Source organism: Lithobates pipiens, unplaced genomic scaffold, assembly GCF_037356315.1.
Source record: "Lithobates pipiens isolate NorthernLeopardFrog02 unplaced genomic scaffold, aLitPip1_a1.2 Scaffold_8, whole genome shotgun sequence".
NCBI lineage: Eukaryota > Metazoa > Chordata > Amphibia > Anura > Ranidae > Lithobates > Lithobates pipiens.
The window spans coordinates 675493014-675637192 of NW_027507903.1; the positions used below are offsets into that span (position 1 = coordinate 675493014).

Here is a 144179-nt window from a genome sequence, read left to right on the forward strand (position 1 = left end):
AATTTATATATATATATCTGTATCTCTATATCTCTATCTCTCTATCTCTCATTCCTTGTAATAGAAAGAAGATCTCTCATTTACCTTTAAAACCCCCAAAATTTTGACATTTTGACTTAAAAAATACCCCAAAAAATAATTTATGCCCGAGAACGGGAAGCGCCAGAGGTCGCTCCAATCCTCCAAAGGTAAAGAGCAGAGTGAGGGCCATCTTGCCCTCACTCGACTTCCTGCCTAGCCATCGGCTGCATTGGATCGCTTCCGGGTGAACCGACAGCTTCGGTAAGCTCGGAAACAACCGGGAAGCAGCAGGCGGAGAAGGGGGCACCTCCCCCACCACCTCTTAAGGTGATCACCTAGCAAATGCGCCCATGGGACCACTTTTATCAGACGCTGAATCGCCCACAGTAGAAATTGATACTGGGTTTATAACAGCTTATGCTCGGGAACCAGAAGTGACATCAGAGGTCACTCTGGTCTTGCAAGGGCATAGAGCTGAGTGGGGGACCATCTTGCCTTCACTCGATTTCCTGCCTAGCTATCGGCCACATGGAATCGCTTCCAGGTTAACCAACGGTTTCGGTAAGCTCAGAAACAACAGGGAAGTGGCGGGAGGTGGGGGGTACCTCTCCCATTGCCTCTAAAAGTGATCCCACAGTGAATGCGCCCACGGGACCACTTTTATCAGATGCTGAATTGCCCACAGTAAAAAAAAATTATACTGGGGGTTGTAGCAGCTTGTGCCTGAGAACTGGAAGTGACATCAGAAGTCACTCCGGTCTTGCAAGGGCATAGATCTGGGTGGGGCCATGTTGGGCCCAATTAGCCATTTTTCCTCCCCAGTGTCATGTAACTCGTTAGTGTTACAAGGTCTCAGGTGTGAATGGGGAGCAGGTATGTTAAATTTGCTGTTATCGTTCTCACTCTCTCATACTGGTCACTGGAAGTTCAACATGACACCTCATGGTAAAGAACTCTCTGAGGATCTGAAAAAAAAGAATTGTTGCTCTATATAAAGATGGTCTAGGGCTAGGCTATAAGAAGATTGCCAAGACCGTGAAACTGAGCTGCAGCATGGTGGCCAAGACCATACAGTGGTTTAACAGGACAGGTTCCACTCAGAACAGGCCTCACCACGGTTGACCAAAGAAGTTGAGTGCATGTGCTCAGCGTCATATCCAGAGGTTGTCTTTGGGAAATAGACATATGAGTGCTGCCAGAATTGCTCAGACCATACGCCGCACACTGCATCAAATTGGTGTGCATGGCCATTGTCCCAGAAGGAAGCCTCTTCTAAAGATGATGCACAAGACAGCCCACAAATAGTTTGCTGAAGACAAGCAGACTAAGGACATGGATTACTGGATGAGACCAAGAAAAATGTATTTGGTTCAGATGGTGTCAAGCGTGTGTGGCGACAACCAGTCGAGGAGTACAAAGACAAGTGTGTCTTGCCTACAGTCAAGCATGGTGGTGGGAGTGTCATGGTCTGAGGCTGCATGAGTGCTGCCGGCACTGGAGAGCTACAGTTCATTGAGGGAACCATGAATGCCAACATGTACTGTGACATACTGAAGCAGAGCATGATCCCATCCCTTCGGAGACTGGGCCGGCAGGGCAGTATTCCAACATGATAACCACCCCAAACACACCTCCAAGACGACCACTGCCTTGCTGAAGAAGCTGAGGGTAAAGGTGATGGACTGGCCAAGCATGTCTCCAGACCTAAACCCTATTGAGCATCTTCAAATGGAAAGTGGAGGAGCGCAAGGTCTCTAATATCCACCAGTTCTGTGAAATCATCATGGAGGAGGGGAAGAAGACTCCAATGGCAACCTGTGAAGCTCTGGTGACCTCCATGGCCAAGAGGGTTAAGGCAGTGCTGGAAAATAATGGTGGCCACACAAAATATCGACACTTTGGGCCCAATTTGGACATTTTCACTTAGGGGTGTACTCACTTTTGTTGCCAGCGGTTTAGACATTAATGGCTGTGTGTTGAGTTATTTTGAGGGGACGGCAAATTTACACTGTTATACAAGCTGTACACTCACTACTTTTATTTATTTACCAAAACAAAATGGTATTACATTGTGCTTGTGTGCTCTAAAAGTGCTTTTTTCCCCCCAAAAAATTGCATTTAAAAATGCACTGCGCAAATACCGTGTGATATTAAAATAAATGCAAAATTCATAATTTTATTCTCCAGGGCCTCTGTGTATATATATATATATATATATATATATATATATATATATATATATATATATATATATATATATATATATATAATATATATATATATCAGAGGAGGTTATTTATAAAATAGGATTCATAAAGTGTGGCTGTGTGGGTGCGTGTTATCGTCACTGAGGACGTCTTATGATGAAACGCGTATGACGCAATTACGCACGCCACTTCCGCATTGTCACGTGTGTTAGGTGGAACGCAGGACGGAACGCACGCTAGGTACGGTTGCCTACGTGCTTGCTCCCGTGCTAAAGCTGGGCATTGTGAGCCTTCATACGGGTGGTAGCGTTACACCCCCGTGTGAGGACCGACGGCGGAGCTATCTCCATCCCCCCAGTTGTTAGCCTGTTTGAACGGAGTGGACTGTCGACTTGGGGACTGGTCGGATGCATTGAATCCCCCTGTCCATCCAACCCTGCTGCCTAGTATTATATTTAACATCCTCTAATATCAGCGCCTTAAAAAGCTTCTCACCAGGGCTTGCTATAGGGCTTATGGTTTTGGAGAGGTGCATATACGTTTAGCCACCTACACTCTGTGCACAGTTTTTGTGATTTTTATTTTCAGCTTTATTTTTCATATTTTTCAAATTTATTATATAGATTTTTGTTTTTTTTTAATCATATATATTTTTTATTCCTTGGTACCGATACTTACCCTTTGTGTCATACTGGGGTGGTACATTATATACCCCCCAAAGGGTTTTCTGTGTGGTATTTTCTGTGAATGCCATAAAAAAATTTTTTTGTAGTTTAGCTCATTTTATATATTGACCTTCTGTTATTACATTTTTTGTTATTATATTTTTATTTTTGCAAAACACATCTCTGTCTGAATACCGATGTGTGAATAAAAGTTTATGGTTTTTTAAAACTACACACCTCTGTTGGAATTACTACACTATGGAATCCTCCCCCCTTCTTTTTTCCTTGAGGAAACTCTGAATACCAATATCAGTCTCACCTGCTCATCAGGACTTGAGTGGACTACAATCTCTGCAAATAATCTCTCATCAGTGCATCTACGTCAGCAGTGTGATATCTACGGGCCTGACTGCCCTGTGTGGGCTCATAGTTTCGGTGAGTGGGGAGCTAAAGGGGGTGAGCACGAAAGTCACCTGAAAATCTGTTCCTGGGCACCAGTCACTTTTCCACCTACTGTACTCTTTTTGCTGTGAAGATTTTGTGGACTTATTAATTACTAATTTTTTAATTTTTTCTAGTAATATATTTTTTTCACTTTTTGGACTGCATTTATAGCTCTTAATAGATTATCTGGGGCTAACTTTGAGATTTATATGCATTTTCTTGGGTAATAATTATCACATTGATTTATTTAATATTTATTTATTTATGTAATATCTCCTATTTTATGGATTTACATTCCTGGTATTATCACATATTTATTTGAGGGTATATTACACTGTATGGTCACCGTATTTTCACTTTATTTATTTTTATTCATGCAATTAACTTCACTGTGTTAATTTTTCAACACACTTATCAATTTAGTGGCATATTAATATTTTATTATTTACCACGTATTTATCACTGCTGCACGCTATGCATATGTTATTTACCATATTACTAATTCCCGCTGCTTACGTAGTTGTCTAGTTTTGTGTCTACGTAGTCAAGCTTGGTCTCATTTATAGCCATCTTTTGTGGTACCTGATTGGCTGTGTTCAGGAATTGTTGTATAATATTGTTGACAGTGTGTCTCTATTTTCTATATTCTGCATATTAGTAGTAGTTAGCTTTAGGGGGGTTATATATGTACTTCCCTTCCCTCTCTCCTGTGTAATTCATATATATACTCCTCTGGATAGGATCTGATATCTATATGACACCTCCTGTGGCTCTGTGATAGGCTAATGGTGGAGACGTACTTCTATTTTATGTACACACCCCATTTGAGCAGATTTACAGTGGCGCCGAACCCCTTTTATAAATAACCTCCTCTGATTCTGGTTACATCCCCTTAGGGGGTAGTAACTATTAGGGTTGGCGACATTGTTTGTGAGTCCTTCTATTTACGCCTACATCTCATTTGAGCCTCCGTAGCGCGGCCTGGGATCTGTAAGGTCTGAGCACACATTCTTTTGATATATATATATGTATATATATGTATGTATATATACATATATATATATATATATATATATATATATATATATATATATATATATATATATATATATATGTATATATATATATATATATATATATATAATGTTTTGGGATTCTAAATCATTTTCTATCTATACAATGATTATTTTTACATGAAGGAAAAAAATGTCAGAATACGCTTGGGTGGCAAGTGGTTTCTCTTTGGGGTTTATTTTCTAAAGGCAAATCCACTTGGAAGTGCAGTCACTGTAGATCTGAGGGGGACATGCAAGGAAAATAAAAAACAGGAATTTAGCTTGCACATGATTGGATGATAGAAATCAGCAGAACCTCCCCTCATTTCAGATCCTCCCCTCAGATCTACAGCGACTGCACCTCCAAGTACCCTTGTAGTGCACAGTGGATTTGCCTTTAGTAAATCCACCCCAGTGTATATAAGTTTGCAATGCTAATAATGATACCTCGTATGCCCTCAAGAATGGGGCCAATACAGTGGGAAGACCATCTTTATTTGAGGCATCCCAAGTCTATGGTCTCAGTCATCTGGTATCCACCAGGCATTGCTGTCCTCCTCAGACTGGGGTCTACATAGGCACTACATGCAAAAGAACAAAAGCGGGCGCTCCAACCTTGTACATTGACCAAGACACAATTTACTTCCAAAGTAACAATAGGTAATATACTCACAAATGGTTATTCAGAAAAAGCTGGTCACAAATCTCAACAAGAAATCCCCAGAACCCCCCTGTACACTTCTCCAGATGGACTGGGAAATTTTCACCAAGTCTTACAAATCTGATGCATTTTGAGGGTGCGCCTTCTTCTTCAGAGCTGAATGTCTGCTGCACCCCATTTGTTCTTATATATGGTCTAAGTATAAGAGATTTAACCTCTAGCTCCACCTCTAATTAGAGAGGGGGCTGGGTTAATAGTACTGGTGGGGTATTTCAGACATGGGATCAAATGGCTAGACTATCAACCACCAATAAAAAGAAGACAGGGGGTGTCCACCACATTATAATATACTCTCTATCAAATCTTCATAAGACAACATATGAATCAAACACTGAAAACACATCAAGGGGGGATATGATCTCCATGTATAAATATATAAGAGGGGATATGATTTCCATGTATAAATACATAAGAGGGGATATGATCTCCATGTGTAAATCAATGGGGGGAGGGGTATGATCCCCATGTATACATATATAAAGGGGGATATGATCTCCATGTATAAATACATAAGGGGGGATATGATCTCCATGTATAAATACATAGGGGGGGGGGGTATGATCTCCATGTATAAATATATAAAGGGGATTTGATCTCCATGTATAAATACATAAGGGGGGATATGATCACCATGTATAAAGACATAAGGGGGATATGATCTCCATGTATACATATATAAAGGGGATATGATCTTCATGTATAAATAGATAACGGGGATATGATCTCCATGTATACATATATAAGGGGGGATATGATCACCATGTATAGATACATAAGGGGGATATGATCTCCATGTATAGATACATAAGGGGGGATATGATCTCCATGCATAAATACATAAGAGAGAATATGATCTCCATGTGTAAATACATAGGGGGGGGGGGGGTATGATCACCATGTATAGATACATAAAGGGGGATATGATCACCCATGTATAAATATATAAAGGGGGATATGATCTCCATGTATAAATAGATAAGTAGTGGATATGATCACCATGTATAAATACATAAGGGGGGATATGATCTCCATGTATGAATACAGAAGTGGTCCATATAGTGAATTTGGTCTTCAGATATTCACTTTAAGGTCATTATGAAGGACAAGGTGGACTTTTTATGTCTGGAGGAGAAGAGGTGTGAAGAATGTGGAAGAGACTCCCTCTGGACAGTTCAGTAGATTGTTTTTAGAAACCATTGTTGAATTCATTCCTAAATGCATAGAATATAACTCGCTATTAACATACATGGAATTACACCAGAGAACGTTGGTCCAGGGAATATATGACCACGTTATGGGAATTAGATTGAACCATTCTTTATAGGTTTTTTTTTGTCTTCTTTTAGGTGGATTGTGGGTTTTGGATTCTATAGATAGAAATTTACTATTTATTTATTCATCTTTTTTTTTCTGTTGATTAAACTCAATGAACTTTTTTTTATATAACTAACCAACTATGTATCTGATAGGATCAATAGACACATTTAACAAAATGTTTTCATGGGAATATTTAACTGACCAAAAGTGAAGGGAAGCTCATTGAATACACACCCTATAAGGATATTAAATGTTATTTTTGCAATATTTCCGCCCCCCCCCCCTTCAACATTAGTCATTGATCATATCTACCACCTACCTGGCTCCATTTTCAGCTCCCTTCATCGCAGGCTGCGGACAAACTCGATTCTGTTCCCTGCGCAACCTGCATCTTCATCACACCTTGTTGTTATCTTTATAATCTTCTTTAGAAAGTGTTGCCTCTTGTTTTTCCTGTTGCAGGAACCTTAAAAAAATGCCACAAATTAGCAAAGGGGTAGTTTCTGCAATATTCCGTATAATATTATTGCAGAAAAACGTGTTCCCAGTCACTCATGAGTAGAATATTTCATCTCAGGGAGTTCTGGACTCTGAATGGTTTATAATAAATCGATGTGCATTACTCCTCATCAAAAATAACATTTAGGAGATGCAATCGGTGCTTGACGAAGAATCCCTTCGGATAAGAGATAAAAATAGAGCACAACGGTATAAATTTGGAAATAAATCTGGAAAAATCTTAGCTAGAACATTAAAAAAAAACAGCTGCCTCTGAGTCATATAGAAAAAATATTAAAAACAAATGGGGAAATGACATATGACACAGGAGAGATATCTGAAACGTTTGATGCTGATTATTCCAAACTACACAATATAAAAGAGCAGCAGGAATATAAGGAAAAAGGGGATAAGGGAGAAGATATACGAAAATATGTAAAGGAAACAGCCATACCTAAATTACCAAAAGAAAGTATAGAAGATCTGGAAGAGGAAATCTCAACGGAAGAGATACAACAAGTAATTAGCCCCATGTACACACGGTCGGAGATTCCGACTGAATGTGTCCTATCGGACTGTTTTGTCGGATATTCCGACTGTGTGTGGTCTCCATCGGACTGTTTCCGTCGGAATATCCGACCGACCAACTTTTCCAACTTGCCGGTAAAATTTTCCGACAAAATGCTCCGATCGGACATACTCCGATCATGTGTAGCCTACTCCGACGGACACGCATGCTCAGATCAAATTCCTAGACCAAAGCTATTGGCTACTAGCGTGAACGTAGTCCCGTCATAACGAAATAACGTCATCACGTTATATACAATCGGATTTTCTGACAACTTTGTCCGACCGTGTGTATGCAACAGTTTCGGACAAAATCCGTCGCACAAAATCCAACGGATTTGGTTGTCAGAATGTCCGACCGTGTGTACAAGGGCTTACAGAGTTAGCTCTAGGGAAAAGTCCAAGCCCAGATGGGTATACCGCTAGATTTTATATATCATTTAAGAACTTAATTATGCCTATACTTAAAAAAAAAACGTATAATTCTATATCGGAAATGCAGCCATTTGTGGTACAAAGTACGGAAGGTCATATTGTATTAATACCAAAACCCGAAAAAAAAAAACTCATTATGTAAGAACTATAGACCCATATCTCTGACAAATATAGATATGAGAATATACTCAAAAATCTTATCTAAAAGAATAACAGCGATTATATCAGAACATATAAACCTGGAACAGACAGGATTTATGAAAGGGAGAGAAACAAGGGATAATATCATTAAAACATGCACGCTGATGGAATACGCTTGGAGAACTGCCATCCCAGCATGCCTCTTGGCTATAGATGCCAAGAAGGCATTTGATAGGGCAGTTCTTAGAGGAAGTATTAAAGCAAATAGGAATGGGGCCAAAAATGTTAGGAAGGATTATAGCATTATATAAAAACTCAAGAGCTAAAGTAAGAACAAATGGAATACTATCAGAGTATATAAAAATCTCAAATGGGACCCGACAAGGCTGCCCCTTATCCCCTTTGCTGTATGTATTAGTAATGGAGCATCTTATGGAAGCTATAAGAGAAAATAAGGATATTAAAAGGCATAAAGTTTAAGGGTAAGGAATATAAAATGTCTGCATATGCAGACGATCTTTTACTATATGTAACTAACCCTATAATAACTATACCAAACTTAAGAAAAGAACTGGATAGATTTGGGGAATTGAGCAACTTTAAAGTAAATTATGATAAATCTGAATTGATGAGTATTACATTAGAAGAAAATATACAAAAAACTCTACAAAAGGATTTCCCATTTAAATGGAAACACGATGCAATTAAATACTTGGGAATTTATATTCCAAAAGATTTAAAGCGCTTACAAGATATGAATCACAATGTGGCAGTATATAAGATAAAAAAAATCGCAGAAAAATATGATAAAATAACATATTCATGGTTAGGGAAAATAAGCATTGTAAAGATGGAGATATTACCAATTATGTTGTATATTTTTCAAACAGTACCTATTATACCATCAAATAAGCTAATGAGGGAATTGAGAAGAATAGTGGAAAGTTTTTATATGGGCCTATAAGGTTCCTAGAGTAGGGAAATATTAATTAGAACAAAAAAAAAAAGGAGGATTAGCATTACCTGATTTCTTTAAATACCTACAAGCAGCCTCATTAATGAGAATAATTGACTGGCAGCATAATGCGAAAAATAAACAATGGGTTAAGTTAGAGGAAGATATGATAGGGGTGAAATTAAAATACCTACCATGGATAAAACCTAACTTAAGACCAGGAGAGAAGGAGTTACCTATCTTTGTAAAAAATGCATAAAAAAATCTGGGATGGTATAATAAAAAAAGGAAACCTATCTTCTATGATAGGTCCTATGACTCCACTATTTGCTAATCCCGATTTTGAGCCAGCTCTGAAAGTCACAAATTATTTAAAATGGAATAGGAATGAGCATGAACGGATAATACAAATATTAGTTGATGGGAAAATGCCAATCTTCCGGGAATTGGGACGTGAGTATAAAAATAAATGGTTACAATATTGTCAGTTGAGAACATTTATCGATCCAATTGTAATGATAATAATTAGGCAAATAACCAAATTTGAACAAATGGTACTATATAAAGATAAAGCGAATAAAAAAAATATCTAAGATCTATCATTTATTACTCCCTTCTGGAAATATTAAGGAAATAATAGGAGTAAAAAATGGGAGGAAGAAACAGGGAAAAAACTTCTGGAGAAAGAATGGGAAGAAATATTCGGAAGAATACATAAATTATCGATAGCAACCAAACATCAAGGAAAGAATTATAAGATTGCAATAAGATGGTATAGGAGCCCAGTGGTAATGAATATAATAAATAAAGGGAACTCCGAAAACTGCTGGAGATGTAAGGTAGAAAGGGGAACATTAGAACATATATGGTTTGGCTGTAGTAAGATAAAAGGATTTTGGGATAAGATAATGGAAATATACCAGGAGGTGACAAGAATAGAGTTAAAACCAAATATAAATATGGTGTTATTCTCCCTTACTCCAAAAACATTAAAACAGAAGGAGATAGAATTCTTGCATCATATGACCACAGTAGCAAAGGTAGTAATAGCATGTAAATGGAAAAAAAAAATGGTCCAACAGTAATGGAATGGGTATGTGAAATGAGTGAAGTATATTATAGGGAGAAAAAAAAATAAGAGAAGAGGGCTACGTAGAAAATCAGATTTCAAAATTTTGGAAAAGATGGGAGGAGCTATGTACCTCAGGGAATTTGAAAGAATATATGTAAGAGGAGGGGGGAGGGAGGGGAATAACACACCAAAATGAATTCTTTTGGTGTGTTGGATGTATGTTGATATGCTATGAGACTTATCAATGGATAAATGTTAATAAATGTTAATGTATGTTTTTCTTAAAATATAAATAAAAAGAAATTTGAAACAAAAATAACATTTAAGAAAAATATAATGTTGCTACGTCTCTTTAAATCATAAATATTTCTACAACACTCAAATAATGTAAATAATGCAAGTCAAGTGAAAAAAAGAATCATCCATTATGTGATTTAGGTGCTCAAACACAGTGTGATGTAAATACAGTCCAATAAAAAGTAAATATTTTACTTGAGGGGTCCCCTTAGTCTGCCTGTAAAGTGGCACATCTGTACCATGTATAAAACCTGCTGCAGCAAAACTGACAGATATAAAGCAAAAAAAAAAAAAAAATACATTTAAATTGCTGCCAATAAAATACCTTTGCCTGCCATACAAAAAAACATGAAAAAAACAGCTTGGGGTCCCCCTCATGCATATTTTAAGTTCATGCTGGGTCGGTGACCTTACCAGGTGGCCTGCCCCTTACCTATTTGTAGCACTGACATTCTTGTTTATTAATGTGTGTATAGCGGATGGCATTTGGGATCAAATGTCATCCGCATTGTAAATTTAGTTTTTGGTCTCAGGACAATAAAGGTTCTGAGGGTTAATTATGTAGGTTGGCCTTAACACCAGTCTGGTCAGGCTGTGTTTGAAAGTTCTGCCTGGTCAAGTGAATGGTGAGATGCACATGACAGGCCAGAACCAGGTCTGGTTGGATGTGCCGGGGCCCGCTGAGGAGTCTGGGAAGGGGTACTTAAGCGGGTGTGGTCACGTGTTCGGGTTTCCAAAGTGGTTTGTGAGACCCGTGTGGTCTGTTCTGGTTCCAGGACTGGGGTAGCCCCATGTGGGGTCCCGATCAAGGAGTGTTTGACACCCCACAACATGTTCCTGTCAGTGGCCCCTGTTAGACCTGACTGGTCTGGGGTAGGGATCCGTCTGTTCCCGAGTCTCGGAACCTGTTGGTCCGAGGCACAGTAACTGAGGGAGGATTCACAGTGTCCAGGTGTGCTCTCGGCTTGGAGGGACACCACAGCTCATGGAAGTGACCAGGGGAGGACTCTTCGGAGGAGGGCCGGCAAGTGGCAGCCTAAGAAGTGCCTTGTTACTGAGTTAGGAAGGACGGGATACGTACCAGGTACAGAGAAAAAAGGTTCCTGTTCACCTTTAGTTGATTGTTCTAGCTTCGAGTCAACGTGCCGACTGCCATGATCTCTGGCTAGTAATCTGTTCAGCCTTGAAGTACCCAGCTGCGAGTGGCTACTCTCTGGGTGGAAATAGAGACTTTGCTAGACCTGCAGTTCAAGGTGCCTGAGTTCTTCATCCATGCCCTCTGTTCCCTAAGAGACTGTTTGTGAAAGTTCTAATGCAAAATAAACCTTTTTAAAAGGACTTCATCTGTGTCAGTGTACAAGTCATTGGGTATCAACCCTGGGAACCCCTAGACTCGGAGGAGCAGGCCAAGAGAAGGTAACTGGTAAGCCCAATAAGTTAAGGCCGCCCTGCAAAGGTTTATGACCTCTACATGTGGGGGCTTTTAGTCCGGGATTTACTGTTACCTCGAAGGGCCTTGGAACAGAGGGTGAAGAATGTGTTTTTCGAACTGCGCCACAGAGATCAGTACCATTTTGGAGAGACTTACACTGAGGTGCGTAAGCATGGGAGGAGCCTGTATCAGAAGCCCGCGAAAATATACAGGAGCCAGCGCCCAGTGGGAGGAGTATGAGCTGATCTTTTTCCTGCACGAGACACCGCGTGAGTGTGTGTTGCGGAAAGAAGCGGTGAGGTTGTTTCTCGGTGTTGGGAGAAAAAAACCTGAAAATGTTTCGGCCTTTACATGCGCAGTCAGCGCCTGGACCCAGGATGTCTACAGAGAAGGGTCTGGCGAGTGTGCAGATGCCAGGGATGGAGGTCACAGATACTGGCATCCGGTTGTTGCCGCAGGGGAGGTTCACCCTGTGCAATATAGGGGAAGTCGAGGCCCTCAGGATGTTATGTAGAAGGTCTGATGGGCTGTTCACAAACCCTGACCGTTCTCGAGATGCCCCAAGTGCGGGAATTACGTGTTCCCGGTGGAGCAGCCTGTTGTTCCACCCCGTGCCTTTCGCTACAATTGGGTCATGGGTGTCACCACGGAAGAGACGGTTGATATTACACCGTCATCGTCTTTTGAGGGTCAGGCTACTACAAGTGACCCTGTCCCTTCCGAAGCCCCAGAAACCTTTTCTGAGGTTGCGGAGGAGGCTCCGTGGAAGAAGGCCGCCATTGCAGCGTGGGCCGTACAGGCAGAGGAGAGGGGCAATAAACCCCATCATTGCAGAGGCAGGCCTGCCTCCTGCACTCCGAGGCCAGAGATCTGGGGAAAGGTGTTTAAGTGCAAGCCTCGGGGTACCACTAGAATCAATATGGAGAACTATCTGCCTGCTGGAGATTCTTCACCTGGCTCACTAGCGGAGACCGGCTCCGACGAGGGAGATGACTGGTATTTTGAGCCAAAGCTGCCGTGAGTAACAGTTTTAGACTTTTAAATTCTTTTAACATTAAACGGACTGTTGCCGGTGCATGGACACTGCCCAGAATGACGGGGCCGCTAAGCCCCTGAGACTTTTATTAAGCGGGCGGCAACAGAGTATGGACTTGATTTCTCTTGTGTTGGGTGAAGTCATGCACATTACGAAGGTGACATAAGGAAAATGTTGAGACCGTCTGAAGGTCTCAGAGTCACCGTAAGAGATGTTTTTCATATGAGAAGTGCTGAATGGATTACGGGACTGTTGTTACACTGGAGCTATGGTGGGCACATCTACAGTGACAAAATCATAATTTGCCAACCGGATAAAGAGAGCGCCATTTACTTCATCACTACAGTGGGTGCTCAAGGTAAAGATTTGACTCTACCTGACCCAAGGTTCTATTGGTGAGCTGTTTCTGGAGTCAAGTTTTGAGAAGTTTGCAGAAAGAAAAGGAGAAGAGTTCCTTGTGTCTTTGATTTTTTTCAGTGTTTCTGCAATCCACAAAGACTCTGGGGTAGTTAGACAGGTGGTTCTACAGCAGAATGCATGTCAAGTTCTTCAGGCTTTGGGCCCAACGTGTTCACTTGTTAAAGGACTTGCAGTTACAGTGGCTCTGACCACTAGATGGCGTGAGTCAGCAAAAAATAGTGGTAGTGTGCAGAGATTTTTTTTTCTTTTCACCTGTAATTAGAATGTGTTAGAGACGATATTTCATATGCTATTGAAGGAGGAAATTCCATTGTGAAAACGCTGGAGTTTTGCTCTTCAAAATTCTGGAGTGTGTAGTGTACAGTATTGTCTTTTGCATTATGTTTCTTTTTCAGGATGCATCGAGATCGGCTATCAAGGTCATCGGAGGAGTCCAGGTGGGCTTAGATAGTTAGTTGGGTGGTGTGCATACAACATTGATGTGACATTGTGATAAGTATTAAATGATTGAACATGTTTCCCTTTCTTTCCCTTCCCCAACACCAAAAACAAGAACTCAGACGCTGTTTAGTTTTTTTTATTGTGTAGGATTTTTTACCCTGGTTGTTACCTGCACGATGGGGACATCGTCTAAATGGCTGGGGGGATGTGTGGTGGATGACATTAGGGATCAAATGTCATACACATTGTAAATTTAGTTTTTGGTCTCAGGACAATAAAGGTTCTGAGGGTTAATTATGTAGGTAGGCCTTAACACCAGTCTGGCCAGGCTATGTTTGAAAGTTCTGCCTGGTCATGTGAACGGTGAGGTGCACATGACAGACCAGAACCAGGTCTGGTTGGATGTTTGGGTATCAGCTTTCTCGAAACCAATCAGCGGGAGTGCCGGGGCCCACTGAGGAGTCTGGGAGGGGGTACTTAAGCGGGTGTATGGGTCACGTGTTCGGGGTTCCGAAGTTGTTCGTGAGACTCGTGTGGTCTGTTCCGGTTCCAGGACCATGGTAGCCCCATGAGGGGTCCCGGTCACGGGGTATTTGACACCCCGCAACATGTTCCTGTCAGTGTCCCCTGATAGACCTGCCTGGTCTGGGGTAGGGATCTGTCTGCTCCCGTGTCTCGGAACCTGCTGGTCCAAGGCGCATTAACTGAGGGAGGATTCACAGTGTCCGGGTGTGCTCTCGGCTTGGAGGGACACCACAGCTTGTGGAAGTGACCAGGGGAGGACTCTTCGGAGGAGGGCCGGAAAGTGGCATCCTGAGAAGTGCCTGGTTACTGAGTTGAGAAGGACATTGACGAATTCACACTTTTCCAGTACCATTAAGGAGACGGGATACATTCCAGGTTCCAGGTAACTGATTGTTCAAGTTTTGAGTCAACGTGCTGACTGCCATGATCTCTGGCTAAAGATCTGTTCAGCCTTGAAGTACCCAGCTGCGAGTGGCTACTCTCTGGGTGGAAATAGAGACTTTGCTAGACCTGCAGTTCAAGGTGCCTGAGTTCTTCACCGGTGCCCTCTGTTCCCTAAGAGACTGTGTTTGTGAAAGTTCTAATGCAAAATAAACCTTTTTAAAAGGATTTCATCTGTGTCAGTGTACAAGTATCAACCCTGGGAACCCCTAGACTCGAAGGAGCAAGCCAAGAGAAGGTAACTGGTAAGCCCATTAAGTCAAGGCTGCCCTGCAACGGGTTATGGCCGCTACATTTGTGTACATATTATAATCAAAAGTCAATGGACATTTTTATGGCTTAGTATTTGGCGCCACCTAGCGGCCAAATACTGATAGTAAACTTAAATGATTATTGTTTTTAAAACACAAAGACTAAATACAGGAAGTTACTGTTATTTACATCAGAAGGTTGACCTTTTTACCCAGGATGCTTGGTGACCTACCCAAGGGCACCCTCTCTGGCAGTGCATGCTGGGTAGGACATAAAGGGAACCCGGGCGGCCATTTTAGGTCTCTTGGGATCGCCTGGCCTGCCAGTGAGGACCTGTAAGGATGCCTCCCGGAGGAAGCGGCCTACAGCCATTGCGGAGCGCAACCCTGCTCGTTTGTTGAGTAACCTGACGGTGCCAGAGGTACAGTGACCGGATTAGAAAGATCCAGAGACACTCATTTGAGCATCGGAGGACCGGGACCACCCAGTGGAATGGAGTGACAGAGCCAGCTGACAGAGAAGCAAGCTACAGTCACCGGATCTAAGTCACCATACAGAACTCCGATCCAGTTGGTGAGCGGGCTGTGGCCCACAGTTTGTTAACTTTTTCACCTATTCAGACTTATACACAGGCCTCACTGGTATCTATAGTCCTACGGAGGGGGAGTATAACAATTTACTTTAGGCAGGCATAAGGCCTATCTGCTTTGCATCTCAAGCCTTGTATTATAGTTACTGAAGTTACACTAGGAGCATCTTTAACTCAACTTGATTTACTTTAACTCTTGGATTACAAACCATAAATAATTACACTAGCTAGCGAAGATCAGAAGACTAAAGGCTAAGTACTCTAAGTGAGATCTCATGCATAGCAATAAAAGTAGGGGGAGCTCCTGTGTATTTATATTGTTTGAAATTGTTATATTAACATCATTGTCCTGTCATTCTACGTTGGGATGACAGCACAATTACTGTAATCACTTGTTTGAATATATTCATAGTAAAATATATTTTTTGGTTAAGTACCCAGTTGTGTGGAGTCTTGTTTTTTCCCAGCAGGAGGAGCCAGTGGATCCTGAGAATCCAATACAGGTATATTGTGTTATATTATATTGTACTGTATTGTGTTACACCACAGCTGTGTCAAGGGGACTGAGCCAAGTTACCGTATATACTCGAGTATAGGCCGACCCGAGTATAAGCCGAGGCCCCCAATTTACCCCCAAAAAACTGGGAAACCTATTGACTCGTGTATAAGCCGAGGGTGAGATATGCCTGTCCATCCCTGTGTGTGTGTGTCCATCCATCCATCCCTGTGTGTGTGTGTGTCCATCCATCCCTGTGTGTGTGTGTGTCCATCCATCCATCCATCCCTGTGTGTGTGTGTGTGTGTCCATCCATCCATCCATCCCTGTGTGTGTGTGTGTCCATCCATCCATCCATCCCTGTGTGTGTGTCCATCCATCCATCCCTGTGTGTGTGTGTGTCCATCCATGTGTGTGTGTGTGTGTGTGTGTGTGTGTGTGTGTGTGTGTGTGTGTGTGTGTGTGTGTGGCCTTGTGTGTCCAGCCTACCTGTGTCCCGAGCCTCCGTCCGGTCCCGAGCCTCCGTCCGGTCCCGTCCCGTCCCGAGACTCCGTCCGGTCCCGTCCCGTCCCGAGACTCCGTCCGGTCCCGTCCCGTCCCGAGACTCCGTCCGGTCCCGTCCCGTCCAGAGCCGAGCCTCCGTCCGGTCCCGTCCCAGGATCACCGCTCTTCGTCGGCGCCCATTCCCCTGTTCAAATGCCGCGCCTCCCTGTCTGTGATAGGCGGAACACAATTTCCCAGCAGTCTGTGTTCCGCCTATCACGGACATCCTCTTATCCTCGTCCGTAGTATGAGGATGAGCGGATGTCCGTGATAGGCGGAACACAGACTGCTGGGAAATTGTGTTCCGCCTATCACAGACAGGGAGGCGCGGCTTTTGAAAGTTAGAATGGCCGCTGTCTGTCTGCTCGACACGCTGTTCGGGCAGACAGACGGCGATGACTCGAGTATAAGCCGAGGGGGGCACTTTCAGCCTCAAAAAAGAGGCTGAAAATCTCGGCTTATACTCGAGTATATACGGTAGTGGGGTTTATCAGCAGAGTGCAGGCCCAAATTAAACCAGCAGCTTCTTCTGGGGTCAGTGCTACACGTGGGGGCTAGTCCGGGATTCTGTCACTCTGCAAGCAACCTCTCCCCCTGGGTGCCACTATGGACCCCCTCAAAGTGGTCCAATGGTGCGAAGCAGAAGGCACCCGCTCAGAAGCGAGCGTGTCCATTGAACTCCCAGGAGAAGACTGGGGAGAAAAACAAGTTGAAGAAATTGTGCAAACATTGTCCCCAGATAGAAAGGCTTATGTGATTGCAGTGAGACCAGAATCTGGGGCCAATTGTACTTACGCACTACTAGAGTGGAGGCAGGGTGTCCCCAAAAACTTTCAAGGTGCCAGTGTAAAATTGTCCGAAAATACAAAGTTCCACCTGACACATCCCAACAAGTCAAAAGAGGACTGTCCCAGTGGGAAGCAGATAGAACCCCTTGACAAGAAAGTAGGGACTGCTGCTAAAAGACAGTCAAAGCAACAGCTGGCTGACCTGAAACGGCGTATCTCACACCTACAGATATGCAGAAAACACTGCAAAATATTTTTTTTTGCCCTAAATGGGTGTTTTTGGAATAGCAGAATATACCAACAGTATCTAAAGGATGTATGTCAAACATACATATATGCAGAAAATGCTATTCCAAAAAAAAATTTTTTTTCCCTACATTTTTTTTTTTTAGAATAGCAGAAATGACCAACAGTATCTAAAGGGTGTATCTCACAGTAACATATGCAGTGCTGGTGCACTGAGCTTGCATAAAATGCCAGTCGACGCCGACCTAACAGACGGATAAAAGTTATCTTTTCTCTGGCACTGGGCTCAGGGCAGTGTAAAAAGATTGTGCACTGCACCCACACAAGAAAATCAAAATAGATCGCTGAGTAATTCGATTTATGAAGCAGGACTCCTATCTAATTCTCTCCCTCAAAATGGCAGCAATGGTCACATGCTGCACTGGCCAATCACAGCCATGCAATTAGTAGGCATGGCTGTGATGGCTTCTGAGGGCACACCAGTTAAACAAATCTTGTTTTAAAATGCGCCATTACATTGCCGAACACCGAACCCGAACATACAGTAAATTGTTCGGGCTCGGGTCCGGGTACCAAAAACCCAAAAGTCCGGTACGAACCCAAACATTACAGTTCGGGTTCGCTCAACCCTACTCCTGGGGCATCAGAAACAGACGTTGATGTCTCCCCAAAGACAGGAGAAGATGGTAATGGGACTCTTAGGGCAGAGGCCCCAGAATTCATACCGATGATCCATCACACAGAAGAGCCAAATATGACTGCTTACTCCCCATTGTCAGCATCTGAGATGAGGAATGAGGATATTAGTCCAAGAGTAGTGGATCCCCCAAGAAGGCAAAGGACAAAGAGGGACATTTGCCCACCAAAGAGACTGACTTACGACACATTGGGCGAGTGTTCTGAAGCGTCTCAAATTGTCAGCAAAAGAAACTCTGAAGTGCCTGGTCCCTCTACTTCTGATTCAGTAAGGGACAACCCCAACTCACCCCTTGACACATCTGTACCAGACACTGTAGTGTCAGCTGTGGGTGTACAGGACAGCTCCCCATCACATGAGAATTGGTGGGAAGCTCTCCTGTCTGTATTGTATAACCGTAAAGAAGCAAAAATACAGGATAGAGTTAACATTTTTAAACTCTTTGGGGACCAAAGAGACAAAATAGGGGGAGTGTGTAGCGCTGACATTCTTGTTTATTAATGTGTGTGTACATGTTATAATCAAAAGTCAATGGACATTTTTATGGCTTAGTATTTGGTGCCATCTAGCGGCCAAATACTGATAGTAAACTTAAATGATTATTGCTTTTAAAACACAAAGACTACATACAGGAAGTGACTGTTATTTACATCAGAAGGTTGACCTTTTTTCCCAGGATGTTTGGTGACCTATCCAAGGACACCCTCTCTGGCAGTGCATGCTGGGTAGGACATAAAAGGAACCTGGGTGGTCATTTTAGGTCTCTTGGGATTGCCTTGGTTGCCTATGAGGACCTGTGAGGAGGCATCCCGGAGGAAGCGGAGCAGAGCGCAACCCTGCTCATTTTTTGGGTGACCTGACGGTGCCAGAGGTACAGTGACCAGATTGGAAAGATCCAGAGACACTTGTTTGAGCATCGGTGGACCGGGATCACCCAGCGGAATGGAGTCAGCTGACGAAGAAGCAAGCTACAGTCACCGGATCAAAGTCACCATACAGAACTCCAATCCAGTTGGTGAGCGGATTGTGGCCCACAGTTTGTTAACTTTTGCACCTAGTCAGACTCATACACAGACCTCACTGGGATCTATAGTCCTATGGAGGGGGAGTATAACAACTGACTTTAGGCAGGCATAAGGCCTATGTGCTTTGCATCTCAAGCCTTGTATTATAGTCACTGAAGTTACGCCAGGAGCATCTTTAACTCAACTTTATTTACTTTAACCCTTGGATTACAAATCATAAAGAACTACCCTAGCTAGCGAAGATCAGAAGACCAAAGACTAAGTACTCTAAGTGAGATCTAACGCATAGCTATAAAAGTAGGGGTAGCTCCCGTGTATTTATATTGTTTGAAATTGTTATATTAACATCATTGTCCTGTCATTCTACGTTGGGATTACAGTACAATTACTGTAATCACTTGTTTGAATATATTCATAGTAAAATATCATTTTTGGTTACAGTCCCAGTTGTGTGGAGTCTTGTTTTCTCCCAGCAGGTGGAGCCAGTGGATTCTGAGAATCCAATACAGGTATATTGTGTTATATTATATTGTACTGTATTGTGTTACACCACAGCTGTGTCAAGGGCACTGAGCCAAGTTAGTGGTGTTTATCAGCAGAGTGCAGGCCCAAATCCAACCAGCACCTCCTTCGGGGGTCAGTGCTACATATTTAAGAACTGTCACCAGCAGAGCAGGCATTCGGTGGACGCAGAGTTTATTTTTTTTCCCTGGTTCAGTGGTGTGGCGGGCATCGTGATTGATGATGGATCTAAATTGAGGGATATTTATTTTAAAAAAAAGGAATTGTCAATTGGCTCATGTCTTTATTTATTGTTGACACTTTTTTTTATGAGTAGGGGTACAATGTACACATGGGGGGGGCGGGATCTGGGCCCCCCTTATTAAAGGAGGCTTCCAGATTCTGATAAGCCCCCCTGCCTGCAGACCCCCACAACCACCTCCCAGGGTTGTCGGGAAGAGTCCCTTGTTCCCATCAACATGGGGACAAGGTGCTTTGGGATGGGGAAGGCAGAGGTGTTTCAGCAAACACCCAAACGGGCGATATTTGGGCCAAACTTACACTCAGCCCGAACCATTCGCCCACGCTTACACACAAAGCCGAAACCTTGTGAATTCTCTCGATGGGGTTGATTTACTAAATCTGGAGAGTGCAAAATCTGCTACAGCTGTACATGGAAACCAATCAGTTTCCAGGTTTTTTTTTTTTTTGTCAAAGCGTAATTGAACAAGCTGAAGTTAGAAGCTGATTGGCTACCATGCACAGCTGCACCAAATTTTTCACTCTCCAGTGTTAGTAGATCCACCCCAATGTGCTTTATCTCAATAGTGTAGAACACAGGCAGCCAGGATATCATCCACCCGCATATTAACCAATGCAAGCCAGACTAACATGCATCATAGGGAAAAGAAAGTGAACACTTCATGTACAAAAACTGCATCGTGGTGAAAAGAGGTACTTGCACGTAACAAATGCATGTAACACGAAAACTCAGGTTTGCAGTGGTCAGCAAGTGTAATTATGTCACCACTATATCTCCAATCAACATGTTTTGTCACAACTGTTGTCATCCGGGGGCACAGGAATAGAGATGGACCCATTCCCAGACTCTATAAAGGATACCTGAGGATAGCACTGGAAATCCATAATAGTGCAGGTGATGGTATGAATGGCAATCAAGCTCATTCAATACTTATGTTTCCAAAACGCGTATCTAACTTAAATATAACTGTAAACAATGAAAATATAATACATCAAAAAAAATTATATATATATATATATATATATATATATATATATATATATATATATATATATATATAAAATATTCTCATTTATTTAATATGCATATATAATAAAGCAATGAGAATTATACAGTATTTCACAAAAGTGAGTACACCCCTCACATTTTTGTACATATTTTATTCTACCTTTTCATGTGACAACACTGAAGAAATTACAGTTTGCTACAATGTAAAGTAGTGAGTGTACAGCTTGTTTACCTTGCACTTTAACAGCCATTAATGTCTAAACCGCTGGCAACAAAAGTGAGTACACCCCTAAGTGAAAATGTACAAATTGGGCCTTGTTAGTGACTTGTTAGTGTTTCAAGGTCTCAGGTGTGAATGGGGAGCAGGTGTGTTAAATTTGGTGTCATCGCTCTCACTCTCTCATACTGGTCAATGAAAGTTCAACATTTCCCTTTTGTGATTGGAACCCCGTTAGTGAGGTACAAAACTATCAATTCCTATCAACTTGAGACTAGTTTGACCCTGCTTATGTGTAGCCTACTACCTACCTAGATAAGCTATGCCCATGGAAACCCTTCTTAATATTAGCAATATGTTCACTAATTCTAAACTGTAATGTGCCCTATACATTGCAACTTACAAGGACACTCCAAGAGATATACAGCTCCATGAATAGAGCATGTAATAATAGGACCTCTTGGTTACTGTAGAAGAAAATATTTGGTCCTAAATATTTTGGAACCCCCCCCCCCCGCAGTTGCAAACCGGGAACCTCTTAGCCCTTGTACACACAGTCGGAGATTCCGATGGAATGTGTCCTATCGGACCGCTTTGTGGGATAATCCGACTGTGTGTGGTCTCCTTCGGACTGTTTCCATCTGAGTATCCGACGGACCAAGTTTTCCAACTTGTCCGTAAAATTTTGCGACAAAATGCTCCGATCGGACATACTCCGATCATGTGTAGCCTACTCCGACAGACAAAGTGCCACGCATGCTCAGATCAAATTCCTAGACCAAAGCTATTGGCTACTAGCCTGAACGTAGTCCCGTCGTAACAAAATAATGTCATCACATTGTCCGACCGTGTGTATGCAACAGTTTCGGACAAAATCTGTTGGACAAAATCCAACGGATTTGGTTGTCAGAATGTTCGACCGTGTGTACAAGGGCTTACAGGGATTAAACCCTATAAGTCCCCCAAAGAGAGAAATCCATTAAAGCTGACCAATAATATTGGTAAATATCATACTTTGAAGATTTCATGCTCCCTTAAAGATGACAGTGGGGTTTTTCCGGTAATGCCGATCTCGATCCCAGAACCTTTTTCATTCTTTAAAGTGTGCCAGTGTTTCCTCAATAGACCATTCACTGACCGCTGTTGATTTTAAAAGGTGATATTGAATGACCACAGTGTCTTGAGTTATCCACTTTGTTTGTAACAAATTAAAATTTATTCCTGTCCAATTGGGAGATTTCTTAAATCATACAATCAAGGTCATGAGTATTATAACCCTAGTCCACAAATCTCTGTCTAAGTATATTGGCCTGCATCTTGAAGTCTTAATTTTCAAAGCAATTACATCCAATCCTAAGGAATTGTCATTTGGGTATTGCCCTTAACCAAGCCTGATGGCAATGACTTTGTAGAGGGATATACCGATTCCTGTCTGATTTTTTTTAATATATTGATATTTAGGTGGGTTTCTTTTTATGAGACCTAAGAAACAGACCTCAGAAACAGACCTAAGAAACAGACCTCAGCCTAAAGAGATAGGATCGGACATCCACAGCTTGAGCATACCTTTTATTTTCGATAGGGCAGGGATATAGTTATAATGAAATTAATCAGCAAGTGTAGGGGTGAGGATTATACCTAAATAGAAGATAGAAGTATCAGAACAGACAAAAGGAAAATTAGGTTTCAAGATGCCTACACGTGGCCAAGGGTAAATTAACAAGTAATGCAGTGAGTTTAGATTATTTGTTATACCTGAAACAGAGGAGAATTTTTGTAGGAGCTGGACAAGATTGAGGCAGGAGAGCTTGGATAGAAAAAACAGAATGTCATCCGCATACAAACTTCGAGCTATAACCAGGAAGTCTAACCCCGGTGCTAGGGGCATCATAAAGGGCTGTAAAGCCATAAAAAAAATTGTCCAGAGAACCCAAACCTTTGCAGGAGCATATGAAGATAAGGCCATGTCACACTATCAGAGACCATATGACATGGCCTGGCGGGCCATCTGTTTGACATATGTGCTCAACATCTTTATAAACATGTTGAAAGATTGAAAGCTAGAGAATTATGCAAAAAGATGTCTACCACCCTAGGTTTAGTAGAAAATAAGGCATAATGGGCTTGGGAGAAAGATTTATTAAAAAACTGGTGGATGGCTATCCTGTGCAAAGTGAGTTTCCTACGAAAAACCTTTATGGCATTTTTGTGGGGGTTAACCACTTCCCCCGGAGTTACGTTCCTTTGGTGCATTTGATGGGTGCAGCTACAGGCATCATCCAGATACCTTTTCTTTCAGTCAACAATTCCCTACATTGTAAAAGCCACCATAGCGGCTGTTTAGCCGCTTGATTGCTTTTACAGGCTGCTTCTCCGGTTTTTCCCGTGCGATCAGGGAGACTGAGAATGCAGAAGGGATAGCGTACATAGGTAATACCTGCATATCTAGACGACGTTCAAACCACACATGTGAGGTTTCTCTGCATTTGTTAGAGCAAGAAAAATATTTCTAGTGCTAGACCTCCTCTGTAACTCCAAACTAGTAACCTGGATGAAACTCAAAAGACAATTGAAAAATTACCGAACTCCAAATCCCCAGGCCCTGATGGGTTTACCAGAGAATACTTCAACATATTTGAATCAATATTAACCCCACATCTGTGTGATCTGTACAATCACGCTGCCTCTTCCTCCTCTTTTCCAAATGAAATGTTATCTGCACTTGTGGTAACCCTGCCGAAACCAGGAAAGGAGCCAACACCCCCCAAAATCTCCGCCCCATATCCCTATTGAACCTTGACCTCAAGATATACACCAAAATATTAGCTAACAGACTGATAGATATTTTTCCCTCTTTGATCCACAAGGACCAAACTGACTTCACTAAAGGCCGTCAGACTTCAGACACCACAAGGAGATTAATTGATATCCTCCATCATGGAAACACGACTGGGACGCCTTCTCTGCTTTTGCCTTTAGACGCAGAGAAGACAATTGTAACTACCTCTCTCTGGTCCTAAAGAAATTTGTATTCGAAGGTCAAATTTCCAAAGCCATACTAGCCCTTTACACCAATCCCTCAACAAACGTATACACTCCCAACCTTCTCTCTACGCCATTCCAAATCACAAATGGCACAAGGCAAGGATGCCCATTATACCTCTTAATTTTTTATTTGGTGATGGAACCTTTAGCTGAACATATTGGATCCAACAACAAAATAATAGGTATCAACATCGAAACACACAAACACAAAATCTGTTTATTTGCTTATGATGTGATATTAACCGGTTCCCGACCAGCGCACGCCGATGTACGTCGGCAGAATGGCACGGGCAGGCATATTGGCATACAGGTATGTCCAATCTTTAATGCCGCCCTGCCACCGCGAGCGCGCCACCGGTGGCGCGCTTGCGTGCTGGTCGGGACCCCCATGAGTCCGGTCGCAGGTCCTGCGGACGTTATCGCCGCGGGCATACCCGGGATCGTCTCACGGGACCGCTGAACGAGGAAATGCCTTTGTAAACAGCATTTCCCCGTTCTGCCTAGCAACTAGTGACGCTGATCTCTGCTCCATGTGATTGGAGCAGAGATCAGTGTTCACTAAATTAAAGCCCAGCCCCCAACAGTTAGTAAAACGCTCCTAGGCACACTTAACCCCTACACTGCCACCCACTGGTTAACCCCTTCACTGCCAGTGTCATTTTTCACAGGAATCACTGCATTTATATAGCAGTGATTGCTGTATAAATGACAATGGTCCCAAAAATGTGGCAAAAATGTCCCAGGTGTCCGCTATAATGTCGGAGTCACAATAAAAATCGCTGATCGCCGCCATTACTAGTAAAAAAAAAATATTAATAAAATTGCCATAAAACTATCCCCTATTTTGTAAACGCTATAACTTTTGCGCAAACCAATCAATAATCGCTTATTGCGATTTTTTTACCAAAAATATGTAGAAGAATACGTATCGGCCTAAACTGGGGGAAATTTTTTTTTAATATATTTTTGAGGGATATTTATTATAACAAAAAGTAAAAAATAATGCGTTTTTTTCAAAATTGTCGCTCTATTTTTGTTTATAGCGCAATAAACCCTGATGAGTTTACTTCCTCTTTGATTCCCTGCAAAGGTAAAGAATAATGGACTACTATGCATCGCATAGTAGTCCATTATGTGTCACTTACCTGACACAGGAGCCAGCGAAGTCACCGCTGTCCCCTGTAGTTCGGAGCCTCCATCTTCTTGGTGGGTCTCGCTGCTCCGGCGCTGCCATTCATCGGAGCCGCGATAACGTCACTCCCGCGCATGCGCATGGGAGCCGCCACTCGCGGCATATTGCCGTTAACTGTGGCGCGCTCAGTGCGCCTGCGCGCCGCTGTCTACGACGCATGCGCCGTAGACAGCGCTGCCTGTCTTTCGCCAAATATCTCCTAAACCGTGTAGGTTATGAGATATTTCTTGGACCTACAGGTAAGCCTTAATCTAGGCTTACCTTTAGGTCAAAGTGGTTTGTAAGGGTTTACAACCACTTTAATGCAATCTAATCCCTCATCGTCCCGTATAGAAGTCCAAAAAATCCTCTCTGGGTTTAGTTATATCTCATATTACAAAGCAAACAAAACCAAATTACACATCCTCAATCTGGAAATTGACACGGTCACAAGAAACCTCCTGAAACAACAATTTCCATACACATGGGCAGATACAAGTATATCCTATCTAGACATACAGCTAACAAGATCCATAAAATCACTCTTTTAACATAATTATCTTCCCCTCCGCACTGAATTAAAACATGATCTCCACAATATGGCCAAATGCGAATTTTTATGAATGGGTAGACTGGCTGCATTCAAAATGATGAAACTGCCTCAAGTCCTCTATGTTTTTCGAACACTTCCATTCCCATTTTTTACATTTTTTTACACTTTCTTTGTGAAATGGTAGGGGTACAATGTACAATGTATCAATGCAAAAAAATGTTTTAAAAACGGAAGTTTTTTCGGGAGCAGTGATTTTAATAATGCTTAAAGTGAAACAATAAAAGTGAAATATTCCTTTACATTTCGTACCTGGGGGGTGTGTATAGTATGCCTGTAAAGTAGCGCTTGTTTCCCGTGCTTAGAACTGTCCCTGCACAAAGTGTCATTTCTTAAGCAAAAAAGTCATTTAAAAGCACTCGCGCCTATAATGTATTGTCATGGGGGGGCCGCAGACCCCCACAACCACCAGGCAAGGGTTGTGGGGATGAGGCCCTTGTCCCCATCAACATGGGGACATGGTGCTTTGAGGTCAGGGCACACAGACAACAACCACTACAGAAGAGCAAGATCAAAAATCGGCCGATAACGATCGGTGTGTACTGTGTTGAAGGTACACAGAACACCCACTAAAAACAAAACATCCTCCCCATATTGAGGGCATGTGGCCTGGTACGGTTCAGGAGGGGGGGCACTCTCTCGTCCCCCCTCTTTTTCTGCAGCCTGCCAGGTTGCGTGCTCAGATAAAGCATCTGGTATGGATTCTTGGGGGAACTCCACACCATTTGTTTTTACATTTGCCGTGGAGTTCGCCTTATAATCCATACCAGACCTGAAGGGTCTGGTATGTATATTTGGGGGAACCCCACGTCCTTTTTTTTTATTTGATGCAGGGTTCCCCTTAATATCCATGAAGGGCCTGGTAATTGAATTTGGGGGGACCCCCAGGCATTTTTTTATCAATGACTTTCAATGAGTGTTCTCTGTGTTACGGGGAGCCGACAATTCATTATAGCCGCGAGTGATTTTAAATGACTTTTTTTCCTGCAGAAATTACACTTTGTGCAGGGACAGTTCTAAGCATGGGAAACAAGTGCTACTTTACAGGCATACTATACACACCCCCTAGGTATGAAATTTAAAGGAATATTACACTTTTATTGTTTCACTTTAAGCATTATTAAAATCACTGCTCCCGAAAAAATGGCCATTTTTAAAACTTTTTTTTTGTATTGATACATGTCCCCTGGGGCAGGACCCCGGTCCCCAAACACTTTTTATGACAATAACTTGCATGTAACTTGCATTTTTCATGTTCGATTCCCATAGACTTTAACGGTGTTGGGATGTTTGAACAAATTTATTGCCAGTTCGCATGTTCTGATGTGAACCGAACTGGGGGGTGTTCGGCTCATTGTGGAGACTAGGGATGAGCTTCGTGTTCGAGTCGAACATACGTTCGGCTCGAACATCGGCTATTCGCCCGTTCGGCGAATTCCGAACGTTATGGGCCGTTCGCGCCAAGTTCGTGTGGCGGTCATGGCCCACAATGCACTGCGTCATCGCAGTGCATTGCTGGCTCATGATTGGCCAAGCATGCACTGTGACCCCGCATGCTTGTCCAATTACAGCGCCAGCAGCGAGGAGAGCCATGATGGGCCACAGGCAGGATGCCTGTGGCCAATCATAGCTCAGGCTGTGTAGTACACGCCCCACACTATATAAGGCCGCCAGCGCGGCGGCCTAGTGTAGTGTGTTAGCGTTTGAAGCAGTTAGTGGGTGTTCTGTGTACCTTCAACACAGTACACACCGATCGTTATAGTCCGATTTTTGATCTTGCTCTTCTGTAGTGGTAGTTGTCTGTGTGCCCTGACCGCAGTATACACCGCTATATTCACCTCACCTATATAGCTAGTGATCTATCTTTTATAATAGAGCTTGCAGTCAGTAGTATTAGGAGCTTGTGCGTGCTGTCTGCATGCTCTGTGCCCAGTACACACTGCTATATCCACCTACATAGCTCTTCTCTATTTGAGCCCACTTGCCATCTGCAGGAGTTATTGGAAGTTATGTGTGCCTCCAGCACAGCACAGTATACATCTGTATATACCCCTTTATCTCTGGTGTTCTATAATAAAGGCATCTGCAGGAGTTAGAGGGTTTTTTGTGCCTACAGCACAATATACACCTGTATCTACCCTTTATTGCTGTTCTCTAATAGAGCCATCTGCAGGGCTTAGTGGGTGTTGTGTGACTCCATTACAGTATACCCCTTTATCTCTGGTGTTCTATAATAAAGGCATCTGCAGGAGTTAGTGGGTGTTGTGTGCCTCCAGCACAATATACACTACCCAACTGCTGTTTTACCCAACTCCCTTCAGGCCATTACCATGTCTGGAAGGCCAGCAAGCAGAGGCAGACAGGCGCGAGCCGATAAAAGAGGGCAAGCAGGCTCTGTGTCTAGAGACAACAGTGCTGGTCGTGGACGCGGTGCATTGTCATCAGCACGTGGCCATGGGACACGCTTGTCCTTCTTTTCGGCAGCTGGACATGTTGAACCGCAACATGCCAACGACTTGGTAGAGTGGATGACAAAGCCCTCTTCATCCTCCTCATCCTCCTCATCCTCTCTCACCCAGTCTCAGGGTACTAGCAAAGCAGCCGCCAACGCATCGTCTTCCCTCCTCTCAATGTCATCATCAGTGACTCCTTCCCTAGACCCACCACGTCCTCCTGAGGAGTCTCCTGAACTCTTTGAGCACAGTGTTGGGTACATGCTCCAGGAGGATGCCCAGTGTTTTGTAGGCTCTGATGATGACACTCAGCTAGAGGAAGGCAGTAGCGTGAATGCAGAGAGAGGGGATGCTCAAGAAGGACAGCAATCTGGCAGTCATGTTCCACAAGCTGCAGCATATTGCCAGGTTTGCTACAGCGATGAAGAGGGAGGGGATGATGAGGGCACTGACTCCACGGGGGTGCCTGGTAGGAGAGAGGAGGAGGAGGAGGCGGCACATGTCCAACGAGGCAGGATGCCCTCCGGGGGCCAGCTTAGGGGCAGCACGCCGACTGAATCACACCGCAGAGCTTCGCCTGTGCAGGGTGCTGCCTCTGCGCGTTATTCTAAAAGTTCTTTGGTGTGGGCCTTTTTTGAGACGAGTGCATCAGATCGCACCACTGCTATTTGCAACATATGTCTCAAGCGTATATCGCGTGGCCAAAACATCAGCCGCTTGGGCACAACATGCTTGACCAGACATATGTTGACCTGCCATGCAGCTCGTTGGCAAGCGTACCTCAAAGACCCACACCAAAGAACAAAGCGGACCTCTCCTTGCTCCTCATCAGCTGGCATCTCCAACCCCACTAGACCTTCAGTCCTCTCTGAAACCTGCTCTGAGAGGAATGAAGGTGTAGAATTAGGTGTGTCACAGCCAAGTGCATCCGGGCACTCTGCTAGCAGTACACCCACGTTTGATTATAGCAGGCAAATGTCCCTCCCCCAGCTGCTGGAGCGGCGAAAGAAGTTCACTCCCAGCCATCCACATGCCCAGCGGTTGAATGCTAGCTTGGCTAAATTGCTAGTACTTCAACTGCTGCCTTTTCAGTTGGTAGACTCGGCCCCCTTCCGTGAGTTTGTACAATGTGCGGTTCCTCAGTGGCAGGTCCCCAAACGCCACTCATTCTCATGGAAGGCGATTCCGGCTCTCTACTGGCATGTGGAAGGCAATGTCCTTGCCTCACTGGACAGGGCGGTCAGCGGTAAGGTGCATATTACCGCTGATTCATGGTCCAGCAGGCATGGACAGGGACGTTACCTGTCTTTCACGTCCCATTGGGTCACTCTTCTGGCAGCTGGGAAGGATGCAGGACAAGGTGCAGTAGTGTTGGAGGTTGTTCCGCCACCACGCCTCCAAAATGCTACTATTGGTTGTGACACACCTCTCTCCTCCACCTCCTCCTCTTCTTCTTCCTCCATGGCCTCTTCCAGTGCTCTGTCCTCAGAACCAGCGGTGCTCCATAGGCGTTCCAGGGGCTACGCAAGTACGCAGGCAAAATGATGCCATGCCGTGCTTGCGCTGGTTTGTTTGGGGGACAGGAGCCACACTGGGGCGGATGTTTTGTCAGCTCTGCAGGGGCAGGCCGAGAGGTGGTTGACGCCACGCCAGCTTAAGCCACGAATGGTGGTTTGTGACAATGGCACCAACCTCCTCTCCGCCCTCCGACAGGGACAACTGACCCATGTGCCCTGTGTAGCTCACGTCCTTAACCTGGTGGTGCAGCGGTTCTTGGGCAGGTACCCCGGCTTACAGGATGTCCTGAAGCAGGCCAGGAAAGTCTGTGTGCATTTCCGCCGATCATTTAATGCCTGTGCTCGGCTGGCTGAGCTCCAAAAGGAGTTGAACCTGCCCAAGAACCGCCGTATATGTGACATGCCCACCAGGTGGAACTCAACGTTGGCCATGCTGCAGAGGCTTCACACGCAGCAGAGGGCCATCAATAAGTACCTGTGCGACTACGGCACCAGGACAGGTTCAGGGGAGCTCGGTTTTTTCTCACCACACCAGTGGGGCATGATCAGGGATGCATGCACTGTCCTGTCACCGTTTGAGGAGGCCACAAGGATGGTGAGCAGTGACAGTGCATGCATCAGTGACACTGTACCTCTTGTCCACCTGTTGGAGCATAGGCTGCGTGGAATAATGGACAGGGCACTTGAGGCAGAACAGAGGCAGGAAGAGGAGGACTTCCTTGCCTCTCAAGGCCCCCTTTATCCAGACAGTGTTCCTGCTGTGCCACCCATCACACAGGAAGAGGATGAGGAGGAGGAGGAGGATTGTGTCAGCATGGAGGTGGAGGCTGGCACTCAGCATCAGCATCAGCAGCAGCAGCAGCAGCAGCAGTCTTGTAGGGATGATTTACAATCCCAAGAAACCCATGGACTTGTACGTGGCTGGGAGGAGGTAGCTGTGGATCATGTTGTCCTTAGTGACCCAGAGGACTCCGGACTGAATGCCTCAGCTAACCTACGCTGCATGGCCTCCCTGATCCTGCAAAGCCTGCGGAAGGATCCTCGTATTCTTTGGATCAAGGAGAGGGACCATTACTGGCTGGCCACTCTCCTTGATCCACGGTACAAGGGTAAGGTTGCCGACCTTATCTTGCCATCGCAGAGGGAGCAGAGGATGAGACATCTCCGGGAGGCCTTGCAGAAATGTCTGTGCAATGCGTTCCCAGAGACTGGGAGGTTACAAACTCCTGGTCCTGGACAAGGTGTTGCTGAGGCATCGGTCAGAAGGAGCGGTGGAGAAGGTGGCCGTCTGACCGATGCTTTCAGACAATTTTTTAGTCCGCAGCCCAAAGGTATGATCGGTTCCAGCAACCATCGCCAGCGTCTGATTTACATGGTGCAGGAATACCTAGGGGCAAGGACAGACTTGGACACCTTTCCCACCTAAAATCCTCTGGCTTACTGGGTCTTGAGGATGGATCACTGGCCAGAGCTTGCACAGTATGCAGTTGAGCTACTGGCCTGTCCTACATCCAGCGTTCTTTCGGAACGCACCTTCAGTGCTGCTGGTGGCTTTGTTACTGATCACAGGGTGCGCCTGTCCACCGAATCAGTTGATCGACTGACCTTCATCAAGATGAATCAGTCTTAGATCACCCACAGCTACCAAGCACCTGAAGCTGATGTAACCAAATAATTTTTTTTTAAATATCACATCCCTTCAAGACTGCCTATGCTGATGCTGAATGACTGTCCTGTTATGTTGATTGTCTATCCTCTTCCTCCTCCGCTGATATGTTGGAAGAACATTTCTGGTTCTGGGTGATGCCATCAGCCCTTTTTCTCTGCCCCTGTTTAACAGGGGCGTTTAATTACAATTTTTGATGCAATGCTTTGCAGCAGGGCTAATTCCTGCACTAAAACTAGAGTATATGGGAGAGGTTACAGTGTCATGGCACCAGCATCAGTGCCTAAGGCCCAATTTTTCTGCCCCTGTTTAACAGGGGCGTTTAATTACAATTTTTGATGCAATGCTTTGCAGCAGGGCTAATTCCTGCACTAAAACTAGAGTATATGGGAGAGGTTGCAGTGTCGTGGCACCAGCACCAGTGCCTAAGGCCCATTTTTTCTGCCCCTGTTTAACAGGGGCTTTTAATTACAATTTTTGATGCAATGCTTTGCAGCAGGGCTAATTCCTGCACTAAAACTAGAGTAAATGGGAGAGGTTGCAGTGTCGTGGCACCAGCACCAGTGCCTAAGGCCCAATTTTTCTGCCCCTGTTTAACAGGGACATGTAATTACAATTCTTGATATAATATTTCACAGGAGGGCCCGTTCCTGTGCCCACCCAGAGTAACTGTGAGGACTTATAGTGTTGTGGCACCAGCACCACAACCACCAAAGGTCAATTTTTCTACCACTTTTCAACAATGGCATGTAATTACAATTCTTGATATAATCGTTCACAGCAGGGCGCTCCAGTGCCCACCAAGAGTCACTTTCAGGGCTTACAATGTTGTGGCAAAACCAACACCTTGTTCCGCCATTTCTGCAGAGCATATAGGGCAGGCTCCTACTTTCAAACATCCAACTTACAAACATCTCCTACTTGCAAACGGAAGGAGACAACAGCAAGTGAGATGAAAAAAGACGGACGGCAAAACAAATTATACAGGGGTGATAACCCTTCCCTATGTTTTCCAAAAAGCTTAAAAATAGTTTTTTTGACTGGAGCTACACTTTAAAAATGTACCAGTTGAAAATTACAAACAGATTCAACTTAACACAACAAACCTACACAGTCCATGTCTTGTTTGCACTGCCTGTATACTGCTGTTCTGAGTATATAGGGCCTGGGGGCCACACGTATTTCCTTTTTTTAATATGGGTACGGGGTTCCACTTAATATGCGTACTGGTAATGGACAGGGGAGGGCTACCCATGCCATTTTCTCAATGATTTTCAACCATATTGCAGGAACCAGATATAACATTAAAACCGCAAGCAGTTTTAAATGACGTTATTTCCGTTAAATGTCGTTTTGTGCAGGGACTGTTCTAAACACGGGAAACACGTGGCACTTCACAGGCATACTACAGACACCCAACAGGCATGATATTTAAAGGAATATTTCACTTTTTTTTTCACTTTAATCGTCATTAAATTCAGTGCTCCTGCCAAAATGGCTGTTTTTAAAAGTTTTTTTTGCATTGACCCATGTCCCCTGGGGCAGGAGCCAGGTCCCCAAACCCTTTTTAGGACAGTATCTTGCATATTAGCCCTTAAAATTAGCACTTTTAATTTTGAACGTTCGAGTCCCATAGACTTCAATGGGGTTCTAACATTCGTACGAATTTGGGGTCCGTTCGAAAGTTCTGGTGCGAACCGAACCGGGGGGTGTTCGGCTCATCCCTAGTCTTCGGTATAAATATCAGTTTTGCTTTCTCCTGATAGTCTGAAATCTTTGTACAGTTGTTTTAAATCCACAGAAATTGACCTGTTGGGATTCCATATTTCAGATGCACTGGGTGGAAACTGTCTGCTTTTAATAGTGTATTAGCCGCTGTTTCTTTGCGGTAAGTTTTTCTGACTAAAAGTGTTATTCTCCACTGCTATCCTCAAATCCAAAAAAGGGATCTCCTCGTCGCTAAAATTGTATGTGAGTCTGATATTGCTGGAGATCAGGTTCAGATAATCGATGAATGTCTTCAGTTCTTCACTGTTTCCCTTCCAAACAATGAAAACATCATCAATGTACCTCAGACATAGCTTAACATGGCCAAGGAACATTTCTGACACATAAATCTCCTGTTGTCCCAGTAGCCCAAGTGCAGTCAGGCATATGCTGGTGCCCATGGTGCCCCCTTTCAGGTGCACACCTTAGAGTAGCCACAGGGTAACATGCCCTTCCATCTTTTGATTTTGGGATAGCCAATCATCAGCTGGTGATCTTACAAACCCTGAACAAATTAGGTGGTCTCCTAGATTTCATGCTCGATGCACCACCATTTTAGGTACAAGACCCACGATTTCAGGTAGAGATGGGCAGCTGGTCAAGACCTTCCACTGTTTTTGGAGTATTTCTCTGACCTTCCGCCATTGTGCTCCATATTGTGTGATCAACCTGACTGGTTAATTTGTGATGGGGCTGGTTCACTTTCTTTCAGGAGACTTAACCTATCCCACATGGCTGCCTTCTTCCTAGCGGATCTAATCTGCATATGTGAGTATCCACATTCCCAGAGTCTTCGGTATATCAGTTTTGCTTCCTCCTGATAGTCTGAAATCTTTGTACAGTTGTTTCAAATCCACAGAATTTGACCTGTTAGGATTCCATATTTCAGATGCACTGGGTGGAAACGGTCTGCTTTTAATAGTGTATTAGCCGCTGTTTCTTTGTGGTAAGTTTTTCTGACCAAAAGTGTTATTCTCCACTGCTATCCTCAAATCCAAAAGAGGGATCTCCTCGTCACTAAAATTGTAAGTGAGTCTGATATTGATGGAGATCAGGTTCAGATAATCGATGAATGTCTTCAGTTCTTCACTGTTTCCCTTCCAAACAATCAAAGCATCATCAATGTACCTCAACCATAGCTTAACATGGCCAAAGAACATTTCTGACACATAGATCTCCTGTTTGTCCCAGTAGCCAAAGTGCAGTAAAGGCATATGCTGGTGCCCATGGTGCCCCCTTTGAGGTGCCTTTTATCTGTTCATAGTTTTTTCCCAAGAACTGGAAGTAGTTGTTCACCAAGGGCGAATTTGAGTAATTCCAAGATAAATTAATTTTGTGCTACCATCTGTGGAAAATATTTCTCGAAGTAGAACCGGGCTGCTCTTAATCCACAATGGCGAGGGATGGATGAATATAGTACCTCAACGTCTATCCTGATCAAAAGGCAGTCTTCCTCAAACTGCACACCCATAGTTTTAAACAGTACATTGCATGTGTCTTGGATGAATGATTGCAGTGAGATCATCATCTCCTTTAGCAGGGAGTCGATGTATAATTCTACCTTCTCTAATGGGCCTTTTATGTGATCAGGGAAACTGGCATCTGATCCACTTGGTGCCATCGGGTTACCATAGAGCTGGCCATGGGCTAGATAGTTCCCAGCCATCTCTATGGTCCTCAGAGGCCAGAGTCGATGTCATGGCAGATCTGGCTCTGACAGATGTAAACACTGACATTTTTGTTCTGGAAAGAAGAGATCAATGTTTTTTTAACCACATCCCACGCGGCCTATAGCAGAATGACAGCACAGCGGGGGATCAGTTATCCTGACTGGGTGATCGGGGTGCAATCGGTGGTGTGGTCTGTCCCTCTGACACACCGCAATATTCATCTCGGAAAAGAGCCTATGACGTAGGATCTTTACCACATAATCAGCTGTGACCAATCACAGCTGATCATTGCGGTAACCAGGAAGTGCCGGTAATGGGCTTTCCTAAGCTCTCGCTGACAAAGCTCAAGCAGAGGAGCCAATCAGCAGCTCTCCTGACAGGGGAGTCTGCGCTGATAATCAGCACAGCCCCATCAGAGATGCCCACCACATATGCCAATCAGTGCCCATTACAAATGCCAATCAGGGCCCATCAGTAATACCTGTCAGTGCCCATCACAGATGCAAATCAGTGCCCATCAGTAATGCCTGCCAGTGCCTTTCCATCAGTGCTGCCTATCAGTGCCCATCATTGCCGCCCATCAATGCTGCCTATTAATGACCATAAATCCCACCTATCAATACCCATCAGTGCCCACCAGTGCCGCATATCAGTGTTTTTGAGTGCCGCCGATCATTGCTCATGAGTGTTGTATATTAGTGCCTCCTCATCAGTGCAGCCTCATCAGTAATGGTAAGTGAAGGAGAAAACATAATTACGGTATCTCACAAAAGTGAGTACACCCTTCACATTTTTAAAATATTTTAATCTATCTTTTCATGTGACAACACTGAAGAAATGACACTTGTCTACAATGTAAAGTAGTGAGTGTACAGCTTGTATAACAGTGTAAATTTGCCGTCCCCTCAAAATAACTCAACACACAGCCATTACTGTATAAACCTCTGGCAACAAAAGCGAGTACACCCCTAAGTGAAAATGTCCAAATTGGGCCAAAACTGTCAATATTTTGTGTGGCCACCATTATTTTCCAGCACTGCCTTAACCCTCTTGGGCATGGAGGTCACCAGAGCTTCACAGGTTGCCACTGGAGTCCTCTTCCCCTCCTCCATGATGACATCACAGAGCTGGTGGATGTTAGAAACCTTGCGCTCCTCCACCTTCTGTATGAGGATGTCCCACAGATGGTCAATAGGGTCCAGGTCTGTAGACATGCTTGACCAATCCATCACCTTTACCCTAGGCTTCTTTAGCAAGACAGTGGTGGTCTTGGAGGTGTGATTGGGTTTGTTTTTTTTTTGTTTTTTTTTCACAATAAGTTTTATTGATGAAAATATGTAAATACAGAGAAAACAGGGTAATAATAATAAGAACATAAGGTGAGCTAAATATAAGCTTTCGACATTAGGCAATATTCCATAATAATACAATATTATTGAGAGCAACATACTATTGTTATTAAAGTATTCTTAATCAAAATATACGAGCAATAATCTGATAGAGCAATAAAAGGAAGGGGGTGAGGACCACTTTAAGTCTAGTATCATTGGCTACCAGATACCTGATATGAAAAGTCAGTATATGAGCGGGATCTAGATTTGGGAGAGCATAGGAAAGTTAATCTAGAGCAGTGAATAGTGTTAGGTCTTGTGTGAACATTTGGTTAAAAGAGTGTATGTGTTTGAAGATGAGAAAGTACGCCATGGTTTCCACGTTTGGTGGAAACGTTCAGTGTTCTCTATTTTCGTGGCCACAATCTCTTCCATGTTGTGTATATAATTTATTCTAACAATCCAATCTTTGATGGAGGGGATATTTTGAGAGTTCCAATGTAATGGTATCAAGCTCTTTGCTGCATTCAGCAGATGTATGATGAGTGATTTCTTATAAGCCTTGTAAGAAAGGTGTGTTAAATGGAGGAGGCACCAGGCAGCATTAAGATAATTTTTGTAGCCTGTGATGTGTTTTGTCCAGTGTATAACCTGGGTCCAGAAAGGCCGAATTTTTGGGCAGTTCCACCATATATGAATGAAAGAGCCCACGTCTTCTCCACATCTCCAGCAGGTGTCTGACTCCCCAGAGGACCAATGTTTCTTTTTTGTCGGTGTAATGTACCACTGAGAGCGTATTTTATAGGATGTTTCTTGCATGCGGGCGCTCAGAGAGCATTTGTGGGTGAAAATATTTGCTTTCTCCCATTGGGATTCAGAGATTTGTATTTGTAGATCATTTTCCCACAGTAGTTTATGTCTGTCTGGGGCGTCCGACACCGGCTGGGATAACCATTTGTACAGCAGAGAAGTGCTTTTTTGTATCGGCTCTTTCTTATCACAAATGCGTTCAAAATTGGTTAATTGTCTGAAAAAGGAATCCTTATTTTTATTATTTAGGATAAAATCGTGTATTTGTGTATAGGTCCACAAGTTCAAGGGATAAGGTCCTATTCCGCGGCTGAGGTCTGCAAAGGGTTTCAAATGACTGTTTTGAAGACAACTAGAAACTGTCAATGGATCATTGGGAAAGTTTCCAAAAAGTCTTTTGTTGTTTAAACCTGGGGGGAAATCGGGATTGTTAACCAGGGAAGTGAGAAGACCAGGGGTCGATGAGATCATGTGTTTTGATGCAATCTTTTGGAAAATCTTTAATGTGGTGTTAATGACTGGGTTTCCTTTGATGTTGAGTGGGATAGAAGAGTACCTTGTCCAGGGCAAGAATGAGACGTTCAGATCTGAGCTCGCTTTTTCAAGTCTCACCCAATCTTTACAATTGTCGTGGCAGTGCCAGTCAATGATTCTGGCAAGTTGTGATGCGTAATAGTACTTTTTAAAATCAGGTAGACCTATACCCCCTTTTGATTTAGGTCTTTGTAAAAGTTGAGACTTATGCGAGGTTTCCTTTTTGCCCAGAGAAAGGCACTCTGCATTCTGTTTAGTTTCCTGAAAAAGTACTCTGGAACGTCAATAGGGAGGGTACGAAATAAGTAAAGTAGTCTTGGCAGAACTGCCATCTTTAGAATGGCTGCCCTGCCAAACCAGGAAAACTTCCCTCCACTCCATCTTCCAAGGTCAGTCCCGATTTTCCTGAGTAGGGGTTGGAAGTTAAAAGCAAATAGGGAGTCTAGTTTTGGAGATACATGGATTCCCAGATATTGTAGTGAAGTGGATTCCCATTTAAAAGGGCAGTTGGATCTGGTCAGTTGTTCTGTCTCTTTAGAGAGATTGAGTCCTAAGGCTTCACATTTTTTGTGGTTAATCTTAAAATTTGATAAAAGGTGGAATTCTTGAAAGGTCTTAATGAGATTTGGAACTGATATGTGGGGTTGAGTTACGGTATATAAAAGAGTAAATCATCAGCATAGGCTGCTATTTTATATTCCCTTACGGATAACGTAAAGCCTCTAATATCTGGTTGAAGGTTAATGGTTCTGATAAGTGGTTCAATGGAAAGTATAAATAGGAGGGGTGAAAGAGGACATCCCTGTCTCGTTCCATTATGGATTTTCACCATATTAGAGAGGGTTCCATTTACTTTGATTTTGGCATTGGGGTCAGCATAGATAGCTTTAATCCACGTCATTAGGTTGGTACCGAAACCCACATGCTCACAGACTCGGAAAATATAGTCCCATGCGACTCGGTCGAAGGCCTTCTCCGCGTCAGTTGGGTTTGTTATCATGTTGGAATACTGCCCTGTGGCCCAGTCTCTGAAGGGAGGGGATCATGCTCGGCTTCAGTATGTCACAGTACATGTTGGCATTCATGGTTCCCTCAATGAACTGTAGCTCACCAGTGTCAGTAGCACTCATGCAGCCCCAGACCATGACACTCCCACCACCATGCTTGACTGTAGACAAGACACACTTGTCCTTGTCCTCCTCACCTGGTTGCCGCCACACACGCTTGACACCATCTGAACCAAATAAGTTTATCTTGGTCTCATCAGACCACAGGACATGGTTCCAGTAATCCATATCCTTAGTCTGCTTGTCTTCACCAAACTGTTTGTGGGCTTTCTTGTGCATCATCTGTAAAAGAGACTTCCTTCTGGGGTGACAACCATGCAGACCAATTTGATGCAGTGTGCGGCGTATGGTCTGAGCACTGACAGACTGACCCCCCCCCCCCCACCCCTTCAACCTCTGCAGCAATGCTGGCAGCACTCATACGTCTATTTCCCAAAGACAACCTCTGGATATGACGCTAAACACGTGCACTCAACTTCTTTGGTCGACTATGGCGAGGTCTGTTCTGAGTGGAACCTGTCCTGGTAAACCGCGGTATGGTCTTGGCCGCCATGCTGCAGCTCAGTTTCAAGGTCTTGACAATCTTCTTATAACCTAGGCCATCTTTATGTAGAGCAACTATTCTTTTTTTGCCGATCCTCAGAGAGTTCTTTGCCATGAGGTGCCATGTTGATCTTCCAGCGACCAGGAAGAGAGCGTGAGAGCGATACCACCTGAGATCTTGTAACACTAACACATGACACCGGAGAGGGAAAATGGTTAATTGTGCCCAATTTGGACATTTTCACTTAGGGGTGTACTCACTTTTGTTGCCAGCGGTTTAGACATTAATGGCTTGTGTTGAGTTATTTTGAGGGGACAGCAAATTTACACTGTTATACAAGCTGTACACTCACTACTTTACATTGTAGACAAGTGTCATTTCTTCAGTGTTGTTACATAAAAAAAAAGAAGAAAATATTTACAAAAAATGATCAGGGGTGTACTCACTTTTGCGAGATACATTTTATAACAAAAATTAACAAAATCGTTTTTTGTCTTTTTTTTTTCTCTTGTTTAATTTATTTTTAATCAAAAAAATAACAAAAACCCAGAGGTTATCAAATACTAACAAATGAAAGCTCTATTCGTGGGAAAAAAATTATAAAAATGTCATATGGGCACAGTGTAGCATGACCGTGCAATTTTCATTCAAAGTGCGACAGCGCTGAAAGCTGAAAAATGGTTTAGGCAGTGTTAAAAAACAAAAAAAAAACAAATTAAAGCACCCCTGTCCCCCATAGTTGCACTCAGAAGCAAACGCATGCACAGGTCATGTCAGCATATGTAAACCGTGTTCTCACCAAACGTTTGAGGTACCACCACAAACGCTGTAGTGGAAGCAATAATTCTAGCATCAGACCCACTAAATCCATGGCAATACGCTCAAAAGGCACCTCTATAATAGGGAGCGAAACCAAAGGACTGCGAAAATGTGACACTGGGGCACTAACCTGACATGTGGGGCACGACTCGCAGTATTTTTTAATGTCATCATATATCGCCGGCCAAAAAAACCTCTGGAGAACCCTCTCTCGCGTTTTGTCAGTCCCCAAGTGTCCCCCAAGAACATGGTTATGTGCCATGTCAAGCACCTGACGCCGGTACGGCTTAGGTACCAGAAGCTGTTCCACAATCTCATCCTTAACCTTATTGACTCTATAGAAAAGATCATTAGTCACCGAAAAATGTGGAAATCTTTTTTCAGCATCTGGTTCCTGAGGTACCCCGTTCATAACAGCAACCTGCTCTCTCGCATTTTTGAGAGTGGGGTCCTGTAATTGTGCAGCGCCAAAATTATCCCTAGACACCTCTAAGTCTAGTATATTTTGCTCAGTGGGAGGAGCCTCCTCCTCCCCAGCCAGGACCTGCAAAGGAGAACAATCATTTTCATCCTGCACACTTCTATCATTCACAGGGGACAAAGCAACCCCCTTAGAGGTATCCCCACTCCTTTTGGGGATTTTTTCTTTTTTCCCAGAGAGCCCAGAATAATGGAAAATCGCCCCCCAATATCACACTATGCATGAGGTTTTTTACCACACCCACTTCATATTGTACGATGCCTTGTTCAGTCCCGACTTTAGCCAGCACTATAGGGTACATTTTTGTATCACCATGTATGCACACAACACTCATATGCTTTTTAGACTCTAAGTCCCCAGCCACCAGGCTAGCATGCACCAAGGTTACGAGGCTTCCCGAGTCCATTAACGCCTCAACGGGAAGGTCATTGATGGTAATATTGCAGATTTGCGGTTCAGTCTCTAGTCCAGGAACTGCAGCACAAGATGGTTCCGCAAACAGCGACTGACGCCGGCTAGCGTCACACTCCATGGGTTCAGTGGTAAGAGGGCAATGGGCCGACACGTGTCCCGCCTCATGGCATCTCCAACACTGGATAGGGCCTGGTCTCTTTGGCAAGGAGTCCTTTTCAGAGCCCCTTAGCCACCCGGGACCATCACCAGTCTTTTGTCCCTGAGACACCACTTGAGCCCTTTTCCCCCCATCAGCACCCCTCCACACTCCCCCAATAGATGGAAGTCTCTTACCAGCTGACGGCACAGATCTGGCGCTCCGGGGAGGTGAAGATGCTGCAGGAACATCACGGAGGTAGTCCTCAGTCGCCTGGAACCTCTCCACAAGGTTGACAAGTTCGTTTGCATTCTTAGGATCACCTTGTCCCACCCAGCGTTGCAGGTCAGTAGGAAGCGCTCGGAGGTAGCGATCCATCACGACCTTCTCTAGGATTTGTGCAGGAGTAGAAGTGTCTGGCTCCAACCACTTTCTTGCCAAATGGATTAGGTCGTACATCTGGGACCTCGCTGATTTGTCCAGACTGTAGCTCCAGTTGCGTACCCTCCGGGCACGGACTGCAGTAGTAACTCCTAGTCGGGCAAGTATCTCCTCTTTTAGCCGAGTATAGTCCTTAACCTCTTGCTCACTGAGGTCATAGTAGGCCTTTTGGGGTTCACCTGTTAAATAGGGCGCAATTACCTCTGCCCACTCAGCGGCTGGTAACTTCTCTCGCTCAGCCACGCGCTCAAATACTGTTAGATAGGCTTCAACATCGTCCTCAGCAGTCATCTTTTGCAGCGCTTTCTGCACAGTCCTTCTCCCAAAAAAAATCTCTGGAGCGGCTCCCATCACTGTGGGTGGATTAGCAACCACAGGCGCCTCTCGATTTGCTATCAGGTGCTCGAGAAGTTGTTGTTGTGCAGCCATGGACTGTTCATGTCGTCTATTGGCCTCTGTCTGAGCCTGCTGTGGTTGCAAACTCACTTGCATAAACTGCTTCAGCATCTCCTCCATGTTGCTGGACTGTTCTTGGAGTGTAGTTGCAGCTTTCACCCAGGACATCAGCAGCTGTAGCCAAGTCTGTCCACACCGTTGCCCCTAGCAACCGTGTTGCCCGCTACCTCCACCAATTGTAAGGGATCTTCCCGGGGTAGGGTGTGTTTGGACACAGTTCACAGCAGACTTGGACTTTATAAAGCAGACCTTGGCATTTATTCGTGGTACAAACAGTCCAACAAACAAAATATACAGCAACACCGTGCTTCTTGTGTATAACAAGAACAAAATAATAACAAAAACAAACAACCTAGCCCGGCTGGGCGCTTACTAACAGGTTCTTCTCACCTATCTGACACTTATAAACACAGCGTCTTTCGCCTGGATATCGCAGGGTGGATTTTAGCTCCAGCAGTGGCTGTGCTTGCAGCTTCCTCAAACACACAGACTGTTCGTTTCCCTGGCTGAGAGCAAACACCTGCAGGCCCGCAGAGCCTTTACCTTCCCAGGCTAATTAGGATCAAAGCTCACCTGATCCAAAACCCAGAACTGGAACGAGGGATGGGGGGTGTGGAATGACAGGTCCCTCTACCAAACCTACCTGCCATTCCATATAAACCCAGGCCCGGCAAGATTAAATAACAACTCAGCAGCATATTGCTGCTGAGAAACTGATCCATCCTGGACTTACCATCTCACACTGTGTAGCAACCTAGGTGAGATGTACACCCCCTCAACCACTTCTCCAGTGACATGTCTACAATATATATATATATATATATATATATATATATACCGTATATACTCGAGTATAGGCCGACCCGAATATAAGCCGAGGCCCCCAATTTACCCCCAAAAAACTGGAAAACTTATTGACTCGTGTATAAGCCGAGGGTGAGACATGGCTGTCCATCCCTGTGTGTCCGTCCATCCCTGTGTGTGTGTCCGTCCATCCATCCCTGTGTGTGTGTCCATCCATCCATCCATCCCTGTGTGTGTGTCCGTCCATCCATCCCTGTGTGTGTATCCATCCATCCATCCATCCATCCCTGTGTGTGTGTGTGTGTGTGTGTGTGTGTGTGTATCCATCCATCCATCCATCCATCCCTGTGTGTGTGTGTGTGTGTGTATCCATCCATCCATCCCTGTGTGTGTGTGTGTGTGTGTGTGTGTGTGTGTGTGTGTGTGTGTCCATCCATCCATCCCTGTGTGTGTGTCCGTGCAGCCTTGTGTGTGTGTCCAGCCTACCTGTGTCCCGAGCCTCCTCCGTCCCGAGCCTCCTCCGTCCCGTGCCTCCTCCGTCCCGTGCCTCCTCCGTCCCGTGCCTCCTCCGTCCCGTGCCTCCTCCGTCCCGTGTCGTGCCGATGGATCGCCGCTCCAGGATCGCCGCTCTTCTCGGCGGCCATTCTACAATTCAAAAGCCGCGCCTCCGCCTCCGCCTGTGATAGGCGGAACACTCAATTTCCCAGCAGCCTGTGTTCCGCCTATCACGGACATCGTCTCATCCTCGTCCGTAGTACGAGGATGAGAGGATGTCCGTGATAGGCGGAACACTGACTGCTGGGAAATTCAGTGTTCCGCCTATCACAGGCGGAGGCGGAGAAGGAGGCGCGGCTTTTGAATTTTAATGTCCGCCGTCTGTCTGCTCGATACGCTGATCGAGCAGTCAGACAGCGGTGACTCGAGTATAAGCCGAGGGGGCACTTTCAGCCTCAAAAAAGAGGCTGAAAATCTCGGCTTATACTCGAGTATATACGGTATATATATATATATATAGAGAGAGAGAGAGAGAGAGAGAGAGAGAGAGAGAGAGAGAGAGAGAGAGAGAGAGAGAGAGAGAGAGAGAGAGAGAGAGAGAGAGAGAGAGAGAGAGAGAGATAGATAGATAGATAGATAGATAGATAGATAGATAGATAGATAGATAGATAGATAGATAGATAGATAGATAGAGCGGGTAAAATAAGTATTGAACAAGTCACCATTTTTGTAGCTACATATATTAGTAAAGATGCCATTGACATGAAATGATCACTGCACGTCGGTAACAAGCCATGCAATCCAAACATACAAAGACACCAAAAACAAATAAGTTCAGAAATTAAATCATGTGTAATAAAATGGAAAAAGTATTGAACACATGAAGAAATTGAGGTGCAAAAAGGCATTGAAAGCCAAGACACCAGCTGAAATCTATCAGCAATTAGAAAGCAATCCTGCCCCTTGTCAGTGTAAATTAATATCTGGTGGTTCAGTCTCAACTGATGACCTAAAAAAAGGTATCTCATTACCAAGGTGTCACACAAGAAACATCTCATGATGGATAAAAGATTCTATCAAGACATTCGCAAATTTATTGTTGCAAAACATACTGATGCCATTGGTTACAGAAGGACTTCTGAATGTTCCAGTGAGCACTGTTGGGTCCATAATTCGCAAGTGGAAAAACATCATTTTCACCATAAACCGGCCACGACCAGGTGCTCCTCGCAAGAGGAGTGAACAGAATTATCAGAAGAGTTGCCCAAGAGCTTGTGGAGAGCTTCAGGAAGACCTGGAATTAGCAGGTACAATCGTTTTGAAGAAAACAATAAGTAATTCACTCAACCATCGTTGGCCAGTATGCATGTTCACCACGCAAGACTCCATTGCTGAGTCTATAGTATGCCTGTGAAGGGGCTCATGTTTCTGGTGCTTAGAACTGTCCCTGCACAAAGTGTCTTTTATGCAGGAAAAAAAGTCCTTTAAAATCACTCGCAGCTATTATGAATTGTCGGCTCCGTAATACAGAGAACAATTATTGAAAGTCATTGGTAAAAATATAAAAAATAAATAAAAATAATAATAAAAAAAAATCAATAAAAAAGCGTGGGGGTCCCCCAAATTCAATTACCAGGCCCTTCAGGTCTGGTATGGATATTAAGGGGAACCCTGCGTCAATTTAAAAAAAAAAACATTGACGTGGGGTTCCCCCTAAATATCCATACCAGACCCTTTATCCGAGCACACAACCTGGCAGGCCGCAGGAAAAGAGGGGGGGACGAGAGAGCGCCCCCCCCTCCCTCCTGAACCGTACCAGGCCACATGCCCTCAACATTGGGAGGATGTTTTGGGGGTCTGTGACCCCTCAAAGCACCTTGTCCCCATGTTGATGTGGAGAAGGGCCTCATCCCCACAACCCTGGCTGGTGGTTGTGAGAGTCTGCGGGCGGGGGGCTTATCAGAATCTGGAAGCCCCCTTTAACAAGGGGACCCCCAGATCCTGCCCCTCCTGTTTGAAATGGTAAGGGGGTACAAAAGTACCCCTACCATTTCACAAAGAAAGTGTAAAAAATAGTTAAATAAGACAAACACACTTTTGAAAAATTGCTTTATTAAAAATAAAATAAAATAAAAAAAAGATTCCAGCATGTGGCCTGGTACGGTTCAGGAGGGTCATTTATTTATGTCGGATCTTTCGTTTTTCGGAGTCTGTGCTTTCGTTATCGTTTGTCAAAACGAAAACAAAAATACCTGAAATTCGGACGAAAATGAATGCACATGTCTACCTATTACTATTATGGCAAGCCACAGACAGGAAGGGACAGACAATGAACAGGTGAGATATGCTTTTATTTGGATCTTTTTCACAGGTATGGCATAGTGGGCTGTGTATCTCAGCAGATCCATGCTTTTTCACATATGTAGCCAATCTTGTCCTCACAGTTGCGGTCATTCATTGATTGTAATCCTCCCAGGATCTCTGCACAATGTTCTCTGCCTTTGTCATTATTGGGTTCTCCCGTATTCCAGGGACTGTGAAAACAGGAACAATACCCTTCAAGAATATATTTTTTAATTGCTACTAAAATCAACAAATCTGCCTCCAAATTACTCATTGACTTGACTTAAAAAATATTTTAGACCTAAGCGAACACAGCAAGATCAACCAAAATCTCTTCAGTAGCTTTGTAATGGCCTCATTATGGTTGTTATGGGATCTCAAGAGTCTTCTGGGATGATTCAGAACCAATGTTTTATTCAAAATCAAAAAAAGTCTTGGTAGACTTCCACTTTAACCACTTAATGCCCGCCCGCATTGTACTGCGGACTAGGGGGGGCCACTGTAGCCAAAGCAACGACCTGGTACATCACTGCCAACATCCCGAGTTTAGGGAGCGCACACCCTCCACCCATCATCCACTGCGATTGTACACAAAGGAAGTCTGTCAGCAAGTCCGAGCCGGTGTTTTGGCATATTCAGTCCGGCCATCATTTAGTGTCCGCCCCGTACTGCGCATGCGCAGTACAGAGCAGAAGATGCTTCGGAAAATCTATGAAGATGAACGGCGCCTGCGCCGTGAGTGGAGGTGGTAGCCCCACCATCCAAGCGGACATAGGACTGGGAAAATGAGAGGGCCCCTCGCGGGCTTGCTTCGCTCGCCACGCTTCGGGTTAGGCTTCACTGCGCTCGGCTCTTTTATATTCCAACTCTATGTCCACTTGGATGGTGGGGCTAGAACCTGGACTCACAGCGCAGGCGCCGTTCATCTTCGGCTATTTTCGGAATATGTGTGTGCTGTGTACTGCGCTACACTATCCGATGGGGGACTGTATATGATAGGACACCGGGACCTGCTTATTGCCTGTGTCCAATCACAGTCCAGAGCTCTGTGCTGACAATCCACACAGAGCTCTGTACGGAGGGAACAATCTCTCTGTTTCTCATCCCTGCAAAGAAAGAAGTGTGCGTAAGAAGGAGAAGCAGCCTGCCGACAGAGGAAGCGTTGACTGGTGATGGGGCCTCTGGTAGTGAGGGGACAGTTTAGTACTTCGTCTTCCCCACTTAGTGGTAGGGTCTCCATGTTGGAACTTACTGTGTTACAGAGCACCCCTACGGATCAAGCCTGAAAGTCACAATGTGCAAGGTCTTGCAATGTAAAGTATGGGAGATGTTCTCTGTGTCTTTGGGCAGAATACAACCTGGTTCAGTGAGTGGAGGCAAGTACAAGGTGGTGGAACAAGTGTGCGCGATGCACAACTTGATCAAAATGACTTCATAGTCATATGTTGGGGCAAGTAGGAACAGGCCACAGCATCGGCTGGGAAGGAGATGCTACTTTCTGTAAGTGTGTGGGGCCCAGGAATACAGTATGCCCCAAGGCCCGCAGGCAGCATCAGCCCCCACTGGTCATTGGTGAATGTCTTGGCTGGTAACTCTCTCGAGGTGCTCCTAGAAGGTGACTTCCCAACATGTTTATTGCCTAATATGTGCTTACTAATGGATGCCTGGGGCTGGATCTCAAGCTGTCCTTTCTGGAAGTAGATGGAAGCTGCTCAGGAATGAGAGGCGGGGATGGAGACTCTGATGGGGGAAGGAGCTGGATTCCAGGAGGGGCCTGGTGACTCTCTTGGAACAAAGCATGGAGAAGTCTATAATCCAGCGGAAGGCGTTATTTACGATGTTAATGTTTCATAGTTAGTAACGTTGAATAAAGACACCAGTCCATCCAGTTCAACCTGAGTGAGTGTCTACAATTGTCCTTATCCCTGTACATTGCTCACTCACATCAGTCCCTACCCTCAAGGAGCCCACAATCTAAGGTCCCCATTCATATACTAGGGCCAATTTTGGACAGAAGCCAATTAACCTACCTGCATGTCTTTGGATTTGGATAATGGTGTCCTATGTAGTGTTTCTATCACACCTGGAAGACCTCACCTGAATGAAAGGCTGCTCCCATCTGCCCACAGCCAATTATTGATATTTTCTCTGTCCCTCTTCAGTCCTAACCAGTATCTCCCACTTCCTATGGTTGGCAGCAGAGAATCCTGGATCAATAAAGAAACGGTCATCAGAAATATATAGCACACACTATATAACACTAGAATAGTTACATAGTTAGTCAGGTTGAAAAAAGACACAAGTCCATCCAGTTCAACCACAAAAAAAATAAAAATAAAAATAAAAAATAAATAATAAAAATAAAATAAAATGAAGTAGAGGAATCATATATCACTATAACGAATAGTACTAAAGAGTAATTTTAACCACTTCTGGACTGCCCACCGTCGTTATACGTCGGCTGTTTGAAGAGGATTATCATTGTTATGAACCCCCTGGTATCCTCTTCTTCAGTGAGCGGTCCGGTTTAAGATAAAAGTGGTCTCTGCGGCGGTTTCGCCACGAGATTACTTTTATCGGCAGCGGGAGAGGGCCCCGCGCCTCGCCGCGGTGCCCTCTGCCGCCCTCCGCTGCTTGCCGGAGGCCGTCGGCAGCGGCGGAGGCGATCGGGTTGCTTCTTGTGGTCTGAAATGGAGACGAATGAGGGGAAGATGGCCCTCACCCATCTCCATATCATTGCAGGGTGGAAGCTAAGTCAAAACATCACTTTCGCCCATAGCTCTTAAAGGGACATTTTCTTTTTTCATTTTTTTAAATGATAAAAATTTTTTAGTGCATTTTACTGTAAATATGAGATGTGAGGTCTTTTTGACCCCAGATCTCATATTTAAGAGGTCCTGTCATGCATGTTTACATCCCTTGTAATAGGAATAAAAGTGACACCATTTTATTTTTATTTTTTTCAAAAACAGTGTAAAAATAAGAAATAAAAGGTAAAATGAATAAGGAAATAAAAATGTTTTTAAACAGGCCCGTCCTGACGAGGTCATGTGCAGAAGCAATGTGAGTAGCGCCGGCATATGAAAACAGTGTTTAAACCACACATGTGAGGTATCTCCGCGATCGGTAGAGCGAGAGTAATAATTCTAGCCCTAGACCTCCTCTGTAACTTAAAAGATGCAACCTGTACAATTTTTTAAACGGCACCTATGGAGATTTTTAAGGGTAAAAGTTTGTCAACATTGCACAAGCAGGCGCAATTTGGAAGCGTGACATGTTGGGTATCAATTTACTCGGCGTAACATTATCTTTCACATTATAAAAAAAATTGGGCTAACTTTACTGTTTTATTATGTTTTAATTCAAAAAAATTTATTTTTTCAAAAAAAAGTGCGCTTGTAAGACCGCTGTGCAAATACGGTGTGACAGAAAGTATTGCAACGACCGCCATTTTATTCTCTAGGGTGTTCAAAAAAATGTATAATGTTTGGGGGTTCTAAGTAATTTTCTAGCAAAAAACAACTTGTAAACAACAAATCTCAGAAAGAGGCTTGGTCCTTAAGTGGTTAAGCAGAACAATCACATTTCAGATTTTTTATTTATTTAAATGTTTCAGTACGTAACTGCAATGACTCTTTCCATACAAGAAGAAAACCCATGGGACCTACCCATTAATATGTGTCACCCAACAGGGCTTACTCATGATTGAGCTTTAAATCGAATCCCCTGCTTCACTAAAGAATATAAATAAAAATAAAAAAAATAAAAAAATAAAAATAAAAACCATAAAAGGCCACATGCCCTCAACAGTGGGAGGGTGCTTTGGGGTAGCCCCCAAAACACCTTGTCCCCATGTTGATGGGGAGAAGGGCCTCATCCCCACAACCCATGGCCGGTGGTTGTGGGGGTCTGCGGGTGAGGGGCTTATCAGAATATGGAAGCCTCCTTTAACAAGGGGAGCCCCAGATCCCGCCCCCCCCCCCCCGTGTGAATTGGTAATGGTGAACAAATGTACCCCTAGCATTTAAAAAAAAGTGTTAAAAAAGACAATAGACGGTTTTTGACAATTCCTTTATTTGTCTTCTTCTTTCCCCGCTTCTTCCATCTTCTTTCTTCTGGTTTTCCTTCAGTGTTCTTCTTCTTCCTCCACCTTGTCTTCCCCCGCTTCTTCCTCTATCTTCCTCTGGTCTTCTCGTCCGGCTTCTTCTTCTCTGCTTTGTGCACGATCCGCCTCAATGGGAGTCTTCCGCTGTGTGATGCTTCTGTTCAGGTAACAGTTCTTATATAGCAGAGGACTTCCCTATTTGCGTAAATGGGTTACCCTGCCCCTCTCTGACAACACGGGGAAAGCCATAGGGAAGTCCTCGTGCGTCATAGGGGGCAGGGTCACCGGGTGGCCCCGCCTTCCGTTATACAGACAGTTTCCAGTCAGCCAAAATCCTGGCAGACAGTTAAATATATATATAAAAAAAAAAAACACAATACAAACTGTACATGGAAGTTGTTTTACCTGCCTAAAGGATTTGTATTTCTGTCCATCCATTCCTGAGATTTATACATCTATGCCACATTGCAAAGCCAACCCTGACCTGACTTTTCTGCAAAATGACAGCGGGTAACTGAGGTAGGTGTGACACTTACCAGCTCAGCTTTGTCCTTCAGGATCAGCATGATGCCATTACGCTTTTCACATTCCTCCCGACTCTTCTCCCAGGTTTCTCCATTGGGCTGGAAATAGTAGCAGTTGGATTTAATTAGTCGCCATCCACTGGGGCAGCTGGTGCAGGAATCCTGGATGTTCGCTAGGAAGAGAGGAGAAGACAATGAAGTCAGTTCTGAGATCTCAAACCCAAAACAATGCTGGGAAAAAAAGTGAAGCTGAGTAACGGTTATACCAAACGCAATCAGAATGTAACTTTCTGAATATCATACTTAAGACATTCTACATTCTATTATTTTTATATACATAGACTCCAATCTGTTATCTTACAGTGTGAGGATGTGCAATCATGAGTTACTGCATACTACATTGATTGAGACTTGATTAAACTTTGAATGGGCATAGTCAATGTGTAAGGTGGCCTCTATAAATGATGTCATGGAGTAAAAGGTCCAAGATGTACATTAGGAGAGGGAGGAATTTTACAGTTTAATAATATCTTCGGATTCCAGTGGCAGAACCACCGGGGGGCACAAAAGTCCACTTGTGACCAAGCCCTGGCATTCCACCACCATGAAGGGCCACAGGACCAAATAGTGTTTGTGGGCCAAGATGGGCATGCAGTGACACCTGTAGGAAGGAGGGTGATAGGCCAGCACACGGCCATACTCTGCACACAACACCTGACAAGACAAAAATCTTCCAAAATGTCCACAGAGCCACACTCCAGACACCAGCCTAGACAGGACATCTCCCCCTCAGATCTCTGTCACCGGGAGCTCGACCCCCCACCAAGCCAATTTCTCTATTACCGGCGCCATTTTGTTGAAGTCTGCCCATATACACAGATCTGAGTTAGTCTTCGACAATATGGTGCCCAAAGCCGCAAATACAGTATGGAATAAATGTTACTTGTTTTTCAGCATCTCACCAAACAAGGCGCTAGAGATGATAAACTACACTGAAGGGGCGGGTGATATAAAGAGGGGGGGGTGGGAAAGTCAAGAGGAGAAGAGAAAGGGTGATGGAGCAAAGCCAAGGTCCATCTGACTGAGCCTGCCCTGCATCTGAGAGGTGAGGTCAGTTTGACAGCACCAACCAGGCCACACAGAGTCTATGGGGGGGTCACTGTGGTCATCAGAGTCCCACCTTCACATCATCCCCTTTACATCGAACTCTACGGGATTCCCCTCTACAGTGCAAGGGGGAACTCTGCGGATCCTGATGTAAAGGGGAACTCTGATGTAAAAAGGAATGTTACATACATAAGGGGAAACTCTTATGTGTTTGATATAACTGTGAACAATTAATTAACTTGATTTTCTCAGTCTGAGGACCTCCCTTCCATTAGAGCAGTGAAGACATTAAATGTTTCAGTTAAATTTAACATTGAATAACAGGTAACAATAAGTATTATCAGGTGAAGGTACTTACCTGTTCTATTGTAATGGGCACCTTGAAGCACAGTTTGGGCAACTGAGATCAGTTTTGCCATCCCTAAAGCTTCATCAGTGCCACCTAAACCAACATAGAGGAGTGCAATGCATGGAGAGGAAAAAATACAACTTCAGTATTTGTTTACTGAATGCTCTGGACTTTACTCAGGATGAACAAAGGTCCATGGTGGGACTCCATGAATAAAGGTTCATAATGGGACCCTGTAAATAAAGGGTTATAGTTGGACCCCATAAATAAAGATTGATGGTGGGACCCTAAATAACAGTCAATGGTGGAACCCCCATAAATAAAGGTCCATAGAGGGATATCTAAAATAAAGGTTGATGGTGGGACCCTAAATAATGGTCCAGGTCGGGATACCATAAATAAAGGTCTATGAATGGACCCCATAAATAAAGGTTCTTGGTGGGACCCTAAATAACAGTCAATGGTGGAACCCCCATAAATAAAGGTCCATAGAGGGATATCTAAAATAAAGGTTGATGGTGGGACCCTAAATAATGGTCCAGGTCGGGATACCATAAATAAAGGTCTATGGATGGACCCCATAAATAAAGGTTCTTGGTGGGACTCCATAAAAAAGGTCCATGGTGGGACCACATAAATAAAGATTCATGGAGGAAGACCATAAATAAAAGTCCTTGGTTGGACCTCCTAAATAAAGGTTCATGGTGGGACCCCATAAATAAAAGTCCATGGATGGACCCCATAAATAAAAATCCTTGGTTGGACCTCAAAAATAAAGGTTCATGGTGGGACTCCATAAATAAAGGCCCATTGGGGAACCCTTTGCTACCTGATTTTACAGCACACATAGCATTATCTCTGCATTAGGTCAGGGAGTGAGAAGGAGGGTGGAACTAGCTACTACTCTGGGCTTCTGTTTCATAATTTATTTCAGGTACTATAGAGCTGTCAATTTACACTGTGCTTTACATTTATACATATATTATACCTTCACATCAGTCCCTGTCCTCAAGGAACTTACAATCTATGGTCCCTAACTCACATTCATACACATACTAGGGCCAATTTAGACAAAACCCTATTAAGCTATCAGCATTCTTTTGGAGTGTGTAAGAAGTACCCAGAGGAAACCCAAGCAGGTAGTGCCGTGGTTGGGATTCAAACCATTGACCCTAGTTCTACTAGGTGGGAGTGCCAACCACTTAGCCACTCTGCTGCCCAATAAGGAACGCCAAATGTTTACCTTTATTTATAATCAGTTTTATCTTGTTCAGATCATCCATTATGTTGGCGACTGGAAAGAGAAAACACAAAGCTGAAGAGACTGAACATTGCAACAACATTTCTCATCACTTCCTGTCTAAGTAACAATGGTCACAAGGACAGATATACAGCGTGGAACTCCTCAATTAGGGACACAGACCGCAAATAAATAAACTCACAGAGATTCTAACCCTGTTGACCCTAGTTCTACTAGGTGGGAGTGCTAACCACTTAGCCACTCTACTGCCCAATAAGGAAAGCCAAATGTTTACCTTTAGTTAAAATCACTTGTATCTTGTTCAGATCATCCGTTATGTTGGTGACTGGAAAGAGAAAACACAAAGATGAAGAGACTGAACATTGTAACAACATTTCTCATCACTTCCTGTCTAAGTAACAATGGTCACATGGACAGATATACAGGGTGGAACTCCTCAATTAGGGACACAGACCACAAATAAATAAACTCACAGAGATTCTAATCCTTCTGCTTTCTATCCAAAAAAAAAATGCTTTTAGCATTTCATACACTTTAATAGATTTCCTATAATTACCTGATTTCTGAAGATCAGATACATCCTGTGTCAATCCAGAATCTAAAAAAATATATATAGTAAAAAAAATATATATATATATATATAAATCAGAAACGTTGGACAACAAGACTCTCCACAGACAGGAAGGGTGATCAGACTACGCAGAAAACATGTGACTGCTCAGAACAACAGTCGTTCAGAACACGACCCACGTTAAAGCTTAAAATGTATTCAGAAAGGGACATTAGAAGGGTGAGTCACTTCCCATAATGATTTCAGTTGTGTATGTACAGTGTATTCAAGCTTGAGCTATTGAGCTCTGTACAGAATACATTTTGTTTCCAAGAAAATAGATGAAGAGTGCTTAGAAAAATATGAAAAAGGAGCAGAGAGAGAAATACCCGTAATACTGGCTACAAGGCCTGTATCTGTACTTGGCACTAATATAGCATAGGTATTAGCACTGCATGTGTTGTTTTTATTCTTTTTTTTATTCATAGAGATGGAGGGTGCAGGGTATTGGGACCTGCACTGATGTTGGAGGAGGTTCATTAGCCTTTAACCACTTCCCAACAGTGAGGGGTGTCTCTACAGGAGAGCCCCTCACCAAGTACCCAGTTGACTGGCTTTGGCCTAAACAGAATTTGGGGACCTTGCACTCCCTGGGGAGTTAAGAGTTAGAGGGCCCTCTTTTTTGCAGGCTTGGACATTTCTTCAACATATGCAGGGTCTCCTTCCACTACGTCCTCCTCCACAGAATTATGTATGGAGGATCTCCTTCCACTACCCTCCTCCTCCACAGAATTAGGTATGGGGGATCTCCTTCCACTACCTCCTCCTCCACAGAATTATGTATGGAGGATCTCCTTCCTCTACCTCCTCCTCCACAGAATTATGTATGCAGGATCTCCTTCCACTACCTCCTCCTCCACAGAATTATGTATGCAGGATCTCCTTCCACTACCTCCTCCTTCACAGAATTATGTATGCAGGATCTCCTTCCTCTACCTACTCCTCCACAGAATTAGGTATGGGGGATCTCCTTCCACTACCTCCTCCTCCACAGAATTATGTATGCAGGATCTCCTTCCACTACCTCCTCCTCCACAGAATTATGTATGGAGGATCTCCTTCCACTACCCTCTCCTCCACAGAATTATGTATGGAGGATCTCCTTCCTCTACCTACTCCTCCACAGAATTAAGTATGGAGGATCTCCTTCCACTACCTCCTCCTCCACAGAATTATGTATGGGGGATCTCCTTCCACTACCTCCTCCTCCAAAGAATAATGTATGGGGGATCGACTTCCACTACCTCCTCCTCCACAGAATTATGTATGGAGGATCTCCTTCCACTACCTCCTCCTCCACAGAATTATGTATGCAGGATCTCCTTCCACTACCTCCTCCTCTACAGAATTATGTATGGTGGATCTCCTTCCACTACCTCCTCCTCCACAGAATTATGTATGCAGGATCTCCTTCCTCTACCTCCTCCTCCACAGAATTATGTATGCAGGATCTCCTTCCACTACCTCCTCCTCCACAGAATTATGTATGCAGGATCTCCTTCCACTACCTCCTCCTCCACAGAATTATGTATGGAGGATCTCCTTCCACTACCTTCTCCTCCACAGAATTATGTATGGAGGATCTCCTTCCTCTACCTACTCCTCCACAGAATTATGTATGGGGGATCTCCTTCCACTACCTCCTCCTCCACAGAATTATGTATGGGGGATCTCCTTCCACTACCTCCTCCTCCACAGAATTATGTATGCAGGATCTCCTTCCACTACCTCCTCCTCCACAGAATTATGTATGCAGGATCTCCTTCCACTACCTCCTCCTCCACAGAATTATGTATGCAGGATCTCTTTCCACTACCTCCTCCTCCACAGAATTATGTATGCAGGATCTCCTTCCACTACCTCCTCCTCCACAGAATTATGTATGGGGGATCTCCTTCGACTACCTCCAAATCCACAGAATTATGTATGCAGGATCTCCTTCCACTACCTCCTCCTCCACAGAATTATGTATGGAGGATCTCCTTCCGCTACCTCCTCCTACACGGAATTATGTATGCAGGACCTCCTTCCACTACCTCCTCCTCTACAGAATTATGTATGGGGGATCTCCTTCCACTACCTCCAAATCCACAGAATTATGTATGCAGGATCTCCTCCCACTACCTCCTCCTCCACAGAATTATGTATGGAGGATCTCCTTCCACTACCTCCTCCTCCACAGAATTATGTATGGAGGATCTCCTTCCACTACCTCCTCCTCCACAGAATTATGTATGGAGGATCTCCTTCCACTACCTCCTCCTCCACAGGTAGGAAAAGAAAATGGCAAACGCCCCCTGGGAGCAGCAGAGAAAATGTCCAGTGTGCATGAGGCCTTACTAAACTTCACTGCTGTTTATTCATAAAAAAACTTTTACGGAAGCAACTGAGAATTTTATACTCACCTTCATTCTTCATATGTCTAATTTCTTCATTTATACTTTTGTCTGAAAAGGAAACAGAAAACCGTATGAGTGAGTTTTCTCGATATTTAGTGCTCACATGTGCAAATGTTGTTTAAAAACTTTAAGGCATATTCAGCCGATCGGATGGAAGTCGTCTGGGTGTTTTTGATCCTTACTATGGGTTTTGTAAATCCTAGACGATGTGCATTTCATTACCAATTGAAAAATTCAGCCAATATTTTCGTTATTTGGAGATTTGGATGTATAGAAACTTCTGAATCACAGTAGTAACGCATTTCAAAGAATCCAAAATAAATTATAACAAAGCAAATTATCCAAATTTGTTTCTGAAAATTAATCAGAATTTCAAATGGAAACATGTTGCAATAAATACAATAAAAGTGAAATAATAATAATAATAATAATAATAATACAAATAATAATAATAATAATAATGAGGCGCACAGGGCAAAGAAGAATAAATTAGAACAAATAATAAAAATTAATACATTAGACTATGAAATAAAATAATAGAATATCATAGAATAGAATATTTTGACTGATGACTGATGAGATCATAACCAAAAACCAGTATGAGCATTATGTGTCAGCAAAAATCCTCTCCCAAATCCCCAAAACATTAGAGCACCTTTCTTCACACTTATCCCTTAAGTATAAATTTGCAATGTTCTCCCCACCAAAATAATTCCCCCTCTTCCAGTACAGATCCTCAATCCCAGCTCAAATCCTCTACTTCCCCAACCCCTCCCCAGCAAAATTCCTCTACCCTTCAGAGCATAAATCCCCTCCCAGCTCAAAGCCCCCCAAAGCCCATCTCCTAGCACTAATCCTCCCTACCCAAATTCCCCCTCCTAGAACAAATCCCTTCAATCATCCTTACTAGCACAAATACCCCCCCCCCCCCCGCAACAGAAATCTGCATTCCTAGTACAAATATCACCCTTCAAATCACGCATTCTAAAACAACCCCCCAAAATCTATACTGCGCCCTGGGCAGCCTCCCCTCCTGCCCTTATCCCAGCCCTGCCCAAAACCACAATGATGCTGCCCCCCATCACTACTCCCATCACAAATGACATGCTCCTGGTCAGCTGCTGAATGTAAACCAACCGGTCAGAAATGATGGATGTCATTGATCAAATATAGTCATGACCATATTTCGGGGGATCCTCCGTTGACTTGTTTCCAATGGTAGAATACAAAATTGCAGTGTTACAGAAAACATAGAACGTGCAAAGTGCAATAGTAATAAAAGTCCCAAGTGCAGCTCAAATAAATGGAATTTCTATAAAAACAAACCCAAGAAAATTGGAATCAGCATCTACTGAAATGTACGTCCATCTTCCATATCACCATTAGAGTTGGGCGAACAGTTCGCTCCAAGCACAAGTTGGGCTCGAGCACTGTCTTTTCGCCCATTTGGCGTACATTCGAATTTGCAGGGCACTCGGTGGGATGTTCGCCTGCTGAGCGCCCCACAATGCACTGCACACTGCACAGTTCATTCTAGGACACTAATTCGATGAAGCAATGCACCAGACCACTAGTCAGGTTCAAGGCTTTGCCCAGTCAGGGCACAGAGCACAGTCAGAGTCAAGACATATACGCAGTTGCATTGAAAAGGAGGTGTAGGACATATATAACAGGGTGCAAGGAGATTACGGAGAAGAACAGGGGTATAGAAAAGTGGTCTTACTGGATTGGATGACCCGATGAGAGGGGAGGAGTGGGTTATACAGTGCAGGAGATGGGTGTAGCAGGGGCAGCAGTCTGGGCACAGCAAGCTATGAGGAACATTCTGTGTGCACTGGAAAGGAAAAGATAAGTGGGTTAGAGCAGCTGTGGGAACAGCTTAGGGATGCAGTGGAGTTGCATGGCACAGAATGGCTGCAGATCCAGACAGTGGCCACTTTACAGGGGGTAGGGCAGGGCCCCTCTACAGCGAGGCCGGCTTCTACACAGGCTCGGAGGTCCAGGCCTCCGGTGCGCCTAAGCCCAGATAACACCCCCTGGACTCAACGCTGACTCGGGAGTCCCAGTTGGGCCCCTTCAGGCCCCCTGCTAAGCAGACCCGTCTGTTGGTGGGCAGGGGGCCTGGGAGGAATCCCCGTCCACAGCAAAGTCCCGGGGGGGGGGGGGGGGGTTACTCACCAGGCTTCCAGGCAGGCCCCCTCCAGGACTGTCTAGGCACAGATCAATTCGGCTGCCACCTCAGGTGAGGCTCTGGTTGGGGTGGCAAACCGGAAGGGGAGGTCGGGCGCTGGCCTTGTCCTGGATGCGGCTAGCGGCTTGCCACGTGTTGGCACCATCTTGACTCATGGAGGAGGCCCAGCTACATATACAGAGGTCCAGGTTAGGGCCTGGGAGGGTTGGCCAGAGCGGTGCCTGCGCGCTGACTGTGTTGGCGGTGCAGCTGGATGACATCAGCACACTGCAAAACAGTGATGGAGGAGGGAGCCCTCAGGGGGAGGTCAGCCCCCCACCGAGCAACACAGGCACAGTGCACAGACACAGAGGATGGCCAGAGGAAGGACAGCTGCAGTCGCAGGTGAGAGCAGAGAGGTCACCCAGCAGTAGTGAGGAGGGAGAGCTGAGTAAAGATCCCCAAGAGGCTGCGGTGGTGGGACAAATGGCTGGAGGGTCTTCTTGCCCGAGGCAGCCTGGTAAGCAAACATCTACTTCTCCTAATGTTACAACGGTATTGTCTCTGGTACCTGTGGTTGAGGGAGGGGGTAATATGCAGGGTACGCCGGGGGGGCCTGTGGGAGTCACTGAGGGGGCTACTGCGCCGCTTGGAGAGTGCTCGGCCCCAGTTAGTCCCTGGTCTCACCCCCCACGAGTGTTAGAGAGCCCCCGGTCATGGTGGATCCCCCCAAAAATCTTCAGCGTCAGTGGTCGCAGAGACACAGATAGAAAAAGGCGGCGTGGGAACGACAACAGGGATAACGCCGAAGGACAAGGAGGCTGAAAAAGTGCGCTTAGCGGGCGCTGCACGGTGCGAGGTGTATGTGTGCTTCAAGGGGCCACTAGGGGCGCATTTGAAGAAAGATGTGTGAGAAAAAATTTGGAAATATGAGTTTGTGGAAATATTTTCCCTGCTCCTGTGCTAGCCTTTTTTGGGGCATTCCGAATCGGTGAGCTGGTTTCGCCGTCCAAATGGATGGTGGGCGGTTTGCGGTTAGGAGATGTACAGTGCTCACAAACGTCAGTCCAAATTTGGATCAGATGCTCAAAAACAGACCAACAAGGAAAAGGGGTCAGAGTAGATAGTAGTTTCTTAGGGGGCTGGACACCCAGTTTTGTTCAGTAACAGCCTTGAGGCAGTTTCTGGCTATTTGCCCACAAGGGGAGGGTGCGTTGTTCATCCACTGGGATGGATCGTGCCTGTCCAGATTTCAGTTTACAGCAGTCTTAAGGAAGAGTTTAAAGGCGGGTGGGTTGCCCCTGGGGGATTATGCAGCTCACTCTTTTCGCATTGGGGTGGCCATGGAGGCAGCCCGGTGGGGACTTCCTACAGAAGTGATAAAGAAGATTGGCAGATGGGAGTCAACGAGATATCAATTGTATGTTTGTCCACATTTGATGTGATTATCCTTTCGCCTTTAAGTATATTTTTTCCAGCTTGTTGGTTAGGTCTGTTGCTGGGTATGTTTTTGTTATGTTTTTTCAGATTCCCCACGATGTCTCATCTGGATACTGGGACATTCGTACATTTTTTTGGGGGGAAAGAAGGGCGGATGTCAGGCCAGATGGTAGACAGCTGAGGCTTACAAGAGAGGAAGGCAGGATCAGATGAACTGGGGTACCGGGCATGATGTGGCACAAGGTGGTACCCAAGGTACATCGTTTTTCTAGGTTGGACTGGGCTCCAGACATCCTGGTCCTTCACGTGGGTGTCAATGACTTGGGAATTCGACCCATGAGACAGGTCATAAAGGACATTCAATGGGACTTTCTCAGGCTCAGGACATCCTTTCCGGACATGATTGTGGTGTGGTCAGATATAGTGTTCTGCATGTCCTGGAGGAGGGCCTGTTCATGGGAAAAGTTGAACAAGACACGGATCAAGGTCAATAAAGAAGTGGGTAGGTTTATTGCCCGTAATGGTGGAGTGGTGGTCCGGCACTGGGAGTTGGAGGTAGCCATCTGGAGATACTTGGGAGGGGATGGGGTTCATCTCAAACCTATCAGGATTGATCTCTTGGCATTGGGGTTGGAGCACGTTATCTGGAGCCCAGCAACCAGACATTTGTGTGCATACACGCGCTGGCGCAGAGGCAATCCTGGGTTTACCCATCAGAATGGGCATAGACGTACATATGTGCACAGGAATACCTGCCAGAGGCACACACGTTGATTCTTCTTGGCGCCATTTGGCACATAAAAGGATGACAGCTGCACTAGGGCACCGCTGTCTGATCTGCAGCTTTCCCCTGTATCCTGTTCCTGTGAGTGTCCATGATCTTATTTTAACCCGGCTTCCTGACCATTCTTATTCTCTCCAATCCGGACCCCGGCTTGCCTTTCACCTTGATTTATCTGCATCTAAATGATTATCTGTTGCCAGACCTCTGCCTGAACTTTGACCATTCTTTGCTTGCTGTCGTGGATGTGTCTGATCTCCCGTGTATTACCTGGCTTGTCTGACTCTGCACCAATCTCCACACCTTCCAACACCTGCATCCACAATGTACCTGCATCTGCAGAAAATCAGCATTCTCTACTACTGCTGCCACCTGCTTCTCCTACCTACCTACAAATGGAGATGATCGCAGGCACCTATTGCAACCTTGGTGGTCCTTGAACCGGGGTTGTAAGAGAGGCCTTCCTCTGCTCGTCAGGCTCTACCCAAAGGTATGTGACAATAGTAGGCAAATTTCTCTGCCCCATCTGCTGCAACAAAAAATAAATAAATACACTCCCTGCCACCCACATGCCCAGTGTCTAAATTCCAGCTTTTCCAAATTATATCATTCAGTGCTTCATCTGGTCTATCTTGGGGACAGGAGCCACACTGGAGCAGAGATTCTTTCAGCTCTGCAGGGACAGGCCCAGGTGTGGATCACGCCATGGAAGCTTGAGCCAGGAATGGTGGTGTGCATTAATGGCACTAACCTTCTGTCAGCCCTTCAACAGGGAACATTGACACATGTGCCATGCTTGGCACCTGTCCTCATTTTGGTAGTGCAGCATTTCTTAAACAGGTACCCAGGACTAAGGCAGGCCGGAAGAGTCTGTAGCCATTTCAGGTGATCATACACAGCCAGTGCTTGGTTGGCTGAAATTCAGGGGGAATTCCACCTGCCCATAAACCACCTGATTTGTGACATGCCCACCAGGTGAGACTATACTATGACAATGCTGCAGTGGCTGCACATGCACTATCCCTCTTGTGCTCCTGCTGGAGCAGACTCTGTGTGGCATTATGGACAGGGCACATGAGGCAGAGCAGCAGGAGGAAGAGAAGGCCTTCCTTTCCTCTCAAGGCCTGGTTTATGCAGACACCATTCTTGCGATGCCACAGAATACACAAGAGGAGAAGGAGGAGGAGTACTCTGACAGTTTTTTTTTCGGCTTTGATGCAGAGGAAGACATATGTTGAAGCTTAAGGGATGGTTTTAAGTCCCCAGAAACCATGGGAGTAGTATGTGACTGGGAGGCAGTTCCAGATACTGTAATCCTCAGTGTCCCTGAGGACTTTGCTTCTCATGTCCGCTGCAAACTTGCGGTGCATGGGCTCCTTTATCCTTCAAAGCCTGTGAAAGGACCCAAGAATTTTTGGCATTAAGGGGAAGGATCTTTATTGGTTGGGACCTTTATTAGGTTTTTCAACCCTCCCTAACCCTCCCTAACCACTGTTACAAGGGCAAAGTCTCAGAACTCATCCTGCCCTCATAGAGGGAGCACAGGATGAAATATCTTGAGGACACCTTAAAGTTTATGTAACACCTTTTCAGACTCTGGTAGTTTACTGTTTCATGGAAAATGTAGTTTTGAGGCTTATGTTGTACAAAGGAAGAGCGGTAAAGAAGGGGGCCTCCTCAGTGATGTATTTAAAATGTTTTTTAGTCCAGGGCTGTCATCTTCCACATCCCTTAAGCAGCATCTGCATCATATGGTGGAAGATTATCTAGGAGCAAAAACAGACATGGAGAGCTTTCCAGTTGACGATCCACTGGCTTACTGGGTCATGAGAATAGACCACTGGAAAGAACTTGCCTGGTATACAATTAAGCTGCTGTGTTTCCCTGCATCCAGCGTGCTTTCAGAACAGGCGTTCAGTGCTGTTGGAGGTTTTGTGACAGATAAAATAGCTTGTCTGTCCACAGACCCCGTGGACCGGCTATCAAGTTGCTATCAAGCCCCTGATGCTGATGTCGCTGATTAAAAGGTTTTGGGATCTGGAATCTCTGCAAGAGTGTCTAGGCTGCCTAGCTTTGTGTTGATTTTATCTTGAAGTAATGCTTTGGTATGGTTTCATGGTCCCAATTAACACCTGTCAGGTAGGCTGTATGGTGCCCTGTGATTTATAACAGCAGCCCTGGCTGCATCTACAAACCACACCACTTTGCGAACTGTAAAACAATGGGAGTCGTGTATCTATTAACTTGCCAATGCAATTGCTTCGATGTGGGCAAAACCAAGCTGGAGTTCTCCAAGAGAGCTTCCAGACATGTGACTAGCATGAAAAACATGCCCCCTCCCAGCTCCAATCCTCTCTCTCCCCAAATCTCTCCTCCTAGCACAAAGCCCCTCCTCCAAATCCACCCCTTCTCAATTGCCCCGTGAACACAAATCCCCCCCCCCAGCACAAATCCACCCAAGACCCCCTTCTAAACCCCTAAACTCCTAAACCCCTCTCCCACCAAAAAATATATTTTCTTAGCACAAAGCCCCCCAGCACAAATACCCCCAAATCCCAACTCCTAGCACAAATCCTCGTGAGCACAAATACTTCCCTCCTAACAGAATTCCCCCTCCTAGCATATACCCCCCAAAACCTTTCACTAATCCTCTTCTCCTCCCCCAGCAAACTCTCATCCCCAATTTCTTACTTTGCCCCCCCCCCCCCCATGTCTCCATTGCAATTGCCACCCTCCATCAAGCACACAGAGCTCAGATGCAGTGCAGCAGTGGCTGTGTGTATCCCCCCCCCCCCCGGCTCCCCCCTGGGCACCTTTGAGTTCAGGAGGTGCCTAGAGCAAGCAGACTTAACACTCCCGCCAAGCAGCCGGCGGGGAGAGATGCCGGCTACTACATGGGATTGTGGCTGGAGACACCTGGCTGTCAAATCAGGACTTTACAGGATTATAAACCCTGCATAGCCCCCAAAACCTTTCACTAATCCTCTTCTCCTCCCCCAGCAAACTCTCATCCCCAATTTCTTACTTTGCACCCCCCCCCCCCATGTCTCCATTGCAATTCCCACCCTCCATCAAGCACACAGAGCTCAGATGCAGTGCAGCAGTGGCTGTGTGTATCCCTTCCCCCCCCCAGGCTCCCTCCTGGGCACCTTCGAGTTCAGGAGGTGCCTAGAGCAAGCAGACTTAACACTCCCACCAAGCAGCCGGCAGGGAGAGATGCCGGCTACCACATGGGATTGTGGCTGGAGACACCTGGCTGTCAGATCAGGACTTTACAGGTTTATAAACCCTGCATAGTCCTGATCTGACAGTCCTGATGCAGAAGCCATCATCAGCAGCAGGACCCACGAGGAAGAGCTGGAGGGAAGAGAGAGCATCTCCTCCGGCTCTCTTCTGCTCCCCAGATTCAGCTTGTGATATAGGGTGCTCCTTTCACCTACCCTCACCAATAAATCAATGACTTTCCGGCTGCACCAGCCAAGGGTTCAGGTGGGAGGGCTGGCCATATTGTTCAATCAATTGCCAAACTGCAAACAGGCTGAGATGGGTAGAATTTGTGGTGAACCCAAAGTTCATCCCTATTGGCTGGCCCCCTGAATATCCTTTTCTTTTACATCTACTACATGCCCTTATCCTTAGTGCTGGCCTCTCCAGCCTTGCCATCCCAAGTGGTGACCCCCACCAAGCACCATAATGGTGAATACAGATATAATAACAACATGATCAAAGTTGATAATTATAATAGAGATACTCACAGGAAATGAAGAGGAGACTCATGATGATGACCGCAGCGATGAAGGCCAATATTAGGAGGATCCCCAGGATCAGTATCACCCCGTACTTTGTACTCTGGGCAGGCGGAATCTCTACAGACAGAGAGGATAGTAAATAATCCTGTGTGTATCAGCCGGTATAATAATCCTCCAGAATTAAATAGGTGCAAACAAAAATAATAGTAAATTTCCAAAAAACTAATTAGTTGCACGTGGCGCTATAACCTGTGTACCTTTCAGTGCACAAATCCTCACCTCCTCAGTGATCTTATCTCAAATCATAAATTGTCTAATCAATAACAAAATATATAACTATTAATCACTCAGTGAATACCCAAATATACATTTAGATTACACATATAGTGAAAACTACATATAAATGAATGTGAATATAGTCCATCCACCACACAATATTCAAGAAAGCATCCAGATTACAGAAAGTCTTTCTATAAATGCATAAGAAGAATATCCGGTGTTCAGATTCCTTTCTACAAGTGACTCCTTCACCACACCATCCGTGATTTCTACTCCCCCCTTCGTGAAAACACTCACCGACTGCTAAGCCTTACACTCTCGTGTGAGGCTCAAGGGCTTTCAAATGATCTCTCAAGATGGAATTCAGACCCCAGCACATCCGATTGAAACTTCTCCACTTATACACTTCATTGTATAAATATATACCTCAAAGAGAAATCACAGAGGGAGACCCCAATAGTGTAATACTGCAAACACTCTTTAATGTATAAAAAATCTCACTCCTTATGCACTCACATGAACTTAAAAACGCAAAATCACTTCAAGAGAGTAAAAAGACTCGCTTCACAACTTCACTCCACAATACTATTCTGAATACGTCGGGGCATTGGTGGTCACGGCGGACTCATAAGATACAATACTGTATCGTTTGATCTCACCCCTCCTCGTGCGTCCCGCCTGGTCCCACACAGCAGGTTTATTCGAAAAAGGGCGCCTTCAAGTCAGATGAAACAGTCCTCTCAGTCCTGTGCCTCCTTCCCAGCTCCGTGTATGTCAGCTCAAAAGTCTCCAGATAGCCACGCCCCCGACATGTTTCGTCACATCAGACTTAATCATGGGAAAATCCCATGATTAAGTCTGATGTGACGAAACATGTCGGGGGCGTGGCTATCTGGAGACTTTTGAGCTGACATACACGGAGCTGGGAAGGAGGCACAGGACTGAGAGGACTGTTTCATCTGACTTGAAGGCGCCCTTTTTCGAATAAACCTGCTGTGTGGGACCAGGCGGGACGCACGAGGAGGGGTGAGATCAAACGATACAGTATCGTATCTTATGAGTCCGCCGTGACCACCAATGCCCCGACGTATTCAGAATAGTATTGTGGAGTGAAGTTGTGAAGCGAGTCTTTTTACTCTCTTGAAGTGATTTTGCGTTTTTAAGTTCATGTGAGTGCATAAGGAGTGAGATTTTTTATACATTAAAGAGTGTTTGCAGTATTACACTATTGGGGTCTCCCTCTGTGATTTCTCTTTGAGGTATATATTTATACAATGAAGTGTATAAGTGGAGAAGTTTCAATCGGATGTGCTGGGGTCTGAATTCCATCTTGAGAGATCATTTGAAAGCCCTTGAGCCTCACACGAGAGTGTAAGGCTTAGCAGTCGGTGAGTGTTTTCACGAAGGGGGGAGTAGAAATCACGGATGGTGTGGTGAAGGAGTCACTTGTAGAAAGGAATCTGAACACCGGATATTCTTCTTATGCATTTATAGAAAGACTTTCTGTAATCTGGATGCTTTCTTGAATATTGTGTGGTGGATGGACTATATTCACATTCATTTATATGTAGTTTTCACTATATGTGTAATCTAAATGTATATTTGGGTATTCACTGAGTGATTAATAGTTATATATTTTGTTATTGATTAGACAATTTATGATTTGAGATAAGATCACTGAGGAGGTGAGGATTTGTGCACTGAAAGGTACACAGGTTATAGCGCCACGTGCAACTAATTAGTTTTTTGGAAATTTACTATTATTTTTGTTTGCACCTATTTATATGTGACATTGTATGGTAAGTGGCAGCTAAGATATAAAATATTGAGTTATTCACAGCGCTGTGATGATACACTAGGGAAAGGGTTTGTGGAGTGTGTATCTTTAAATTAACAATCCTCCAGAATTCTTGTCTCACATAAAGACATTTTATATTCACCTCGGATCATGTGTGCGCTTGGTGGGCCACTTTTATTTAACCATTTATGGTTAAATAAGATGTGCCCCCCCCTTCTTGACCAGGAGATTTTTTGTGATACGGCACTGCGTTACTTTAACTGACAATTGCGCGGTCGTGTGACGCTCTACCCAAATAATATTGATATTCTTTTTTTCCCACAAATAGAGGTTTCTTTTGGTGGTATTTGATCACCTCTGCGTTTTTATTTATTTTTTTGCGCTATAAACAAAAAAAGGCTGACAATTAAAAAAATAAAATCCAATAAAAAAAGCACGTCTTCATCAATTTAGGTCAATATGTATACTCCTACGTATTTTTGGTAAAAAAATAAAATAAATACCAATAAGCGTATATCGATTGGTTTACGCAAAGTTATAGCGTCTACAAACTATGGGATATATATGTATATATCGTTTTTTTTTTACTAGTGATGGGGGCAATCAGTGATTTATAGCAGGACTGCGATATTGCGGTGGACAGTCTGACACTAACTGACACTTTGAGGGGACCAATGACACCAAGGCCAGGTTCACATTGGTAGGACATGGAAGTCAGATGACTTCTGCGCCGACTTTGCCCTATGACTTCACGTCCAACTTCCATGCGACTTCAATGAACAGGATCTGACTTTGATCCAACAATACCAGGCCCTTTGCGTCTGGTGTGAATCTTGAGAAGGGGACGCCATGCCCAAAAAAAAAAAATAATAAAAACTGCGTGGGGTCCCCCCCAAGACCATATCAGACCCTTTAGTCTTGTATGGATTTTAAGGGGAACCCCCACGCCAAAGTAAAAAAAATAAAAAAAGCTGTAGGGTCCTCCCTCCAAAATCCATGCCAGCCCCTTATCTGAGCACGCAGCCTGGCGAGGGCCTCTTCCCAAAAACCCTTGGAGGTGGTTGTCAGGGTCTGTGGGGATGGCTTATCGGAATCTGGAGGCCCCCTTTAAAGAAGGGGGCCCCCAGATCAAGGCCCCCCACCCTATGTGAATGAGTATAGGGTACATTTTAGCCCTACTAACTCACCCAAAAAAGTTACACAACACCCAGTACACAAATTTTTGACAAAGGTCCTTTATCCTGGTAAATGATGAGGCCGTGACATAACAAAGGGCAGGGTCTCCAGATGACATCACCAGATGACCATGTCCCATGGCTAAGTAATGGCACATGCCGGGTGCTAACACAACAGCGGGAGCTAGCGTCCGGAGAACAACTGGAGGAAGAACCGGCAGAGGAAGAAAACATCAACGCAGAGGGAAGAACCAGAGGAAGAACCGGCAGAGGAAGAAGACATCAACGCAGAGGGAAGAACCAGAGGAAGAACTGGCAGATGAAGAAGACATCAATGCAGAGGGAAGAACCAGAGGAAGAACCGGCAGAGGAAGAAGACATCAAAGCAGAGGGAAGAACCAGAGGAAGAACCTGCAGAGAAAGAAGACATCAAAGCAGAGGGAAGAACCAGAGGAAGAACCTGCAGAGAAAGAAGACATCAACACAGAGGGAAGAACCAGAGGAAGAACCGGCAGAGGAAGAAGAAAAATACACCACTGGAGGGAGAAGAAATCAGAAGGAGAAGAAATCCAAAGGAGAAGACACGCTGGAGCTACTTTAATAAAGGACTTTGTGTACTGGTTTTATTTAGTGTTGACACTTTTTTTGGGTGAATGAGTAGGGGTACAATGTACCATATACTCATTCACATAGGGTGGGGGCCTGGATCTGGAGGCCTTCAAATTCTGATAAGCCCCCAGCCAACTACCTCCGCCCAGGGTTGCCGAGAAGAGGCCCTTGTCCCCCATCAACATGGAGACAAGGTGTTTGGGGTGGGGGGGCAGAGCTACCGCCCCAATGTTGAGGACATATGGCCTTGTATGGTCCAAGAGGGGGGCCCTTGCTTGTCCCCCCCCTTTCCTAAGCTGCCAGGCTGTGTGCTCAGATAAGGGTCTTGTATGGATTTTGGGGGGAACCTTACAACACTTTTTTATTTAATTCTGGCGTAGGGTTCCCCTTCAAGATCCTCAGAGCACAAGTCGCATGTCAAAGTCTGATAAGTTAAGATGATGATCCAACTTTGATCCGACTTCAATGATATTGAATGGCTGAAGTAGGACCAAAGTCGGACCAAAGTAGTGCAGGAACCTTTTCTCAAAGTCGGACCGGCGAATTATCAGAAGTAACGAATGTCGCATCTAAACGAATGGAACGCAGAAAATACGAATGCATCCAAAGTCACAATTAAAAAAAAAAAAAAAAAATGAAACGAAAATGAAACTAAATTAATTTTTCGGTAGTGCACATGTCTAATAGGCAGACCGCGGTTCTGTGTCTTCTTATGATCACCAGGTGCTGGAGGACATTGAGTCTGTGGTACCCGCTGTAATCACAGCGGGAGTGAGCTGCTAGAGGTGCACATGTGACCATCAATCTGGAAGTCGGATCACATATATATACGCATGATACGATGCAGAGGTGCCGACCCATAGCAGTAAAACTGCTATAGGACAGACCTGAAGTGGATAAAAACTAAAAGCTCACTAAGTGGTTACCCATGGAGGTGATTTTCATCAATACAACAGATAATGAGAATACTAGACATGTGCGGCTCGATGCATTATCGAAAATTGTTATTTATATATCAAATTTCAAAAAGAATAAAATAGAATTAAACAGAACAGAATACAATAGAAAAGAATAGAGTAAAAAAAATAATAGACTAGAAAATAATGGAATAGAAAATAATAGAATAAAATAGAATAGAAATAGAATAGAAATATAGCCGTCAGCTGAAATTTGAATTTAAAAAAGAACAGAACAAAACAGAATGGGATAGAATAGAATAGAACATATTAGAATAGAATATTGGGCTCACCTGGCCCTATGGGCTATCCTTAACTTGTGGGCTCACCTGACCCTCTGGGCTCTCCTTACACTTCGGGATCTCCTTACCCTCTGGGTTCACTTGATTCTCTGGGTTCTCCTGACCCTCTGGACTCTCCTTACTCTCTGGGCTCTCCTGGCCCTCTGTGCTTTAATGATCTTCTGAGCTCTCCTTACCCTCTGGGCTCTCCTTACCCTCTGCGTTTTTCTTAACCTCTGGGATCTCCTTACCCTTTGGGCTCTCCTGACCCTCTGAACTCTCCTTATCCTTTGGGCTCACATGACCCTCTTGGCTCTCCTTACCCTCTGGGCTCACCTGTCCCCCTGGACTCATCTGACCCTCTGGGATATCCTGACCCTCTGGGCTCTCCTGACCCTCTGGGCGCAATATACCATTTGGGCTCTCCTTACCCCTGGGCTCTCCTGACCCTCTGGGTTCACCTGACCCTCTGGGCTCACCTGACCCTCTGGGCTCACCTGACCCTCTGGGCTCACCTGACCCTCTGGGCTCTCTTGATCCTCTAGGCTCAACTTACCCTCTGGGTTCACCTGGGCCTCTGGGTTCTTCTTACCCTCTGGGCTCTCCTGACCCTCTGGGATCTCCTTACTCTTTGGGCTCACATGACCCTCTGGGCTCTCTTTACCTTATGGGATCTCCTGACCCTTTGGGCTCTCCCTACCCTCTGGGCTCTCCTTAACTTCTGGGCTCGCCTGACCATTTGGGCTCTCCTTACCCTCTGGGATCTCCTGGCTTTTTGGGCTCTCCTTATCCTCTGGGACCTCCTTACCCTCTGTGCTCTCATTACCACCTGGGCTCACCTGAATTTCTGGTTTCTCCTCATCCTCTGGGCTCACCTGACCCTCTGGACTCTCCTGACCCTCTGGGCTCACCTTACCCTCTGGGCTCACCTGACTCTTTGGGCTCTCTATACCTTCTGTGATTTCCTTATCCTCCTTACCCTCTGGGCTCTACTTGCCCTCTGGGCTCACCTGACCCTCTAGGTTCTCCTTACCCTCTGGGTTCTCCTTACTCTCTGGGCTCTCCTTTCCCTTTTGGCTCTCTATACCCTCTGTGATTTCCTTACCCTCTGGGCTCTCCTTACCCTCTGGGCTCACCTGACCCTCTGGGTTCTCCTTACCCTCTGGGCTCACCTGACCCTCTGGGTTCTCCTTACCCTTTGGGCTCACCTGACTCTCTGGGTTCTCCTTACCCTCTAGGCTCTCCTGACTCTCTGAGCTCACCTTACCCTCTGGGTTCTCCTCACCCCAAACTAGCTCATCCATGTCTTTAACGACCTTGCTTTGTGCGCTGGTGCACATTCACCAAACTGTTCCCACAAAGTTGGGAGCCTGAAAATGCCCAAAATGTCTTGGTATACTGACGCCATAAGAGTTCCTTTCACTGGAACTAAGGGGCAAGCCCAACTTCTGAAATACAAACCCACACCATAGTCCCCCCCCCCCCCCTCCACCAAATGATTTGCACCAGTGCACAAAACACTATATTATAATAACTTACCTTTGGCTTTTGGTGTATTCTTCATCCTCTGTATATCGTAATCACCCACGTTGGCATATACATTGTCATCAAAAGATTGCCCTGCAGAGGAACATAGACCTTCATATGAATATTTTAGATTTCAAGGAGGATATACAGATATAATGGTGCTCTATGAGAGCAATGTATACTCTCCACTCAGTATTCCTCTCATCAGAGATCCACACATATCAGCTATGCTCTAATAATAATCTCATAGTATGACGGTTATAGTGGACTTAGCTTTGATATGTCTTCATGACAAGAGCAACATGCCAAGTCATGTGTCAGGATATCACTTATCTCACAGAGATCACAGGGCTCCCTCTCCCCGCTAATGTCTGCATCTGACTTTCTCTCCAGAGGGACGGAACCATCTTTGTCTCTTCTGGACTGAGATGCCGACTCAGAGAGGACCACAATCCTGTAAATCCTAAGGCCACCTAACCTCCTGCCCCCTGGACCCTGTTCCTTCTCAAATACTACGGTCACCCTCCAGCTCTATCCTACACTCTTTAACTCATATCTTCAACCTCTCACTCTCTACTGGCATCTTCCCCAACCCTCTAATGCCACATACACACGATCGGAATTCTCATTGGAAAAAGCTCTGATGGTTTTTCCGACGGAATTTCCGATGGAATTCCGCTCAAGCTGTCTTGCCTACACACGGTCACACCAAATTCTGATCGTTTAGAACGCGGTGACCTACAACACGTACGACGGGACTAGAAAAAGGAAGTTCAATAGCCGGTAGCCAATAGCTTCTGTCTCGTAGTTGAATCTGAGCATGCGTGATTTTTGGCGTGTCGGAATTGCATATACACGATCGGAATTTCTGATAGAAAGTTTTTCCGTCTGGAAAATTGAGAACCTGCTCTCAATTTTTTGGCTGGCGGAAATTCGGACAGCTAAATTCCGATGGAGCATACACACAGCCGCATTTTCCGATGAAAAGCTCTCATGGGTCTTTCTTCTGGCCGGAATTCCGATCGCGTGTACGCGGCATAAAACATGCGCTAGTCACTCCCATACCAAAAAAGGCCTCACTGGATGCCACCAATCTTAACAACCTAAGACCCATCTCTTTACTCCCTTTTGCTTCCAAATTCCGATGGAGCATACACACAGCCGCATTTTCCGATGAAAAGCTCTCATGGGTCTTTCTTCTGGCCGGAATTCCGATCACGTGTACGTGGCATAAAACATGCGCTAGTCACTCCCATACCAAAAAAGGCCTCACTGGATGCCACCAATCTTAACAACCTAAGACCCATCTCTTTACTCCCTTTTGCTTCCAAACTCCTTGAACGTTTAGTCTACAACCGACTGAGAAACCATCTCATTGAGAATACCCTTTTTGATCCCCTTCAGTCTGGATTTCACCCACAGCACTCCACAGAAACTGCCCTCCTAAAACTCTCAAACGACTTACTAACAGCCAAAACCAGAGGCTATTATGCCGTACTCTTACTCTTGGACCTTTGTCCGCTGCCTTTGATACAGTTGACCACCCCCTCGAAAAATAAAAATAAAATGACTTGGTCTCCATGGCTGCACTCTCCTTTGGTTTGAATCTTACCTATCTCACCACACCTTCAGTGTCACTTACAACTCCACTTCCTCCCCTCCAACTCCTCTTACCATTGGGGTCCCCCAAGGTTCTGTCCTTGGACTTCTACTATTCTCGATCTACACGTCCTCCCTGGGTCAGCTGATAGCCTCCCATGGTTTCCACTACCATTTATATGCCGATGACACCCATATCTATCTCTCTGCCCCCCACATCACCCCATCAGTCTCCTCAAGCATCACCGATTTACTAACAGATACATCGGCCTGGATGTCAAACCACTTCCTCAAATTGAATCTATCTAAAACCAAGCTCATAATATTTCCTCTCCCCCTTCCCCTGACTTCTCTTTCAAGATCAATGGCACAACTATCAGTCTGTCCCCACATGCCAGGTTTCTAGGGGTAACCGTAAACTCTGAACTGTCCTTTCAGGCCCACATCCAATCCCTGTGCAGATAATGCCGCCTCAACCTCCGCAACATCTCTAGAATATGCCCTTTTTAAATCAATGACACCACCAAGCTTCTAATTCACTCCCTGGTTATCTCTCATCTCGACTACTGCAAATCCCTTTTAATTGGCTTATCTTTACATAGACTATTCCTCCTTCAGTCCAAGAGAGGACCGGAGTGAGAGTGGACGGCAGGGGAACGTAGGGGAGGTCCAGACATGACAGTGTGTCTAGTGACACACTTTGAATAAGGGGCGTAGGATAGGCGGAACAAGGGGCGGGTCCGGAGCAAGAGGAGCAGCCATATAAAAAGGGGGCGGAGCTGACCCCGGGCAGTTCGGAGGAAGTGGGCATACGAGGAGACAGTTTTTTTACTGCGCCTTGTTTCTGACGACCGGGAAGATGGCAGACATCGGGGACTTGCTGGAATGGTTGCGGGAGGCAGCGGCACCCAGAGGGCCTGACTGCCTGTAGAGCCAGGTCGCAGCCGTGTTGGTGGCAGACAGCGGAGTCGTGAGGTGGCGCGCTGCAGGATTTCCACGCCGCCATCCAGGTACGCTCCGGGGTCAGTCGCAGGTCCATCTAGGGTCATGAGGAGCCCGAGGGGGGAGTGCTCAACCCCCGGCAAAACGGAGCCTGTATTCGCCCACGGCTGGGCCTAGGCGTCCTGTACGCCGCGTGCAAAGCACAGTGGGTGGGGCCACGTGCTGACATGGTGCCACTTCCCTGGCCATTTTAGGAGGACAATTTGCAGCTTTGGTTCCCCCAGCAGCTCTGCACGAGCCAAGGGGGCGACGGGACAGGGGACCAGGCACCCATCAGGGGCAGACATGGACAGGGGGGTGGCCAGCTCGTCAGGATCTGCAGCAGTGGTGGTCCCCCCAGCAGCTCTGCACGAGCCGAGGGGGGAGGACAGGCGGGCAGCAGGCCTGCGGGCAGCACTTGGAATGGTGGGAAGAGGGACCACAGCAACCAGGCATTCGGCAGTTATAGTGGACAGAAAGGGGACTAAGACACAGGCCGCGGCTGGACGAGCGGGCAGATCAGCAGGATATGCAGTGGGTAGGCGGACGCCACCCGGCGGTTGCCGAAAAGGGTCGCAAGGCAGGAGCGGTGCCCAGGCCAGCCCATTTACACAGGAATCAGGGCGGCAAGGGGCTCAGACTGGAAGTAGAATAGCAGCAGGAGGAAGAGTTGCTTCCATTGGGGGCTTCCATTGGTATCTGAGCAAGAGGAGGAAAGCAGATCCGAGGGGGAAGTGTCGGAGAAGGAGGAGGAGTCCGGACATCCAAAGCCATCAAGGGAGGTCAGCATAGCGGCTGTGGGGAAGGCACCCGGTCAGCCTGATAAGTCAAGTGATAATGTTGCTTTTACCAATGCTTTGCAATGTTTACTGGGGGTAGTGTCTGCTGGGGGGGAGGGGGCAGTCCCTGGGGACTTCTGACCAACTGCGGACTGGGATTGGGCCTGCAGGAGTGGGGTCTGGGGGGCAGATGCAGGAGTTGCTGGAAGGTCTGAGGGTTTTGGTAGGCCGCTTTGGGAAAGGGCAAGCGCAATAACTGGTAAGGGCGCAAGGGGTTACCAGTGATGGGGCAGCTGAGTTGATGGGGGGTGCCCCCCAGGGGGAGGTGGTCACGGTGGCCCCGGGGGCGTCAACTGCCACTACAGCGGTGGTGGAGGTGGACAAGGAGAGTCCTAGCGATAAAGGGTCCACGGAGCCGGCTGCAAGGTCTGGCATTGTGAGGATTGCAGATGCTTCTAAATGCTTTAAGGGCCCATTGGGAGCACACTTGAAACAGGAGGTAAGGGATAAAATTTGCAAAGGGGAATACATGGAAATTTTCTCTCTGTTACCTCTTGAGAAGTTTAACCTGGATCGGGTCAAGCCAGATGACTCTTGGAAAGAGGACGAGGAAAAGAGGAGATACCGGTTAATCCCGCAGACGTTTGCTAATTGTCTGCAATCGTTCATCATTATGGTAAGCGTCATAGGCGAAAAGAACCCCGAGCATTGTTCAACGTTGTTTTGCTATATGGATGCCATCGGGGGGGGGGGGGGGGGGGGCGCATAGGGTGTGTGGAGGTTCTGCTTGGCTGCATTACGACGAGCAGTTCCGCCAACGCAGGGCGGTTCGCCCGCTCTTTGTTGGGACCATAAAGACATTAGCATCTGGATGAGGCTTATGGCAACAGCTAGGGCCCCACCTCAGTTATTTCAGGGGGGGCTGGGGGAACCACTCCTCAGGACTGCTGGCTGGAAAGAAATGGGGAGTGTGCTGGCAATTTAATGAGGGCTCATGCAAGTTCGGGGGAACGTGCAAATTTAAACATGAGTGCTCAGGGTGTGGGGAAGCCCATACACTCGCCAGGTGTTTTAAAAAAGGAAAGCGTGCCAGAGAACCTACTTACAAGAGGGACAACTCCAGTGATGTGGGAAAGGATGCAGCCTTTCCTAAGTAGGTACGAGGATAGGGCTGCTGCAGGTTTGATCATTTCAAGATTTAAACAGGGGTTCCAGATTCCGTGTGCTTTGCAGGTTGTACCCCCGCTGGCAAAAAATTTGAAATCTGCATTGCAACACCCCGAAGGGGTGATGGACAAGTTGTCTAAAGAGGTGGCTTTGGGACGCATGGCAGGGCCATTTGCGATCAATCCGTTATCGGATTTAGTGGTGTCCCCGTTGGGGGTGGCTCCTAAAAAGAAGCTGAATACGTTTTGGTTAATACACCACTTGTCTTTTCCAAAAGGGGGCTTGGGGAATGATTTAATTGACCCCGAGGCCTGTACGGTGTCGTATACATCGTTTGACGCAGCTGTCAGGTGGGTCAGGTGATACGGCCAAGGGGCCTTAATGGCAAAATCAGATATAGAGTCAGCGTTTAGGCTCCTTCCCGTTCACACTGAGAGTTTTCACTTACTGGGTTGTTGCTGGCAAGAACAATTTTATGTGGACAAGTGTTTGCCCATGGGTTGTTCCATAGCCTGTGCTTTTTAGAGTGGGTTGTTAGGGACGTTGCAGGAGTAGACTCCGTCATCCATTATTTGGATGACTATCTTTGTGTGGCCCCCCCTTCTTCGAATGTGTGTGCGATTCTGCTTTCAACATTGCAGCACATTGCGAAGAGGTTCGGAGTGCCCTTGGCAGCTGATAAGACGGAAGGTACACGAACAGAGCTGTGCTTTCTCAGTATTGTGATCGACTCCATGGTTATGGAGTGTAGGTTACCGGAGGAGAAGCTAAGGGACTTGCAGAAGGAGATTAGGGAGATCCATGGTTTAAAAAAGGTTCAGTTGCATACGTTGCAATCATTGTTGGGAAAATTAAACTTTGCCTGCCGGATCATTCCCATGGGCAGGATTTTTTGTCGACGGATGTCGGGCACTACGGAGGGTGTGAAGTCTCCCACGCATTTCATTCGGCTGAACAGGGATCACAGGGAGGATCTGAAGGTATGGTATCAATTCCACTCGGTGTACAATGGCAAGTCGTGTGGATGTCGGGCGAAGTGAGCAATTTCGACATGGAATTGGTTACAGAGGCTGCGGGATCCACGGGATACGGAGCATTTTTCCAAGGGAATTGGAGTGCGGAACCTTGGCCACAGTCGTGGGTGGAGGCAGGTTTCCTTCGGAATTTGGTGCTACTGGAAGTTTTCCCAGTGGTGCTGGCATTGGAATTGTAAGGGGCGGGACTGCCGGAATTTGAAATTGTGTCTGAACTGCGATAATATGGGAGTAGTTCAGGTTATCAATAGCATGTCAGTGTCTTCACAACCTGCCATAAGGCTGATGCGACAGTTGGTGATGCGTTGCTTGCAATTGAACGTTTTTCTCTATGCTGTGCATATACTGGGGGTGGACAACACCTTAGCTGATTCTCTGTCTCGCTTACAGTGGGACAAGTTCAGGGCTCTGGCACCGGCGACGAAGAAGGAAGGAGTGCCTTGCCCGGGCTGGATATGGGAGCTGGCGTTGGAATCGCCGAGGGATGGATCCAGCAAGTGTGTCCACGTGGTTGGCATATTTATAGGTATGGAAGGAATGGTCGGCTTTAGTTCAGGAGGCATGGGTCCAGAAAGACAAGTCCATGGTGAAGTTGTTAGTCCTGTACTTTGTTTCCAGGAACATGGAAGCAGGGAGCTCAATTTCGTCCATAGAAAAGAAGATGGCGGGTTTAGCATTTTGGTTTAAGCTGCAGGGGGAGGTGGATTGGACAAAGGATTTTTGGGTTAATCAGGCAATTAAGGGCTACCGGAAGGAGCATAGGAGTAAAGATACGCAGCGGCCGGTAACATTTGCAAATCTGTTGGCCATATGTGCACAGTTGGAGTCGGTGTGCTCCTCATGCTACGAAGGTTTGCCGTTTTCATCTGCTTTTTCACTGGCTTTTTTCGGGGTGTTCCGCATTGGGTAACTGGTTAGCCCTTCGAAGTATGTGGTAGGTGGGTTATTGGTACTGGATGTTCAAGTGTACGATGATAGGGTATCATTAAGGCTTAGAAAGTGAGAAAGTGTGGTTGTATACATTGCTTGGCTGTGCGGTATGCCCGGTACAGGCAGTGAGGTTGTTCTCAAGGATGAGACCAGGTGGGGGAGGGCCTTTCCTGTTACATGCGGCTGGGTCTCACTTGTCAAAATTCTAATTTGTGTCGGTGTTACGGAAATGTTTGGGGAGATAGGCTTGGATAGTTTTGCACACTCCTTCCGCATTGGGGCGGCCACGGAGGCCGCCAGATGTGGGTTGGAGGAGGCGGCCGTGCGACGGGGAGATGGGAATCTAAGCGATTCTGCACCTATATTCGGCCTCATTTGATTTGAGAATAATTTAAAAAAATATATATATAATTCTTTGTGTTATGAGAAGGTTGGGAGGGGGGGCGTTTCTTGTGTTGACTGATACAGGGATTGGGTCTGACTGAAATCACGTTATTGTTTTTCATTTCAGATGGAGGGCTCCACGCCTCGTCTGGATTCTTGGGCATTCATACGTGTGTTGGGGTGCCAGAAGAGGGGATGCAAGACCAGATGGGAGACAGTTAGGGATCTCCAGAAGAGAGGCGTACATAAGGTGGTTGGGGAGGCCGGGAATGATGTGGGTCAGGGTGGTCCCGGAGGTGGAAAGGTATGCCACCAGACCAGACATGTTAGTCATCCATATGGGTGGTAATGATTTGGGAGTTAGGACGGTCAGGGATCTGATCATGGACGTAAAGTCGGATCTGGTTTACTTGCATTCGGCATTTCCAAATACATTGCTGCTGTGGTCATACATGGTGGCGAGGATGGCATGGCGAATGGCCCGGTCTATGGATAGGCTTAACAAAGCGAGGATAAGGGTTAAAAAGGTGGTGGGGAGGTTTTTGGCCTGGGAAGGGGGCATGGTTATTTGCCATAGAGAATTAGAGACGAACGTTGGTCTCTATTTAAGGAAGGATGGGGTTCACCTCACGGATGTGGGCATTGACCTTTGGTCCATGGGACTTCAGGAAGGGATTCAGGTGGCCCTGCGGGTGTGGAGGGGCCCTCAAGGTTGAGGTTTCATCCTTTCAGGCTGTGGCAGTGTTTGTTTGTTGGTCAGTGACGGTAGCAGTAACAGATGTGGTAAAATGGGTGGGGGGCTCATCGGCAGGGCCGCTGATAGGCCAGTACAACTGGTCCTGCTGTACCAGGCCTGACAGCAGAGGGCCCCGGGCAACCTGAACTGCAAAATTGTATGTATAAAAAAAAGTTTCTCCTCCACCGCCAATACTCTGCAATACATACCACGCCAATACTCTGCAATACATACCCCGCCAATACTCTGCAATACATACCCCATCAATTGTTTCAAGGCGGGGTCTGGGGAGGGGCAATGGGTGGGGCCAGGGGTGGGGCTGAAGGAGGGACCAGGGGTGGGGCCAGGGTGGAGCTGAAGGGCGCCCCATCAGGTAGGCTGTACGGGGCCCCATGATTTCTATCAGCGGCCCTGCTCATCGGTAATATGGCCCCTCCAGTGTATTACATCAAAAGGTTGATGAATACTGGTTTGGTTGCACTGCGCGAAAAGGGGTTGTCTCCGAGCGGTACAGCTGGATGCCTATGATGTTTGGTAAAAGGTCCCGCAGTATACTGGTGATAAAAGGAGGTAGCTCCGTCACTGACCAATAAATTGGGGTTAAAACATGTTGTTTCTCTGTGGTTTATATATGTTGTTTATATTTAAGGTTAATTTGGAGTTTTACTTCAGACTGTTTAATAAAGGCTGTTATGGCCATTATACTCCATAAGAACGGTGTGGTCTTTCATTCAAGGTAAAAGGGGGAAGGGAGTATAAAGGGTCTGTAACAGAAAAGTGTGGCATATCTGGGGCTACACTGGTCATGAATGCCTCTGCAAGACTCATCCACCTTACCAACCATTCAGTGTCCTCCACCCCTCTCTGCCAATCCCTCCACTGGCTTCCACTCACCCAACGCATAAAATTCAAAGTACTAACAATATTTTACAAAGCCATCCATAACTCTGCCCCCCAGATACATCATTAACCTAGTCCCAAAATACCAACCAAACCGCCCTCTTTGGTCCTCCCAAGACCTCCTGCTCTCTAGCTCCCTTGTCACCTCCTCCCATGCTCACCTCCAAGATTTCTCCAGAGCTTCTCCCATCCTTTGGAACTCCCTACCCCAATCTGTCCGACTGTCCCCTAATCTATCCATCTTTCGACGATCCCTGAAAACCCTTCTCTTTAACCACTAGAGATCCGCGCTATAGCCAAATGACGGCTACAGCGCGGACCTGTTTTGCCGGGACGACATCAATAGAGGGGCGCACACGGCGCGCTCTGTGATCAGCGAGTCTATGAGACTCGCCTGATCACGGATCCGAGCAAGGGGTCGATCCCAACCCCTTACCACGTGATCAGCTGTCAGCCAATGACAGCTGATCATGTGACAAAACAGAGCGAGAAACAGAGAAAAAAAAAAGCCGATCACCGGCGGCTGTGATCGGGACATCAGTCCCGATCACGGCCAGCGTATCAGTGCCCACCTGCCCCCTGCCAGTAACCTCCAGATAATTAAAAAATGCCACCCAGCAGTGCCACCCATCAGTGCCCATAGTGCCACCCAGCAGTGCCATACATCAGTGCCCACAGTGCCACCTATCAGTGCCCACAGTGCCACCTATCAGTGCCCACAGTGCCACCTATCAGTGCCCACAATCTGCCTCAACAACAGCTCAGTGCCACATATCCGTGCCCATCAGTGTCATCTACCAGTGCCCATCAGTGCCCAGCAGTGCCACCTATCAGAGCCACCTATCAGTGCCACCTATCAGTCCCATCTATTAGTGGTACCGATCAGTGCCCCTTAGTGCCACCCATCCGTGCCACCTATCAGTGCCCATCTTTGCCCATCAGTGCCACCTTATCTGTGCCCATCAGTACTGCCTTATCTGTGCCTATCAGTGCCACCTTATCTGTGCCTATTAGTGTCACCTTAACTGTGCCTATCAGTGCCCACCAGTGCCGCCTCATCAGCGCATTTCAATGAAGGAGAAAAATTACTTGTTTGCAAAATTTTATAACTATTAAACATGATTTTTATTTTTTATTTTTTTGCATTTTTTTTTGTTTGTTTAGCAAAAAATAAAACTCCCAGAAAACTTCCGGTTCCGGCGCCACATGAGGAGGAGGTAAGCGGACTCTGCTCCCGCCGCATACCCCCTGTTAACCCGCTACAAGGCAGCTAATCGCCTCGGGGATCCCTCCTGCTGCTAGGGGAAGGTGAAGAGCCTTGGATGGATCACTTTGTGGAGCGGTCCGGGAACCGATCGCTGGCCGCAGCGATGCCCGCGTCGGCGGACGCGGCCGAATCCTCAGGCAATATGGCGCCGATGCAAGGCCTTGCTGAGCCATCGCTCACAGCAGCTCTGCTCCCTGGCGCGGAGGCGCCTCCCTCGGCAGACATAGCCCAGGCTGTGGTAGCCTTGTTAACCCCTACACTAACTGCCTCCATAGACTCTGCTATTCAAAAGGCTATGGAACAATACAGGAACGAACTGCAGGCCCAGGCACAGCGCTTAACACAGGCAGAGGAACGGATCTCCCTCATGGAAGATGACACCACTGCTCAAGCTGCTGCTCTAGCTCGCCTCACACGTACCACCAGAGACCTGTGGATCAAATTAGATGATTTTGAGAACAGGGCAAGAAGGAACAACCTGAGAATAGTGGGTTTGCCTGAATCAGTAACTGCGGGACAGCTCATGGACCTCTGTATGATTACTATCCCTGCTAGACTGGGCCTCACTACCCCCTGTGTGGTGGAACGTGCACATCGCCTGGGACAGCTCTCTGAACAGCGCAGCAAACCTAGAGCGGTCATAGCTAGATACTTGAACTATGCAGACAAGCATGCTATCCTGCAAAAGTTCCGCTCTCAACGCACCCTCACGATTGACGGCGTTAATTTACTTCTATTTGCCGATTATTCTGCTGAAGTCATGCGACTGCGTAAAGAATTTTCACCAATCTGTGCCTCTCTCGTCAAGAACCATATTAAGTTTACTTTGGCCTATCCGGCAATACTACATGTTACTCTTCCTAATGGCACTCGCCGCACCTTCAACACACCCTCTGAGGCGGAACGTTTCACTAATTACCCTGCAGACATGGATACCACCCGAGACCCCTCGATGGGGAGTCCCTCTGCCGATCCTGCTGCTGCCCCCCAGGCCATTACTGATCATCAGCTGAGCCCCTCCAAGCCACCATACAAGAGAAGTCGCTCCACTACTCAGCGCCCGCGCTCTGAGATCCGCTGAATCTGTCTTTGGACTCATCCTGACTATACGCCTGGATAAGGGTACTGTTTGAAGTGTTTTCACTTATTGGTACTCGCAGCCAATACACTTGCTGTGGGGTCCTCCGTGAGTTGGTTACCAATGGTATGGTGCTTGCCTATGTTTAATCTGTTTGATATACTATGTTCCCCATTTGTTTGTTTACAACTGGGTCTATTACCCATGTTTTTAGCACTTGTCTATGATATCTAGTATTAATTAGGGGTGTTAGCCTGCCTATTTCACCTACACGGTTGATTATCCTATACTTCTCATACAGCATTCAGGCTGTTCATCTACAACTTTGGGGTTAACCCCCCCTTCCCTACCCCCAAATCCTCCCCCACTTCCCAGCCCGAGATACTGCTGGTTATTCTCGCCCTTCCCTTATCCTTCCCCCTACCCTCATCCCCCCCCGGGGATCATTTTCGGCCTATCCCAGGGGGCTATTGCGCCCACTGGGAGCCGTCTACCTTAGATGCAACCCGTGTGGAAAAAGGTGAAGTGGGCTATGGCTATTCTATGGTGGATACACCTACTATGTTTGGTTACATTCCGTACTGTATGGATCTGTCCAACTTTTTTCTTTTTCTTTTTCTTTTCTTTTCTCTTTCCTGTTACGGCTTTTCTTTTCTCTCTCCCTTCTGCTTATTCACGGACACCCTTGGGGGTCTCCCTACATATGCGCACTCCTGGGATCATTTTTGTCTGTCTCACTGTTGGATTACATTCTCCTCGACCTGATATTACCTCACCCGATGGCCCCTATGGCTGATGCCTCTAACGACCGACTGAATGTAATATCGTGGAATGTTAAAGGCCTGCGTTCACCCTCCAAACGCATGAAAGTCCTCCGTCATCTGAAGCGGTTGAAGACAGATGTGGCGCTCTTACAAGAGACCCACCTGACTGACGGAGATCTTTCACGCCTTCGTAAATTGTGGGTTGGCGAAGTTTTGGGTTCCCCGGCCGTGGGTCGCAAGGCGGGGGTGATTATTCTGCTTCATAAACAGCTGCAGTATACCACCCGTAATGTCCGTGTGGACTCGGGGGGTCGTATGATCACCTTGCACCTGACCCTAGCTTCTAAAGACATTGCTATAACTAATGTATATGCGCCCAACTCCCCCGACTTGTCGTTCTTCAGTGAGCTGGGAGCCTGGATCTCCCAGGTGTCTGAGCCACACCACCTGATAGGGGGGGACTTTAACTCGGTTATGTGTCCCTCTGAGGATAGGACTTACAATAACCCCCGTGGCCCTACACCTTTAACTCAGACTAGTAATGACACCACCCCCCTTGCCCGGACGTTCTCATCACAAAATTTCACCGATGTATGGAGACTGTCCCATCCAACGGAGCGTGAATTCACGTTCTATTCACCCCCCCACAAGACGTTTTCGCGACTTGACTATGTCTTTGTGTCCCCTGCACTCTTGCCGCTGGTGAGTGATTCTGACATCAAGGACATGGCCATTTCCGATCACAGCCCTGTAACGGTTAGCTTGTTAAATGTTAAGCCTTCCTCTTCCTCGCCTATATGGCGTTTCCCCTCCTATCTGGCAAATAATGAGGATTTTAAGCACATGTTACTCACTAGTTGGACCGAATATACAGAAACGAACGGCGAACATATCGCCACTCCAAATCTCTTCTGGGAGGCGGGTAAAGCCTTCCTCCGAGGCAAGATTATGGCTTATGTGACACAATACAAGAAGCACTCAAAGCAACACTATATTCAAGCTAGTGAAAAGCTTCGCTCCATGCACCTTGAGCTCCAACATAATCGCACCCAGGCTACTGTCAGGGCATGGCAGCTAGCCAAGCAAGATTTTGATCTCTGGGCGGAAAGGCAGGAGCAGATTGCCTCCTCCTTTCTGTCCATGCGCCTCCACAAACATGGCAACAAGGCGGGTAAGCTTTTAGCTCGGCTATGTGCAGGCTTTAAAAGGCCGGCTCATATCCATGCCTTGAAGCACCCTGATGGATCCATCGCTACCTCCTCTAAATTGATTAGCCAACTACTAACTGACTACTACTCTTCCCTATATGCAGAGGACCCCATTGACCATTCCATCGCTGACCAGGTGCTCTCGAGGGTGAGTTTGCCACAATTGACTGGACCTCAATTAGAAGCCATAAACGCCCCTGTTACCCTGGACGACATTCGGTCTACAATAAAATTGATGTCCCCTTCTAAAGCACCTGGACCCGATGGCTATTCGGCCGAATTTTATAAACTTACCCGAGATTTTATACCGGCCACTCTATCAAAAGTTTTTACAGCCCTATGGGACGGTGGTTCCTACCCCCCAACGGGTTCTCAGGCTTACATCAAGTTGATCCCCAAACCGGGCAAAGACCCCTTATGCCCAGGTTCGTATAGGCCCATTTCTCTTATAAATGTAGATGTTAAAATAATGTCCAAAATTATAGCTTCTCGCTTGGCTACCATCCTTCCTACCCTTCTGCACCCGGCCCAATCAGGGTTCACTACTGGCAGGTCCGCAACATTGAATATCCGCAAGGTACTTCTGGCACTGGAAAAAGCGAAATTGTACCCAGGACAGGATTTAGCCATCATTTCTATTGACGCCGAAAAGGCATTTGATAATATTAATTTTGCCTGGCTATTTAAGGTACTGCAAGCCTTTGGCTTTTCGGGTCCAGTCACTCACTTCCTCTACCAGATGTACAATGCCCCGACTGCCAGATTAGTTACTCCGGACTTTGTCTCGCCCGCCATCTCTCTCACCAAAGGGACAAGACAAGGATGTCCCTTGTCCCCCCTGTTGTTCAACCTAGCGATTGAACCTTTATCTAGGCTATTAAACTCCCCGGACGGTATCAGCGGTATTATGGTTGGAGATCAAAACCTTCAATCTGCGCTTTTCGCGGATGACATTTTACTTTTTTCGTCGAATCCCCCGGCCGACTTTGTTAAACTCCGTGACCTATTCGCAGAATATCGCCTTTGTTCGGGATTTAGAATCAATTTTGGCAAAAGTGAAATCTTATCCTTAAATTTGCGAACGGCCAGCTCCTGGCAATCTTCCTCGCCTTTTGCAATGGCACAACACCACATAACCTACCTGGGAGTGCGCATAGGTCGAGAACCCTCTTCCCTTTATACCCTCAATTACCCACCCTTGATTTCTAAGATTGTACGGGAATTGGAGGCTTGGGCAGGACTGCCGTTGTCACTCTTTGGAAGATGTCATCTCTTCAAAATGGTTTCCTTTGCGAGGCTGCTCTATCCAATGCAAACCATCCCACTCCTCCTTAAACACTCTGATGTGCAGAAATTACATAAAGCTTTATCCGCTTTTCTCTGGGCCAATAAAAAGCCACGCATTGCCCTTCAAAAGTTGTGTCTTCCGAAGCCTGACGGAGGTGCGGGACTGCCCAATCTCCGTTTCTATAATCTTTCATGCCTCCTGAGACAGGGCCTTGACTGGATAGCGGGCAAATCAAGATATTCCAATCATCATCTCGAGAAGGCGCTGGTACATCCTTACACGCTCTCAGCGATCCTTCACTCCAACGTTCACGCTTTGCCTCCTCATCTTAAATGCAACATCCTTATTCGGGACACTGTGGTGGCTTGGAGGGAGGTCAGGAAGCTCTTGGGCTTACCCACGAATATTTCAGCGCATCTACCTATTCAAGGCAATCCCATGTTTCCGCCTTCTACCATTCATTCAGCTTTTGCTCAATGGGAACAGCGGGGTCTACTCACAGTGGCATCCCTTTACGAGCAGGGACGAGGAACACTTAAATCTTTTCGAACTTTATCTCAGGAATTCTCACTACCCTCTCATCACTCGTTTTATCATCATCAAATGCTGAGCTACCTGAAGTCCATTGGAGGTCTACGTCAAGACTGCCTCCGCAAGTCACATTTGGACACTGTGCTTAGACAGGGCGATTATTCCATCTCGACCCTTTACTCTCACCTAATCAACTACCAGGCGGAAAAGTACCACATTGTCCCCTTCAAACAATGGGCCTCTGTATTTCATGATGCTACCTTGCCGGAAAGGATCCTGAAGGGATACAGACTTATTTCCAAACTGGTTATCTCAGAAAAGTGGAGGGAAACTCAATTTAAGATCACCCATAGAGCCTACTACCCGTTCCGTACTACAACTAAGGAGCCCTCGGAAGCCAAATGCCCCTGGTGCTCTCATGATCGCCCTACCCTACTACACCGTTTCTGGGACTGCACCTTTATATCAACATTTTGGGACTCAGTCTTGGACTATATCCACCTTGTTACCGGGACACAGGTACCCAAAGACCCGTTGATCTGCCTGTTTAGCTGCGACCCCCTACCCGAGTCGCTAGCCTCTCCAAGTCCAATCACCCTCTCGCATTGGTCCCACCTATGCCTCCTGGCGGCTCGCAGAACTGTTATGAACTACTGGATTTCCACAACCCCACCAAGTCTAACTGGGGTTCAACAGACCCTCCTTTCGCTGTTCCACATAGAACGGCTTGATGTTATATCCTCCCATTTTGTTTCCACTCCCCGCTTCTTTACCAGATGGAGGGCTTATATCGAGCAATCCTTTACCTCAGAGGAAATTAATAGTATCATTTCCCCCTTTCGCTATACAAGCTGGTACTTACAACGAGACATAGGCAATGCATTGGGGAAACTCAAGCTGACATCACCCCCGGACAATTTGTCTCCCTCACAAGAGTCCGCTCTCCTACTGGCTCTACTACCGCTGGACAGGTCTGACCCTACCGCTTCTGCAATGGAGGTACTACATCCCTCGGCCCACCCTTCTACATCTCTATAATTCTTATTGGACTTGGGCTCCTGTCTATGCCAAATGTTACTGTCCTTTTGTGACCCCAAGTGTAGGGGATTTCTATCTATTTATGTATGTCTAGATGATATTGTTTCTCATCTTTAAGCTCTATTGTGATACCATACTGCAGCTAGATTAAGTTGTGATCCTTGTCTCCCAGGGTGCTATTCCCTATCCCCCTATCTCCTTCTCCCTCCCTCTACCCGCCCTCCCTCCCCCCTCTCCTTTAACTTCTCTCTCTTTCTTTTCCGCTTCCTTCTCTCAACTTCCTTTTCCATTCTCTTCTCTCTTGCAGCTTCAAACTGCCTACTATTTTGGCCCTTGGGGTCGATGGAGTGTTATACTGTCAGGCTAGGTGCAGATAACAAGTAACAGTTCAGGTGTGCTGATTATACAAAGAGTTCAAAGCACATACCATGAGCAGGTCTAAGCAGAGCAGGTCAGCTGGGACTTGTAGTACACCGCTGCAGACGAAGGTAGGTGATTGCTGGACCTTGTAGTTCACTGCTGTAGATGAGGGTAGATGAGTGCTGGACCTTGTAGTTCACTGTTGTAGATGAGGATAGATGATTGCTGGACCTTGTGGTTCACTGCTGCAGATGTGGGTACTAGTAGAATCAGGCAAAGCGTAGTCTAGGCAAGCTGGGTCATACACAGGTAGATCAGAATCCAAACGGTACAGAATCAGAAGCAAGCAAGGAAGGTCAAACAAGCCGGGTCAAACAAGAAAGTCACAGAGCAAATATCAGCTGGATCAAACACAAGTGAACTCTAACACGAGCGCTGACTGAATGCTGATACAGGTGATTTAAACGTGAGCTGGCCAATCACTGTTGTTTCCCAGACACAGGCTGTGTCAGGTGAGTTGTGCTGGGTCCTAAAGGGATTCTAGTACTGACAGTACCCCCCCTTTCTCGAGGGGTTGCTCCTGCACCCCCAGGCTTACTTGGATAACGGAGATGGAACTTCTTCTTAAGTCGATCAGCATGAAGATCACGAGCTGGTACCCAAGATCGATCCTCTGGGCCAAACCCTTTCCAATGAACAAGATATTGTAAGGAATTGCGCACTCGTCTGGAATCAAGAATAAATGCCACTTCATATTCTTGACTGTCCAACACATCCACAGGTTCTGGTTCATTTACTAGGAGGCTGGAATGAACAGGTTTCAACAATGAAACATGAAAGACATTTGGAATGCGCATGGATGGGGGCAGTTTTAATCTGTAGGACACAGGATTAACAATCTCCGAGATTTCATAAGGCCCGATGAATTTTGGGCCAAGCTTTTTAGATGGAACATGCAGGGACAGATTCCGAGATGATAACCACACTTTGTCACCAACTTTATATTCTGGTGCCTTTGAGCGCTTCTTGTCAGCAGTTTTCTTAAAAGCCTGCACAGAGCGGGAAATAGCATGATTTACATCGGACCAGATTTTGGAGAAATGTTCAATCGTGGTGTTGGCATCTGGAACATCAGAGGGCGGAAGATCAAAGGAGCACACACGAGGATGCAACCCGTAAACACAAAAGAAAGGAGAGGTCCCTGTAGATGTGCTGGCACAATTATTAAAGGCAAACTCTGCCCATGGAAGGATGTTGACCCACTCCACCTCATCTTTGGCCATCAGACAACGTACCATCTTCTCTAGAGTCTGATTAGTCCTTTCTGTTTGGCCATTAGTCTCAGGATGATATGCTGAAGAATATGATAATTTAATCCCCAGCTGAGAGCAAAGGGCCTTCCAAAACTGAGCTATAAACTGAGAGCCACGGTCAGAGACAATGTTAACTGGTGCCCCATGGAGCCTGAAAATGTGCTTAATGAATAAAGATGCCAGTTCTTTAGCAGATGGAAGCTTCGGAAGCGGAACAAAGTGGGCCATTTTACTGAACCTGTCTACCACCACCCAGATCGTGGAACATCCCTGGGACAGAGGCAAGTCTGTGATAAAGTCCATAGATAAATGGGTCCAGGGACAGGTAGGTATTGGTAGAGGACGAAGGAGACCGGGGGGCTTAGAGGTACTGCTCTTGCTTCTGGCGCAAACTTCACAGGCCTGGACGAAGGCTAACACATCCTGCCTAAGCGATGGCCACCAGAGGTTGCGAGAGACAATCTCAAAAGTTTGTCTAAACCCTGGATGTGCTGCAGGTTTTGATGCATGTACTTGTTGCAATACCTGCAAACGAAGAGCCAGGGGCACAAAGAGCATACCAGGGGGAGTGGAGGGAGGGGCTTCAGCCTGTGCTGGTAACAAGGCCTCAGAGATGTCAGTCTGGGTAAAAGCCAAAATCCTATCCTCAGAGATAATGGGTTGAGGAGGAAGCGGAGGAGGAGACTGATAAAAAACTGCGAGACAAGGCATCGGCCTTAATGTTTTTTGGACCTGGTAAATAAGAAATTGTAAAGTCAAATCTGGAGAAGAACAATGACCACCTGGCTTGACGCGAGTTCAGTCTTTTAGCAGAACGGATATATTCAAGGTTTTTGTGGTCAGTCAGAACTATGAATGGATAGCGAGCTCCCTCCAGCCAATGTCTCCATTCCTCTAAAGCTAGCTTTATGGCTAAAAGTTCTCTGTTGCCTATATCGTAATTGCGTTCTGCTGGGGAATATTTACGGGACAAGAAGGCACAAGGGTGGATGGCAGCACTTACAGGATCTTTTTGTGACAAAAGCGCCCCCACTCCTACTTCAGATGCATCTACCTCTACAATAAAAGGTAGCTCAGGAACAGGATGGCGTAGAATTGGTGCAGAGGTAAAGGCTTTCTTTAACTGAGTGAAGGCTGCCTGGGCTTCAGTAGTCCATTTAAATGTACTAGGAGTCTTCCTGGTGAGAGAGGTGATGGGATGTGCAATGGTGGCAAAGTTCTTAATGAATTTTCGATAGAAATTTGCAAAGCCCAGGAAGCGTTGAACTGCCTTCAGGTCTGAAGGTGGTGCCCAGTCTAGAATGGCTTGAACCTTGGCTGGGTCCATGGTGAGGCCTGTGTCAGAAATTAGATAACCCAGGAAAGGTACTTGTTTAACATGGAAAAGACATTTTTCAGGCTTTACAAAAAGGGAGTGAGTCTTTAGTCGGGCTAATACCGAGCAGACATGCTTCTGATGTGTTTCAAGATTGGGAGAGTAAATCAAAATATCGTCTAAACAAACAAGCATGAAGCGACCCATCATGTCACGGAAAATGTCATTCATGAAGTTCTGAAAGACGGCTGGTGCATTCCTGAGGCCGAAAGGCATGACAAGACATTCGTAATGACCATCCTTGGTGTTAAAGGCCGTCTTCCATTCATCGCCTGCACGGATTCGCACCAGATTATAGGCTCCCCTTAAATCCAGTTTGGAGAAGATTTTGGCTCCCTGGATTTGAGAGAACAACTCTGTGATGAGAGGGAGAGGATACCGATTGGGAATGGTTATTTTATTTAGGCCTCTGTAATCAACACAAAGTCGCAGTCCTCCATCCTTCTTCGGGACAAAGAAGCATCCTGCTCCTGCGGGAGAAGTGGAGGGACGGATGAAACCCTTAGCTAGGTTTTCCTGGATGTATTCTTGCAAAGCAAGATTCTCTGGTTCAGACAGTGGAAAGACTCTCCCTCGAGGAGGTGTAGTGTCAGGCAAGAGGTCAATGGGACAATCATAACTGCGATGAGGAGGTAAAGTGTCAGCAATTCCTTTAGAAAACACATCCCGAAAGTCCTTATAACAAAGTGGAATCTGTTCTATTCCCACTTGACAGGTATCAAGTCGAACAGGGTGCTGGATGCAGCTCTTTTTACACTGATTGGACCAAGCCAGAATATCTCTTGTTGGCCAGTCAATTACAGGATTGTGCTTCTGAAGCCAAGGAAGGCCTAGGATCAAAGGAGTGGATGGAGAGTCAATGACAAGACAAGAAATCTTCTCCCAATGCAAAGCCCCTAATTGTAACTGGAAAGGGTTGGTGGATTGGAGCACTAGGTCTTGTGAGAGAGGCCGATTATCCACAGAGATCAGGCGGACTGGACAATCTAGAGCATGAGTTTCCAGGGACAAAGAGGTGATCAGAGTTTTATCAATAAAATTCTCAGCTGCTCCAGAATCCACCAAGGCCAGCAGTTCATGAGCCCCTGTCCCAAAGTGAATGACAGCGGGTAAAAGTATACGATTGTCCCCCTGGGGAGATGAGAGTAGACCTAAGGTGACCTCCCCGCAATCACCTAGGTCCTGGCGTTTCCCGGACGTGTAGGGCACGAACGGAGCATATGACCCTTGAGGCCACAGTATAAGCAGAGTCCCATATTACGCCTGCGTTTGTGTTCCTGGGCCGATAACCGGGTGGAGCCTAACTGCATAGGTTCTTCCTCAGATTTGGCACTGGAGATGGAATAATCAGGTGGTAAGGAAGGTATACAGTTTGCTACAGCCATCGTTTGTTCTCGCCTCCTCTCTCGCTGGCGGCGGTCAATTCTAATAGCTAGACACATAGCCTCCTCCAGTGAGGCTGGATAGGAGAAGTTGACCAGAGCGTCTTTAATCGCATCTGAAAGGCCAATTCTAAACTGGCTGCGGAGAGCTGCATCATTCCAGCCAGATTCCGGGGCCCACCTGCGAAACTCTGAGCAATACATTTCAGCTGTGGTAGTTCCTTGTTTTAAGTTACGCAGGGTCGATTCTGCAGTAGCAGCACGATCTGGATCATCATATAGCAACCCAAGGGCTTCAAAGAAGGCATCTACTGTTAGTAAGGCTGGATGGTTAGGTTCCAGGTTAAAGGCCCAAGCCTGGGGGTCACCCTGTAGTAGAGAGATAATGATTTGAACCCTCTGAGTTTCAGGGCCAGACGAGGATGGCCTCAACTTGAAATATAATTTGCAGCTGTTTTTAAAGTTGCAAAACGCTTTACGGTCACCAGAAAACCGGTCGGGCAAAGGAATTTTTGGTTCAGATGGAGTTTTAGTAATGGTGGTAGTAGAAGGAGATTGCACCTTGGTGAGCTCTGTGGCCATTTCCTGAACTTGATGCGATAAACGGCAAAGTTCTTGTGTAAACAACTGAGCCTGTTCAGGATTCATGATAGGTTTCCCTTTATGTATTGGCTCGTGTTAATGTCAGGCTAGGTGCAGATAACAAGTAACAGTTCAGGTGTGCTGATTATACAAAGAGTTCAAAGCACATACCATGAGCAGGTCTAAGCAGAGCAGGTCACCTGGGACTTGTAGTACACCGCTGCAGACGAAGGTAGGTGATTGCTGGACCTTGTAGTTCACTGCTGTAGATGAGGGTAGATGAGTGCTGGACCTTGTAGTTCACTGTTGTAGATGAGGATAGATGATTGCTGGACCTTGTGGTTCACTGCTGCAGATGTGGGTACTAGTAGAATCAGGCAAAGCGTAGTCTAGGCAAGCTGGGTCATACACAGGTAGATCAGAATCCAAACGGTACAGAATCAGAAGCGAGCAAGGAGGATCAAACAAGCCGGGTCAAACAAGAAAGTCACAGAGCAAATATCAGCTGGATCAAACACGAGTGAACTCTAACACGAGCGCTGACTGAATGCTGATACAGGTGATTTAAACGTGAGCTGGCCAATCACTGTTGTTTCCCAGACACAGGCTGTGTCAGGTGAGTTGTGCTGGGTCCTAAAGGGATTCTAGTACTGACATATACTCCCTCTCTTTTGTACTGATTTAATATTTCTTGTTTTTAATGCTTCTGAAAGATACTGTCTACCTCGACTGTCGTTTAATTGTTTAAGTTTGTCTTTTTGCTCAATAAAAATATATTTAAAAAAAAACAAAAAAAAAAACTCCCAACTGTAATTGAATACCACCAAAAGAAAGCTCTATTTGTGGGAAAAAAATGATAAAAATGTCATTTGGGTACAGTGTTGTATGACCGCGCAATTGTCATTCAAAGTGCATCAGCGCTGAAAGCTGAAAATTGGTCTGGGCAGGAGGGGGGTTTAAGTGCCCAGTAAGCAAGTGGTTAAAGCAAAGTGATACAGAGCATCTGGAAAGTATTCACAACGCTTCACTTTTTCCACATTTTGTTATGTTACAGCCTTATTCCAAAATGGATTAAATTTTCCTCAAAAGCAATCCCCCATAATGACAACATGAAAGAAATTTGTTTGAAATCTTTGACAATTTAATAAAGATAAAAAACAAAAAAAATTCTCAAGTATAGCCTTTGCCATGACAATCAAAATTGAGCTCGGATGCATCCTGATTCCACTGATCATCCTTGAGATGTTTCTACAACTTGATTGGAGGCCACCTATAGTAAATTTGGTTGATTGGACATGATTTGGAAAGGCACACACCTGTCTATAGAAGGTCCCACAGCTAACAGTGCATGTCAGAGCACAAACCAAGCCATGAAGTCCAAGGAATTGTCTGTAGACTTCCGAGACAGGATTGTATGGGGGCACACGTATGGGGAAGGGTACAGAAACATTTCTGGAGCATTGAAGGACCCAATGAGCACAGTGGCCTCCATCATCTGTAAATGGAAGAAGTTTAAAACCACCAGGACTCTAGCAAGAGCGGGCCTCCCGGCCAAACTGTGCAATCAAGGGTGAAGGGTCTTAGTCAGGGAGGTGGCCAAGAAACCGATAGTCACTCTGACAGAGCTCCGGCATTACTTGGTGCTGAGAGGAAAACCTTCCAGAAGAACAAACGTCTCTGCAGCACTCCACCAATCACTCCTGTATGGTAGAGTGGCCAGACGGAAGCCACTCCTTAGTAAAAGGCGCATGGCCACCCGTCTGGAGTTTGTCAAAAGACACCCGAAGGACTCTCAGACCATGAGAGACAAAATTCTCTGGTCTGATGAAACAACATTTGAACTCTTTGGCCTGAATGACAATCGTCCTGTCTGGAGGAAACCAGGCGCCACTCATCACCTGGCCAATACCATCCCTACAGTGAAGCATGGCGGTGGCAGCATCATGCTGCGGGGATTTTTTTCAGCAGAAGGAACTGGGAGACTAGTCAGGATTGAGGGAAAGATGAATGTAACGATGTTCAGGAACATCCTTGATGATAACTTGCTCCAGAGCGCTCTGGACCTCAGACTGGGGTGAAGGTTCATCAACGGGACAACGACCCTAAGCACACAGCCAAGATAACAAAGGAGTGGTTTGAGTGATTTAATAGATGGAAACATGAAAAAGTGACTGAAGTTCCCCTTTAACCACTTGCCGACTGCCGCACGCCGATGTACGTCGGCAGAATGGCACGGGCAGGCATAAGGGCTTACATGTACGTCCCTTGCCTCCCGCGGGTCGGGGGCCCGATCGGGCCCCCGCCCGGTGCCTGCGGCGGTCGGTTTTCGTTCGGGAGCGATCCCGGACGAGGGGACGGCCATTCATTCATGGCCACCCCCTCGCGATCGCTCCCGACGAATGGAAATCCCCGGTGACATCACTTCCTCTCCTGTAATGTAAACACAGGAGAGGAAGTGATGTATTCTCTCCTCCGTGTCGGTATTTTTCGTTCCGACACGGAGGAGAGCGGATCGGTGAGTTGCACCAACACACCCCACATACAGTAGAACATGCCAGGCACACTCACACCCCCCCTTTACCCCCCGATCACCCCCCCAATTACCCCTGCCCCCCAGTCACAGTGACACCAATGTCATTTTTTTTTTTTGCATTGGTGTCATTTGTGACTGTAATAACTGTTAGGGCAGTTAGAGTTAGCCCCCTTTAGTTCTAATGTACCCCCCTAACCCCCCCAATAAAGGTTTAACCCCGTGATCACCCCCCGTCGCCAGTGTCACTAAGGCTGGGTTCACATTGCAGCGGTTTATGAGAACGAATGTGATTCGCACCGCACTGCAGTGCAAATCACATCCGATCTCTGTGCGATTCGAGTTCAGCCATTCGCCGCACCCGCCGCACCCTCCGCACCCGCCGCAAATTCGCACGGGACCCTTTTTTTGGCCCAGAGCAGAATCGGATCGCATGGGTGTTCACACCATGCGATCCGAGTTTGCAGATCGCACTGCGATATGCGAACTGATCTGGGGGTGTCAGTAACATTTCACTGACACTCCCAGCAGTTCGCATAGGGCAGTGTGAACTGCCGCCGGGAGGCATGCAATGCGGGAACCCGCCGCGGATTCACGGCGTTTCCGCATCGCTCCAGTGTGAACCCAGCCTAATAAGCGATCGTTTTTCTGATCGCCGTATTAGTGTCACAGGTGACGCTAGTTAGGCAGGTAGGTATTTAGGTTCGCCGCAGCTTTTTATAGCGCCAGGGACCCCCATATACTACCGCATAAAGCCCCCTGATTGCCCCCTAGTTAACCCTTTCACCAGTGATCACCATATAACTGTTACAGGTGACGCTGGTTGGTTAGTTATTTTTTTATAGTTTCAGGGCACCCGCCATTTATTACCTAATAAAGGTTTAACCCCCTGATCACCCGGCGGGTGTCATTTGTGACTGTAATAACTGTTAGGGCAGTTAGGGTTAGCCCCCTTTAGTTCTAAGGTACCCCCCTAACCCCCCCAATAAAGGTTTAACCCCATGATCACCCCCCGTCGCCAGTGTCACTAAGGCTGGGTTCACATTGCAGCGGTTTATGAGAACGGATGTGATTCGCACCGCACTGCAGTGCAAATCACATCCGATCTCTGTGCGATTCGAGTTCAGCTATACAGATAGTATGGCTGAATTCGTGTCGCACCCGCCGCACCCGCCGCAAACTCGCACGGGACCCTTTTTTTGGTCCGCAGCAGAATCGGATCGCATGGGTGTTCACACCATGCGATCCAAGTTTGCAGATCGCACTGCGATATGCGAACTGATCTGGGGGTGTCATTAACATTTCACTGACACTCCCAGCAGTTCGCATAGGGCAGTGTGAACTGCCGCCGGGAGGCATGCGATGCGGGAACCCGCCGCGCATTCGTGGCGTTCCCGCATCGCTCCAGTGTGAACCCAGCCTAATAAGCGATCGTTTTTCTGATAGCTGTATTAGTGTCACAGGTGACGCTAGTTAGGCAGGTAGGTATTTAGGTTCGCCGCAGCTTTTTATAGCGCCAGGGACCCCCATATACTACCGCATAAAGCCCCCTGATTGCCCCCTAGTTAACCCTTTCACCAGTGATCACCATATAACTGTTACAGGTGACGCTGGTTGGTTAGTTATTTTTTTTATAGTTTCAGGGCACCCGCCATTTATTACCTAGTCTCACTAGTGTACCCCTAAATTTAGGGGTGTCTACTTTCTAAAATGGGGTCATTTGGGGGGGGGGGTTTGTGCCATCTTGGCATTTTATGGCCTTCAAAACTGTAACGCCCTTAGAAAGCCTGAAGGCGGTGCTTGGATTTCGGGGCCCCGTACGCGGCTAGGCTCCCAAAAAGTCCCACATATGTGGTATCCCCGTACTCAGGAGAAGCAGCAGAATTTATTTTGGGGTGTCATTTCACATATGTCCATGGCATGCGTGAGCAATATATCATTTAGTGACAACTTTGTGAAAAAAAAAAAAAAAAAAAAAAGTTTGTAATTTTCCCGCAACTTGTGGCAAAATATAAAATATTCCATGGACTCAACATGACTCTCAGCAAATAGCTTGGGGTGTCTACTTTCTAAAATGGGGTCATTTGTGGGGGTTTTGTGCCATCTTGGCATTTTATGGCCTTCAAAACTGTAATAGGTAGTGAGAAGTGAACTCAAAAATTTACGCCCTTAGAAAGCCTGAAGGCGGTGCTTGGTTTTCGGGGCCCCGTACGCGGCTAGGCTCCCAAAAAGTCCCACATATGTGGTATCCCCGTACTCAGGAGAAGCAGCAGAATTTATTTTGGGGTGTCATTTCACATATGCCCATGGCATGCATGAGCAATATATCATTTAGTGACAACTTTGTGAAAAAAAAAAAAAAAGTTTGTAATTTTCCCGCAACTTGTGGCAAAATATAAAATATTCCATGGACTCAACATGCCTCTCAGCAAATAGCTTGGGGTGTCTACTTTCTAAAATGGGGTCATTTGTGGGGGTTTTGTGCCATCTTGGCATTTTATGGCCTTCAAAACTGTAATAGGTAGTGAGGCGTGAAATCAAAAATTTACGCCCTTAGAAAGCCTGAAGGCGGTGCTTGGTTTTCGGGGCCCCGTACGCGGCTAGGCTCCCAAAAAGTCCCACATATGTGGTATCCCCGTACTCAGGAGAAGCAGCAGAATTTATTTTGGGGTGTCATTTCACATACGCCCATAGCATGTGTGAGCAATATATCATTTAGTGACAACTTTGTGTAAAAAAAAAATAAAAAATTTTTTTTTGTCATTATTCAATCGCTTGAGGCAAAAAAATAAAATATTCAATGGGCTCAACATGCCTCTTATCAATTTCCTTAGGGGGTCTACTTTCCAAAATGGGGTCATTTGGGGGGGTTTTGTACTGCCCTGCCATTTTAGCACCTCAAGAAAGGAGATAGGCAGTCGTAAACTAAAAGCTGCGTAAATTCCAGAAAACGTACCTTAGTTTGTAGATGTGACAACTTTTGCGCAAACCAATAAATATACAATTATTGACTTTTTTTTTACCAAAGACATGTGGCTGAATACATTTTGGCCTAAATGTATGACTAAAATTGAGTTTATTGGATTTTTCTAATAACAAAAAGTAGAAAATATCATTTTTTTTCAAAATTTGCGGTCTTTTTACGTTTATATCGCAAAAAATAAAAATCGCAGAGGCAATCAAATACCATCAAAAGAAAGCTCTATTTGTGGGAAGAAAAGGACGCAAATTTTGTTTGGGTACAACATTGCATGACCGCGCAATTACCAGTTAAAGCAGCGCAGTGCCAAAGTGTAAAAAGACCTCTGGTCATTTACCAGCAAAATGGTCCGGTCTGAAAGTGGTTAAAGAAGACGGAGGAGAGGAATGAAACCAAGAAAAGAGGAAGTGGGTGAGATGACGTGAGTGCAATATATGAGATTACCATTGTACGGGTAAATGCAATCACCACACCAGGCTTTTCCTGACACTTTTTGTTTAAATCCGTAATTTTTTTGCGAGAAAATGACTTATAACCCCCAAACATTAAACCATTTTTTTTAAGCAGAGACCCTAGTGAATAAAAATGGCAATTGTTGCAATTTTTTATGTCACGTGGTATTCGCACAGTGGTTTTACAAACACAATTTTTGGGGGAAAAAAAATACACTTTAACCACTTGAGGTCCGGGCAACAACCGAATGACGGGCACAGCGCGGACCTCAATTTCCGGGAGGCCGTCATAGGACGTCCTCCCCTGTTTCACGTTTCCCTGCACGGCGTGGCGGGGAGCACGCTGTGATCACTGAGTCACTGAGACTCGGGTGATCACTGATCTGAGTAAGGGGCCGTTCTCGGACCCTTACCATGTGATCAGCTGTCAGCCAATGACAGCTGATCAGATGATGTAAACAAAAGCTCGGTAATCGTTTTTTTTTTTCTCTTCGCGCTGCCAGAGGAGGAAAAAAAAAAGCCCATCACCGGCTTATGTTAAAGGGACATTAGTCCTGAAGAGGAATGAACACAGGCACCTCATCTGTGCCTATCAGTATCCCCTGCCAGTGCCACCTGTTATTGCCACCTGCCAGTGCCCACAGTGCCATCTATCAAGGCCCACAAGTGTCAACTATCAATGCTCACCAGTGGTGCCAATCAGTGGCACCTAGCGGTGTAAGCTATCAGTGCTCATTATTGTCACCCATCAGTGCTCATCACCGCCACCTATCGGTGGTCATCAGCGTACATAAATGAAGGAGAAAAATGATCATCACCGTCCAGGGTTGGACTGGGACAGAAATTTGGCCCTGGAATTCATCCAGACCGGCCCACTTACATTTTGAGTGTCCCATCAACACTCCCTTACATCAGAGTGTCCCATCAGAACCCACTTACATCAGAGTGTCCCATCACCAGCCCCCTTACAACAGAGTGTCCCATCAGCACCCTCTTACATCAGAGTGTCCCATCAGCACCCCCTTACATCAGAGTGTCCCATCAGCACCCCCTTACAACAGAGTGTCCCATCAGCACCCTCTTACATCAGAGTGTCCCATCAGCACCCCCTTACATCAGAGTGTCCCATCAGCACCCTCTTACATCAGAGTGTCCCATCAGCACCCTCTTACATCAGAGTGTCCCATCAGCACCCCCTTACATCAGAGTGTCCCATCAGCAGCCCCCTTACATCAGAGTGTCCCATCAGCACCCTCTTACATCAGAGTGGCCCACTGAGCCATCGGCCCACCGGGAAACTCCCGGTAGTCCCAATGGCCAGTACATGCCTGTCACCGCCACCTATCGGTGTTCATCAGCGTACATCAATGAAGGAGAAAAATGATCATCACCACCACCTATCGGTGTTCATCAGCGTACATCAATGAAGGAGAAAAATTATCTGTTTGCCAAATTTTATGACAAAATATAAAAAAAAAATAATAATTTTTTAAAATTCTGGATTTTTCAATTTTTTGGACAAAAAAATAAAAACCGCAGAGGTGATCAACTACCACCAAAAGAAAGCTCTATTTGTGGGGGAAAAAATGATAAAAATGTAATTTGGGTACAGTGTTACACGACCGCGCAATTGTTATTCAAAGGGCGTCAGCGCTGAAAGCTGAAAATTGGTCTGGACGGGGGGGGGGGGGGGGGGGGTCAAGTGCCCAGTAAGCAAGTGGTTAATGAATTATTTTAAAAAAAAAAGTACAATATTTACTCCAATATTTTATATATATATATATATATATATATATATATATATATATATATATATATATATATATATATATATATATTGTGGTAGTATGGAATCTCCAATCCTGGGACCGGGTTTTGGGAACAGCCAGCTGTCTGGCTGGATGATTGCACAGGTGGGTCTTGGGCTTAAAACAAAGCCAACACCATGGTTCTGGGCTCCACCCTCCCGAGGAGTCCAGGCGTGCAAGGGAGAAGAAGTGTGCATGTCTGCACAGGTCGGTCTGTCAGAGCAGACAGAGGGTCCAAGCTTGTGGACTGAAAGAGAAGCTGTTAAAGAGTGCTGAGGTACTGGGTGTACAGGAACTCTGTTAAAGAGCCAAGAGGGCTGCAGCAGAAGTCTGAGCAGCAGTGCTGCTAAAGAGAGCCAGGTGGCTTGGTATTTTTGGTTCTACGTACATTATTGCTGTGGAAAGCTGAAACCCCTGTGTGGGCAACTATTTTGTTATCTGACTTTTCTTTCTTTAACCACTTGCTTACTGGGCACTTAAACCCCCCTCAGTCCCAGACCAATTTTCAGCTTTCAGCGCTGATGCCCTTTGAGTGACAATTACGCGGTCATACAACACTGTACCCAAATGAATTTTTTATCATTTTTTTCCCACAAATAGAGCTTTCTTTTGGTGGTATTTAGTTACAGCTCGGAGTTTTATTTTTTGCTAAACAAACAAAAAAAGATGCAAAAAATAAAAAATAAAAAAGCATGTTTTAATAGTTTGTTATAAAATTTTGCAAACGGGTCATTTTTCTCCTTCATTGAAGTGCGCTGATTAGGCGGCACTGATGGGCTGCATTGGTGGGCACTGATGGGCTGCATTGGTGGGCACTGATGGGCTGCATTGGTGGGCACTGATGGGCTGCATTGGTGGGCACTGATGGGCTGCATTGGTGGGCACTGATAGGCTGCACTGGTGGGCACTGATAGGCATAGTTAAGGCGGCACTAATAGGCACAGATAAGGCGGCACCGATGGGCACAGATAAGGCGGCACTGATGGGCAAAGATGGGCACAGATAAGATGGCACGGATGGGTGGCACGGATAAGTGGCACGGATGGGTGGCACGGATGGGCACTGATAGGTACCACAGATAGATGGGACTGATGGGCACTGATAGGTGGCACTGATAGGTGGCTCTGATAGGTGGCACTGCTGGGCACTGATGGGCGGCACTGCTGGGCACTGATGGGCGGCACTGATGGGCGGCACTGGGGTGCAGCACCTGAGGCAGATTGTGGGTGGCACTGTGGGTGGCACTGCTGGGTGGCACTGTGGGTGGCACTGTGGGCACTGCTGGGTGGCACTGTGGGCACTATGGGCACTGCTGGGTGGCACTGACAGGGGGGCACTTACTTTATTTCAGGATGGCACTGCGGGTGGCAGGTGGGCACTGGCAGGGGGCAGGTGTCCGTTTAAATTGCTGGCCGTGATCGGGACTGATGTCCCGAACATGGCCGCCGGCGATCGGCTTTTTTTTTTTCTCCTCGCGCTGTCAGCGCGAGGAGGAATACTAGCCGATTACCGGCTCCGTTTTATCACATGATCAGCTGTCATTGGCTGACAGCTGATCACGTGATAAGGGGTCGGGATCGACCCCTTACACGGATCGGTGATCAGGCGAGTCTCACGGACTCGCCGATCACAGAGCGCGCCGCGCGCGCCCCTCAGGGGGCGCGCAGGCCGCTCGTAACCGGGACTACGTCAATAGACGTAGTCCCGAAAATGTGGGTCCGCGCTATTGCCGTCATTTTGCAATAGCGCGGATCCCAAGTGGTTAATAAAAGTGGGCCTACGAGCCCTTAAACGACATCTGGTGTGGATTCAGCTCACTGGTAAGCTCTACCTTTAAGCTAAAATAACCCCCAAATATTACAATATATATATATATATATATATATATATATATATATATATATATATATATATATATATATATATATATATATATATATATATATATATATATATATATATATATATATATATATATATATATATATTTATAATGAGACAGAAAGATGGTGTTATGCCAAGTAAATAGATTCCTAAAATGTTAAGCTCTAAAATTGCGCACACTCGCCACTATACTTCCATCAATATGATTGTATGTGTGTATATATATATATATATATTAGTAGTGGTGGGCTCAGACCCTCCATCTTTCCTTTCCGGTGGTGGTTGCATGTTTTCGTGACCGTATGTGCTTTCAGCGCTTTTGTTACTGTGTACATATTGTAATGTTTTCAATAAATATTTTGAACAAGAAAATTGTGCACGCTTGTGTAATGGCGACAAACCGCGGTGCCTAAGAATCTCCATAGGTGATGCTTTAAATGCCTCTACAGTTTTCTGGGTATCATTGGTATCAGAGGGAGGAATAATGCCCCATCATTGGTGTCAGTGGGAGGAATAGTGCCCCATCATTGGTATCAGTGGGGGGAATAGTGCCCCATCATTGGTATCAGTGGGAGGAATAATGCCCCATCATTGGTGTCAGTGGGAAGAATAGTGCCCCATCATTGGTGTCAGTTGGGGGAATAGTGCCCCATCATTGGTATCAGTGGGAGGGATAGTGCCCTATCATTGGTATCAGTGGGAGGAATAGTGTCCCATCATTGGTGTCAGTGGGAGGAATAGTGCCACATCATTGGTGTCAGTGGGAGGAATAGTGCCACATCATTGGTGTCAGTGGGGGGAATAGTGCCCCATCATTGGTGTCAGTGGGGGGAATAGTGCCACATCATTGGTATCAGTGGGAGGAATAGTGCCCCATCATTGGTGTCAGTGGGAGGAATAGTGCCCCATCATTGGTATCAGTGGGAGGAATAGTGACCCATCATTGGTGTCAGTGGGAGGAATAGTGCCACATCATTGGTATCAGTGGGGGGAATAGTGCCCCATCATTGGTGTCAGTGGGAGGAATAGTGCCCCATCATTGGTGTCAGTGGGAGGAATAGTGCCCCATCATTGGTGTCAGTGGGAGGAATAGTGCCCCATCATTGGTGTCAGTGGGAGGAATAGTGCCCCATCATTGGTGTCAGTGGGAGGAATAGTGCCCCATCATTGGTGTCAGTGGGAGGAATAGTGCCCCATCACCAGGCCAACAAGGAGCAAATAAGAAAAGCTCATTGATTACACTCCCTTTAAGGACACTACACTTTCTTGCCAGGATTCCCACCTCCCTCACTACCCATCAATGATCACATATCTACCTGACTTCATCTCCAGATCTTCAGGTCTCCTCATTGCGCGTTGAGGACAAACCCGATTCCGTGTCCTGCAGAGTCCGTGTCTTCAATATCTGTTCTTCTTATCTGTAGAATTCTAGTAAAAGAAGATGTTGCCCATTTCAGAACATTTTGGTTTTAGGAACTTACAAAAGCGACAGACACACAAAGAGGAAGTGTATGAATTTCTGTAGAAATATTACTGAACCAGATATTTGTACACAGATATATATATATATTACACGGTGTACATCACTCCCCATGGTCTGAACCCATGATAGGACCATTTCCAACATAGGCTCTTTACCATGTGATCAGCAGTGTCCAATTACAGTGTAAACAGGGCAAGCCATTTATCGGCTTTTCCTCCACTCGCGCTGACAGACGTGAGTAGAGGAATGCCAATCCACCAGGGATGCCAATCAGTGCCCATTAGGATGGCACTCTGTGCCCATCAGCGATTGCCTGTCAGTGCATTCTGATCAATGCTGCCTATCAGTGCCACCTAGCAGTGCCATCTATGAGTGCCCATCAGTGCCACCTATCAGCGCTGCTGAGTGCCCATCGGTGCCACCTATCAGTGCCCATAATTGCTGCATATCAGTGCCACCTATTAGTGCCCATCAGGGCTGCATAGCAGTGCCCATCAGTGCTGCATATGACTGCCACCTATCAGTGCCCATCAGTGCTGTTTATCAATGCCACCTATCAGTGTCCATCAGTGCCACCTATCAATGCCCATCAGTGCCCATTAGGATGGCACTCTGTGGCCATCAGTGAATGCCTGTCAGTGCATTCTGATCAATGCTGCCTATCAGTGCCACCTAGCAGTGCCACCTATCAGTGCTGCTTATGAGTGCCCATCGGTGACACCTATCAGTGCTGCTTATGAGTGCCACCTATCAGTGCCCATCAGTGCTGTTTATCAGTGCCACCTATCAGTGTCCATCAGTGCTGTTTATCAGTGCCTCCTATCAATGCCCATCAGTGCCCATTAGGATGGCACTCTGTGCCCATCAGTGAATGCCTGTCAGTGTATTCTGATCAATTCTACCAATCAGTGCCACCTATGAGTGCCACCTATGAGCGCATATCACTGCTACCTATCAGTGTGCATCAGTTCTGCTTATGTGTGCCCATCTGTGCCACCTATCATTGCCCATCAGGGCTTCTTATCAGTGCCACCTATCAGTGCCCATCAGTGAAAGAGCAAACTTATTTGAAAGTTTTGTAAAAGAAACAATTAAGAATTTTTTATTTTTTTTTTCAAAATGCTCGGTCTTTTTTATTTTATTTTAAGAGCAAAAAAATAAAAACCCCAGCGGTGATCCAATTTCATCAAAAAAGGTTCTATTTGCCCCCATGTTGTAAAGCGCCGTGCATACTGTTGGAGCTATATAAATCCTGTATAATAATAACAATAATAATAGTAATAATATCTGCGGGAAAATAAAAAAGACAAAAATGTAGTTTGGGTACAACGTTGCATGGTTGTCATTCAAAATGCAACGGCGCTGAAAATTGGACTGGGCAGGAAGTGGGTGAAAGTGCCCGTGTTCTGTCCAAAAAAAAAAGTCCACCTATCGAATAGTGTCCGCTGAGTACTGCGCTGGCGCAGCGCTTGCGCAGTACGGAGCACGAGGAGATTCGGAAAATCTCCGAAAAGATGAACGGCGCCTGTGCCGTGAGTCCAGGTGCAAGCCCCACATAGGGCTACACACAGTTTGAGGGCCCCTCGCTGGCTCGTCGCGCTTGGGGCACGGCCTTTTTTTTATTATTCTAACTCTGTGTCCACTTGGATGGTGGGGCTTGAACCTGGACTGACGGCGCAGGCGCCGTTCATCTTTGGATGTTTTTCAGAAATCTGCTTGTCATGTGTAGTGCGCACGCGCAGTACACAACGGACACTATCCGACGGGTGGACGGTGTTTGACATGACACTGGTATTGAAGTGGTTAAGGCTGGTTGGTGGTTCTTTGGACAAACTAAATGGGTGTTCAGCCGAGCTGAATCTCTGTCCGCGGCGTAAAGTAATACATTTGGCAATGATAATAATTACTACCACTAAATGTGACAACTTCCCACCTAGGATGGTTGATAGGAAGCCAGCAGCTGCCGACGTTCCTAGCAACCAGTGGCTCCTCCCCGTCTGGTTCATTCAGCTGTCGTCTGGGGATTATTGTCTGATAGGTGAATGTTGTCAGGGCTGCCCCATTCCAAGATGGCTCCTTGTCTGTTTCCTGTGGCTGGATGTGTGACGGACTGGGGTTTATATGGTCACAAAACAGACACCCCCAAAGCAAAGTACATATTCATTCATTTATTTTATTTTAGAGAAATACCGTCCTGCTATTCTATCAATAACCAGTAGATGGCAGAGAAGGTACACAAACAGAGTCTATATAAGGCCACACACCATGTGACCAGAAGTGAAACTACTTCCAGCCATAAAGTCAGTGGTCATATCTCATGCTGTTTGTGTGATTCTTTGCGGGTATGTACTCTAAATTGTTCCTAATCTGTATTGACCGGTGATAGAAAGATTCCTAAACATCTTGAGCAGATGCAGTAAAAGTCTCAGCAGATTTTGTTTTCAATATTTTTATTCAAATTTTCCACAAGAGAAATTAAAATTTCAGTATCTGACATCATAGATACATAGAAGAACAAGAAAACAATAAAGAACAATTCAAATAAAGAGAAGAAGATAGAAAAAAACTGGCAGTACATGTGTGTTGCTGTGAGGGTACTTTAAAGAGTTATTGGATCGCCCCATCCAGACAGTTATCCTGTGTGTCGCTCCATATAGGGGTCAGAGATAGGGATGAGGCGAACACCCCCCCGGTTCGGTTCGCACCAGAACTTTCGAACGGACCCCAAATTCGTACGAACGTTAGAACCCCATTGAAGTCTATGGGACTCGAACATTCAAAATTAAAAGTGTTAATTTTAACGGCTAATATGCAAGATACTGTCCTAAAAAGGGTTTGGGGACCTGGCTCCTGCCCCAGGGGACATGGGTCAATGCAAAAAAAAGTTTTAAAAACGTCCGTTTTGGCGGGAGCACTGATTTTAATGACGATTAAAATGAAAAAAAAAAAAATGAAGTGAAATATTCTATTAAATATGGTGCCTGGGGGGTGTCTGTAGTATGCCTGTGAAGTGCCACGTGTTTCCCGTGTTTAGAACAGTCCCTGCACAAAATGACATTAAACGGAAATAACACCATTTAAAACTGCTTGCGGTTTTAATGTTATATCTGGTTCCTGCAATATGGTTGAAAATCATTGAGAAAAATGGCATGGGTAGCCCTCCCTGCCCATTACCAGCCTATTTGGGTCTTGTACGCATATTAAGGGGAACCCCGTACCCATATTAAAAAAAGGAAATACGTGTGGCCCCCAGGCCCTATATACTCAGAACAGCAGTATACAGGCGGTGCAAACAAGACAGGGACTGCGTAGGTTTGTTGTGTTAAGTTGAATCTGTTTGTAATTTTCAACTGGTACATTTTTAAAGTGTAGCTCCAGTCAAAAAAACTATTTTTAAACTTTTTGGAAAACATAGGGAAGGGTTATCACCCCTGTATAATTTGTTTTGCCGTCAGTCTTTTTCAGAGCACGCAGACAGCACGCACAAGCTCCTAACACTGACTGAGAGCTCTATTATAAAAGATAGATATATCGCTAGATATATAGGTGAATATAGCGGTGTATACTGCGGTCAGGGCACGCAGACAACAACCACTACAGAAGAGCAAGAACGAAAAATCGTCCGATAACGGTCGGTGTATACTGTGTTAAAGGTACACAGAACACCCATTAACTGCTACAGATGCCAACACACTACACAAGGCCGCCACTCTGGCGGCCTTATATAGTGTGGGGCTTGTACTACACAGCCTGAGCTATGATTGGCCACAGGCATCCTGCCTGTGGCCAATCATGGCTCTCCTCGCTGCCGGCGCTGTGATTGGCCAAGCATGCGGGGTCACAGTGCATGCTTGGCCAATCATGAGCCAGCAATGCACTGCACCATCGCAGTGCATTGTGGGCAGTGAGCGCCACACGAATTTGGTGCGAACGGCCCATAACGTTCGGAATTCGTCGAACGGGCGAACAGCCGATGTTCGAGTCGAACGTATGTTCGACTCGAACACGAAGCTCATCCCTAGTCAGAGAGGCAAACAACTGGGCCCCTGATATCCAACCCTCCATTTTGGCTTCAGTGCTATAATAAGCACTAAAGTAATGATAATGGAAGAGATGCTGGCACATTTTCAAGAGCACTCAAATAAAGAAGGGAAAGAAGTAAAGTAACTATAATAGAATGAGGTAAAGGAATAGAAGGCAAGGGAAGAGAAAAAGAGGATGCACTCCAGCTCCGGGGGAACACTCTCCAGCCTCGCACCAAATAAGCCCGTTACCCAGTTACGAGGTCTCTAAATCCAAGGTTCCCACACTCTGTTGAACCAAGCCATTCTATCGGTAAGTATTGCCGATAAGCGTTCATTCACCATTATCCAGGACAATTTTGTTTTAATTAAGTAAAATGGTATTATTGGTGACCTCCACGATTTGGCTATGGAGATCCTCGCTGCCACAAATATAAAAGCTATAAGTTTTCTCATTGGCTTTGATGCCCCCTCTACGGGGCGTCCCAGCAGCGCATGCAGAGGCGATTTGCGGAGGTTCACTCGGGTCAGAGAATATATAAAATTATACGTGCGTATCCAAAACCGTCGCACCTTCGGGCAAGACCACCATGTGTGATACATGGTGCCGTCCGCATTACAGCCCCTAAAGCACCGCGGGGACGCCTCGGGGGCGAAGGTGGCCAGTCGAGCTGGAACCATATACCACCTCATCAGCACCTTATAGTTTGCTTCAATCAAAAAAGTGTTAATAAAAGATTTAGATGCACCTTGTATTATTTTGTTCCACTCTTCCATTTTCAAGGTAGTGTGCATATTCCCTTCCCATTTCTCCATATAAGGCAACTTCTGAGAGGTTGAGAATAAGATGCCGTATACCCTATATATATGACCCGTGAGGTTGTCCTACAGGCAGTTTCCATTGGGGTGCATGTGGTGAGTTCAGATGCGCGACTCAATGACGCCAAAAAGTGAGCTATTTGAGTGTAGCGGTAGAGTTCTGACCTCGGGAGCTGGTACCTTTCTTGTAGGGACATTCACGACAGAGCCCCTCTATGGTCACAGAGGTCAGCTATACGTAGCAAACCTTTGTTGGTCCACCATGATAAGTCTTCCAGGGCGAACATGGGATTATTAAGCAAAGGGGCTAGTGGAACATGCCCAGATCTGAAGGTGTGGGTAGTAGCTAGCCTATCCCACAAATTTAGAGAGAAGGACAAAGTCGGGCACATCGCTTTAGGTCTGTATTTTGCTTTCATCCACATTAAGTGGCTAATCTCCTTTCCTGGAAATTGAGAAGATTCCAACAGCATCCAGAGCGGTCTGGCTTGACGTGTGTGGAACCGAATTAATTGTGAAATTTGTGCCGCCTGGTGGTATTTGAACAAATGCGGCATGCCCAGGCCACCCCTTGCCTTAGGTGTATACATCGTCTGTCTGTTCACCCTGGGTCTTCCGTGCTCCCATATATAATCCAACAGTTTTGTCTGGAACCTCTGGAGCTCTTGCCTATCAATAGAGATCGGTAGGGTCCTGAATAGGTAAAGCACTTTTGGTAAAACTGTCATCTTAATTGAACACAACCTGCCAAACCATGACGGGGGGCTATTCGACCATCGTTTAAGGTCTACAGATATTTTTTTAAATAGTGGAGGAAAATTGTGTTTATACAATGAGGTACGAGTAGGGGTCAGTGTAATACCCAAGTATGGTAAGGTCTTGTCCTGCCATTGAAAGGGAAAGGAGCTCCGTAATGCTTGGACTATATGTGGTTGTAGGGACACATTAAGTGCCTGAGATTTGGAGTGGTTTACCTTTAATCCTGTAAATGTCGTGAAATGTTGCAGTACCCCATGCAAATTAGGGAAAGAGGTGACTGGGGAGGAGAGAAGCAGTAAGATATCGTCTGCGAACAATGCACATTTATGTTCGCATCCGCCGCTTTTAATACCTAGTATGTCTGGGTGTTCATGGATCTTAATGGCCAGTGGCTCCAAAGCTAATATAAACAGGTCCCCCTGCGTATGTGAATGTTTGGTGACTGGCAACCTTTGATCACTAGATTCGCCGTGGGGGTGTCATAGATCAATTTAAGCGTGGTCAAGAAACTTGGTCCGAATCCATATTTTCCTAAAATAAAGAATAAGTAATCCCAGGACAGAGAATCAAACGCTTTATGTAGGTCAAGGGAGACCAGTAGTGCTCCCCTCTGTCCCCCTCCATCCCAACCTGAATTCAATGCAGAGATAAGATCAATGATGCGTCTGGTCTGGTCTGGGGCTTGTCTAGTAGGGACAAACCCCGACTGGTCTGGATGAATATAATGTGCTAAGAACCCATTCAATCGTGTAGCCATTATCTTAGTCATTAATTTGAGGTCCACATTGATTAGAGAAATGGGTCGGTAATTCGTGCAGTCACCATGGTCCTTGTTCGGCTTAGGTATCACATGTATGTAAGCCCTATTCTCGTGTGGAGGTAAGGGGGAACCCCTGCGCAGTTCATTGTAAAAAGAGCAGAGATGAGGAGTCAGAATCTCGCTAAATTTGCGGTAATAGTGTCCCGAGAGACCATCAGGGCCTGGAGATTTTGACGGGTTCAAGGATTTGATGGCCACCGCTATTTCACTCTCTGAAAACTCTGACTCCATCATCTCTGTATGATCTTTAGACAATGTGGGAAGCGGTAGATCCCGTAAGAATGCTCCTGCCTCCTGCACATTAAAATCATTGGGAGAATCATACAGCTTAGAATAGAATGCGTGGAATTCTTTCGTGATAAGCTGAAGGTTTTGGGAGGCGTGGCCATTCTGTAGTCTCAGTTTGGGGGTGCTGGATTAAAAGGTCTAGAGTTAAGTTTCCTAGCCAGTAGGGTATTAGGCTTGTCACCGAGAGAATAGTACCGGTGTCTATTCCATCTAACGTATTTGTCTCTTTTGTCGTGAGGCTCAGATTCAGAGCCAATTGCGCTGAGTCAATCTGGCTCCTAAGGTCTATTTGTGGGTTGTTTTTTTGTGCCTGGGTTATGTCTAATAGCTCCTTCTCTTGCTGTTGGATCACCTGGTCCCGTTCCCGTTTGATTCTAGCAGATAGTTGTATTCGTTTGCCCTGAACAGTGGCCTTATGGGCCGCCCACACTATGGAAGGAGAGGTATCTGCAGAGGGGTTGTCCTGGAAATATTGACGTAAAGTTTTTTTCTATTTCATCAGCAAAAAATGGGTCATTCAGTAAGGACTCGTTTAATCTCCACGCAGTCGAAGGCGGTTTGGCCCATAAGCCTGTTAGGATTACCTGGACCAGAGAGTGGTCGGACCATGCTACAGGGATAATTTTAGACTCCGAGACATGTGGAAACAAAGGGGACAGAGTAACCAAATGATCTATACGGGAGTAAGTTTTGTGCACCGGAGAGTAAAACATATAATCTCTAACAGAGGGGTGTGCATTGCGCCAAATGTCGATGAGGTCATAACTATGTAGTAAGCGTGCTATTTCGCAGCTTTGCTTTGGGGCATGTTTCAGAATAGGCTTCCCTAGGTTAGATCTATCCAAGGTCTGATCCAGGGAAGTGTTGCTATCGCCTCCGAACACCACGTGACCAGCTATATGGGGCATTACCACCTTTAACATTTCCCAGAAGAAAGATAATTGACCCGCATTAGGGGCATAGTAGGAGAGAAAGGTGACAACACTGTCATCTATCTTCCCGACCACCAGAATATATCGACCTTCCCTGTCCTTTATAACATTAGTTGGAGTAAAAGGGACGCGTTTTGCGATACACATAGCCACTCCTCTTCTCTTATCGGGTCCACCAGACAAGTAAACTGTAGGGTATATGGCATTCAAATATTTAGGTCCATGAAAAGTGTGTCTCTTGCAATAGTAAAACGTCCACCCCCATTTTATAGTAGTGATGAAAAGCCTTTGCTCTCTTGGTCGGATAATTCAGGCCCTGTACATTGTGTGTTACTATGGAGTAGATCGGTTGTGGATTATTGGTCATGATGGTTCGGCAGGTTGTACTCACTGTGTTGCTGCTGGAAGAGGTCCTCACAAAGGCTGTCAGGGATTCCCATTCGGACTCAGTCCCAGAACCGGAGTGCATTCAAAGAAAAAGAGGTTTGAGAAAGTAAAGGAAAGAGAAGACATGTTAGGTTAGAAATGTAATTACAAAAGTAGAACTGTGTATTCATTACCACCTCGAGGGTGACAAAGCTAACTAAAGTTGCAGCTAAAAGTAACTTGTACACTGCCTGGCAGTGCACCTACTGGGGCACCAAGTCCCCCTTGTTTGTCGTGAAGTTGTCCCCACTAACAGTGTAGCAACAAGTTCACCACAAGTGGCGTGCACCCTCCTCCGGCCCTGGATACACGTCCATTGAAGGGGTCGGGCCAGGACATCCCCAGATTTAAGGCACAATTAAAAAAGTAGGGAGTATAAAGTAAGATTTCGTTACCATTGAACTATTTGGAAGAGGAAACGAGTAAACTCGGGCAAAGCAGCCCCACGGAAAACAGTAAAACAAAAGGAGCAAAACAAAAACAAAAAAAAGGGGAAAAGGGGGGGGGAAGCAGCAGCCAAGCACGGCCGGATCATCCGGATTCTAGGACCGGGCCACCCACTCCCCCCCCAAAAGCCATCATCACTGTATAATGGAACAGTAACTTCGCACAGTCCAGAGGGGAAAAAAAAAAAGGGAAAAATATAACCTGAAAAGTCACAGGACAGCGTCCGAGTCCCTGAAGCAGATCAAATCCAATCTTGGAAGGGGCCCATCAGGGCCAATTTGTGGTATGGGGGTACCATGTCCAGTTAGGTGACCGATGGAGATTTCCTGGCCCTGGACCTGCCCCGTCGTGACCACAAGGGGGACACCAGTCGACCCTCGTCCATAAGGGTGTTGGGAGCACGAGGCTCCATGGGAAGCAGAACCAGATTCTGGAGCAACATCTCGCCAGACTGGAAATTGGTGAATTAGTGGGTTTTACCCTTGTGGACGAATTTCAATCTGAAAGGAAATGACCATCGATACTTGATGCGGTGATCAATTAGTTGATTCAGAAGCAGTTTCAGTGCTCTCCTCTTGGATCGTCATCAGGGCTAGGTCTGCGAAAATCTGGATCGGGTGTCCTGCCATAGAAATGTCTCCCCTCTGTCTTGCTTCCAGCATTAGCCTTTCTTTGATCCGGTAAAAGTGGGGTTTGACTATCACATCTCGTGGCAGTCCATCCGATCTTGGAGCTGTCAGGGCCCTGTGAACCCTGCCCAGCTCCAGCTGATGGGGGGAGATATCTGGTATCAATTGAGTCATCAGAGCGTGTATCGATTCCTCTAAGTTCACCTCTGTCTCTGGGAGGCCTTGTACCCGAAAGTTGTATCTTCGAGACCTGTTCTCTAGGTCTTCAATCTTTGCGTTCGCTTGGTCAAGTTGGTCCTGGAGAGATGTAATCATTCTAGAGTTCTGGTTCACACGCTTCACTGTGCCATGCATTTTTGACTCAATGGTGTCTAGCCTCTCTCCAATGTTTTGAAAGTCGTTCTTCATGCCTGTAGTAATTATATTGCATGCTTTGGACAGTTCTTGTTGCAACAGGGCAGAGAATCTGGCCAAGAGGACTGTGTCCTCTGAGAATGCGACTACAGGGACGGGGTGCTGGGCAGGCCCGTTACCGTTTTGGCTCAACACAGCTTCAGCCATTTCAGCCATCTGTCTGTCCGTGGAGGAGGCTGGGGAGTCTGTAAACAGTATAGCTTGGTCAGGGGAGTCAGACAAGGGAGACAATTGTGGGTATCTCCTCTGAAGAAAAGAGCTCTTCCTGGGACTGGGAAGAGAAGGGATCCCTGTGGATTTCAGCCTGGGTGATGAGGCTAGAGCGGGGTAGTGTTGTCTGCAGGACTTGTCCCCCTCCTTGTGCTGTGCCGCCCCTCTCCATCCCCTGCATGGCTTGTGGGGAATAGACATAGGTCGGATCGCTGTCTGCCTCTATAGGGTCCAGTGTTACCTGGGGCCGCTGGATGTTAAGTCTGCTGCAGTCTGTGGTCTCCTCTCCCCGCTGCTGCTCAGTCTGAGTCAGACGCTGTTGAGGGGACTGTGAGCTGCCGCTCTGCGTGTCTCTCCTCCCGGGTGCCATCTTGGCCTGCTGTGAGGCCTGTGAGGAGCGGGACTTACGAGGCTGCTGGGGATGCTTCCGTTTGTGCGAACCACTCCCCGCCGCTCTCCGCTGCATCCTCCGCTCGCGGGCCTCTGACTGCAGGTCCGGTGGTGTCCCGGACGTTCCCCGTCGCTGGTTTTAGCTTATAGTGGCTGGAGGTAAGCGGAGCCCGATCAGAGCATGTCCGATCGCGGCGCCGCACGCATGCGCACTTGTCTCAGCAGATTTTATGCTATAGTTTTGCTGTAATTAGAAGTTTAGAACAGCATGTCTGAGAAACAAGTGAAAAGGGCATACGAACAAATGTCTATTATAAGCACTAAACCGTTCTAAATAGGTATATTTAAACCTGATTTATGGAAAATTGCATAGATTTAGAAAGCACATGTTGAAAACTGACATTAAAATGGGTAAAAAAAAAAAAACTATTGTATGTAAAGCTTATGCATTGCTTCAAACAGACAGGCAATGTGCACCATCTGGTGGTTAAAAAAGAGTACTACCGAAATAATGTCTGTATTAAAGCAATGTAAAATAAAGATAATTATCTATAACACTGAATAACAGGAATATATATGTTATTGAAATATGGTAATGTTCGTTGTTGCAACTACGTTTTAAAATACTTTAGTTAAAATCTGTATTATATATTGTTAATGGTTATACACGTGTGACTATAAAAAATATAAAAGATGTATTGTTATGTAAAATTGAAACTACTTCCAGCCATAAAGTCATTGGTCATATCTCATGCTGTTTGTGTGATTCTTTGCAGTCCACGCCAAGCTGATCACCTTATCTCATCGTGTCTACAATCTCTTAATTCACAATTTGAGGCCGGTAACAGATGCGGCTTTCAGTCGGCAGGGAGCAGAGAGATGATATTGGTGTAACTTCTGGCCCACTGTAGAAGTGGCTGGGAGCTACAGGAATGGGAATGGATTGGTGTCCACCTGTCAGGTATGGAGCCTCTCCTATCCCCGCCTTAGAGCCAGTCAGGGAAGGGTGTTGCACAGAACAGGTAATCTTTCCATAGGCTGTCATGGTGTGTCTGAATCATTGTATTGTTAATAGGGATGGCCTTGCGGTTCGCCCAGCGGTCGGTTTGCGGCAAATTTTGCTCGTGCACGATTCGCCAAACCGGCGCACTTCTGGCGCTGTTCGCGCGACGGATATATGCGTTTACACTGTAAAGAACTTTGACCCATGATGACACATCTATCATGGGGTACAGGACAGCCAATTGAGACATTTCAGCACATGGACAATTGGACATTCCCCCTACCTTTATAAATAGACCTGATCTGGCGGCCATTTTACATTCTGTCTTTTGTCAGTGTAGGGAGAGGATGCTGTGTGGAGCAGGGACAGTCAGTTTAATCACTAGCTATTACTATTACGTCCACAAAGGTACTTTTAAGGACTGGTATACTGGTGTACAGTATATAGGGTTGTAATACACCTATAATATACTTTCTTTCAAATATACAAAGGATATTATGGTGCACTGCTGACTGCTGTGCTGCTGAGCTGATTGCTGCCCGATTCTGCAGCTGTCTTTTATCAGTGTAGGGACTGAGGGACAGTTTGGTGTTTGGAGCAGGGACAGTCTGCAAATCACTAGCTACTAGGTCCACAAAGGTCCTTTTAAGGACTGGTATAAAGGAAACAAATTTGGAATGACCTCCAATCATTCTAGGGACTTTATATGAACGTATGGCTCAATAAGGCCAATCGTTCCATCCCTGGGACTTTAAATGAAACTGTGGCCTGGTAAGGTCACCCATTTCCATCCCTTGTCATATAAAAAGAGGGGGGGGGGAGGAAGGAGGTGGGACTTTATATGAAGCATGTGGTTGCAAAAATAATAAGGTGAACATATTGGAATTTTTATTGATTGCCCAAAAATATAACTGAGCATAACAGATGGATACATATAACAATAATATCATAGAAATACAGTAATAAAGTACATCAGGTCATAAATAAGTAGTAGCACATGCTACGGCAAGCAAGAAACCTTCCAAAGTTCACCAAAACGTATATTGGGTTTGAGCAGTAGTATCTAGTAATACTTGCAAGAACTATGAGCTGCTTGGTCCCATGGTGATAAAATATTGAAGGTGAGCTTGGTATTCAATTAATATGGATTGAAAGTATAATATACGGCAGCTCTACGCGTTTCGTGGCTGGGAGGCCACTCATCAGGAGCAAGCACAAGGTGTATCTGTTGGTAAAAAAAAGTTAAGCTTAAATAATATGATATAGGCACATATATATATATATATATATATAAGGATGGGATAAAAAAAACCCCAACCAAATACCTGTTGACTATTCCATAGTTCATGTGGTGATGGTGTGGTACCAGGCACCAAATCCATCCATATGAAAGCACCCCACCGTGGGAGCCGCGGCAGACGACACACCAGAGGCGTATAAAGTCCCCCCCCCCCCTTTTTACAAGGACTGGTATAGGTGTACAGTATATAGGGTTGTACACGTATAATATACTTTCTTTCAAATATAGAAAGCATATTATAGTGCACTGCATGCAGTGCTGCTGACCGATTCTGCAGCTGTCGTTTCTCAGTGTAGGGAGTGAAAGTTTTGGTGTTTGGAGCGGGGACAGTCTGCAATTCACTAGCTAGCTACTATTAGGTCCACAAAGGTCCTTTTAAGGACTGGTATAGGTGTACTATTTGGTGTGCAGTATATAGGTGTGTAATACACGTATAAAATACTTGCACATATAGAAAGCATAGTATAGTGCATTTCCACTGTGCAGCATTGTGACTGCTGAGTGGTTCTGCAGCGATACTACAAAGAGTGACAAACGCAATTAAAAAAAAAAAATATTATAACTGGTGTGATAGACCAGTGGCCCCCCAAAACGACAGATTAAAGCGGGGTGTTATATACCTTCTTCCACATACATACTGCACTTCTCTAGAGACTTTTGTCACAGGGTCATTTAAAAAAATTACAGGCAGAGAAAGAGGCAGGCCCTTCCGCAGGGGTGGTAGGGGTAGGGCAGGAGCAACAGGCTTGAGCCAAAGTGGCAAATTGCAGAAGGTGCGTTCGATTACGTCAAAGGACGCACCAGACTTGGTTGAGTGGTTCACTCAGCCTTACTCTTCTGCACCCTCCTCACCCTCTCGATCTGCACCCTCTTCTTCACTCTCTGCTGTGTGCACCCCCAAAGACACTACCACCAACACCACCACCATATACCCTCCGCTGGAGTCACAGGAATTATTTTCCGATCCCTTTCAAGATATTGCTGATGCGCAGCCACTCTTAGCATTGGATCAGGAAGAGGAGGTAGCAACAACCACCACTCAGCAGTCTGACGACAGTACCCAGATCAGCCCAAGCAGGAGGTTGGTCCCCAGTGTTGCTGCCTACTCCGAGATCTCTAATTATAGCAGTGGGGAAGGTGAAGTCGATGATAACGTGTCTAGTGATGTCACGTTGGTGCCCACAAGAGAGGAAGAGGAGGGGAGTTCAGAGGGAGATATGGACCAGCAGATAGGGAGGAGAAGCAGGTGGAACTTAGATTGCACAGGAGGGACAAAGCAGACTGCTAATGTATCAGGAGCGAGGCATCAACCAAGTATGGTCACATTTGACGTTCCCAGGACGTTCCCCAACGTGTCCGCTGCTGACAATAGTGTTGCCATCTGCAATCTTTGCAGTCAACGCATAAGTCGCGGTAAGCCCAACACTCACCTAGGGACGGCAGCTCATGTGCCTTTTTATGGCGGTCATCACTGAGCCCAGTGGGAGCAACGGAACCCACAAAGCCACACTCCAGGCTCCCACCGTCCAGCCTCGTCTTCTACTTCTCCTTCTCCTCTCTTCTCACAATTGTCCTCCACTCCACCTTCCATCATGCCGTCCTCACGTTTTTTCTGGAAAAAGACAGACTTCCGTGGACCAAATGTTCGAGCGTAAAATAAATGACGCCGGATAACCCTCTTGCCCAACGGTTGACGGCTGGCTTGTCAGAACTGATAGCCCGCCAACTACTGCCATATAAACTGGTGGACTCGGAGGCCTTTCAAAAATTTGTGGCCATTGGAACACCACAATGGAAGGTCCCAGGAAGGAAGTATTTCTCACAGAAAGGCATCCCAGACCTATATGGCCATGTTCAGCGGCAAGTGAATGTATCTCTGGCATACAGTGTCTGTGCCAAGATGCATCTGATCACTGACACGTGGTCTAGCAAACACGGGCAAGGAAGGTATATAACTTTTACTGCCCACTGGGTGAACCTTCTGATGGCTGTCAAGCATGTAACCCGTGGCACCCGTGTAGAGTTGGTTTTACCGCCACGGATTGCATGCAGGCCTGGCTCTTCTTCTGCTCCTCCTACTCTATCCTCCTCCCTCTGCTGCTAGCGTCTCTTCCGCTGCGCTGCCCAAGATCCCCAAAACCTATTTGACATGCCAGGTGAGACGTTGCAATGCTGTGCTGCGTCTGTTGTGCCTGGAAGCCAAGAGCCACACTGGCCTTGCACTCCTTTCAGCTTTGCGTTCACAGGCAGATCAGTGGCTAACACCACTCAATTTGACAGTTGGTAAAGTGGTGTGTGACAACGGTGCCAATCTGCTTAGCGCATTGAAACAGGGCAAAATTACACACGTGCCATGCATGGCACACGTCTTAAACTTGGTCGTGCAGCCATTCATTGTCCAATACCCTGGGGTCCAGGACATCTTGAGGCAGGCAAAGAAAATCTCGACCCATTTCAGAAGATCTTACAGGGCCATGGCTCGCCTTGCTGACATTCAGCGGCAACACAATCTGCAGGTCAGACGTCTTATTTACGATTGTCCGACGCAATGGAATTCAACCTTCTATATGCTTGATAGGCTGCTCCAGCAGAAACGTGCAGTTAACGACTACCTGTACAAACTCTGCGGCAGAACAGGTTCTGGGGAGCTTGGTTCTTTTTCACCGCTCCAGTGGCTGCTCATGCGCGACGCATGCAGACTTCTTTGATGAGATCACCAAACTGGTCAGTCGCAGCCATAGCGCCATCAGTGACATCGTACCTTATGCCTTCTTTATGGAGCGTGCATTGCGTCGTGTCATTGATCAAGCTATGGAGGAGCAGGAGCAGGAAGATGAGGAAGTCGCAATGCTGGATGAATTCCCAGGGGGAGCTACTCTATCTGAGACAAGTCAACAACAGGAGACTGAAGAGGAGTCAGAGGAGGATGGTCCCGGGCGGATGAGGAGGAGCAAGAAGAGCATGCTTTAAACCTTTCTGGGATCCCTGTTGTTGTCCGTGGATGAGGGGAGGAGAACGAGGACGATGGCATTATAGTGGATGATGAGCAGAAGCCAGGCCACCACACCGCTTCCAGTTTAGTGCAAATGGGGGGCCTTCATGCTCCAGTGTTTTAACAGGGACCCCCGTATAAAAAGCATAAAGGTCAAGGACCAGTACTGTATGGCAACATACTTGGACCCCGGTACAAACACAAAATGGTGGAAACGTTGCCACCATCACAGAGGGCTGTCAGAATGGAGAACTTCCAGGCCTTGCTTAGAGAAATGCTGCATTCTGATTTTGCATGCGCTGGCAGAGGAGCAAATCCCACTCCCAGAGAAGGAGTTTCGGGTACCAATCCAGCAGCGCCTGCAAGAAGAGGACGGTTTGAAGATGTGTTGGTCACTTCTGATATGAGATCATTCTTTCAGCCGACCCATCGACAGGTGTCATCCGGATCCAGCATCAGGGAACGCCTAGACCGGCAGGTGTCCGACTACATTGGGTTAAATGCTGATGTGGACTCTCTGAGATGTGATGAACCGCTGGACTACTGGGTGGGCAGGCTTGACCTCTGGCCAGAGCTTTCACAACTTGCAACGGAACTGTTGGCTTGCCCCTCGTCCAGTGTCCTGTCCGAAAGGACGTTCAGCGCAGCAGGGGGGATCGTGACTGATGAGCGTACTCACCTAGCTCACGACAATGTTAACTACCTCACATTTATAAAAATGAATGAGGCATGGATCTCGGGGGAATTTAACACATGTGACCAGTAGACCATGTATATGCATAACTCTATAAACGATTTATAGAATCTAGCACATGGCCCTTTTTTTCTACCTTTTGACTCACTTGTACAAAAAAAGCACACCGTACTATATGCCCGTACCTTCCTGTTTGAAGAGGTTGAGCGGTGTCATACTTTTGGGTCCTGCAGGGAGTTGCTGGTGTCAGTGCTCTCTCTCTCTCGGTGCTGGCGTCAGTGCTCTCTCTCTCTCGGTGCTGGCGTCAGTGCTCTCTCTCTCTCTGTGTTGGCGTCAGTGCTCTCTCTCTCTCGATGCTGGCGTCAGTGCTCTCTCTCTCTCTCAGTACTGGCGTCAGTGCTTTCTCTCTCTCTGTGCTGGCGTCAGTGCTCTCTCTCTCTCTGTGCTGGCGTCAGTGCTCTCTGTCTCTGTGCTGGCGTCAGTGCTCTCTCTCTCTCGGTGCTGGCGTCAGTGCTCTCTCTCGGTGCTGGTGTCAGTGAGGGAGATAGCAGCAGGGAAGCCAATCAGCAGGCAGTGCCAGCACCATGGCTGAGGATCAGCACTGGACTGGCACCTCCAGACCACCGCAGTGGAGCCCTGCAGAGGGAGGGGTCAGGGGCTCAAGCACAGGTTGGCACACTGAGACACTGGCACAGGAGTGCACTGCCCTGACTGTGGCACTGATCATCTCCTGCACCCCCTTCATAGCCTGCCCTGACCTTGCCTCTCCTCCATGGCCTTCATGCGCTCCTGAATTGTCAAAATTTCAGACAAAAAAAGAATGCTTGTCGATCACAGATTCACTTAATACTTTTGTTATGTCAGTGTCCATGTTGTGGGACTATGTGTGCACAGCTAGTAAGTATTTTGTGGCTGAAAATGTGACCTGGAGGTTTTTAAGGTTCACTGCAAGGTGAATTAAGTCTCTTGTATAAGGTCATTGAGGTGGCAACAAAAAAAAAAAAAAAAGGTTCACCTGCCATTAAAGTGAATTCGAGAAACGTCCCGTCGGAAGTTCGTCCATCACTAGATGTCAGCGGTCTGTGGCCTAAAAGGTTCAACTTCTCATTAGACTGGAAGAGGTTAGAGATTCTGCTTTGTTTTCAGCTGGCGATTATGTTTCTTGTAAAAGCCACCTTAGTGACTAACTAGCTGCTGGATTGCATTTACAGGAAGAGGGAGGAGACTCCCTCCTCTCCCGCCACCCTCAGGGGCTCTCCCGTGCAACTGGAAAGCTGAAGATAAGATCTGGCGGCCGCAGCGCCTGTATACCGTAGAGCTGGCCGTGGACTTAATGGTTCCCCGGCCATTTTTATGACCCCGGGAGACCGGGAGCGATATCATGAAGGCACTTCTGACTCCCTGGAAAGCAGAATTTTTTTTTTTTTACCTCATGAGTTGAGGCGATCACTCCATAAAGAGGATCTGTTACGCCTTATTCCTATTACAAGGAATGTTTAAATTTCTTGTAATAGGAATAAAAGTGATAAAAAATAAATAAATAGAAATAAATAAACTTTTTTTTTTTTTTTATATAGCACCCCCCCTCCCCTCGTGCGTGAATACAGAAGCAAACACAACACATATGTAGTTTGCAGCTGCATATATAAATGGTGTTCGCACCACACCTATGTGATATATCACCATGAACTTTAGAGCGAGAGCAATAATTCTAGCACTAGACCTCCTATGTAACTCGAAACATGTAACCTGTAAAAACTTTTAAACCATAGCCTGTGGGGATTTTTAAGCACTGTAATTTGTTGCCATTCCACAAGCATGACATGTTAGGTATCTATTTACTCAGCGTCACATCATCTTTCATATTTTACCAAAAATTGGGTTACATATTGTTATGTTTTTTATCGCATATAAAGTGTTTTATTTTTTTATTTTTATTTTTTATTTTTGTTTGTTTTTTAATTTTGATTGAAAATAGGCTGCGCAAATACTGTGCGACATAACAAATTACAACAACCGCCATTTTATTCCCTAGGGTCTCTGCTAAAATATATACAGTATGTCACATAAGTGAGTAGACCCCTCACATTTTTGTAAATCTTTTCATGTGACAACACTGAAGAAATGACACTTGTCTACAATGTAAAGTAGTGAGTGTACAGCTTGTATAACAGTGTAAATTTGCTGTCCCCTCAAAATAACTCAACACACAGCCATTAATGTCTAAACCGCTGGCAACAAAAGTGAGTACACCCCTAAATAAAAATGTCCAAATTGGGCCCAAAGTGTCAATATTTTGTGTGGCCACCATTATTTTCCAGTACTGCCTTAACCCTCTTGGGCATGGAGGTCACAAGAGCTTCACAAGTTGCCACCGGAGTCCTCTTCCCCTCCTCCATGAGGACATCACAGAGCTGGTGGATGTTAGATACCTTGCGCTCCTCCACCTTCCATTTGAGGATGCCTTATAGATGCTCAATAGGGTTTAGGTCTGGAGACATGCTTGGCCAGTCCTCAGATTTTTTAGCAAGACAGTGGTCATCTTGGAGGTGTCCACAGAGTTTTTTACCATGAGGTACCATGTTGAACTTCCAGTGACCAGTATGAGAGAGAGCGATAACACCAAATTTAACACACCTGCTCCCCATTCACACCTGAGACCTTGTAACATTAATGAGTCACATGACACCGGGGAGGGAAAACTGCTAATTGGGCCGAATTTTGACATTTTTACTTAGGGGTGTACTCACTTTTGTTGCCAGCGGTTTAGACATTAACCACTTCAATACCGGGCACTTTCGCCCTTTCCTGCTCAGGACAATTTTCAGCTTTCAATGCTGTCACACTGACAATTGCGCGGTCATGTAACACTGTAGCCAAACAAAATGTTTATAATTTTCTTCCCACAAATAGAGCTTTCTTTTAGTGGTATTTGATCACCTCTGGGTTTTTTTATTTTTTGACAAACATACTAAAAAAGACCAACATTTAAAAAAAAAGTTTTTCTTAGTTTTTATCATAAAATTTCACTGACGGGCACTAATGAGGCGGCACTGATATGTAGAATTGATGGGCACTAATAGGCGCCACTGATATGCAGCACTGATGGGTAGTGATGGACGAACTTCCGACGGGACGTTTCGCGAAAGCGAAATGCGAACGGACCCAAACGTTCGCGAAACCGAACGTTCGCCGCGGGCCCCATTGACTTCAATGGGAGGCGAACTTTGCAAACCTTCATGTCGAATTTGCGGCCACGTGGTAATTATTAGGGGGTAAAACGTAGTCCCACCATCTGGACAATGACATAATACATGTATGAGGTGAATTTGGGATCGATAACTACAAGCATTTTTATTTTATTTGGGAAATTGTTCTAACAATTCAGGACTATGGAGCTAATGAAGGCAATGGAGGAGAGGGAAGGTCAGGGACCAGGGTAGGCAAAGAAGAGGGTGCAGGAGATGATCACCAGCAGCGTGACATACCGGAATGACACATGCACCGTGATAGAGGCATCTGACAGCAGCACCGTAATACAGAGCACTGACAGCAGCACCGTGACATACAGCGCTGACAGCAGCACCGTGACATACAGCGCTGACAGCAGCACCGTGACATACAGCGCTGACAGCAGCACCGTGACATACAGCGCTGACAGCAGCACCGTGACATACAGCACTGACAGCAGCACCGTAAGCAGCCCCAGGAGGAAGTCAGCACAGCACAGGGATGGTGTGATCCCCTCATAATAAGAACCCCCAGGAGGAAGTCAGCACAGCACAGGGATAGTGTGATCCCTTCATAATAAGAACCCCCAGGAGGAAGTCAGCACAGCACAGGGATATCATAAGCAGCCCCAGTAGAAATATGACACCGCTCAACCTCTTCAAAGAGGAGGGTAGGGGCATATAGTACGGTGTGCTTTTTTGGGTCAAGGAAGTGAGCAGACTGTACGTCAGTCCCTATACCGCTGAAGGACTGCTGCAGTATAGGGCAGCGGTCAGCAGTGGTGCACGTCAACCCTATCTATTGTGGACCGATAGCGGTCCTTACAGAACAGCAGACTGTACCGCACTCAAGCCTATGTACCGTAGCACCCTATACCAAGTTACCAGTCCTTATAAGAACTTTTGTGGAACAAGTGAGTTGTGAATGTTTAGCAGACTGCAGCAGAAGGGCAGCAGTCAAGTATAATATCCTTTCTATATTTGGAAGAAAGAATATTATACATGTACAAGCCTATTACTGTACCACTGATACCAGTCCTGAAAAGAACCTTTGTGGAACTAATAATAACAGCAAGTCTTTAAAATTACCCTCACTGCCTGACAACACTGCTTCCTTCCTGTCCCTATACAAATTGGCAAAAAAAGAGAACGATTAGTGGTTACTGGAACAGCTCTTTTGTGGACCTTGATAGTAACAGCTAATGATGATGATGATGATGATGATGATGATGATGATGAAAGACTAATCTGGCTGTCCCTGTAGCATACACCGTCCTTTCCCTTTCTCTAAACTAACAAAAGACACTCAGGCTGCTGCAAGAATCAGCAGCACAGCAAACCTATCAACACCTAACACCTATACCAGTCCTGAAAAGAACTTTTGTGTACCAAATAGCTAGTGGTTTATCTCTCCCTACTCCACACAGGAACCTGTCCCTATCGTAACAGAAGAAAGAATGTAAAATGGCCACCGGATCGGGTGTATTTATAGGTTAGGGGGAATGTCCAAGTGTCCATGTGCTGTCATGTCTCAATTGGCTGTCCTGTATCACATGATAAACGTGTCACCAAAGGTTAAAGTTCTTGTATACATTAAACACGTAAGTCCGCCGCGGCGAACGACGGAAAAAGGCGTTCGAACGTGCGGACCGCGAATGTCGGAAATTCGCCGCGAAACGACCGCCGGGCGAAACGTTCGTCCATCACTACTGATGGGCACCAAAAGGCGGGACAGATATGCAGCATTTATGGGCGGCACTGATGGGCACTGACAGATGGGTGTGATTGGCACTGATAGGTGGTACTGATTGGCACTGATGGTCAGCACTAATGATGAGTCTGCCTGTAAAATGGCACACCTGTACTGTGTATAGAACCTGCTGCAGCAATAATGACATTTATAAAGCCAAAAAAATGAAATTTTCCCTGCCAGCTTTCTTTATTTGATAAGCAACGGCTTGGGGGGCCAGTCTGTATGATGAGGCCACAATGTAGCACACTTGGGACAAAATTAGAGATTTTTTTTTGGATAAAGTCCGGTGTCTCTTTCGCTGACTTTGGATAGAAGTAACAGGTAGGGAAAAATGGGTGTGTTGGTGGTGCCTTCACACAGTCACCCTATAGAGGTACTCTTGATGAAAGCAAGAATTGGTCTTGCTGTCAAAAATGTAAATGAGCACCAAACAGATATGGAAAAATTGGTCCTTGGTATTGTGTCCATAAAACCTACATCAAAAAATGTCTTACAGATGGCATCAACACCCACAAAGCTTGGCAGTCTTTCAGAGATTCCAGATCCAGAAAGCACAAATCAGTCACACCAGGATTAGGAGTTTAATAGCTGCTGCTAATCCAAGACTGATTAATTTTGATAAATGTTAGCCAGACCACGGAGTCTGTGGACAGACGCGCTCTTACCTGTCACAAAACCTCCAGCAGCACTGAATGTCTGTTTGGAAAGCACAGTGGATGCAGGGCAGCCCAGCAGCTTGATTGCATACTGGGCATATTCTGGCCAGTGTTCTATTCTCATGACCCAGTGGATCTTCAACTGGAAAGCGATCCATGTCTGTTTTCACGCCTAGATAATCTCCCATCATATGATGCAAGCACTGCTGATGTGATGTGGAAGCTGACAGCCCTGGATGTTCAGGACTGAAAAAAAAATTGAAATGCATCACTGAGGCGACCCCCCCCCCCCTTCTCCACCAATCTCCTCTTGACCAACAGAAGTCTCAAAACGTTGTTTTCCTCGAGACTGTAACCTACCAGAGTCTGGAAAGGCGTTACATAAACTCCTCTTTAAATCTGGTGCAGCTGTGCATGGTAGCCAATCAGCTTCTGACTTCAGCTTGTTCAATTAAGCTTTGACAATAAAACCTAGAAGCAGAGATGCATCAGATTTTGCACATCAGTTTTAGTAAATCAATCCCAGTGAGCCTTGTACTAGGGCGAGCACGCGTCTAGTTTGATCATCATGCCATGTCGTAAAGACGGGGGACTCAGTGGTGAAAAACCATCTATAACTAAGGATTCTTGTTACATTTTCCAATATTACTACATTTGTCATCTTTATCTGTATGTAGATGGGGTGCAGTGTGGTGCCTCACTAATAACACACACAGTCTTAAGTGCAATGAAAAGAATTTGTATTGAGACAGTTCACAATAAACCCAGTGGGAAGACGGCCCAACCGGGAACAGTCACGGGTCCCAACAGCATATAAAGAGCATGTTACAGTTGAACTGACAGGAGGGGCAGAGCCTCGTGCCCAAGTGGGAAGATGTCCAGAGAAATTGCAAGACCTACACTTTCCCTCCTTGCCTGGAACTTTTCCCTGCCACTAGTTCTGTCCCAACGCTATCCACTCTCAAATGCACACCAAACCTGTGAGTCAGGGCCTAAAATGGGCTCTGCCTGACCCATGATGGCTGCTGGAGTCACATGGGGAAGCAGCATCCAATCAGATTCCCCAGTGACCCAGGAAACCATAGAGAAACCATGTCCCTCTTGACTTCCTCTCTAGCTGCAATGCCACTGCGGGGGAGCGCCACCTGCAGAGGAAAAAAAAGACTGCTGCACCTGCCTACATTTACTGCGGATCACAATAGTAAACACTGAATAAATAGATTTCATTTAGAAAAAATGGTTGTTTATAACAGTGATATTCACTGTTATAAGCAATCATAGTGTGTAAAAAAAAAAAAAAAAAAAACTCGATCACCTCCCAGAGTAGTATAGTGTTACTATGGTAACACTGGATTGTTCTGGTCACAGTATGCAAAAAAAAAGAAAGAAAAAAGTAATGAAAAATAAATTATTTTTAGAAATTGAAAAAAAATATATTAGGTTTTTTTTTTTTTTGTACATACTTTCACCAGTGTCCCTAATCATCGCCACACCCGGTATATGATGTACTATTATAGTGGTGACAGTATGTAAAGATAAAAAATTGTGAATATTTTTTTTTTATTAATTTTCCCAAAAATATTGATAAATTACAACTTCAAAAAACTTGCCATGACTTTCACTAAATGCCTTGGATTGTCCACTTTTCAAAAGGTGTCATTTGGGGTGTTTTTGTACTGTCCTGGTGTTTTCGGGCCTCGAGAAATGAGATCGGCCATCAAGTACATCAGGATTGATCAATGTTCAGATATATATATATGCCATGGTTTGTATAACTTTCCTATAGACTAAATAATATACACTGATTTGGGTTATTTTCACCAAAGAAATGGAGCAGAATACATTTTGGCCTACGTTTATGAAGAACAATTATTTATTTATTTATTTGCAAAGTTTTATAACAGTAATGAGGAAAAACATTATTTTTCCCAAATTTTCCAACATTTTACAACTTTTTCTTTTTGTTTAGCAAAAAGTAGAAAACCCAGTGGGGATAAAATAGCCCCAAAAGAAAGTTTTATTTATGTGAAAAAAATGTCATATGTGTACTATACACACATGACATTTTTGACACTATGTAGCATGACCGAGTAATTCAATGGGAAAGAGAAAATCCACCGCTCCAGGCTGATCCACCGAGAAACTGACCGCTCTTCCTCCAAGCAGATAGGGGTCCCAGGTGCAGGCTAATTGCACTAGCAAAATGAAGAAGAACAGAGGAACTCTGGATAGCCGCACTCCGGATCGGGTAAAGTAAATTGTGCCTTTTATTGTTTCCACTAAAAAACCTTCACATCATGCAAGTCACAACAGCAAAGGGAATGTAGAACAAAGAATGCTGACATGTTTCACACTGAAATTAGCGCTTATTCATAGCTAATCCTTGTTCTGAACAGAAAGCATATATATATATATATATATATATATATATATATATATAATACATGAGTGTCATCATGTGATAGTGTAATTGGAGCATAAGTGGTTGTAGCCACCGGTAATTCCTAACCTGGAGTCTCCACACATGTGAACCTCACACTCAATTAATAAATAATGAAAAGTGAAGTTGTGAAAGTTAAAAAATAAAAGATGAAGCGAAATGAGTGATAAAAAGAAGAAATAAATTAAATGGATATGTAAAAAAAAACTTAGTAAATGTGTGAGTGGGAAAGGTGTGTGTGATATCAATTGTGTGAAACAGAAACTGTGGAAATAAAAATATGTGTCAAAAACGAAATGAAAGAAGTGAATAATATGTGCAAAAAGTCAAGCGTGTGTGTGAAATGGTATATGTAAATGTCAAGGGGATGAAACAAAAATGTGAGTGTAGAAAGTGAAAGTGAATGTAAGTGTGGAATGTGAGTGTGTGAGTCAAAAGGAAAGATAAAAAAAATAATAATAATATGTGCATATTGATATTGAAAATGCCAATCAGAAACTAATCGCCAATCCATGGCCGGAAACTCTCATACACAGATCAATCATGGTCGGTCTTAAACTATCATCAATAATGAACAAAGCTTTTGTCATGCTGTGATTATAGATGCGTAGTAAAAAAAAAAGATAAATTAATGAAAAATATGACTCCTTATTATACATAGAATAAAAACGCCATGATACATTGTAAAAACACGCAGTATGAGTAAAATCATTAGTCATTGAAAAGAAGTCTGAATCGAATGCAGTATTGTTCGGCTGTACATTCTAAATGCCACCCAAACATGTAAATATTATGAATACCCTATAACTGGCTTGGAAAATTTGCATGTGTGTGTGTATATATATATATATATATATATATATATATATAATGTTCGAAAACATTACATATAGACAAACGGACTAGATCGTTATGTCCGTATCCGTAAGGGCGTGGGTGTTACTCATATAGATCGTACAGATGTTGTAAAGGAAAAAAAAAACTGCATAATAATGCATAATTAGATCAAAGAAAGGTGTTATTATTCATTCCCCATTTTCTCTCCTCTTTAAAAACTGTTTCATGGACTTCTATATAAGTACGACTCTCATATGATATATTACATCAAATTTATACATCTTCATGGCCACCCGTACGTTGTGTCGTCGTTGATGCCCATGCATGCACCTTGGTTGACATACTTGTATACCAGATGATACATTTTGTGGAGACTCCAGGTTAAGGAATTACCGGTGGCTACAACCACTTATGCTCTAATTACACTATCACATGATGACACTCATGTAATATATATATGCTTTCTGTTCAGAACAAGGATTAGCTATGAGTAAGCGCTAATTTCAGCGTGAAACGCGTCAGAATTCTTTGTTCTACATTCCCTTTGCTGTTGTGACTTGCATGATGTGAAGGTTTTTTTAGTGGAAACAATAAAGGCACAATTTACTTTACCCGATCCGGAGTGCGGCTATCCAGAGTTCCTCTGTTCTTCTTCATATGACCGAGTAATTGTCATTCAAAGGGTGACAGCGCTGACAGCTGAAAATTGGCCTGAGCAGAAAGGGGGTAAAGTGACCGGTATCAAAGTGGTTAAAGGCCTTGTCCCCTCTGGCAAAATAACCCCCCCCCTCATGTTGATAACATGTGGAATGGTACGTCTGAAGAAGGAGGGTGACTCACCCGTTTGCATGCAGATCACCCTAGATAACACCCACATGTGATGCTGAGCCTCCATGTTTGAAAGAACTGAAATTCAATGAATGACTTGTGGTGGGTCAGGGACAGGCAGGCTGGGGAGGAGAGACCTAGGTGACACTGGACCTCCAGTGTCATTAAGAAATTGGGTGGGGCTCTGTCAGACTCTTTGTAGCTTCTAATGCACATTATGAGAAGCTCACAGCATGTGGTGAAATACAAGACCCTATACAACTGTGCAAGACTAAAGAAAAGGTTGGAGTTCAACTTGAAAACAGCAGATTGGACGCTCTGAGATCCTCCAATTCTAGAAGAACAACAAGTCCCAGCATATCCTGCAGCATTATTTTATACAGTAATAGATTCGAAATGGCTGTAGTATGATGGAGGAGGAGCAGCAAAGATACAGTAGAGATATCAGGTGTCATTCAGTCCATATCAGAAGTTCATCTTCTCACAGATGTACATTTTTTTTGCAGAACAGTGAAGATCATTCCAGTAAATGCCAACATTTAACGTAGCACAATCTTCCCCTTCTTCACCTTCTTTGAAACCATGACCCTTCCAATCATCGGGCTGACCCTTCTCCCAGAACCTGAAGGACAGAAGTGACAATGGAGGTTTAGACCAATACAGGAACTGAGCAGAACTGGGACCTCATAAATGCTATAAAATGAGATTTAAAAGGTGTGAGCCCAACAATGGAGATCGGCTGCAAGAGAACTGACCACACACTACAATTTAATGGTACAATCTACTAAGGTTAGATCAGTGGTGGCCAACCCCATTCATACATAGCCCCTAGCTATGTGATGTTCTCTTCCTCCCACCTCTTTCCCTGATTGAATATGTGAAGAGTTTTCTCCTCCAGTCCTTCGTGTGAGAAATTCTTCCCCTTCATGCCTTTAACAATTTGGTCTATGTGAGGAGTTCTTTCCCTCATCTCTTTCCTACATTGGCTATGCGAGGAGTAGGGATGAGCCAATGGTTTGACTTAAACCTAGGCTGTTAGGAAGAATGGCCAAACATTTGGTCCCCTGTGCGCTGGGAGCTGAGCATCATCTATAGAAGTGGTATTTCTACTTCATATATATATATATATATATATATATATATATATATATATATATATATTGTGAGGGGTTAGCTCGGCAGCGGGTGAGTGTGACCCCCTGGATGGTTCAAAGTCAGGCACAGCAGACAGCGGTGTAGGTTCAAAAAACAAAAGATCCGGTTTATTTATGCTACATGCAGTGATACATATAACAGCCAAACAAAATAAAACAAGAAAATAAATCCTGGTCAGCTTGACCTCTAACTACACACGTAGACTCCCTGTCTAACAACTGGGTGCAGCCTTGTGCTGCCCCAGTCCCTGTCTCTATTGTAGGGGTTTGCCACACAGGCGTTAACTCACCGCACAGAACAGATCTCAGACTCCCCAGTCTATACACACAAAACTGGTTCCAGGATGGAGCATCTCCCTATGCATGCTGGGGTTTTTTGTAGAGGTCTTAATGAGCCCACTTACTACAGCTGGGCTCAATAACTCTTCCCCTCTAATTGTAAAAGTCTGCATAAAGCCTGAATCTAGGACACACATATTTCCCATCCTGGATACAACCAGGTGATTTTACCTGCGTACTGCCACATACCCCCCCCTCTTGTTTCAACCTTGGGGTTGTAACACAAGCAGCCAGACACGCATGTATCCGAGACAAAGCATCCACATTCCCCATTTTTACACCAGGGCGATGCTTAACTGTAAAGTTAAATTCCTGTAGGGCCAGGAACCACCTATTTACCCTTCTATTGGTCTCCTTGTTTTGAGCCATCCACTTTAAAGGAGCGTGATCAGTCACCAGGTCAAGGTGCCTACCTAGCAGATAGTACCGAAGGGAATCTAGAGCCCACTTCACTGCTAAACATTCCTTCTCAATCGTGGAGTAATTTACCTCATGGGACTTCAACTTCCTGCTGAGGTAAATGACTGGGTGCTCTTCCCCGTTCCAGACCTGGGATAACACTGCTCCTAACCCAACGTCTGATGCATCAGTTTGTACCACGAAGTCCTTAGAGAAGTCTGGTGAGTACAACACTGGCTGGCTACATAAGGCTGTTTTTAAGGACTGAAATGCTTCTTCAGCCTCTGGGGACCATTTAACCATGACCGACTCTTTCCCTTTTGTCAGGTTGGTGAGGGGCACAGCCTGAGAAGCAAAATGGGGAATGAATCGTCGATAATAGCCAGCGATTCCCAGAAAGGCTCGTACCTGTTTCTTGCTGTTGGGACGTGGCCAACTCTGTATGGCCTCGACTTTATTGACTTGGGGTTTTATCACCCCCCTCCCAATAGTGTACCCAAGATATTTGGCCTCCTCCTGTCCAATGGTACACTTCTTTGGATTGGCCGTAAACCCAGCTTCCCGGATAGAGTCTAGGACTGCTTGTACTTTTGGCAAATGTGAGACCCAGTCTGTGCTATGGATAATCACATCATCCAGGTAAGCTGCAGCATATTTCTGATGGGGCCTCAGAATCTTATCCATTTTCCGCTGGAATGTTGCCGGTGCATTCTGTAACCCAAACGGCATTCTCTTATATTGGAATGCCCCATCTGGGGTTACAAACGCAGTCTTCTCCTTGGCCGACTCGGCCAGGGGAATTTGCCAATACCCTTTGGTGAGATCAAGAGTTGTCATATATCGGGCTGTTCCCAGCCGGTCAATCAACTCATCTATACGCGGCATGGGGTAGGTGTCAAATTTTGTAACTTTATTTAATTGTCGAAAATCGTTACAAAACCGCCAGCTCCCATCAGGTTTGGGCACTAGTACGATAGGACTGGACCAGTCACTCTGGGACTCCTCTATTACACCCAATTCCAGCATCCTTTGAACCTCCCCATGTATTGCCTCCCGTCGGGCCTCTGGTATTCTATAAGGTTTTAGTTTTACCCTTTCTCCTGGCGGGGTGATAATGTCATGCTCTACGCCAGATGTTTGTCCCGGCAGCTCAGAGAAAATCTCTTTGTTACGAAGTACAAACTCTTTAACCTCCTGTTGTTGGGGTTTCGATAAGGTCTCTGCTATTCCAACCTCAGGAACTAAGCAAACAGGCTGTGCTTGTGACAAAGTCTCTGCGACTAGGGATTCCCTATCCCTCCAGGCTTTCAGCAGATTGACGTGATAGATCTGCTCCGGCTTTCGCCTTCCTGGCTGTCTAACCCTGTAGTTCACCTCACTAATTTTTTCAATTACTTCGTATGGACCTTGCCATTTGGCCAGAAATTTGCTTTCAACCGTAGGGACTAGCACCAAGACCCTATCCCCCGGGGAAAAAGTAAGTGTCTTGGCCCCACGGTTGTACACTCTCTGCTGTGCTAACTGCGCTTGGGTTAAATGTTCCTTTACAATTGGCATTACCTGTTCAATTCTATCTTGCATCAGGGCGACATGCTCAATCACACTCCTGTGAGGAGAACTCTCATTTTCCCAAGTTTCCTTGGCGATATCCAGCAGCCCTCTTGGGTGTCTCCCATAGAGCAACTCGAAGGGGGAGAAACCCGTAGAGGATTGGGGTACCTCCCTAATGGCAAACATCAGATAGGGTATTAGACAATCCCAATTCTTTCCATCTCTATCCACCACCTTCTTTAACATTTGTTTTAGGGTTTTGTTGAATCTTTCAACCAACCCATCTGTTTGGGGGTGATACACAGATGTACGCAATTGTGTCACTTTGTACAACTTGCATAGTTCCTTCATAACCCGGGACATAAAGGGTGTACCTTGGTCCGTAAGCAGTTCCTTACAAATACCCACGCGGCTAAAAACCAGAGATAGCTCTTTGGCTATGGTTTTGGCCGAGGTATTTCGAAGAGGAATTGCTTCCGGATAACGGGTGGCATAGTCCAATATAACCAAAATGTACTGATGCCCCCTAGCGGACTTCATTATCGGACCTACCAAATCCATTGCGATCCTTTCAAAGGGGTCATCAATGATAGGAAGAGGTACCAGCGGGTTACGGAAATGTGGCATAGGTGCCGACTTCTGACACACAGGGCAGGAGGAACAATAATTTTCTGTTTCCTTCATGACCCCAGGCCAATAGAATCTCTGCAGTACCCTCTCTCTGGTTTTTTCGGTCCCCAGATGATCTCCCAGAATGTGCCCATGGGCCAATTCTAACACCAACTTCCTGTAAGGTTTGGGCACCACAAGTTGCTCAATGGTTTCTTCTGCCCTTTGAGCCACTCGATACAGCAGGTTCCTTTCCACAGTGAAGTACGGGTAAGTGCAAGTCTTATCTGGGTTCACTAACTCGCCATCTATTTTCACCACATTTTCCCGTGCCTTTATTAGGGTGGGGTCTTTTAACTGTTCTGTGGCAAAATTTTCCCTGTGAACCTCAAGATCCGAAAACTCCACAGACGGCATGTTTTCAACTGAGGATGTTGGCTCCTCCCCAGTTTCTCGAGTTTCCCCCGCCAATACCGACAAGGGAAATTCAGGAGAGTCCTCACCACTCCCAGAGGAATTCTGGTCATCTTCCTGGTCTATAGGGGCACCAGCGGGGGGCTCAGGACAATCCCAGAGTTCCCAGAATTTTGGAAAATCCCTTCCCACAATAGCATCATGTGGTAAGTGAGACACTAACCCCACCTGATGAGAGAGGTTACCTTTGGGGGTCTCAAAAAACACTGAAGTTACAGGATACTCTCGGGTGTCCCCATGCACACAAATAACAGCCACCCTGTTCTTCCCAGAGACCTCTGTAGTAACTAATTCAGCTTTTATCAATGTTACCAGGCTACCTGAATCTAGCAACACATCAACATGTCTACCATTAATACACATTTTACATAAATGTTTCTCAGGTCCCCGAATGGCAGTGCATGCAACTGTCGCAAACAGCGACTGACGTCTCTCCCTTATAAAGTCACATTGCATAGGCTCATCCACAACTGGGCAATTGGCTGCAATATGTCCCTCTTGCCGGCAGCGGTAGCAAATAATCTTTTTCGCTGCCTCTTGCAGCATGGGCTTCCTGGGCTGCTCCCGCCAGACCTTAGGTAGAACTCCCACCCTCTCACTCTCTCCACCCTCACCCCTTGGAGTCATCTTACCCGCCACTGGGGATGATCTGGTCTTAGGGGGGAAAGTCCATGAGTCCCTGGAAGAGGTGGTCAGGTTCTCTGTAGCCAAGTACCTCTCAACCAGATCCACAAGTTTATCTGCATTTTCTGGGTCTCCATGGCTTACCCATTTTTGGATGGCAGTAGGAAGAGCTCTCAGGAAACGATCCATAACAACACGTTCCACAATGTTTGGTGCAGTCAAAGTCTCTGGCTGCAGCCACTTCCTGCTCAGGTGAATGAGATCATACATTTGAGACCTGGGAGGTTTTCCAACCTGAAAAGTCCAGTTATGCACACGCTGAGCCCGGACGGCCAGGGTGACACCCAGCCGTGCCAATATTTCTGCTTTTAGCACCACATAGTCTTTTGCTTGGTCAGGCTCTAGGTCATAATAAGCTTTCTGCGATTCCCCAGTTAACAGAGGGGCCACCAGTCCAGCCCATTGCTCCTTAGGCCACTTTTCCCTTTCAGCAGTCCTTTCAAATGTGGTCAAAAACACCTCCGGATCATCCTCTCCAGTCATTTTTGTCAGTAAACGGCTCACACCAAAGGATGCGGTATTATTGTAACCACTTGCTTCATTGGTCTGCGGACGTTGCTGTATTAATGTCTCTATTTTCTGTTGAAAATTCTGCTCTTGCTTCTGCAACAGGTCTATGAAGCGGGCTTCAGATCGCTGCTGGGCTTGTTGCTGAGCTTCCAAACTCTGCTGGTGAGCCTTCTGCTGATTTTCCAAACTCTGCTGCAAAGTTGCATTTATCTGCTGCTGGGCTGCAAGGCTCTTTTGTAAAGCTGCATTTGTTTGCTGCTGATTTGCATTTGCTTGTTGCTGGTTTGCATTTGCTAGAGCCAGCTGTCTCAGTATCTCCTCCATGCTGGCCTTAACAAAAAAAAAAAAAAGTGCCAAAATTCTCCACCAACTGTGAGGGGTTAGCTCGGCAGCGGGTGTGTGTGACCCCCTGGATGGGTTCACAACACAAAGTCAGGCACAGCAGACAGCGGTGTAGGTTCAAAAAACAAAAGATCCGGTTTATTTATGCTACATGCAGTGATACATATAACAGCCAAACAAAATAAAACAAGAAAATAAATCCTGGTCAGCTTGACCTCTAACTACACACGTAGACTCCCTGTCTAACAACTGGGTGCAGCCTTGTGCTGCCCCAGTCCCTGTCTCTATTGTAGGGGTTTGCCACACAGGCGTTAACTCACCGCACAGAACAGATCTCAGACTCCCCAGTCTATACACACAAAACTGGTTCCAGGATGGAGCATCTCCCTAAGCATGCTGGGGTTTTTTGTAGAGGTCTTAATGAGCCCACTTACTACAGCTGGGCTCATTAACTCTTCCCCTCTAATTGTAAAAGTCTGCATAAAGCCTGAATCTAGGACACACATATTTCCCATCCTGGATACAACCAGGTGATTTTACCTGCGTACTGCCACAATATAATTATATACACAGCTTCCTACTGTCAGTGGTTCCTAAAGAAGCAGCAAGTACTGCTGCCCGCTGCGTCCCTAGCAACCATCTCTGGCACATTTCTCACATGGGTAGGAATCTACAGTTACATTAGCAACGGGACCGGGATAACAGCAACTGTCACTGGCCATATTTGGCCAATGATGTCACTACTTTCCCCTCCGCTTCCCTTATAGCTGATGACAGCTCAGGGAGCTGTCATTCAGCGAGCAGTACCATTGGGAATAGCCATGTACATCAGGTCAACCCAGTTTTTAATTCTGAAAAGTCGGCAGGTGTAGGGCATCCTGATTGATGATGGATTTACAAGAAGGGACTCTTTTTTTTTTTTTTTTTTTTTTTTTTTGGTATTTTTAGTTTTATTTGGGTGTATTTATTTATGGGTTACACAGTTAATATGCACTATAAAACCACTTTGTTTTGCGCCGACCCATGTCACCTAGTGGTCAGAGTCACTGTAACTGTAAGTCCTTCCCTGAAAGTAAGTACTGCAACCCATGCGGTAGTTTTGACACGTAGCTCTCTAGCAACTAACCTCTCTATCTACCCACAGTCCTTGTACTTTCAAGAAAAAAAAACAGAAAAAAGGGAAAACTTCTCTTTGCATTAGAAAAACTTAGTTCAAAAACAGTTCACCAGTAGAATCGTGGATCTGGCAAAATTAAGTCTTTTCCGTTCTCATCCACAGTTGTGATAAAGTACACCGCACTGTCTTTGTCTGGCCTGCAAATGACAACTTTATCTGTGTAGATATGCTGGCCATAGCTCCAATGCTGCAGACACCCCAGAAAGCGTTCATACATCTTCGGGCAGAATGCCTTCTTACGAAGTGGCTTTGAAACTTTAAGGTAGTCCCAGACGTCTTCTGCATACCACTTCTCACAATTTTACTCAATAATGTCCATTATCTCCTTGGGCACATACGGGAACTCTAGTCCATACACTGTTGCCACCCTTCTATTCAAAAGTCTCTGAGACCTGGCGAGTCTTGGGAGGTTTCGGGCAGTTCCATCCCCAGGGGGTATACATGAATTTGGAGATTTATGTACCAGAGCAGCAGCGTCCCTTTATAGCGTTGGCAAGTTTACGGGCTTTGGCAAAGTCACATTACCAGCGGATGGGGTTTCCGCCCGTGGCGTTGCGCTCCCTGAAGTAAGGGCTAGCCAACCCGAAATGTCAGCACAGGTAGCGGCCACATCATCCCCACAGGCCCATAACATTTCTTGGGACATTGTGTCAAACAGTTCATCAACATCCCCAATGTCAGAAGAAGAAGAGTCTGAATCTGAGTCCTGTACTTCTTCTGCCAGCAAATAACTTTTTACAGTCCCGCTTCCCACCGTTACCCCAGGTTTCTCACCAGTAGACTGCGTTGGCTTCTCCCAGGGCAATCGCTTTCTTCTGATGACGTTCAACCGGACTGGGCGGTGGACCTCTACCGTGGCCTCGGGAAGTCTTTGCACGCTCCACCTTCTCCAGAGAAGGCATAGTAGTAGCAACAGTAGTGGACGAAGCCATGTCCATAACCTCTGGAGTGGATTCTTTGGCCTGAGGGCAAACAATGTCCTTTTTCGAGGTGCTGGCGAAGGTGGACGATGCCGACACTGTAGGCCTCACAGCCGGAGCATAGACAATGGATTCCTCGATGGACACGCCCCTGGCCCAGTGTATATGGTAGGCCCGAGGCAATTCGGTAGGCTGCTCAACTTTAAAAATGTACTCCCCCCGCATCTCCGGCACTGGGCAAATGGCCGAGGACTTGCAATCAGACTCTCACATCCTCCACATAGCATGCTGAGGGCTTCAATGTCCTCGCGGTGTAGATAACAAACCGCTCCTGTGGCAGCAGGTGGATTCCCATGTCAGTCAACACAGTGCCGGGTATCTGCATACTCGTGGGACCCCTCACCGATGGCATCCTGGGTCCTGGAGTGGATGATGCACCCGGAACACGGAACGTTTTCCTTGCAGAAACTTTTTCCTCCAGCACAGTGAAACACAACTAGCTTCACTCTCCTCCTATGACACTCGCGCGGTGCCTCGTGTAGGAAGACGAAACAGGCGTAGACTCCTCCTACTGGTTCCTCTGGTTGTGCAATTTCGTGGGCTTTTCTTCAGGGCTCCTCCCACGCATACGCACCAACAGTGATTGTCTTTTTGCTTTACTCAAAATGGCGCAGTCCAAAAAAAAAAACTTCCACCCTCTATTCCACAAACTCACATGTACGATTCTTCTCCATTGTGAGAGGTAACGATAAATCCCGGACTGCGAGCCCACGCGTGTAGCACTGAACCCCGAATGAGCAGCTGTTTTTTTTTGGGCTTACCATTTATCTTCTCTACCTCGTAGCTCGTCCTTGTCTAGGGGTTCCTGAGGTTGATGGCCCAATAACTGCAGAGACCGACACTTCATAAAACGTTGAACAGAAACTCAGTCTCTCAGTTGGGAATAGAGGGTATGAGTAGGTAAGCTCAGGCACTTTGGAAACTGCTGACACTTAATAAATGTCTCTCTCTAGATGATCCAGGGAATAGCCACTTGCAACTGGATACTTCAACTGTTGGATAAATTCTTTGATTGTGGATCTAGCAGCCAAGTGATTTTTCCTTAGCAAAGTCTCTGCCACAGACTTGGTTGCAAAACTTTAGATGAACACTGAAAGTCTCTCACAGAAACTTAGTTGTACCTGAAAGATGAAGTTAGAAACTTTTTTACAGTACCAGTATCTTACAGCCAGTCCGGCGATACCGTAAGAAATGCGGTTTCAATTTGTGTATTCACAGCTCAGCCTGCAGGCTCTTACCGAGCAGCCAGGCTCATGCGTGGCCCTCTTCTGAAGAGTCCTCCCCTGGTTGCATGTTGAGTTGCTGGGCCTCTCCAAACCTGAGATGGCACCGAACACTTTAGAATCCTCCTTCCAGTTACTGTGCCTCGGGCAAGCCAGTCCCAAGACTCGGAAACAGATGGATCTGCAAACCAGGCCATGAGGGCCTTTGGGGGCTGGTCCTGAGGATCAGGACCATGGAGTCAGAACATACTTCTGGACCGCAACCCAGAACCACATGACTTCAGCACCTTAAGTACCCTCTCCCGGAATACACAGCGAGACAACACACCCACTGATTTGCTCCAAGAGAGAGATTGCTACCCAATGCGTCCAACCAGACTGCGTTCCAATGCCTGTCAAAGGTGATATTTACACCTATGACCAGGCAGAACATATTAAAGTACAGTTAAACTGTTGCCAAAACCATAATTTTAGAGAAATTAACCCCAAGACCCAACTACAGTCTTAGTGAAAATGAAATTTACAAACATAGCGCATACTCTTCAGGAGTATCGGTTCTACATTAATAAACATGGCAGTACAAGGCCCTGCCACTGGAAAAATGGTTGAAAAACGATACAGGGTTCGCACATGTGCAGAGTGCGGGACTCGAGTATGGATTTTGAGCTGAGAAAATGTTTTTTACAGCTTTCCTGAGATTTTAGTATTCCTGAATGTTTGGAGATGTCAAAGTGCCTTGGGAGAGAAGAAATCTCCAACCCAGTGTCCAGGTTTTGTTGAAGACCAGCAGGGTGCGTGTGAAGGACTGAGAACATTTCAGGGCTCCAGCCAGGAGGGAGGTGCGCTCCCATTTTGGAGACAGGGCTTCACCTTAGGAGACGGGTGTGAGCCAGTATCTCTGGGTGCATTAATGAGGAGCTGTGTGCCTTAATGAGGAGCTGTGTGCATTAATGAGGAGCTGTGTGCCTTAATGAGGAGCTGTGTGCCTTAATGAGGAGCTGTGTGCCTTAATGAGGAGCTGTGTGCATCGATGGGATTGAAGATATGTGCATTGAAGAGACGTTGGTCTGAGGGACACATTACTAAGAGCAGAAGTACTGCTGAAGAAAGAGCCAGGTGGCTTGATATTTTTTTTTTTTGGCTGTTTATGCTGTGAGCAACCGAAAACCCTGCTGGGAAAGTTTATGGACTTTACATTAAGCTGTTTTCATAAAAGTGGGCCAGCAGGCCCTTAAAACTGGCATGGACTTCACTAAAAAAAACGCATCTACCACTGAGTCTAATTGCTCCATGTCACAGAACATTATTGTTTTCTGGGTGACTAAGTATTGTACAGCACTGGGTGAAGTGAATTAAAGTCTTAACAATGTGCTCAAGGATCCATCGGTGTGCCACCTTTTCAGATCATTTTGCCAGATCTTAGAGATATGTGAGAAGAATTTTTATATTTGAGGTTTCTGTGTCTTACTTTGGAGTTATGTCATAAGACGTTCCATCCACCCATCTCCAGGTTCCATCCTCCTCTGTTAGACCGATCCAAAAGGTTTGTTCGTTTGCGATCCCACGCAGAAAATTCTTAAGAAAGAAAAAATATAAAAGTTGTTAGAAGATGAATTATACACACAATGGCTGATTAGGTCACACGACAGTTGGGCTACCTTTATATTTTAGGGTTTAGGTAGGAAACTGGGGAACCAGGAGGAAAGCCTCTAAAATGATGAGAACACGTCACACCCGAATACAAATGTGATCTTCCCCCGGAGACAAAGACATGACACAACTTATCTCCAGGCTTGTGACACCCCTGAGGTCACCCTTAGAAAATGGACAGCAAAGTCAAGGTTGAAAAATTGAGGAGAGAGGAAATATATTCTACAATAGCAATGTTTTGGCTGTGTGTGGTGATCCAACATAACCTCATGACATTTCCATCTGAGGATCATACCTAGAAACCAATTCATTCTGAGAAAAGAAAAAATATTTCCACAAAAAAATTATGCTGACCTCCTACTAAAGATACCAGATTGATGGTTTCTACGTTAGCCTACTATAAGGGAATACTTATTAAGGTTGCCAAAAGATATACGGTACTAGGTTAAAGGTCTAAGATAATATGCTTAGGCGTGCATTTCACTAAGTTCAGAATTAAGATGCAAGATGTTGACATATTAGGATGCATCTGTCTGCGGTAAGAGGTACAAAGCTAAGATAGGACTGGTTACGCAAGAATATGGTCAGTCAGCAGATGTTGAAATGACGAAATAACTATCAGAAGACTGTATTTCACCTTTGACTTAGATAATGTCATGAGTTTAAGAAAAATGTCGATGTATGTATGAATTACCTGATTGGTTAAACCACAGGGCTGTCCTTCTGTTCAAACTAAATAAAATTGTTGTGTGTGCTTCAATAGGCACATTCATTATTCACGTACAATAGCGTGTATGTGTAATGTTTTGTCCACCGGTGAAAGGGACCTCCGCCCTTCAATCCTAGCCTAGGCTACCAGGGGTTACTTACAGAAGACGAGCAACCTAACAGTTTTGGTACCAGCAAAGTGGGGTTCGTCTCGTCTTGCGACAGGTAAGTCACTTTACTCTTTTTTACCTGATTGGTGAATGGTGTAAACACTTACTCTGTCCGGGCGGCCGCTACGAACTTAGTTTAAAATTAAAAGAAGTAACTGTGCCTTCGCGATGGACTAGGCTGGTCACTCGGGAGGTGAAAAGGGCTCGCAAGGAATTTATAGGTTTAGGGGAGTCCGACTAGGTTGGTCTGACTTAAAACTATTGGTGATAGTATTTTTAACACGGGAAGTAGTAGATTACGCCCGTGACAAAGGGATTGGTGGAGTGGACGCCCATTTGAAAAAAATTTTTAAAAAAAAAAAAAAAGTGCACTATAAATTGATAAATGTATTGCAATACGGTTATTTCATGTCTTAAAGTATATTAAGAATATGTCTGTTTCTCTCTAGGTACACGTGTAAGTATATAGAGTATAAGTTTTAATATAGAGTATAAGGAAAATAATTGTTGTTGTTTAAATGAGTGCAGAATATGAGGAGCCCTCTTGTAGTGACATAGCATCCGCCTGCCCCCATTGCACGTTAGGTCTACTCTTCCTAAGAATAGATGACAAGTGGATTTGACTGACCACCAGACCAGGGGGGTTCTCTTGCAGACTTGGTGTAAGAGGGGTAAATACCGCCACCAGGAAAAATTTACCCTTCATCGTATATTAAGGGTAAATCTTCATAGTTTTATATAAGTCCATCTGCCCCAAAAAAGATCAGGGATCCTACTCCCAGACCAGAGACCGGATTGTTGGACAAACCGGGTGTTATCACCTGTGTCCTGCCACTAGACACACACTGCCCAGACTACTAGATGGGGAATTCTGCAGCAACCCAAGCCATGGCCACCCCATCACCCTATGAATTTGTTAGTAATATGATCCCTGGCCCCCAGGTAGAACCATTTTGGACACAAGTCCGAGAAAGGTGTCACCAATTGGGAATCCATGACCCAGGACCCCAAGGTCCTTGTTCAGAGGAAGACTGGCAAGAAGTCAGTAAAATTTGTCAGGTACATAAGCATTCTTATCCTCCCTGCAAAGGGGCTGACCCACAATACATGAAGGATTGTTTCTGTGCATGGAACAAATGCCTTGGAAAATATAGGCAATTGTGGACAGCAAGGACATTGGAAATCCCAGTGCCCTTATAGGACTGGACAGATTAGAGCGAGAGGCAGAGGCAGGGGATTTAACCCCCAGACCCGCCCACAGTATCCCCGTTATCTGCCATACCAGAACCCTCGTCAACCACTACCCCAATATCCTACACAGCCACAAATAATGCACCGAGGGAAACTCTGTTGGTATTAATGGGACACCTGTCACCCATCCCATCACTCCACCACTGACTGTAGCCACTCCAGAAGGACAGAAATTATGTACCCAAACTTTTGCCGTCTTGTCCTCATGCCCTGTGCCCCTTATGGGACGGGACCTCTTGGCACAACTGTGTATTATCATTAAGTTTAATAAAGAAGGTTCCCTTACCGCTAGTTCACCATTATGTGACTTACATGGCCCTAAGCGACATGCACACAGAGGGTTCCCAAAAAGACATGCACACAGGAGTTTCTTTCTAATGATACCTTCCTCCCTTGACCATCACACAATTTGGGCAGAAAACAAAGGTAGTGTGGGCTTTATTAATTGCACACCATATGCACCCCAAATGCGGTCAGATGCAGGGATACAATATCAAAAACAGTATCCCCTACCCCCAGAGAAAGTCAAAGGCATCTCCCCTCAAATTAATGATTACATATCAAAAGGTATCCTGAGACCAATCATCAGTCCCTGGAACACACCCATTTACCCTGTAAAGAAGGCCAGTGGCGAGTGGAGACTCGTCCAAGACCTCAGAGCAGTAAACAAACAAGTGATTCCCCTCCCACCCCTAGTCTCAGACATCACTTTTATTTTCCCATGCATACCGGCAGACTCTCTATGCTACACAGTAATTGATTTAGCGAATGCTTTCTTTAGCATTCCCATTGCAGAGGAAGCCCAACCTATGTTTGCTTTCTCCTGGGCCGGGGGCCAACTAACCTGGCAAGGGTATGTAGACAGTCCAGCCGCCTTCTCTATGGTACTCAACGAGACTGTCAAGTCTTGGACATCTGAGCGAGGGTCGGTACTGATACAGTATGTGGACGACTTGCTCCTGTGCAGTCGAACTGCTGAAGAATGTGCGGTCGATTCAACATCACTGTTACAACACCTAGCTCACGCCGGGCATCTAGCCTCAAGGAAGAAAATACAATGGTGCCAGCCACAGGTAGAATACCTAGGGTGCATTCTAAAGGAAGGGACAAGGCTAGTGTCCCCCAAACGTGCCGCAGCCCTTCGAGCTCTCAGTCCCCCAAAAGACAAGGCCGCCCTACTCTCATTTTTGGGTGCAATTGTATATTGCCGCCAATGGATCCCTGACTGTTCTCATTATGATAGTATCCTAAGAGAGGCTACTGGCTCGACAGCCCCTAAATTAATAGATTGGACTGAAGACAGACTACAAGCTTTTCAAGCTCTATTAAACAGTCTGTCAAATGCTCCCGCCCTGGGATTGGTAGACTATGGTAAAGCTTTTCAACTATACTGTGTAGTCTCGGGGACCTCTTTTGCCGCGGTTTTGACACAACAGCATGGAACAGGCTACCGCCCTGTCTCCTACCTATCTAAAAAAAACTCCCCATCCAAGTACAGGGAATGCCATCCTGTCTCCAAAATCTTGCTGCCTGTGCAATGTCTGTACAAGATGCAAACAAATTAGTGCTAGGTCACCCATTGACTCTCTATACCACTCATTCAGTCACGCATCTTATTCAGAACATGAATACCCAACATATGACCTCGCAAAGACTTAGTGGTTATGAGATAACACTGATGAACACTGATAACCTCACACTCAAATATGTGCCTGCCAGCAACCCCGCTGTGCGCCTTTTGCATTCCATGTTGCGTTTACCACATGACCCAGACATTATACATGACTGTTCGGAAAAGGTTGCTGCTATTACCAGTCCCAGACCGGATCTCACTGACACCCCTATCTCAGGTGCAGAGGATGTTTTCGTTGACGGTAGTTGCTCCCGTCCCTCTGATTCCACCTTCCAAACAGGATATGCAATAGTCCAGTTGCCAAACAAGGTATTAGAAGCCAAACCACTGCCCCCCTCTTCGGCTCAGGTGGCTGAACTGGAAGCCCTCACCAGGGCCTGCATTTTATTTACAGATAAAGAGGTGAACGTCTACACAGACAGTAGATATGCTTTTGGAGTGGTGCATGATTTTGGTGTGATATGGGCCAATAGAGGTTTTAAAACAGCAGACAACAAAATAATTGCCAACTCCACACAGATTAGTGCTCTCCTCCAAGCCATTCTTCTTCCAAAAAAGGTAGCCATAATTAAAGTAAAGGCACACTCCTCTGACA

At 45.7% G+C, this 144179-nt stretch overlaps 1 protein-coding gene across 1 annotated transcript; it reads right to left on the reverse strand.

Moving 5' to 3' along the window:
• Positions 1–45877: 45877 nt before the first annotated feature.
• On the reverse strand, positions 45878–102832 carry LOC143961994 (C-type lectin domain family 4 member K-like). The gene is made up of 10 exons (XM_077471336.1): positions 102675–102832; positions 71021–71101; positions 64390–64500; positions 56250–56291; positions 53791–53832; positions 53509–53559; positions 53217–53267; positions 50530–50690; positions 47986–48095; positions 45878–46079 (listed from the first exon to the last, which is right to left on the reverse strand). The coding sequence occupies exons 1-10, from the start codon at positions 102706–102708 to the stop codon at positions 45941–45943; spliced, it is 822 nt and encodes a 273-aa protein (XP_077327462.1). The 5' UTR covers positions 102709–102832; the 3' UTR covers positions 45878–45940.
• Between the last annotated feature and the right edge of the window lie 41347 nt (positions 102833–144179).

Excerpts from the sequence above, each read along its gene's own strand:
- LOC143961994 (XM_077471336.1), bottom strand. The coding sequence starts at position 102,708 with ATGAGGAGACCTGAAGATCTGGAGATGAAGTCAG. Across the intron at positions 56,292-64,389 it reads GAGTCTCCTCTTCATTTCCT|ACAAAAGTATAAATGAAGAA; the intron begins GTGAGTATCTCT and ends TTTCCTTTTCAG. Across the intron at positions 53,268-53,508 it reads ACAAGTGATTTTAACTAAAG|TCGCCAACATAATGGATGAT; the intron begins GTAAACATTTGG and ends TTCTCTTTCCAG.